The sequence below is a fragment of the Oncorhynchus nerka genome, linkage group LG3, assembly GCF_034236695.1.
Source record: "Oncorhynchus nerka isolate Pitt River linkage group LG3, Oner_Uvic_2.0, whole genome shotgun sequence".
NCBI classification, from domain to species: Eukaryota; Metazoa; Chordata; class Actinopteri; order Salmoniformes; family Salmonidae; genus Oncorhynchus; species Oncorhynchus nerka.
Window position 1 is genome coordinate 81,429,097 of NC_088398.1, and position 133,018 is coordinate 81,562,114.

At 45.5% G+C, this 133,018-nt stretch overlaps 1 protein-coding gene, 1 long non-coding RNA gene and 1 pseudogene across 6 annotated transcripts; 1 reads left to right on the forward strand and 2 right to left on the reverse strand.

Annotated features, from left to right (window-relative positions):
• Positions 1 to 18,390: 18,390 nt before the first annotated feature.
• Positions 18,391 to 41,685, reverse strand: LOC115116775 (hemopexin-like; annotated as a pseudogene).
• Positions 41,686 to 60,916: 19,231 nt separating this feature from the next.
• LOC115113663 (ankyrin repeat domain-containing protein 50-like) lies at positions 60,917 to 94,070 on the forward strand. Of its 4 annotated transcripts, XM_029641584.2 has the most exons (6): positions 60,917 to 61,247; positions 61,334 to 61,420; positions 68,704 to 69,457; positions 86,182 to 86,417; positions 88,830 to 92,370; positions 92,534 to 94,070. In XM_029641584.2, exons 3-5 carry the CDS (start codon positions 69,036 to 69,038, stop codon positions 92,354 to 92,356), a joined length of 4,185 nt encoding a protein of 1,394 aa, XP_029497444.1. In that variant the 5' UTR covers positions 60,917 to 61,247; positions 61,334 to 61,420; positions 68,704 to 69,035; the 3' UTR covers positions 92,357 to 92,370; positions 92,534 to 94,070. The 4 variants fall into 4 exon arrangements, with proteins under 4 accessions (XP_029497444.1, XP_029497460.1, XP_064872172.1 ...); XM_029641600.2 differs by lacking the exon at positions 61,334 to 61,420; XM_065016100.1 differs by lacking the exon at positions 61,334 to 61,420 and having other exon boundaries at positions 68,710 to 69,457.
• A 25,922-nt stretch (positions 94,071 to 119,992) lies between these two features.
• Positions 119,993 to 121,596, reverse strand: LOC135563574 (uncharacterized). Of its 2 annotated transcripts, XR_010460388.1 has the most exons (6): positions 121,510 to 121,596; positions 121,381 to 121,422; positions 121,145 to 121,312; positions 121,033 to 121,068; positions 120,381 to 120,937; positions 119,993 to 120,099 (listed from the first exon to the last, which is right to left on the reverse strand). It is a non-coding gene; the product is annotated as an uncharacterized LOC135563574 (long non-coding RNA). The 2 variants fall into 2 exon arrangements; XR_010460387.1 differs by having other exon boundaries at positions 121,145 to 121,422.
• Positions 121,597 to 133,018: the final 11,422 nt, after the last annotated feature.

The window sequence follows — 133,018 nt, forward strand, 5'->3', positions numbered from 1 at the left end:
GGAGCTACAGGATGCAAACTTCTGCCTGAAGAAGCTGGCCTTACCTTTCCTGACTGACTGCATGTATTGGTTCCTGACTTCCCTGAACAGTTGCATATCGCGGGGACTGTTCGATGCTATTGCAGTCCGCCACAGGATGTTTTTGTGCTGTTCGAGGGCAGTCAGGTCTGCAGTGAACCAAGGGCTGTATCTGTTCTTAGTTCTGCATTTTTTGAACGGAGCATGCTTATCTAATATGGTGAGGAAGTTACTCTTAAAGAATGACCAGGCATCCTCAACTGACGGGATGAGGTCAATGTCCTTCCAGGATACCCGGGCCAGGTCGATTAGAAAGGCCTGCTCACAGAAGTGTTTTAGGGAGCGCTTGACAGTGATGAGGGGTGGTCGTTTGACTGCGGCACCGTAGCGGATACAGGCAATGAGGCAGTGGTCGCTGAGATCCTGGTTGAAGACAGCGGAGGTGTATTTGGAGGGCCAGTTGGTCAGGATGACGTCTATGAGGGTGCCCTTGCTTACAGAGTTAGGGTTGTACCTGGTGGGTTCCTTGATGATTTGTGTGAGATTGAGGGCATCTAGCTTAGATTGTAGGACAGCCGGGGTGTTAAGCATATCCCAGTTTAGGTCACCTAACAGAACAAACTCAGAAGCTAGATGGGGGGCAATCAATTCACAAATGGTGTCCAGGGCACAGCTGGGAGCTGAGGGGGGTCGGTAGCAGGCGGCAACAGTGAGAGACTTATTTCTGGTTGAGAGTAATTTTCAGAATTAGTAGCCCTTACTGTTTGGGTATGGACCTGGAAAGTATGACATTACTTTGCAGGCTATCTCTGCAGTAGACTGCGACTCCTCCCCCTTTGGCAGTTCTATCTTGACGGAAGATGTTATAGTTGGGTATGGAAATCTCTGAATTTTTGGTGGCCTTCCTGAGCCAGGATTCAGACACGGCAAGGACATCAGGGTTAGCAGAGTGTGCTAAAGCAGTGAGTAAAACAAACTTAGGGAGGAGGCTTCTAATGTTGACATGCATGAAACCAAGGCTTTTTCGATCACAGAAGTCAACAAATGAGGGTGCCTGGGGACATGCAGGGCCCGGGTTTACCTCCACATCACCCGCGGAACAGAGAAGGAGTAGTATGAGGGTGTGACTAAGGGCTATCAAAACTGGTCGCCTAGAGCGTTGGGGACAGAGAATAAGAGGAGCAGGTTTCTGGGCATGGTAGAATATATTCAGGGCATAATGCACAGACAGGGGTATGGTGGGGTGCGGGTACGGCGGAGGTAAGCCCAGGCACTGGGTGATGATGAGAGAGGTTTTATCTCTGGACATGCTGGTTGTAATGGGTGAGGTCACCGCATATGTGGGAGGTGGGACAAAGGAGGTATCAGGGGTGTGAGGAATAGGACTAGAGGCTCCATTGTGAACTAAAACAATGATAACTAACCTGAGCAATAGTATACAAGGCATATTGACATTTGAGAGAGACATACAGCGATGCATACAGTGAACACAGGTGTTGAATTGGGAAAGCTAGCTAAAACAGTGGGTGAGACAACAGCTAATCAGCTAGCATAACAACAGCAGGTGAGATGGCATTGACTAGGCAACTCAGCCGACAGATAAAACAAACAAGCAGAATGGAGTAACGTGATTAATGGACAGTCCAGCGTGCATCAGCTATGTAGCCAAGTGATCAGAGTCCAGGGGGTAGCGGTGGATAGGGCAGGGGGGCTGGGCTGGCGAGTGTTATCCAGGTTAAGAAAACTAACAATGACTAAATAGCTTGTAGCTAGCTAGCTGGTTAGCTTCTGGAGGTTCTTGAGTGTGTTCTAAAAATAAAGATAATAGCGATTCCGTATCACATTGGGTGAGGCAAGTTTCCGGAAGGTATAAACAAATTTTAAAAATAATCGGGAAGAGATACATATAGAGTACATATGGGCCACTGCGTTTTTGGGACGCGGCGGGACGGTTAGCAGGCCTGTGCTAACAAGCTAACAGATTAGCAGGCCGGGGTAAACAAGGTAGTAGTTAGCGGACCTGGGCTAAGCAAGCTAGCAGTTAGCGTGCCGAACTAGCAAGCAAGGAGATAGCGAGGGCTAGAGAGTTAGCCTTTGGAGGACGTCGCGATGGGGTGAGTCTGGTTATTCCTCTTCATGCGGTGATATCGATAGACCGGTCGTAGTCAAGGTATTGTAGCCCAGGAGTATGCTAGGAGCTCTGGCCGGGCTAGCTTCAAGCTACGTGGGTGGAAACGCTAGCCAGGAGTAATCAACCAGGGTTGCTGTTTAGCTCGATAGCTAGTTGCGAGGATCCAGCTGAAGAATGTTCCGTTTGTGGTGGGAATCCGGGGGTAAAAAAAATTAATTAGGTCCGTTATGCTCTGGTTAGCGTCGCGTTGTTCGAACTGGCGAGAGCTTTCCGAGCTAAAGGTTAGTTGATGACCGCTAGCATAGCTGGTAGTTAGCTGGCTAGCTTCAGTTGAGAGGGTCCGGTTCCGAAGTAAATATAACTACTTTAGGAAAGTAGCTACATTGGCGGGTTGCAGAAGAGTATTTGGAAGCTTAGGTTTAGCAAAATGTTTTTAAGGATATGCGAAGAAAAAAAAAAATCTAAAAAATATCTAAAACGAAAAAGAGACGATATTTACAGAGAGACGATACGACAGGACAACTACTGCTACGCCATCTTGGAACAATGTTTACCATTGTTACAGTGTAAATATGTATATATTTACCATTACTACAGTGTTAATATGTATATATTTACCAACACTACAGTGTTAATATGTATATATTTACCAACACTACAGTGTTAATATGTATATATTTACCAACACTACAGTGTTAATATGTATATATTTACCAACACTACAGTGTTAATATGTATATATTTACCATTGTTACAGTGTTAATATGTATATATTTACCAACACTACAGTGTTAATATGTATATATTTACCAACACTACAGTGTTAATATGTATATATTTACCATTGTTACAGTGTTAATATGTATATATTTACCAACACTACAGTGTTAATATGTATATATTTACCAACACTACAGTGTTAATATGTATATATTTACCAACACTACAGTGTTAATATGTATATATTTACCATTGTTACAGTGTTAATATGTATATATTTACCATTGTTACAGTGTAAATATGTATATATTTACCAACACTACAGTGTTAATATGTATATATTTACCATTGTTACAGTGTTAATATGTATATATTTACCATTGTTACAGTGTTAATATGTATATATTTACCAACACTACAGTGTTAATATGTATATATTTACCAACACTACAGTGTTAATATGTATATATTTACCAACACTACAGTGTTAATATGTATATATTTACCAACACTACAGTGTTAATATGTATATATTTACCAACACTACAGTGTTAATATGTATATATTTACCAACACTACAGTGTTAATATGTATATATTTACCAACACTACAGTGTTAATATGTATATATTTACCATTGTTACAGTGTTAATATGTATATATTTACCAACACTACAGTGTTAATATGTATATATTTACCAACACTACAGTGTTAATATGTATATATTTACCATTGTTACAGTGTTAATATGTATATATTTACCAACACTACAGTGTTAATATGTATATATTTACCAACACTACAGTGTTAATATGTATATATTTACCAACACTACAGTGTTAATATGTATATATTTACCATTACTACAGTGTTAATATGTATATATTTACCATTGTTACAGTGTTTATATGTATATATTTACCATTGTTGCAGTGTAAATATGTATATATTTACCATTGTTACAGTGTTAATATGTATATATTTACCATTGTTGCAGTGTAAATATGTATATATTTACCATTGTTACAGTGTTAATATGTATATATTTACCATTACTACAGTGTTAATATGTATATATTTACCATTACTACTGTGTTAATATGTATATATTTACCATTACTACAGTGTTAATATGTATATATTTACCATTGTTACAGTGTTTATATGTATATATATTTACCATTGTTACAGTGTTAATATGTATATATTTACCATTACTACAGTATTAATATGTATATATTTACCATTACTACAGTGTTAATATGTATATATTTACCAACACTACAGTGTTAATATGTATATATTTACCATTGTTACAGTGTTTATATGTATATATATTTACCATTTTACCATTGTATATAGTTACAGTGTTAGTGTTTATATGTATATATATTTACCATTGTTACAGTGTACCCCTTGGTCTTAGTATTTTGTGTTTTCTTTATTTATTTGGTCAGGCCAGGGTGTGACATGGGTTATTTTGTGGTGTGGTTTTGTATTGGGGTTTTAGTAGGTATTGGGATGGTGGTTGAGTAGGGTTGTCTAGCATAGTCTATGGCTGCCTGAGGCGGTTCTCAATCAGAGTCAGGTGATTATCGTTGTCTCTGATTGGGAACCATATTTAGGTAGCCTGTGTTTCACTGTGTGTTTGTGGGTGATTGTTCCTGTCTCTGTGTTTGTTGTCACAAGATAGGCTGTATAGGTTTTCGCGTTACGTTTGTGGTTTTGTATTTTGTTCGTTTTGTTCTTCTTTATTAAAGAACATGAGTAACCACCACGCTGCATTTTGGTCCGCTCCTCTTTCAACAGACGAACGCCGTTACAGAATCACCCACCACACCAGGACCAAGCAGCGTGGTGACAGGCAGCGACAGCAGAAGCAACAAAGAGAGGAATGGATATGGGAGGATGAATTGTTCGTAGAAGGACCCTGGGATCAGCCTATATATATATATTAAGACTGTAACAATATGTATATATTTACCATTACTACTGTGTTACTATGTATATATTTACCATTGTTACTGTGTTAATATGTATATATTTACCATTGTTACTGTGTTAATATGTATATATTTACCATTGTTACAGTGTTAATATGTATATATTTACCATTGTTACAGTGTAAATATGTATATATTTACCATTACTACAGTGTTAATATGTATATATTTACCATTGTTACAGTGTTAATATGTATATATTTACCATTGTTACAGTGTTAATATGTATATATTTACCATTACTACAGTGTTAATATGTATATATTTACCATTGTTACAGTGTTAATATATTGTAAATATATATATATATTAAGACTGTAACAATATGTATATATTTACCATTGTTACAGTGTTTATATGTATATATTTACCATTACTACAGTGTTAATATGTATATATTTACCATTGTTACAGTGTTAATATGTATATATTTACCATTGTTACAGTGTTAATATGTATATATTTACCATTACTACAGTGTTAATATGTATATATTTACCATTGTTACAGTGTTAATATGTATATATTTACCATTGTTACAGTGTAAATATGTATATATTTACCATTGTTACAGTGTTAATATGTATATATTTACCATTGTTACAGTGTTAATATGTATATATTTACCATTACTACAGTGTTAATATGTATATATTTACCATTACTACAGTGTTAATATGTATATATTTACCATTGTTACAGTGTTAATATGTATATATTTACCAACACTACAGTGTTAATATGTATATATTTACCATTGTTACAGTGTTACTATGTATATATTTACCATTACTACAGTGTTAATATGTATATATTTACCATTGTTACAGTGTTAATATATTGTAAATATATATATATATTAAGACTGTAACAATATGTATATATTTACCATTGTTACAGTGTTAATATGTATATATTTACCAACACTACAGTGTTAATATGTATATATTTACCATTGTTACAGTGTTAATATGTATATATTTACCATTACTACAGTGTTAATATGTATATATTTACCATTGTTACAGTGTTACTATGTATATATTTACCATTGTTACAGTGTTAATATGTATATATTTACCATTGTTACAGTGTTAATATGTATATATTTACCATTACTACAGTGTTTATATGTATATATTTACCATTGTTACAGTGTTTATATGTATATATTTTATTTCTTTTTAATTCTGTTATTTTTAATTACTTGTATTGTTTTTATTTCTCTCTGCATTTGTTGGAATTTGGACTTTCAGATTTTTACTGTACCCTGTTATTACATCACCAACTCTGTACATGTGACTGTTAAACTTGTAATCTAATCTAGACACAACAGGTGGATTCAGGACCATGGTCAGCGCATCGGCCGGATACCAGCTCGGCACTGGACTGGAATATGCGCAAACAAGTATTCAGGCTTACCTTTCTTGTGTGTTTCACGTTTTACAGTACAAGGCGTAGACACCTAGGCTCGGTGTTGAAGAACGAGACTGTTTCTTCATAGTCCAAAGAGTCACTGAGGTTCCTTTTAAAGGACAACAGGGTGAAATTGTTGAGACGGTGTAGTCAACATGCAACACCTGATGGATGTTTTCGATACGGCCTGCAGTGGAGAAGAGTCTATCAACACAACGTGAAGACATAGGAAGGGTGATGATGGACGTTAGCAGTCTGTTGATGTTAGGAACAGTGTCAGGGCTACAGATGTCCCAAAACTTCCATAAGGGACGGGAATTCCTGATTGGTGCTTCCAATCTTTACCTCCCTCTGTATCAAATTAGCCTTCCATAGTGGCATCTGGGAAATGTGTTTTCTTTGTTTGTTGAGAAAACACAAACAGCAAATGATTCTTATCCAGAGAAACTTAAGGTTAAGTGCCTTGCTCAAGGGCACATCGGCAGATTTTCTCCCTAGTCAACTGGGGGATTCAAACCTGCAACCTTTTGATTAGGTGGGCCAGTGTTCAATCTGGCAGGGCCTCTGCCCAGTTTGGCCCTGCCATAGCTTCCGCTTTGCCAACACCTCATTACACACAATCTACACTCAATCTCTCTCTGGTGTGAAAATGTATTGGTCGTGAGTTACGGGTTTTATGGGCTACTTCTAAAGTGCATCGTGTCCTTCATGGTGTTTTAAAAAAATTAAAAAACGTATTCATTATTTCACTGTGACCTGCTGCTGCTGACTATCAGGCGGTGAGGCCAGCGATAGGCTGTTGCTGTGTGACTGAGTGAGTGAGTAGGGAGCAGGAGGGCTGGAGGGGTATGTGTGTATTGAGAGAGAGCTGCAGGAGGGCCGGAGGGGTATGTGTGTGTTGAGAGAGAGCTGCAGGAGGGCCAGAGTGGTGTGTGTGTGTTGAGAGAGAGCTGCAGGAGGGCTGGAGGGGTATGTGTGTATTGAGAGAGAGCTGCTGGAGGGGTATGTGTGTGTTGAGAGAGAGCTGCAGGAGGGCCGGAGGGGTATGTGTGTGTTGAGAGAGAGCTGCAGGAGGGCTGGAGGGGTATGTGTGTATTGAGAGAGAGCTGCAGGAGGGCCAGAGTGGTGTGTGTGTGTTGAGAGAGAGCTGCAGGAGGGCAGGAGGGGTATGTGTGTATTGAGAGAGAGCTGCAGGAGGGCTGGAGGGGTGTGTGTGTGTTGAGAGAGAGCTGCAGGAGGGCTGGAGGGGTATGTGTGTATTGAGAGAGAGCTGCAGGAGGGCTGGAGGGGTATGTGTGTGTTGAGAGAGAGCTGCAGGAGGGCCGGAGGGGTATGTGTGTGTTGAGAGAGAGCTGCAGGAGGGCTGGAGGGGTATGTGTGTGTTGAGAGAGAGCCGCAGGAGGGCCGGAGGGGTATGTGTGTGTTGAGAGAGAGCCGCAGGAGGGCCGGAGAGGTATGTGTGTGTTGAGAGAGAGCTGCAGGAGGGCCGGAGGGGTATGTGTGTGTTGAGAGAGAGCCGCAGGAGGGCCGGAGGGGTATGTGTGTGTTGAGAGAGAGCTGCAGGAGGGCCGGAGGGGTATGTGTGTATTGAGAGAGAGCTGCAGGAGGGCCGGAGCAGTATGTGTGTGTTGAGAGAGAGCTGCAGGAGGGCCGGAGGGGTATGTGTGTGTTGAGAGAGAGCTGCAGGAGGGCCGGAGGGGTATGTGTGTGTTGAGAGAGAGCTGCAGGAGGGCCGGAGGGGTATGTGTGTGTTGAGAGAGAGCTGCAGAATGCAGCTAGCGGCTGAGTTTATTACAGCCAACACAGGAAGGGAGAGAAACTCATTCAACAGTTTCAGAGAGAGAGATAGAGGATCCAACAATATGCTTTCTTTCTGGGTGTACTATACAGCCAGGGCGTCCTGTAGTCCCAGTGATATGTCTGGGACCGTTGAAACAGACTCTGGGACAGTTCTGGGATGACATAAAACTCTGGGACATTTCTGGGATGACATATCAGACTCTGGGACAGTTCTGGGATGACATATCTGACTCTGGGACAGTTCTGGGATGACATATCAGACTCTGGGACAGTTATGGGATGACATAACAGACTCTGGGACAGTTCTGGGATGACATATCTGACTCTGGGACAGTACTGGGATGACATATCTGACTCTGGGACAGTTCTGGGATGACATATCTGACTCTGGGACAGTTATGGGATGACATAACAGATTCTGGGACAGTTCTGGGATGACATATCAGACTCTGGGACAGTTATGGGATGACATATCACTCTAAGGCAGTTCTGGGATGACATATCACTCTGGGACAGTTCTGGGATGACATATCAGACTGGGACAGTTCTGGGATGACATATCAGACTCTGGGACAGTTCTGGGATGACATATCAGACTCTGGGACAGTTCTGGGATGACATATCACTCTGGCACAGTTCTGGGATGACATATCAGACTCTGGGACAGTTCTGGGATGACATATCACTCTAAGGCAGTTCTGGGATGACATATCACTCTGGGACAGTTCTGGGATGACATATCAGACTGGGACAGTTCTGGGATGACACAACACTCTGGGACAGTTCTGGGATGACATATCAGACTCTGGGACAGTTCTGGGATGACATATCAGACTCTGGGACAGTTCTGGGATTACATATCTGACTCTGGGACAGTTATGGGATGACATAACAGACTCTGGGACAGTTCTGGGATGACATATCAGACTCTGGGACAGTTCTGGGATGACATATCACTCTGGGACAGTTCTGGGATGACATATCAGACTCTGGGACAGTTCTGGGATGACATATCACTCTAAGGCAGTTCTGGGATGACATATCACTCTGGGACAGTTCTGGGATGACATATCAGACTGGGACAGTTCTGGGATGACATATCAGACTCTGGGACAGTTCTAGGATGACGTATAACACTCTGGGACAGTTCTGGGATGACCGATCAAACTCTGGGACAGTTCTGGGACGACATATCAGAACCTGGGACAGTTCTGGGATGACATAACAGTCTGGGACAGTTCTGGGATGACCGATCAGACTCTGGGACAGTTCTGGGATGACATAACAGTCTAGGACAGTTCTGGGATGACATATCAGACTCTGGGACAGTTCTGGGACAACATAACAGTCTGGGACAGTTCTGGGATGACCGATCAGACTCTGGGACAGTTCTGGGATGACATATCAGACTCTGGGACAGTTCTGGGATGACATAACACTCTGGGACAGTTCTGGGATATCATATCAGACTCTGGGACAGTTATGGGATGACATATCAGACTCTGGGACAGTTCTGACATGACATAACACTCTGGGACAGTTCTGGGATGACATAACACTCTGGGACAGTTCTAGGATGACATAACACTCAGGGACAGTTCTGGGATGACATATAACACTCTGGGACAGTTCTGGGATGACATATCAGAATCTGGGACACTTCTGGCATGACATAACAGACTCTGGGACAGTTCTGGGATGACATATCAGACTCTGGGACAGTTCTGGGATAACATTTCACTCTGGGACAGTTCTGGGATGACATATCAGACTCTGGGACAGTTATTGGATGACATATCACTCTAGGACAGTTGTTGGATGACATATCAGTCTGGGACAGTTATGGGATGACATATCAGACTCTGGGACAGTTCTGGGATGACATATCAGACTGGGACAGTTCTGGGATGACATATCAGAATCTGGGACAGTTCTGGGATGACATAACAGTCTGGGACAGTTCTGGGATGACCGATCAGACTCTGGGACAGTTCTGGGATGACATAACAGTCTGGGACAGTTCTGGGATGACCGATCAGACTCTAGGACAGTTCTGGGATGACATAACAGTCTGGGACAGTTCTGGGATGACATATCAGACTCTGGGACAGTTCTGGGATGACATAACAGTCTGGGACAGTTCTGGGATGACAGATCAGACTCTGGGACAGTTCTGGGATGACATATCAGACTCTGGGACAGTTCTGGGATGACATAACACTCTGGGACAGTTCTGGGATGTCGTATCAGACTCTGGGACAGTTCTGGGATGACATATCAGACTCTGGGACAGTTCTGGGATGACATATCAGACTCTGGGACAGTTCTAGGATGACATAACACTCAGGGACAGTTCTGGGATGATATAACACTCTGTGACAGTTCTGGGATGACATATCAGAATCGGGGACAGTTCTGGGATGACATAACAGACTCTGGGACAGTTATGGAATGACATATCAGACTCTGGGACAGTTCTAGGATGACATAACACTCAGGGACAGTTCTGGGATGACATAACACTCTGGGACAGTTCTGGGATGACATATCACTCTGGGACAGTTCTGGGATGACATATCAGAATCTGGGACAGTTCTGGCATGACATAACAGACTCTGGGACAGTTATGGGATGACATAACAGTCTGGGACAGTTCTGGGATGACGTAACACTCTGGGACAGTTCTGGGATGACATATCACTCTGGGACAGTTCTGGGATGACATAACAGTCTGGGACAGTTCTGGGATGACATATAACACTCTGGGACAGATCTGGGATGAACGATCAGACTCTGGGACAGTTCTGGGATGATATATCACTCTGGGACAGTTATGGGATGACATATCAGACTCTGGGACAGTTCTGGGATGACATATTCAAAATGAATACAACTAGCCCTACTGCAACAGATCATAACTTTTAGCTTAAATTGTTAACAAACTATTATTTCCTCACATTTTAAACTCAGCAATGTGCACATGGTAGGAAAGTCAATGTGCAAATGTTCTCAAATTAAATTAGCTGGAAAACACTTTTAAAAAGCGCAAGTCACATGAAAGAGGTTTCATGTGATGAAACAGAGGAGGATGTAGAGATGCAATCAGCAACCCTTCTGGGTGGCAGGGTAGCCTAGTGGTTAGAGTGTAGAGGCGGCAGGGTAGCCTAGTGGTTTGAGTGTAGAGGCGGCAGGGTAGCCTAGTGGTTAGAGTGTAGAGGCGGCAGGGTAGCCTAGTGGTTAGAGTGTAGAGGCGGCAGGGTAGCCTAGTGGTTAGAGTGTTGGACTAGTAACCAGAAGGTTGCAAATTCAAACCCCCGAGCTGACAAGGTACAAATCTGTCGTTCTGCCCCTGAACAGGCAGTTAACCCACTGTTCCTTGTCATTGAAAATAAGAATTTGTTCTTAACTGACTTGCCTGGTTAAATAAAGGTAAATTAAAAATCACGGGTTATTGTGACGGTGGGTAACAGGACCTTGATCTGAAACAACTGTGAATATCTACAGAATCAAGACTTTAGACCTTAATGTGAATTATCTTACATTATAACTGTCAGACATGACGGCCGTTTAGCTTACAAAAAAAAAAAAAGGGCTTTAAAGTTTTGGCTACATTTTCTGGTGCGTCCTTCATGTCAGCATCGGTGTGGACATGAGAGGCTGTAGCCAATAAGCATTTCACTTAGGCTACACTTTTAGACTTAGGCTAATTATGTATGTATATTTATGCAAAATATATTTAAATATTATTCCAATGTTGACCTTTTTATTTGAATGTCTGACAGCCTCATTTATCTATTTCAGGATACTCTGATTAGCCTTTTAAATCACTGTGAAAGACCTAGAATCCTAGAGTAGACACATGTTGGCAAGTATTTTAATTTCGGACAATTTATCTTCAGTTTGGGAGGATTTAAATTGCACTTCGGGATGATTCATGTACTTCGGGGTGATTCAGGTACTTCGGGGTGATTCAGGTACTTCGGGATGATTCAGGTACTTCGGAGTGATTCAGGTACTTCGGGGTGATTCAGGTACTTCGGAGTGATTCAGGTACTTCGGGGTGATTCAGGTACTTCAGGGTGATTCAGGTACTTCAGGGTAATTCAGATACTTCAGGGTGATTCAGGTACTTCAGGGTAATTCAGGTACAGGTGATGATTTTGTTTTGGTCTGGAGCCTTATATGTAGCAAGCTAGCATTGGCCAGAAAGTTTTAAGTCAGATCAAATCAAATCAAATTGTATCTGTCACATGCTCTGGAATGCTTAATGATAAATACTTAACCTGCATCATGTCAAGAGAGAGAGAGAGAGAGAGACCGGCACAGAGGTGAGGAACTGATTAACTCCATTACTGACTATTAAAACTCTCTTGATGTACTGGACTCATGGAGGAGGATTCATGATGGAGGGATGGATGACTCAGGCATCTGGCTGTCTGCACATACTAACCTCTCACACATCTGGCTGTCTGCACATACTAACCTCTCACACATCTGGCTGTCTGCACATACTAACCTCTCACACATCTGGCTGTCTGCACATACTAACCTCTCACACATGAATTTACATTTTTTTATGAAATAAAAGAAGCATAAAAGAAAATTTTTTTATTTATATACTCCAGTTGAAAATATGATTATTTGTAAAGCAATATGACTTACATTAACACCCTGTCTGAAAAACCATACCTTTTAACCATTCACTATCAATCACTTATATAAAACTCAGCAAAAAAAGAAACGTCCTCTCACTGTCACCTGCGTTCATTTTCAGCAAACTTAACATATTTGTAAGAACATAACAAGATTCAACAACTGAGACATAAACTGAACAAGTTCCACAGACATGCTGACTAACAGAAATGGAATAATGTGTCCCTGAACAAAGGAGGAGGGGGGGGGGTCAAAATCAAAAGTAACAGTCAGTATCTGGTGTGGCCACCAGCTGCATTAACTACTGCAGTGCATCTCCTCCTCGTGGACTGCACCAGATTTAACCAGTTCTAAACTGTTTTTCTGATCAATTTGATGTTATTTCAATGGACAACATTTTTTTGCTTTTCTTTCAAAAACAAAAACATTTCTAAGTGACCAAAAACGTTTTAACTGTAGTGTGTATACATATACAAAAGTATGTGGACACCCCTTCAAATTGGTAGATTTGTCTACTTCAGCCACACCCGTTGCTGGCAGATATATACATTTGAGCACACAGCCATGCAATCTCCATAGACAAACAATGGCAGTAGAATGGCCTTACTGAAGAGTTCAGTGACTTTCAACCTTTCCAACAAGTCAGTTTGTCAAATTTCTGTTAGAGCTGACCCGATCAAATGTAAGTGCTGTTATTGTGAAGTGGATACTTCTCGGAGCAACAACGGCTCAGCTGCTAAGTCATCTGTCATCAGTTGCAACACTCACTACTGAGTTCCAAACTGCCTCTGGAATCAACATCAGCACAATAACTGTTTGTCAGGAGCTTCATGAAATGGGTTTCCATGACCGTAGCAGCCGCACACAAGCCTGAGATCACCATGCGCAGGCCTCCCGAGTGGTGCAGCAGTCTAAGACACTGGTTGTCCAGCGTTGTCCGAGTTAGAGGAGGGTTTGGCCGACCGGGATGTCCTTGGTCTGTAGAGCATAAGTCACTCCTTGTTGCGGGCCGGGCACATGCACGATGACTTCGTTTGCTAGTTGAACGGTGTTTCCTCAAACACATTTGTGCTGCTAGCTTCTGGGTTATGCAAGCATTGTGTCAAGAAGCAGTGAGGCTTGGCAGGGTCGTGTTTTCAGAGGACGCAAGGCTCTCGAACTTTGTCTCTCCTGAGTCTGTACGAGAGTTGTTTGTCTTCCAAATGGACGATGACCCCAAGCATACTTCCAAAGTTCTGGCAAAATGCCTTGAAAACAAGGTCAAAGTATTGGAGTGGCCATCACAAAGCCCTGACCTCAATCCTATAGAAAACTTGTGGGAAGAACTGAAAAAGCGTGTGTGAGCAAGGAGGCCTACAAACCTGACTCAGTTACACCAGCTCTGTCAGGAGGAATGGGCCAAAATTCACCCAACTTATTGTGGGACGCTTGTGGAAGGCTACCTGAAATTTTTGACCCAAGTTAAACAATTTAAAGGCAATAGGCCAAATACTAATTGAGTGCATGTAAACTTCTGACCCACTGGGAATGTGATGAAAGAAATAAAAGCTGAAATAAATAATTCTCTCTACTATTATTCTGACATTTCACATTCTTAAAATAAAGTGGTGATCCTAACTGACCTAAAACAGGGATTTTTTTTACTTGGATGAAATGTCAGGATTTGTGAAAAACTGAGTTTAAATATATTTGGCTAAGGTGTATGTAAACTTCCGACTTCAACTGTACATACAGGGGGTACCGGTACCGAGTCAGTGTGCGAGGGTGCAGGTTAGAGGTAATTTGTATATGTAGGTAGGGGTGAAGTGACTGTGCACAGATAATACACAGCGAGTAGCAGCAGCGTACAAAACAAATGGGGAGGAGGTGGTTACTGTAACAGCCATTTGATTGGTCATTTGATTAATCTCTTGTCTATTTTTAGGTATTTTCATAAAACTGCAATGTTTGGTTTTAAGGGCTTGTATGTTAGCATTTCACTGTAAGGTCTACTACACCTGTTGTATTCAGCATTTCACTGTAAGGTCTACTACACCTGTTGTATACAGCATTTCACTGTAAGGTCTAGGTACACCTGTTGTATTCTGCATATCACTGTGAGATCTACCTACACCTGTTGTATTCAGCATTTCACTGTGAGGTCTACTACACCTGTTGTATTCAGCATTTCACTGTAAGGTCTACTACACCTGTTGTATTCAGCATTTCACTGTGAGGTCTACTACACCTGTTGTATTCAGCATTTCACTGTAAGGTCTACTACACCTGTTGTATTCAGCATTTCACTGTAAGGTCTACTATACCTGTTGTATTCAGCATTTCACTGTAAGGTCTACTTACACCTGTTGTATTCAGCATTTCACTGTAAGGTCTACTTACACCTGTTGTATTCAGCATTTCACTGTAAGGTCTACTTACACCTGTTGTATTCAGCATTTCTCTGTAAGGTCTACTACACCTGTTGTATTCAGCATTTCACTGTAAGGTCTACTACACCTGTTGTATTCAGCATTTCACTGTAAGGTCTACTACACCTGTTGTATTCAGCATTTCACTGTAAGGTCTACTACACCTGTTGTATTCAGCATTTCACTGTAAGGTCTACCTACACCTGTTGTATTCAGCATTTCACTGTAAGGTCTACTACACCTGTTGTATTCAGCATTTCACCGTAAGGTCTACTACACCTGTTGTATTCAGCATTTCACTGTAAGGTCTACTACACCTGTTGTATTCAGCATTTCACCGTAAGGTCTACTACACCTGTTGTATTCAGCATTTCACTGTAAGGTCTACTACACCTGTTGTATTCAGCATTTCACTGTAAGGTCTACCTACACCTGTTGTATTCAGCATTTCACTGTAAGGTCTACTACACCTGTTGTATTCAGCATTTCACTGTAAGGTCTACCTACACCTGTTGTATTCAGCATTTCACTGTAAGGTCTACTACACCTGTTGTATTCAGCATTTCACTGTAAGGTCTACCTACACCTGTTGTATTCGGCATTTCACTGTAAGGTCTACTACACCTGTTGTATTCAGCATTTCACTGTAAGGTCTACCTACACCTGTTGTATTCAGCATTTCACTGTAAGGTCTACTACACCTGTTGTATTCAGCATTTCACTGTGAGGTCTACTACACCTGTTGTATTCGGAGCATGTGACAATTTGTGTTTTTGTTTTATATAGTTCTTATCCCAGAGCCATATAAGTCTTTGGGGTTCTCTTTCTAGTATAGTGAGAGGGGACACAGATATGTATAGTATGAAACACTAAAGGTTATTGGAACTGTATAATAGTGTAAGTTTATTGGGAGAGTGACTGTAATATTCATTGGGAAGACATGGACACAATAAAAGCAGAAGTATTATCTGTGAAATACTATTGGTTCATGTCAGACAGACAACAGCTGGACTTAACATTAGAAGAAGAAGGGATATGAGGTAGGATCATTCTTCCTGGTTGCAAATATGAATACTGACATTACATTCTCAATGAAAACGCTGAACACACTTTGGGACATTTGATCAGAAACGGTCTCGTCAGTCCTGACTTAACCCAATCGATGCCTCATTAAATCATCAGGATAAATCCTAACTTGAGATACACATGAATGACTCGAGTTTAAATACCAAACTCTCAGTGACCTTAAACTGTTACTGCAGTGGGTTAAATAAGGGGTCACACAGATTCTGGGTAGTCTTAAACAAATCTACTTTGAAACAAAAGTATCCACCTCACACACATGGTGATGGGCTTAAATACATTAAAGAAGACACATGTACCATGTCAGATAAAGAGCTGAAATGTATTCAACCTTGAGTTTGCATCCCAATATTACACTTTATATACACCACAGAAGACTGAATCACGTTATATACACCACAGAAGACTGAATCACTTTATATACACCACTATACACCACAGAAGACTGAATCACTTTATATACACCACAGAAGACTGAATCACGTTATATACACCACAGAAGACTGAATCACTTCATATACACCACAGAAGACTGAATCCCTTTATATACACCACAGAAGACTGAATCACGTTATATACACCACAGAAGACTGAATCAGAGCAAAATCGTTTGACTGTTAATTAAGTGTTCTGTTCTCTGGTTGGCTGTTCTCTTTATATACACCACAGAACACTGAATCACTTTATATACACCACAGAACACTGAATCACTTTATATACACCACAGAAGACTGAATCTCTTCATATACACCACAGAAGACTGAATCACTTCATATACACCACAGAAGACTGAATCCCTTTATATACACCACAGAACACTGAATCACTTTATATACACCACAGAACACTGAATCACTTTATATACACCACAGAACACTGAATCACTTTATATACACCACAGAACACTGAATCACTTTATATACACCACAGAACACTGAATCACTTTATATACACCACAGAAGACTGAATCACTTTATATACACCACAGAACACTGAATCAGAGCTAAATCGTTTGACATAGAAACACCAGATTTTCCAAATATTTTTTAAATTATTTTAATTATTTATATAATTATGGAGAAAAAAAAGAATAACATTCCACCCATGAGGCCACTAGGTAATTTGACTGCTGGAAAGGGCTACTGAATGAATAACATTCCACCCATGAGGCCACTAGGTAATTTGACTGCTGGAAAGGGCTACTGAAGGAATAACATTCCACCCGTGAGGCCACTAGGTCATTTGACTGCTGGAAAGGGCTACTGAATGAATAACGTTCCACCCATGAGGCCACTAGGTAATTTGCCTGCTGGAAAGGGCTACTGAAGGAATAACATTCCACCCGTGAGGCCACTAGGTAATTTGACTGCTGGAAAGGGCTACTGAATGAATAACGTTCCACCCATGAGGCCACTAGGTAATTTGACTGCTGGAAAGGGCTACTGAAGGAATAACATTCCACCCGTGAGGCCACTAGGTAACAGCATGGATCTGAAGTTAGAGGATTTGGGGCGTGCGTAGTCAGTAATGGGAATTGATGGGAAATGATGTAAAATATATCACTAGCCACTTTAAACAATGCTACCTAATATAATGTTTACATACGCTACATTATTCATCTCATATGTATACGTATATACTGTACTCTATATCATCTACTGTATCTTGCCTATGCTGCTCTGTACCATCACTCATTCATATATATTTCTGTACATATTCTTTATCCCCTTACACTGTGTATAAGACAGTAGTTTTGGAATTGTTAGTTAGATTACTTGTTGGTTATTACTGCATTGTCGGAACTAGAAGCACAAGCATTTCGCTACACTCGCATTAACATCTGCTAACCATGTGTATGTGACAAATACAATTTGATTTGATTTGATTTGACTAGCGTTCGCCCCATGGTGTCCACAGCCAAACATCTCCAGCGATATCTTGTGTGACTGACTAATGTTCACCCCACGGTGTCCACAGCCAAACATCTCCAGCGATATCTTGTGTGACTAACTTAACGTTCCTTAGTTTAGATTCGTGCTTCAACGATCTTAGTTGTTGAAGAGATCTACTGCTATTTATTTTCTTGCTGAGTCTTTAATAACAACCGTACAAAATGTCTGGTCAACTTTAAGATGTCAGCTGTGTTTAAAATCTCTGTTCAGCTGCCCCCCCTGGACTCACTGAAGTTGGGGCACTTCATGAAGAAGTCTTTTGGGGTACTTCCCCGTCACACTTCCGGACCAAGGGTGGAACTTGGTGAACTGGTGTCCATGGAAACAGTAGTAGTGATCCGACCAGCGAAGGGCCGAGGTGAAGTTGGGGAGGTGGGTCCACTGGCTAGCCTTTACCTTCTTAGTGTAGGTGTCAAAGTGGAGCACGTCATGCCCTGGGGAGGAAGCAGGGTTGGAGTCAATTCAGGTATCAATAATATATAATAGCATTATATATATACACGGTTTTATCCAAAGTCGTTTACAGTCATGTGTGCATAAATGTTTTACTTATGAGTGGTCCCAGAAATCAAAATTCCCTATGCTGACATTACAAGTGCCTTACCTACTGAGCTACAGAGGACAGGTATTTAAAAGTTTTTAATTGAAAATGCTACATTTGCGCATTGTTGATTTATAAGAGATTGATTACTGATTTGATAGAGATATGGGACATTTATTAGCTTACCCTTGAAGAATATGACAGAGTCTCAGCGACAATCTCCCTTGGGACACACCACAGCAGCATCCAGGTGGTCAGGGAAACCAGGGAACACCTCAGAGATGTCCTTGGGGAAGCCCTCCACCAGGACATGGCTAAGCTGGTGGTAGCTGAACACCTTGTTGTCCTAGAGTGGAGAGAGGAGAGGAATCTTTATGACCTATCAGAGGGCAAGGTTGCGCTACTACCATATTGTTTAGTACCTTGTTGTCTTAGAGTGGAGAGAGGAGGAGATGCAGGAGAGGAGGGTGGAGCTACTACCATATTGTTTAGTACCTTGTTGTCCTAGAGTGGAGAGAGGAGGAGATGCAGGAGAGGAGGGTGGAGCTACTACCATATTGTTTAGTACCTTGTTGTCCTAGAGTGGAGAGAGGAGGAGATGCAGGAGAGGAGGGTGGAGCTACTACCATATTGTTTAGTACCTTGTTGTCCTAGAGTCCTAGAGTGGAGAGAGGAGGAGATGCAGGAGAGGAGGGTGGAGCTACTACCATATTGTTTAGTACCTTGTTGTCCTAGAGTGGAGAGAGGAGGAGATGCAGGAGAGGAGGGTGGAGCTACTACCATATTGTTTAGTACCTTGTTGTCCTAGAGTGGAGAGAGGAGGAGATGCAGGAGAGGAGGGTGGAGCTACTACCATATTGTTTAGTACCTTGTTGTCCTAGAGTGGAGAGAGGAGGAGATGCAGGAGAGGAGGGTGGAGCTACTACCATATTGTTTAGTACCTTGTTGTCCTAGAGTGGAGAGAGGAGGAGATGCAGGAGAGGAGGGTGGAGCTACTACCATATTGTTTAGTACCTTGTTGTCCTAGAGTGGAGAGAGGAGGAGATGCAGGAGAGGAGGGTGGAGCTACTACCATATTGTTTAGTACCTTGTTGTCTTAGAGTGGAGAGAGGAGGAGATGCAGGAGAGGAGGGTGGAGCTACTACCATATTGTTTAGTACCTTGTTGTCCTAGAGTGGAGAGAGGAGGAGATGCAGGAGAGGAGGGTGGAGCTACTACCATATTGTTTAGTACCTTGTTGTCCTAGAGTGGAGAGAGGAGGAGATGCAGGAGAGGAGGGTGGAGCTACTACAATTTTGTTTAGACCAATCCAGTCTTTTTAATATCTGGGTATAGAGGGTGTTTCTGGACAGGACCAATGTCCAGGTTTGGGGAGGAACTGGATGTAATCCTTGTTACATGTCAAATCAAATCAAATTGTATTTGTCCATAGACGTGTTCAGAGAAGTTATAGCGGATGTAGCAAAATGTTTGTGAATGTATTTTAGGTTGGTTGAACAAAAGGACTTGAATTCCTGTTTGTTATCACAATCACACCATGAGTCGTTAATTATGACACATACACCCCATGTCACGGTCGTGTGTAGAGACGGACCAAGGCGCAGCATGATTGGAGTTCTTTATTTTAGAAAAACCAACGACCGTGCAGTACTGAGGTGCAGGTGAGAGGCTACATGCACTCACTCAAAACAGTATCCCACAAAGCAGGTGAGAACAGGGAACCCTTAAGTGGGAACAGGGAAGATAAGTGGGAACAGGGAACCCTTAAGTATTGATCAACTCAATCCCAAAACATAGAAACAAAATGACTAGAACACCCCCTATTGTTTCACGCTCTGCCCTAAACATCATGGAGAACCAAAGGCTCTCCATGGTCAGGAGGGTGACAACCCCACCCTTCTTCTTCTTTCCGGAGAGATGTTATCTGATTACAAACAAAAAATAAACTGTAAATGTAATCGGTTACGTTGCCAGCAAATATTACACAGATACTTTTGAAAAAACTAGATGATTACTTCTTGGATTACTTTTAAATTCAGAAAGGATGTTTGACAAAACAAATTACATTATTACATCTTTCTGTTTTTAATTCAGGTGCAAAAGGTGCGATCTGACCACCAATCAGAGACCACTACGATGACACACCAAACGATGTCCACCAATCAGAGACCACTACGATGACACACCAATCAGAGACCACTACGATGACACACCAAATGATGACCACCAATCAGAGACCACTACGATGACACACCAATCACAGACCACTACGATGACACACCAAACGATGACCACCAATCAGAGGCCACTACGATGACACACCAAATGATGACCACCAATCAGTGGAGACCACTACGATGACACAGGAAATGATGAACACCAATTGAGACCACTAGATGACACACCAATCACAGACCAGGATGACACACCAAATGATGACCACCAATCAGAGACCACTGCAGGACGACGACACACCAATTGATGACCTTGTTGTCCAATCAGAGAGGAGATGCAGGAGAGGATGACACACCAATTGAGACCACTACGATGACACATCAAACGATGACCACCAATCAGGAGGCCAGGGTGGATGACACACCAAATGATGACCACCTTGTTGTCCAATCAGAGACCACTACGATGACACACCAAATGATGAACACCAGTCAGAGACCACTACGATGACACACCAATCACAGACCACTACGACGACACACCAAATGAGACACACCAATCAGAGACCAGGGTGGAGCACACCAAATGTTTAGTACCACCAATCAGAGACCAGGACGATGACACACCAAATGATGACCACCAATCAGAGATCACTACCACGACACACCAAATGTTTAGACACACCAATCTTCCTAGAGTGGAGAGAGGAGAGATGCATATTGTTTATACCGAGAGGAAACTATGCAGTTTTTGTTTTACCTTGTTGTCTTACATTAGTACCCCAGGTCATCTTAGTTTTCATTACATAGAGTGGAGAAGAACTACTGAATATAAGATCAGCGTCAACTCACCATCAGTACGACCAAGAATATGTTTTCAGGAGGCGACTCGGATCCTGTGTTCTGCCTTACAAACAGGACAACGGAATGGATCGATGCAGCGACCCAAGAAATGACTCCGAAAAAGAGGGAAACGAGGTCTTCTGGTCAGACTCCGGACAAGGGCACATCGCGCACCACTCCCCAGCATTCTTCTTGCCAATATCCAGTCTCTTGACAACAAGGTTGATGAAATCCGAGCAAGGGTAGCATTCCAGAGGGACATCAGAGACTGCAACGTTCTCTGCTTCACGGAAACATGGCTTACTGGGAAGACGCTATCCGATGCGGTGCAGCCAACGGGTTTCTCCACGCATCGCGCCGATTGAAACGAACATCTTTCTGGTAAGAAGAGTGGAGAGAGGCGAATGCCTCATTACAGGGACATGGTGTGATGAAGGAAACATACAGGAACTCAAATCCTTCTGTTCACCTGATTTAGAATTCCTCACAATCAAATGTGGACCGCATTATCTTCCAAGAGAATTCTCTTCGATTATAATCACAGCCGTATATATCCCCCAAGCAGACACATCGATGGCTCTGAACAAACTTTATTTAACTCTTTGCAAACTGGAAACCATTTATCCGGAGGCTGCATTCATTGTAGCTGGGGATTTTAACAAAGCTAATCTGAAAACAAGACTCCCTAAATTTTATCAGCATATCGATTACGCAACCAGGGGTGGTAAAACCTTGGATCATTGTTACTCTAACTTCGTTTGTACGCATATAAGGCCCTGCCTCGCCCCCTTTCGGAAAAGCTGACAAACGACTCCATTTTGTTGATCCCTGCCTACAGGCAGAAACTTAAACAAGAGGCTCCCACGCTGAGGTCTGTACAACGCTGGTCAGACCAAGCTGACTCCACACTCCAAGACTGCTTCCATCACGTGGACTGGGACATGTTTAGTATTGTCAGATAAAAATATTGAGGAATACGCTGATTCGGTGTGGAGTTCATTAGAACGTGCGTTGAAGATGTGTTCCTAGACGATAAAAACATTCCCTAACCAGAAACCGTGGATTGATGGCAGCATCAGAGACCACGTGAAACTGAGACGCAACCACTGTTTTTAATCAGGGCAAGGTGTCTGGCAACATGACCGAATACAAACAGTGCAGCTATTCCCTCCACAAGGCTATTAAACAAGCAAAGCGTCAGTACAGAGACAAAGTAGAATCTCAATTCAACGGCTCAGACACAAAGGCATGTGGCAGGGTCTACAGTCAATCACGGACTACAAGAAGAAACCCAGCCCAGTCACGGACCAGGATGTCTTGCTCCCAGGCAGACTAAATAACTTTTTGCCCGCTTTGAGGACAATACAGTGCCACTGACACGGCCTGCAACGAAAACATCGGTCTCTCCTTCACTGCAGCCGAGGTGAGTAAGACATTTAAACGTGTTAACCCAATGCAAGGCTGCAGGCCCAGACGGCATCCCAAGGCGTCCTCAGAGCATGCATTGACCAGCTTCGGTGTGTTTACGGACATATTCAATCAATCCCTATACCAGTCTGCTGTTCCCACATGCTTCAAGAGGGCCACCATTGTTCCTGTTCCCAAGAAAGCTAAGGTAACTGAGCTAAACGACTACCGCCCCGTAGCACTCACTTCCGTCATCATGAAGTGCTTTGAGAGACTAGTCAAGGACCATATCACCTCCACCCTACCTGACACCCTAGACCCAACCAATTTGCTTACCGCCCAAATAGGTCCACAGACGATGCAATCTCAACCACACTGCACCCCTAACCCACCTGGACAAGAGGAATACCTATGTGAGAATGCTGTTCATCGACAACAGCTCGGCATTCAACACCATAGTACCCTCCAATGGGAACGTCATCAAGCTCGAGACCCTGGGTCCCGACCCCGCCCTGTGCAATTGGGTACTGGACTTCCTGACGGGCCGCCCCAGGTGGTGAGGGTAGGCAACAACATCTCCTCCCCGATTTGATCCTCAACACGGGGCCCCCATGGGTGCGTTCTGAGCCCTCTCCTGTACTCCCTGTTCACCCACGACTGTGTAATGAAAGTTTGTGAGGGATCCGTGACAATAGTAGCAATAATACTGATCAATAATAATATTGATCAATAATAATACTGATCAATAATAATATTGATCAATAATAATCATACTGATCAATAATAATCATACTGATCAATAATAATAATACTGATCAATAATAATACTGATCAATAATAATACTGATCAATAATAATACTGATCAATAATAATAATACTGATCAATAATAATACTGATCAATAATAATACTGATCAATAATAATAATACTGATCAATAATAATAATAATCGACAATAATACTGATCAATAATAATAATACTGATCAATAATAATACTGATCAATAATAATACTGATCAATAATAATAATACTGATCAATAATAATAATTCAACAATAATACTGATCAATAATAATAATACTGATCAATAATAATAATACTGATCAATAATAATACTGATCAATAATAATAATAATCGACAATAATACTGATCAATAATAATAATACTGATCAATAATAATACTGATCAATAATAATACTGATCAATAATAATAATACTGATCAATAATAATAATAATCGACAATAATACTGATCAATAATAATAATACTGATCAATAATAATAATACTGATCAATAATAATACTGATCAATAATAATAATAATCGACAATAATACTGATCAATAATAATCATACTGATCAATAATAATACTGATCAATAATAATACTGATCAATAATAGACAATAGTCGAATTATGACGCATCCATACTGTGGCTGATGATTGTCTGATTTTTATTGGGAAGCTTGTAAAAATTCAGTACATAGACACACAATACATACATGTTAGGGATATTACAATAAAGTCACCAACCTCGTTTCCATCCACAGTTTTTATGCAAGTAAAGGCATAACGTATATAAAAATAAAGTAAAGTTGAAATAAAGTTTCAGATCGTTTGTTCATTTGACACGGTGGGATCTTTTAAAATTAATTATGCGAGAAATGGTGGCGGAAACACCTTTATGCACAAATATTGATACAACTACATGGCAATAATGTTTTGTACTGCTACCATGTTGTTGTCATGTTGTGCTGCTACCATGTTGTTCTGTTGCCATGTTGTTGTCATGTTGTGCTGCTACCATGTTGTTCTGTTGCCATGTTGTGCTGCTACCATGTTGTTCTGTTGTCATGTTGTACTGCTACCATGTTGTTCTGTTGCCATTTTGTTCTGCTACCATGTTGTTGTCATGTTGTGCTGCTACCATGTTGTGGTCATGTTGTGCTGCTACCATGTTGTTGTCATGTTGTGCTGCTACCATGTTGTTGTCATGTTGTGCTGCTACCATGTTGTGGTCATGTTGTACTGCTACCATGTTGTGGTCATGTTGTGCTGCTACCATGTTGTTCTGTTGCCATTTTGTTCTGCTACCATGTTGTTGTCATGTTGTGCTGCTACCATGTTGTGGTCATGTTGTGCTGCTACCATGTTGTTGTCATGTTGTGCTGCTACCATGTTGTGGTCATGTTGTGCTGCTACCATGTTGTTGTCATGTTGTGCTGCTACCATGTTGTGGTCATGTTGTGCTGCTACCATGTTGTTCTGTTGCCATTTTGTTCTGCTACCATGTTGTTGTCATGTTGTGCTGCTACCATGTTGTGGTCATGTTGTGCTGCTACCATGTTGTTGTCATGTTGTGCTGCTACCATGTTGTTGTCATGTTGTGCTGCTACCATGTTGTTCTGTTGTCATGTTGTACTGCTACCATGTTGTTGTCATGTTGTGCTGCTACCATGTTGTGGTCATGTTGTGCTGCTACCATGTTGTTGTCATGTTGTACTGCTACCATGTTGTTGTCATGTTGTGTTGCTACCATGTTGTTGTCATGTTGTGTTGCTACCATGTTGTTGTCATGTTGTGTTGCTACCATGTTGTTGTCATGTTGTACTGCTACCATGTTGTTGTCATGTTGTGCTGCTACCATGTTGTTGTCATGTTGTGTTACCATGTTGTTGCCATGCTGTGCTGCTACCATACCATGTTGTTGTCATGTTGTGCTGCTACCATGTTGTTGTCATGTTGTGTTGCTACCATGTTGTTGTCATGTTGTGTTTCTACCATGTTGTTCTGTTGTCATGTTGTGCTGCTACCATGTTGTTGTTATGTTGTACTGCTACCATGTTGTTGTCATGTTGTGTTGCTACCATGTTGTTGTCATGTTGTGTTGCTACCATGTTGTTGTCATGTTGTACTGCTACCATGTTGTTGTCACCCCCCCGTTATTTGCCTCTGCTGTGTGGAGGTGGAAGGTGCAATATGGCCGTAGTGGCGCCTTTTATGTTTTAACTAACATACATATATACATACAGTGGGGAGAACAAGTATTTGAAACACTGCCGATTTTGCAGGTTTTCCTACTTACAAAGCATGTAGAGGTCTGTAATTTTTATCATAGGTACACTTCAACTGTGAGAGACAGAATCTAAAACAAAAATCCAGAAAATCACATTGTATGATTTTTAAGTAATTCATTAGCATTTTATTCCATGACATAAGTATTTGATACATCAGAAAAGCAGAACTTAATATTTGGTACAGAAACCTTTGTTTGCAATTACAGATATCCGTTTCCTGTAGTTCTTGACCAGGTTTGCACACACTGCAGCAGGGTTTTGGCCCACTCCTCCATGCAGACCTTCTCCAGATCCTTCAGGTTTGGGCTCGACGTGAGTAAGACATAGGCCGACACAGGCCGACACAGGCGGATTGAGACGCATCCAATCCCCAAAAACAGATATCTCTAGCTTAAACTGACAGGTTTTTAAATGGTGATTTTTGTATCATGCTAATTAGATTTCCGTGGGCGTGGGGACGTCAACCTTAGGGGTTAAGATAGAGATATCAATCCATCAAATCCGCCAATGTCGGCCTTCTGCGTCTGCTGTGGAAGGTGGCCTGAGCTACAGCAATGTTTGTCAGACCATGAGACATCCTAAAAAGAAAAAAAATTGTTCTTCTCACAAAAGCGTCCGGAAGTGTTTGGCCTAGAAGTGATTCTCACCACTCTATGGAAAGGAGAGTCTCATGAACAAGACTCTCTACAAAACTCTCTATAAGACTCTCTACAAGACTCTCTACTAGACTCTCTACAAGACTCTCTACAAGACTCTCTACTAGACTCTCTACAAGACTCTCTACTAGACTCTCTACAAGACTCTCTACAAGACTCTCTACTAGACTCTCTACAAGACTCTCTACAAGACTCTACTAGACTCTCTACAAGACTCTCTACAAGACTCTCTACAACCCCCACAAGTGTGACGGGTCTGGAAGTATGGAGGTCGTTTTGTGCCAACAAAAATAAGGGGTTAAATATGTGTCAAAAAAAACTACAATATAAGGACAGACACTTCAAAACCTTATTACTTCTGATTTATTTTTTGACTGTCTTTTTCTTTTGCCATTTATGAATGTGTTAATCAATGCGTTTCTATGGGCTATAGTAGTAAAGACCAAATTCAATGTTTTATCCAATAATAGTTAATTTAAATGTTTCTGTAATTCACCTCTGTCCCTAAGCAGTTTGAAAATCTATTTTTATTTATTTTTTATTTATTTCACCTTTATTTAACCAGGTAAGCTAGTTGAGAACAAGTTCTCATTTACAACTGCGACCTGGCCAAGATAAAGCAAAGCAGTGTGAACAGACAATAACACAGAGTTACACATGGAGTAAACAATTAACAAGTCAATAACACAGTAGAAAAAAAAAATAGGAAAAAAAGAGTCTATATACATTGTGTGCAAAAGGCATGAGGAGGTAGGCGAATAATTACAATTTAGCAGATTAACACTGGAGTGATAAATGATCAGATGGTCATGTACAGGTAGAGATACTGGTGTGCAAAAGAGCAGAAAAGTAAATAAATAAAAACAGTATGGGGATGAGGTAGGTAGATTGGGTGGGCTATTTACAGATGGACTATGTACAGCTGCAGCGATCAGTTAGCTGCTCAGGTAGCAGATGTTTGAAGTTGGTGAGGGAGATAAAAGTCTCCAACTTCAACGATTTTTGCAATTCGTTCCAGTCACAGGCAGCAGAGAACTGGAAGGAAAGGCGGCCAAATTAGGTGTTGGCTTTAGGGATGATCAGTGAGAACACATTTACATTTACATTTAAGTCATTTAGCAGACGCTCTTATCCAGAGCGACTTACAAATTTGTGCATTCACCTTATGACCTCCAGTGGAACAGTAGTGCATCTAAATCTTTTCAGGGGAGGGGGTGAGAGGGATTACTTTATCCTATCCTAGGTATTCCTTAAAGAGGTGGGGTTTCAGGTGTCTCCGGAAGGTGGTGATTGACTCCGCTGTCCTGGCGTCGTGAGGAGTTTGTTCCACCATTGGGGGCCAGAGCAGCGAACAGTTTTGACTGGGCTTGCGGGAACTGTACTTCCTCAGTGGTAGGGAGGCGATGCAGGCCAGAGGTGGATACCAGTGCCCTTGTTTGGGTGTAGGGCCTGATCAGAGCCTGGAGGTACTGAGGTGCCGTTCCCCTCACAGCTCCGTAGGCAAGCACCATGGTCTTGTAGCATTTTGATGCGAGCTTCAACTGGAAGCCAGTGGAGGGAGCGGAGGAGCGGGGTGTTCGTGAGAGAACTTGGGAAGGTTGAACACCAGACGGGCTGCGGCGTTCTGGATGAGTTGTAGGGGTTTAATGGCACAGGCAGGGAGCCCAGCCAACATGTTGCAGTAATCAGACGGGAGATGACAAGTGCCTGGATTAGGACCTGCGCCATGCTTCCTGTGTGAGGCAGGGTTGTACTCTGCGGATGTTGTAGAGCATGAACCTACAGGAACGGGCCACGCATTGATGTTCTGTTGAGAACGACAGGGTGTTGTCCAGGATCACGCCAAGGTTCTTAGCGCTCTGGGAGGAGGACACAATGGAGTTGTCAACCGTGATGGCGAGATCATGGAACGGGCAGTCCTTCCCGGGAGGAAGAGCAGTTCCGTCTTGCCGAGGTTCAGCTTGAGGTGGTGATCCGTCATCCACACGGATATGTCTGCCAGACATGCAGAGATTTGTGATTGCCACCTGGTCATCAGAAGGGGAAAGGAGAAGATTAATTGTGTGTGTCTGCATAGCAATGATAGGAGAGACCATGTGAGGTTATGACAGAGCCAAGTGACTTGGTGTATGCGAGAATAGGAGAGGGCCTAGAACAGAGCCCTGGGGACACCAGTGGTGAGCACGTGGTGTGACGGATTCTCGCCACGCCACCTGGTAGGAGCGACCTGTCAGGTAGGACGCAACCAAGCGTGGGCCGCGTTGAGATGCCCAACTCGGAGAGGGTGGAGAGGAGGATCTGATGGTTCACAGTACGAAGGCAGTCGATAGGTCTAGAAGGATGAGAGCAGAGGAGAGAGAGTTAGCTTTAGCAGTGCTGCGCCTCCATGATACAGAGAAGAGCAGTCTCAGTTGAATGACTAGTCTTGAAACCTGACTGATTTGGATCAAGAAGGTCATTCTGGGAGAGATAGCGGGAGAGCTGGCCAAGGACGGCACGTTCAAGAGTTTTGGAGAGAAAAGAAAGAAGGGATACTGGTCTGTAGTTGTTGACATCGGAGGGATCGAGTGTAGGTTTTTTCAGAAGGGTGCAACTCTCGCTCTCTTGAAGACGGAAGGGACGTAGCCAGCGGTCAGGGATGAGTTGATGAGCGAGGTGAGGTAAGGGAGGAGGTCTGAAATGGTCTGGAGAAGAGAGGAGGGGATAGGGTCAAGCGGGCAGGTTGTAGGGCGGCCGGCCGTCACAAGACGCGAGATTTCATCTGGAGAGAGGGGAGAAAGAGGTCAGAGCACAGGGTAGGGCAGTGTGAGCAGAACCAGCGGTGTCGTTTGACTTAGCAAACGAGGATCGGATGTCGTCGACCTTCTTTTCAAAATGGTTGACGAAGTCATCTGCAGAGAGGGGAGGAGGGGGAGGGGGAGGAGGATTCAGGAGGGAGGAGAAGGTTGCAAGAGCTTCCTAGGGTTAGAGGCAGATGCTTGGAATTTAGAGTGGTAGAAAGTGGCTTTAGCAGCAGAGAGAAGAGGAAAATGTAGAGAGGAGGGAGTGAAAGGATGTCAGGTCCGCAGGGAGGCGAGTTTTCCTCCATTCTCGGCTGCCCGGAGCCCTGTTCTGTGAGCTCGCAATGAGTCGTCGAGCCACGGAGCGGGAGGGAGGAAGCCGGCCTGGAGGATAGGGGACATAGAGAGTCAAAGGATGCAGAAAGGGAGGAGAGGAGGGTTGAGGAGGCAGAATCAGGAGATAGGTTGGAGAAGGTTTGAGCAGAGGGAAGAGATGATAGGATGGAAGAGGAGAGAGTAGCGGGGGAGAGAGAGCGAAGGTTGGGACAGGCGCGATACCATCCAGTAGGGGCAGTGTGGGAAGTGTTGGATGAGAGCGAGAGGGAAAAGGATACAAGGTAGTGGTCGGAGACTTGGAGGGGAGTTGCAACGAGGTTAGTGGAAGAACAGCATCTAGTAAAGATGAGGTCGAGCGTATTTCCTGCCTTGTGAGTAGGGGGGAAGGTGAGAGGGTGAGGTCAAAAGAGGAGAGGAGTGGAAAGAAGGAGGCAGAGAGGAATGAGTCAAAGGTAGGCGTGGGGAGGTTAAAGTCGCCCAGAACTGTGAGAGGTGAGCCGTCCTCAGGAAAGGAGCTTATCAAGGCATCAAGCTCATTGATGAACTCTCCGAGGGAACCTGGAGGGCGATAAATGATAAGGATGTTAAGCTTGAAAGGGCTGGTAACTGTGACAGCATGGAATTCAAAGGAGGCGATAGACAGATGGGTAAGGGGAGAAAGAGAGAATGACCACTTGGGAGAGATGAGGATCCCGGTGCCACCACCCCGCTGACCAGAAGCTCTCGGGGTGTGCGAGAACACGTGGGCAGACGAAGAGAGAGCAGTAGGAGTAGCAGTGTTGTCTGTGGTGATCCATGTTTCCGTCAGTGCCAAGAAGTCGAGGGACTGGAGGGAGACATAGGCGGAGATGAACTCTGCCTTGTTGGCCGCAGATCGGCAGTTCCAGAGGCTACGGAGACCTGGAACTCCACGTGGGTCGTGCGCGCTGGGACCACCAGATTAGGGTGGGCGGCCAAGTGTGGAGCGTTTGTATGGTCTGTGCAGAGAGGAGAGAACAGGGATAGACAGACACATAGTTGACAGGCTACACAAGAGGCTACGCTAATGCAAAGGAGATTGGAATGACAAGTGGACTACACGTCACGAGTGTTCAGAGAGTTAAGCTTACGTAGCAAGAATCTTATTGACTAAAATGATTAAAATGATACAGTACTGCTGAAGTAGGCTAGCTGGCAGAGGCTGCGTTGTTGACTAAGTAGGCTAGTTGGCATTGGCTGCGTTGTTGACACTACACTAATCAAGTCGTTCCGTTGAGTGTAATAGTTTCTACTGTGCTGCTATTCGGGGCTAGCTGGCTAGCTAGCAGTGTTGATTACGTTACGTTGCGTTAAAGAACGACAATAGCTGGCTAACTAACCTAGGAAGTCGCTCTAGACTACACAATTATCTTTGATACAAAAGACGGCTGTGTAGCTAGCTATGTAGCTAGCTACGATCAAACAAATCAAGCCGTTGTACTGTAATGAAATGAAATGAAAAATGTGATACTACCTGTGGAGCAAAGCGAAATGCGACCGGATTGTTGAGTGCAGAAGTTCTGTTCGGTAGACGTTGGCTAGCTGTTGGCTAGCTAGCAGAGTCTCCTATGTTAAGGACGACATAAAACTACACACTCTAAACTACACAATTATCTTGGGTACGAAGACAGCAAAGACAACTATGTAGCTAGCTAACACTACACTAATCAAGTCGTTCAGTTGAGTGTAATAGTTGTGCTGCTAATCGGTAGACGGTGGACTAGCTAACGGTGGACGTTAGCTAGCTGGCTAGCTGCAGGGCAGTGTAGACTGCGTTAGGACGACGAAATACGATAATTACGCAATTATCTATGAAACAAAGACGGCTGTGTAGCTAGCTAAGAAGAAATTGATAAGATTAGACAAATCAAACCGTTGTACTATAATGAAATGTAATGAAATGTAATACTACCTGCGGACCGAGTGCAGATGCGACCGCTCGCTCCAACCCGGAAGTGCAACCGGGTTGCAATACACCTGCTGGAGCGCGTGCTACGGGTGGGTGTTGAACTGAGATAAGGCGGAGCTTTACCTAGCATGGAATTGTAGATAACCTGGAGCCAGTTTGAAAATCTATGTTGGCTTTGGTATTAATTAATTAATTCATATCCAGCTAACGTCAGTGGGAATTTAAATCGCCCTGCTCACTCGGCTTTCCCCCATGTTCTCCTGACAAACTGTTTGACTTGTTATCTAAGAATGATAACTTTGAACTATTAACAAAAGGACTATCTTAGTCTGAATTGTATTGAAAGATATTTTGTGCTGAGCTAAATTTCACCCAGCTGATAACCAAGCCTACACGGCCAAATCCACAAGACCCAGTGAAATCTATCCCGATTGATCTTACTCTGACTAAATACAACCAGTGAAATATGCTGTCAGTGGTGTTTTCTCTCTGGATATTAGTGACCATTGCTCAGTAGTCTGTGTTTGATTGTTCTTTCACTGCATTGTTCTTACATTGCACTTGCATAGCCTTTAAACCATGTCATAACATAGATAGAAACGCATTGAAAATGACAGGTAGTTAATGGCAGGGTTGCCTTCGAAATCAAATCAATCTGCTATTCAGCACATGAGCAAGGCGGTTAAACCCCCCCCCCCCCAACAACAACTGCTCCCTGGCACCGAAGACGTGGATGTCGATTAAGAGAGAGAGAGAGAGCTAGATAGAGAGAGAGGGAGCTAGAGAGAGAGAGAGAGTGTGTGTGAGAGAGAGAGAGAGAGAGAGAGAGAGAGAGAGAGAGAGAGAGAGAGAGAGAGAGAGAGAGAGAGTGTGAAAGAGAGAGAGAGTGTGAAAGAGAGAAAGAGAGCAGTCGTCTGGGTCCAGGAGAAGGTTCTGGAGAGAGCACAGTGTACAGTTGCCTGGGCTGCAGCTGGACCGGAGATGCTAAAATCTTGCATAATTTTGTCAGAAGTTCAATATTTACGAAGTCTGTCCTCGAGACATTGTTAAAGGGCTAACCCTAACCCTTTTTATGTTGACGTGCTTGATCGTTCCTGATACCAAACTCAAAGTCCTCCTGACTTCAGAGTCTGGAAAGGCTGTTTTGATGTTGTCGGCACGATGCGTTGATGATGAACTCGTCAACAGCAAAACAGTTCCTCCGCCGAGAAGAAGAGAGAATTATCAATCGTCAAATTTCAAATTCATAAGAGTCTGGACACACTGATTACCTGAACGGTATTATATACAATACCTGTCAAATGTTTTACAACACCTACTCATTCAATGGTTTTTCTTTATTTTTACAATTTTCTACATTTGTAGAATAATAGTGAAGACATCAAAAATGACAAAGTAACACATGTAGTAACCAAAAAAAAACAAATGAAAATATATTTTAGATTTGAGATTCTTCAAATAGCAAACAGTTACCCTTTTCCACCTCTAAGTTCATGCCTTCAACTCTGCTCTTGCATGGGCCCAACTGTACAGTGTGGCGATGACCATTCGAAACTTTAATAATTAATGACATGCAGTACATGGTCCTTATCTCCTTCATATTTACATGACCTGGAGCTTAGGTTCAAAGCAGAGCAACTTTCTTTCATAAGGTCAGTCGTGGTCTTTTCAGAACCTCTGTTACACTCGCATTCTCAATCCCCAGAATTATTTTATTTCACAAAATCTTTTCACGTGTTCGTTTTTTCAAAAGGGAAAAAAAAAGCGAACAAAATCAACAACTTCATAGTTTAGAACAAAAAATGGAAGAAAAATGAAATGTTTTCTACAATAACCAATATCACTCCCTAAAAACACAACCCTATCTAACTATCCTTGGATGGCCTTTCTAGAATTAGAATTAGGCCTACATGGAAAACTTAAAGCAAGACAAACCGTTAATGACGTTGTAATAGGAAATACTATTATTTCCATGACAGAATTTTTCAAATCTTTTTTATTTTAGACTGAAGAATGTAGATGTTTTCAAACACAGTGCCTTCAGAAGGTATTCACACCCCTTTGACCTTTTCCTCAGTGGGTTGTTGTTACAGCCAGAATTTAAAATGGGTGACATTGAGATTATGTGTCATTGGCCTATACACTATATCACATAATGTCAAAGTGGAATTATGTTTTTCAAATTTTTCAAATTGGTAAAAAAAAATATATGAAAAGATGAAATACATTTACATTTAAGTCATTTAGCAGACGCTCTTATCCAGAGCGACTTACAAATTGGTGCATTCACCTTATGACATTGTCTCTAAGTATTCAACCCATTTGTTATGACAAGCCTAAATATGTTCAGGAGTCAAATGTGCTTAACATGTCCCATAATAACTTGCATGGACTCACTCTGTGTGCAATAATAGTGTTGAACATACAATTATCTGTAAAGTCCCTCAGTGTATTTATAAACACAGAGTCAACCAATCAGGGAGGTTTTCCAATGCCTTGCAACCAAGGGCACCTATTGGTAGATGGGTAAAACATAAATAAAGCTGACACAGAATATCCCTTTAAGCATGGTGAAGTTATTAATTACACCTTGGAGGTTGTATCAATACACCCAGTCACTACAAAGATACAGACATCCTTCCTAACTCAGTTTCCGGAGAGAAAGGAAACCGCTCAGGGATTTTCACCGTGAGGCCAATGGTGACTTTAAAACAGTTACAGATGGCTGTGATAGGAGAACACTGAGGATGAATCAACAACGTTGTAGTTACTCCACAATACTAACCTAATTGACAGAGTGAAAAGAAGTTAAAATATTCCAAAACATGCATCCTGTTGGCAACAATACACTAAAACAATTGAAAAGAAATTAACCTTGTCCTGAATACAAAGCCTTATGTTTGGGGCAAATCCAACACATCACTGAGTACCGCTCTTCATGTTTTCAAGCATGGTCGTTGCTGCATCATGTTATGGGTATGCTTGTCATCGGCAAGGACGTTTGTTTGGGGATAAAATGAAATGGAATAGAGCTAAGCACAGACATAATCCTAGGGGAAAACCTGGTTCAGTCTGCTTTCCCACAGACACTGGGAGACAAATTCACCTTTCAGCAGGACAATGACCTAAAACACAAGGCCAAATATACACTGGAGTTGCTTTCCAAGACAACATAGAATTTTCCTGAGTGACCTAGTTACAGTTTCGACTTCAATCTGCTTGAGCATCTATGGAAAGACTTGAAAAAGGCTGTCTAGCAATGATGAACAATCAACGTGACAGAGCCTGAAACATCTTTGAAAAGATTAATGTGCAAATATTGTACAATCCAGGTGTGAAAAGCTCTTAAGAGACTTACCCAGAAAACCCCACAGCTGTCAGAGCTGCTTCTACAAATTTATGTAAATTAGATAATTCTGTATTTCATTTTCAAAAACATTTGCAAACATTTCTAAAATCATGTTTACACTTTGTCACAATGGGTTATTATGTGTAGATGGGTGAGAAAACATATAATCCATTTTGAAATTTAGGCAACAACAAAATGTGCAATAAATCAAGGGGTATGAAAACTTCCTGCAACCTAAAAGTTGTATATCACGAAAATCCAACCTGAAAGCTTTTGGACAGCAGAGAAATATTGAGGGAATCCTATCTGGGTCAGAAAAATACACTCATATGACAGGTAAGATATAGAAAACCTTTCAGAGATCCAACTGACAACCTCTAAGAAAAATATATCAACTATTGGAACCAAGATTTTAAAAATAACTGATATCAGCACAAGATGGAGGGAATGTTGGAACATAACCAACTAAATTACAGTTAACAAAAAACGTACACTTTTATCCAAGTATAAACTCACCGTCAACCTAGATGTATTAAACAAGACACAACATTCACAAATTCTACAGCACAACGGCAGAGTCATGTTGACAATGAGTTAATGATCCATGCCTTCTGAAAGTGCTATAAAGTTGGTTGTCAGAAGTTTTACAATGTAGGTTTACTTGTAATCCGTCGATCTGCATATTTCAAGGCATATGGGGGTGAAAGGCACTGGAGCGACGAACCGTCCTTCCTGTCTCTGCCTGGCCGGTTCTCCTCTTTCTCCACTGGGATTCTCTGCCTCTGACCCTGTTACGGGGGGGCTGAGTCACTGGCTTGCTGGTGCTCTTCCATGCCGTCCCTAGGAGGGGTGCACTTGAGTGGGTTGAGTCACTGACGTGATCTTCCTGTCCGGGTTCGTGCCGTGGGGGAGATCTTCGTGGGCTATACTCGGCCTTGTCTCAGGGTAATAGGTTGGTGGTTGAAGATATCCCTCTAGTGGTGGGGGGGGGGGCAGAAGAGGACTGGCCACCCCTCAGAGCCTTCCTAGGTTCTGGCCTTTCCAGGGAGTTTTTCCTAGCCACTGTGCTTCTACATCTGCATTGCTTGCTGTTTGGGGTTTTAGGATGGGTTTCTGTACAGCACTTTGTGACATCGGCTGATGTAAGAAGGGCTTTATAAATACATTTACATTTACATTTACATTTAAGTCATTTAGCAGACGCTCTTATCCAGAGCGACTTACAAATTGGTGCTTTCACCTTATGACATCCAGTGGAACAGCCACTTTACAATAGTGCATCTAGGTCTTTTAAGGGGGGAGAAGGATTACTTTATCCTATCCTAGGTATTCCTTAAAGAGGTGGGGTTTCAGGTGTCTCCGGAAGGTGGTGATTGACTCCGCTGTCCTGGCGTCGTGAGGGAGTTTGTTCCACCATTGGGGGCCAGAGCAGCGAACAGTTTTGACTGGGCTGAGCGGGAACTGTACTTCCTCAGTGGTAGGGAGGCGAGCAGGCCAGAGGTGGATGAACGCAGTGCCCTTGTTTGGGTGTAGGGCCTGATCAGAGCCTGGAGGTACTGAGGTGCCGTTCCCCTCACAGCTCCGTAGGCAAGCACCATGGTCTTGTAGCGGATGCGAGCTTCAACTGGAAGCCAGTGGAGAGAGCGGAGGAGCGGGGTGACGTGAGAGAACTTGGGAAGGTTGAACACCAGACGGGCTGCGGCGTTCTGGATGAGTTGTAGGGGTTTAATGGCACAGGCACAGGCAGATTGATAATGAGATACCGAATGGGTTTGACAATATTATTTGTCACTTAAATTGAAGAAGCTAAATAGTTAAATACTGGAAATGTTAAAAGAAATGGAGAAATCAAATGCTTGAATTTAATATTGAAAAAGAGACAGAAACAACATGACACAATCTGAAGTCATATGGGGCAGAGTCTTACAAGCATTAGAAACAACACTGGGTGTGGATACAGTGTAACGTATTCCATTTAAGAATGATGGAGGCCACTGTGTTCTTGGAGACCTTCAATGCTACAGAAATGTTTTTTTTGGTAAGGTTCCCCAGATCTGTGCCTCGACACAATCCTGTCTCGGAGCTCTAAGGACACTTCCTTGGACCTCATGGCTTGGTTTTTGCTCTGACTTGCACTGTCAACTGTGGGACATTATATAGACAGGCGTGTACCTTTCCAAATCATGTCCAATCAAGTGAATTTACCACAGGTGTACTCCAATCAATTTGTTGAAACATCTCATGGATGATCCATGGAAACAGGATTCACCTGAGCTCAATTTCGAGTTTCATAGCAAAGCGTCTGTTAACTTATGTAAATAACAAATTTCTGTTTGTTTTTAAATAAATTTGCTAACATTTCTAAAAATCTGTTTTCACTTCATCATTATGGGGGAGGGGGGGTGTAAATTGCTGAGGATAATGTTTTTCTTGTCCATTTCAGAATAATGTTGTAACGTAACAAAATGTGAAAAGAGTAAAGGGGCCTGAATACTTTCCGAATGCACTGTAAATATGAAACTGACATTTACTGTAAATATGAAACTGAAATGCACTGTAAATATAGAAACTGAAATGCACTGTAAATATGAAACTGAAATGTACTGTAAATATGAAACTGAAATGCACTGTAAATATAGAAACTGAAATGCACTGTAAATTAGAAACTGAAATGCCCTGTAAATATGAAACTGAAATGCATTGTAAATATGAAACTGAAATGTACTGTAAATATGAAACTGAAATGCACTGTAAATATAGAAACTGAAATGCACTGTAAATTAGAAACTGAAATGCACTGTAAATATAGAAACTGAAATGCCCTGTAAATATGAAACTGAAATGCACTGTAAATATGAAACTGAAATGCACTGTAAATATGAAACTGAAATGTACTGTAAATATGAAACTGAAATGCACTGTAAATATGAAACAGAAATGCACTGTAAATATGAAACTGAAATGTACTGTAAATATGAAACTGAAATGCACTGTAAATATAGAAACTGAAATGCACTGTAAATTAGAAACTGAAATGCCCTGTAAATATGAAACTGAAATGCATTGTAAATATGAAACTGAAATGTACTGTAAATATGAAACTGAAATGCACTGTAAATATAGAAACTGAAATGCACTGTAAATTAGAAACTGAAATGCACTGTAAATATAGAAACTGAAATGCCCTGTAAATATGAAACTGAAATGCACTGTAAATATGAAACTGAAATGCACTGTAAATATGAAACTGAAATGTACTGTAAATATGAAACTGAAATGCACTGTAAATATGAAACAGAAATGCACTGTAAATATGAAACTGAAATGCGTCACAATGTAACCTTTATTTAACTACGGAAAGTAGTTAACGATGGCCCACCCCGGGGCCAAACCCGGACGACGTTGGGCCAACTGTGCACCTCCCTATGGGATGCAACTCGATCAAACATTTCCTCAACATATAATTAGCCTCGTGTACAGTAAATACTTGTGATACTGGCAAAAGTGGAAAAGAACAGTATATGCATGTAGGATAAATGAATTACTAGATATATGGGGAAATATGAACGTGATAAAAAATATACAAGGGGAATTAAATAATGCACGTTCTTGCTGAAAGCTACCAAGTCAGCTTCTTCAGACTGATTGAGTGTGTGGACAGGTGTCTTTTATACAGGTAACGAGTTCAAACGGGTGCAGTTAATACAGGTAATGAGTGGAGAACAGGAGGGCTTCTTAAAGAAAAACTAACAGGTCTGTCAGAGCCGGAATTCTTACTGGTTGGTAGGTGATCAAATACTTATGTCATGCAATAAAATGCTAATTAATTACTTAAAAATCAATCAATGTGATTTTCTGGATTTTTGTTTTAGATTCCGTCTCTCACAGTTGAAGTGTACCTATGATAAAAATTACAGACCTCTACATGCTTTGTAAGTAGGAAAACCTGCAAAATCGGCAGTGTATCAAATACTTGTTCTCCCCACTGTACATACATACATATAATGGCATTTGGTCATATGATAATGGCATTTGGTCGAGAGAGAGAGAGAGAGAGAGAGAGAGAGAGAGAGAGAGAGAGAGAGAGAGAGAGAGAGAGAGAGACACAGAATGAACCCATGTTGAGGTAGGGAGAGGACGAACGTCATCAAGTGAGAAATTGAGTTAAAAAGCACTATCGGTTCAACTCTTCATCTCTGCTGACTGTAGCCCAAGTGCTATACCGAAACAGATACAAGCTATGGACGTTAGCACCAGCACAAAGCCAAATCAATCACTTCCCAAGTTTATTGTTATCCAGACACGAGCTGACTTTGTAATTTCAAGAGATGTGGTTTCAAGATTTCCCCTGGCTGCATTACAGCGGATCTTTTTATAGGGAGTTTTATGCACCAATTTGTTTCTGAAGATTTCACCCTTTGGCACAATATCAGACCCTGTATTTGTCAACACAGGCTTTAATAGTTGGAATAAGACTATTGAGAAGTTCTCAGCTCATGCGAAAAGTCACTCCCACTGCAACTCAGTTACAGTGGGCGCACTAAAATCAACCCATGTGGACTCACAGTTATCGACTGGATGCTACAAAAAGGGACTAAGACTATGGTGGAGTGGAGCCAGAGCCGCCACCGTGGACAGACGCCCACGCAGACCCTCCCCTATGGGTTTAGGTGTGCGGTCGGGAGTCTGCACCTTTGGGGGGGGGTACTGTCACACCCTGGCCTTAGTTACCTTTGTTTTCTTTATTATTTTGGTTAGGGCAGGGTGTGACATGGGTGATTTATGTGTTTTGTCATGTCTAGGGTTTTTTGTAGTTTTATGGGGTTGCGTTCTTTTAGGTGTCTAGGTAAGTCTATGGTTGCCTGGATTGGTTCTCAATCAGAGGCAGGTGTTTATCGTTGTCTCTGATTGGGAGCCATATTTAGGCAGCCATATTCTTTGGGTATTTTGTGGGTGATTGTTTCCTGTCTTTGTGTTTTCTGCACCAGTTCGGACTGTTTTGTTTTTTCATGTTTATTGTTTTGTAGTGTTAAGTGTCTCTTATTATAGAACCATGAACTATAACCACGCTGCGTTTTGCCTCTCATTCCCAGGAAGAAAGCCGTGACAACCACTCAGGAAGGAGAAGCGTTCTGTCTCCTGGAGATGAACGTCATTTGGTGCGAAAAGTGCAAATCAATCCCAGAAAAACAGCAAACCTTCACAAACCTTGTGAAGATGCTGGAGGAAACATTTACAAAAGTATCTATATCCACAGTAAAACAAGTCCTATATCGACACAACATAAACGGCCGCTCAGCAAAGGAAGAAGCCACTACTCCAAAACTGCCATATAAAATCCAGACTACGGTTTGCAACTGCATATGGGGCCAAAGATCATACTTTTTGGAGAAATGTCCTCTGGTCTGATGAAATTAAAATTGAACTGTTTGGCCATAATGAGACCATCGTTATGTTTGGAGGAAAAAGGGGGAGGCTTGCAAGGCGAAGAACATCCCAACCGTGAAGCACGGGGGTGGCAGCATCATGTTGTGGGGGTGCTTTGCTGCAGGTGGGACTGGTGCACTTCACAAAATAGATGGCATCATGAAGGAGGAAAATTATGTGGATATATTGAAACAACATCTCAAGACATCAGTCAGGAAGTTTAAGCTTGGTCGCAAATAGGTCTTCCAAATAGACAATGATCCCAAGCATACTTCCAAAGTTGTGGCAAAATGGCTTTAAGGACAACAAAGTCAAGGTATTGGAGTGGCCATCACAAAGCTCTGACCTCAATTCTATAGAAAATTTGTGGGCAGAACTGAAAAAGCGTGTGCGAGCAAGGAGGCCTACATCCTGACAAAGTTACACCAGCTCTGTCAGGGGGAATAGGCCAAAATTCACCCAACTTATTGTGGGAAGCTTGTGGAAGGCTACCCGAAACATTTGACCCAAGTTAAACAATTTAAAGGCAATGCTAAATACCAATTGAGTGTATGTAAACTTCTGACCCCCTGGGAATGTGATGAAAGAAATTAAATCTAAAATAAATAATTCTTTCTACTATTATTCTGACATTTCACATCCTTAAAATAAAGTGGTGATCCTAACAGGGCATTTTTACTGGGATTAAGGTTCAGGAATTGTGAAAAACTGAGTTTAAACGTATTTGGCTAAGCTGTATGTAAACTTCCGACTTCAACTGTAGCTGTGCAGCAATGCTCCTCATCCAACCTGACAGAGCTTGAGAGGAATGGAAGACTCCCCAATACAGGTGTGTCAAGCGTAACGTAGCGTAGCGTCATACCCACGTAGCGTAGCGTCATACCCACGTAGCGTAGCGTCATACCCACGATGCGTAACGTCATACCCACGTAGCGTAGCGTCATACCCACGAATGGTAGCGTCATACCCACGAAGCGTAACGTCATACCCACGTAGCGTCATACCCACGTAGCGTAGCGTCATACCCACGAAGCGTAGCGTCATACCCACGAAGCGTAACGTCATACCCACGTAGCGTAGCGTCATACCCACGTAGTGTCATACCCACGTAGCATAGCGTCATACCCACGTAGCGTAGTGTCATACCCACGTAGTGTCATACCCACGTAGCGTAGCTTCATACCCACGTAGCGTCATAACCACGTAGCGTAGCGTCATACCCACGAAGCGTAGCGTCATACCCACGTAGCGTAGCGTCATACCCACGTAGCGTAGTGTCATACCCACGTAGCGTAGCGTCATACCCACGAAGCGTAGCGTCATACCCACGTAGCGTAGCGTCATACCCACGTAGCGTAGCGTCATACCCACGAAGCGTAGCGTCATACCCACGTAGCATAGCGTCATACCCACGTAGCGTAGCGTCATACCCGTGGCGTAGCGTAGCGTGGCGTGGCGTCCACGTAGCGTAGCGTCATACCCACGTAGCGTAGCGTCATACCCACGTAGCGTAGCGTGGCGTCATACCCACGTAGCGTAGCGTCGAAGCGTAGCGTCATACCCACGTAGCGTAGCGTCATACCCACGTAGCGTAGCGTCATACCCACGAAGCGTAGCGTCATACCCACGTAGCGTCATACCCACGTAGCGTAGCGTCATACCCACGTAGCGTCATACCCACGTAGCGTAGCGTCATACCCACGTAGCGTCATACCCACGTAGCGTAGCGTCATACCCACGTAGCGTAGCGTCATACCCACGTAGCGTAGCGTCATACCCACGTAGCGTCATACCCACGAAGCGTAGCGTCATACCCACGTAGCGTAGCGTCATACCCACGTAGCGTAGCGTCATACCCACGAAGACTCAAGGCTGTAATCAGTCCCAAATGTGCATCAACAAAGTACTGAGTAAAAGGTCTGAATGCTTACTGTACGTAAATATGATATTTCATATTTTATAAATGTGAAAAATTGTAATAAAACCTGTTTTTGCTTTGTCATTATGGGGTATTGTGTGTAGATTGGTGAATTTTTTATTTATGTTTTAAATCAATTTTAGACTAAGGCTTTAGTGACAGTGACTAAGTTCATGGCAGGATACTGGGTGGAGGCCAGCTAGTGATGGCTATTTAACAGTCTGATGGCCTTAAGATAGAAAGTCTCTCGGTCCCAGCTTTGATGCACCTGTACTGACCTCGCCTTCTATATGATAGCGGGTTGAACAGACAATGGCTCGGGTGGTTTTTGTCCTTGATGATCTTTTTGGCCTTCCTGTGACATCGGGTGCTGTAGGTGTCCTGGAGGGCAGGCAGTGTGCCCCTGGTGATGCGTTGTGCAGACCGCACCACCCTCTGGAAAGCCTTGCAGTTGCGGGCAGTGCAGTTGCCGTGCCAGGCGATGATACAGCCCGACAGGATGCTCTCAATGGTGCATCTGTAAAAGTTAGTGAAGATTTTAGGTGACAAGCCAAATTTCTTCAGCCTCCTGGAGGTTGAAAAGGCGTTGTAACACCTTCTTCACCACAATCTCTGTGTGAGTTTCAGATTGTCAGTTGACGCCAAGGAAGTTGAAGCTTTTCGTCCTGATGCCTTTCTGATGTATCGTTAGTTACATATCTTGAAAACTTGATTGCTGACAAGCAAAACATTATGGGACTATATCAACGATGGACTAATGAAACAAATACCAAAATATATTTTGTTTTGGGGTGGACTTTTCATTTAAGGTGATGACACTTTGTCCTTTTATTTAACACATCTAAGTGTTTGACATGGTGGAGGAGACCAGTAACTTTATGATCAAATTTCATCAATGTAGAAGCGACAGTCTATTTTTTCCAAACTTTGATCATCCTACATTGATCTGGTTTCCTTCAAATATCATCAAATTTCATGAAAAACAGGATTATGACTTTTAATACCCACTGTCTTGCCGTGCAACATCTTTTTAATTAAACTAGTCATGTTGTTCTAATGCAGAGGCTACACACATTCTAACAGGACTTCCTGTAGAGGACTGTGTTTTTATTTCCCCATGACGAAGCTCTGGTCAGGTTGCTCCTTGTCATACCCATCTCCTCCTGTGAACCAGAAAGGAGCTTTAGTCCCCTCATGGAGGTTGAAGACAAGGCTGCGCTCAGCAAAGACACAAAGTAGATTGAACCACGTTGCTGTCGGTCACATCCACCAGGAGAATCTGGATACCATAGATAGGAAAACAATATGCCAGAATTGCATTTCTGGCAGTGACAGGCGTAAAACAGGTATTTGGTGCATTTAAGTGAATTGAGATTGAAGAGCTGACCCCACTCTGTACCAGTATATGCCCACCTTTGTGTAACATTGCAGCCGGTTATTGAATGTGTATGTTCTTTACTTGATGGTGAATGACAATGAGCTGTTGCTCGAGCATGACGCCATTCTGATTGGTTTAATTTAAAGTCTATTGTTGAGCATGACGCCATTCTGATTGGTTTAATTTAAAGTCTATTGTTGAGCATGACGCCATTCTGATTGGTTTAATTTAAAGTCTATTGTTGAGCATGACGCCATTCTGATTGGTTTAATTTAAAGTCTATTGTTGAGCATGACGCCATTCTGATTGGTTTAATTTAAAGTCTATTGTTGAGCATGACGCCATTCTGATTGGTTTAATTTAAAGTCTATTGTTGAGCATGACGCCATTCTGATTGGTTTAATTTAAAGTCTATTGTTGAGCATGACACCCTTCTGATTGGTTTATTTTATAGTCTATTGTTATGCATGACGCCATTCTGATTGGTTTATTTTATAGTCTATTGTTATGCATGACGCCATTCTGATTGGTTTATTTTATAGTCTATTGTTGTGCATGACGCCATTCTGATTGGTTTATTTTATAGTCTATTGTTGAGCATGACGCCATTCTGAAGAGTTATTTTCGACTATCACTGTATTGTTTTATGAATTAATACTGTAATTAAATTGCGTGACCGAGTAAGAAGTTTCTGGACTTGCAAAATTAGTTATGACATTTGAATGTAGTTAAAGAAGGGGTGTGGCATTAAGAACACAGTTTAAATGAATATAGAAACGTTTTGGCATTTCAGGAGTGATTGGGGAATATTGGTGGGTATATTGAGGGGTACATTGGGGGGTACATTGGGGGTATATTGGGGGGTATATTGGGAGGGTATATTGAGGGTATATTGACCAAATTATCATGTCTGGATGTATCCAGGCTGCATCACATCCAGCCGTAATTGGAAGTCCTATCGGGCGGAGCACAATTGGCCCAGCGTTGTCCAGGTTTGGCCGGAGTAGGCCGTCATTGTAAATAAGAATTTGTTCTTAAAACTGACTTGTCTAGTTAAATAAAGGTTAAATGTAAAATATAAAAATAAAATAAAAATAAATGTATTTCCCCCTCAAAAAGCCACCAGAAACAACCAATCCGGACCCCGAAGAGGGGTGTTGACACCAGAACCTATTTACCCTATTAATTTTGGAAAACTGAAAGCGTGAACCACTGCATTTAACCAGGGCAAGGTGACCGGAAACATGACCAAATACAAACAGTGTAGCTATTCCCTCCGGAAGGCAATCAAACAAGCTAAGCGTCAGTAAAGAGACAAAATAGAGTCGCAATTCAACGGCTCAGACACGAGAGATATGTGGCAGGGTCTACAGTCAATCAAGGACTATAAAAGGAAAACCAGCCCCGTCGCGGACCAGGATGTCTTGCTCCCAGACAGACTAAACAACTTCTTTGCTCACTTTGAGGACAATACAGTGCCATTGACACGGCCCGCTACCAAAACCTGCGGGCTCTCTTTCACTGCAGCCGACGTGAGTAAAACATTCAAACGTGTTAACCCTCGCAAGGCTGCAGGCCCAGAAGGCATCCCCAGGAGCGTCCTCAGAGCATGCGCAGACCAGCTGGCCGGTGTGTTTACGGACATATTCAATCAATCCCTATACCAGTCTGCTGTTACCACATGTTTCAAGAGGGCCACCATTGTTCCTGTTCCCAAGAAAGCTAAGGTAACTGAGCTAAATGACTACCGCCCCGTAGCACTCACTTCCGTCATCATGAAGTGCTTTGAGAGACTAGTCAATGACCATATCACCTCCACCCTACCTGAAACCCTAGACCCACTCCAATTTGCTTACCGCCCCAATAGGTCCACAGACAACGCAATCGCAATCACACTGCACACTGCCCTAACCCATCTGGACAAGAGTAATACCTATGTGAGAATGCTGTTCATTGACTACAGCTCAGCATTCAACACCATAGTACCCTCTAAACTCGTCATCAAGCTCGAGACCCTGGGTCTCGACCCCGCCCTGTGCAACTTGGTCCTGGACTACCTGACGGACCGCCCTCAGGTGGTGAGGGTAGGTAACAACATCTCCACCCCGCTGATCCTCAACACTGGGACCCCACAAGGGTGAGTTCTCAGCCCTCTCCTGTACTCCCTGTTCACCCACGACTGCGTGGCAATGCACACCTACAACTCAATCATCAAGTTTGCAGACAACACTACAGTGGTAGGCTTGATTACCAACAACAACGAGACGGCCTACAGGGAGGAGGTGAGGGCCCTCGGAGTGTGGTGTCAGGAAAATAACCTCACACTCAACGTCAACAAAACAAAGGAGATGATCGTGGAAATCAGGAAACAGCAGAGGGAGTAGCCCCCTATCTACCTTGATGGGACAGTAGTGGAGAGGGTAGAAAGGTTTAAGTTCCTCGGCGTACACATCACAGACAAACTGAAATGGTTCACCCACACAGACAGCGTGGTGAAAAAGACGCAACAGCATCTCTTCAACCTCAGGAGGCTGAAGAAATTTGGCTTGTCACCAAAAACACTCACAAACTTCTACAGATGCACAATCGAGAGCATCCTGGCGGGCTGTATCACCGCCTGGTACGGCAACTGCTCCACCCTCAACCGTAAGGCTCTCCAAAGTGTAGTGAGGTCTGCACAACGCATCACCGGGGGCAAACTACCTGCCCTCCAGGACACCTACACCATCCGATGTCACAGGAAGGCCAAAAAGATCATCAAGGACAACAACCACCCGAGCCACTGCCTGTTCACCCCGCTATCATCCAGAAGGTGAGGTCAGTACAGGAGCATCAAAGCAGGGACCGAGAGACTGAAAAACAGCTTCTATCTCAAGGCCATCAGATTGTTAAACAGCCATCACTAACATTGAGTGGCTGCTGCCAACACACTAACTCAACTCTAGCCACTTTAATAATGGAAAAATGTATGTAATAAATGTTTCACTAGCCACTTTAAACAATGCCACTTTAATTATGTTTACATACCCTACATTACTCATCTCATATGTATATACTGTACTCTATACCAGCCACTGCATCTTGCCTATGCCACTATACCATCAGTCATTCATATATATATTTTTATGTACATATTCTTATTCATTCCTTTACACTTGTGTGTATAAGGTAGTTGTTGTGAAATTGTTAGGTTAGATTACTCGTTGGATATTACTGCATTGTCGGAACTAGAAGCACAAGCATTTCCCTACACTCGCATTAACATCTGCTAACCATGTGACCATTAACATCTGCTAACCATGTGACCATTAACATCTGCTAACCATGTGACCATTAACATCTGATAACCATGTGACCATTAACATCTGCTAACCATGTGACCATTAACATCTGCTAACCATGTGACCATTAACATCTGCTAACCATGTTTGATGTGACAAATAACATTAGATTTGACCCCCTCAAATATGCAACACAAAGTTACAGCCTTGTAGAGGAGAATCCATGTGCCATTTCATGAGGATACCCGGACCACCTATTGAGGTGTACCTTTTGTTAAGTAAATCCAGGTTAAAACAAGGTGAATAGGAGACTGGAGTAGGACTACTGAGATAGAATATACACAGTAGCCTCAGCCTGAGTCACTGCAGAGAAATGACGATGGATTCAGCACAGCACAACAACGTGTCTTCCAACAGGGGGCAGACGGAAACCAAGCCTTGAGGCAGAGAGAGAGAGAGACAGAGAGAGAGACAGAGAGAGAGAGACAGAGAGAGAGACAGAGAGAGAGAGAGAGAGAGGGAGAGAGAGGGAGAGAGAGACAGAGAGAGAGAGAGAGAGAGAGAGAGAGAGAGAGACAGAGAGAGAGAGAGAGAGAGAGAGAGAGAGAGAGAAGAGAGAGAGAGAGAGAGAGAAGGAGAGAGAGAGAGAGAGAGAGAGAGAGAGAGAGAGAGAGAGAGGGAGAGAGGGAGAGAGAGAGAGGGAGAGAGAGAGACAGAGAGAGAGACAGAGAGGGAGAGAGGGAGAGAGAGAGAGATAGAGAGGGAGAGAGAGAGACAGAGAGAGAGACAGAGAGAGAGACAGAGAGAGAGAGAGGGAGAGAGAGAGAGGGAGAGAGGGAGAGAGATAAGACATCAAACCTTTGAGGTGTAGATACAGTAAACACAACTATGCAAATGAGACGAAATGTGGTGTGACCTGCTCCCACTTCCCCGGATCACAATTCTGCTGTTTTTTGAGGCCTTGACTCATTCTTGAAACCTCACACATCTACAGTAGCTTAGTTTCTGATATGATTCAGCCTCAGCAAAGCCTAGTGGAAAGAGATAAACGGCAGGGAGAGGTGGTGGTGACTGTTGCAATGATCACTTACCTGGATTCTTGATTATAACACGGATATGTGGTCTGCAAATACTGTAACAGACTTGAGGCAACTTATGACCAAATACGATCAAATTACGTATGGCAATATTGACATCCTGAGTGAGCATGAGCAGCACTGGCTATAGGCTGTTTTCTAGACTAAACTTCCAAAGAAGTACTGTAAATGATTGAATAAATGCCTGTGCTGGAAGCCAGAGTCTCTTCCCTCCATTCTTGGCTGAGTTACTTCCTGTCCCAGTCAGACAGTAACACACACGGCTGTAACACATTCCAGCTTTTCCTGCTATGACACATTCCATCTATTTATACATCCTTTTGGCACAGGGAGTCAGGAAACGAGATGTGTCCCTTTAAAGCAACCAGTACCCCCCCTCCCTCCCCTTCCCCCTCCCCACAATATATATTTCCCATATAAAGCCTGTATTAAAGTATTCGGCACTTGAATATTCAAATGAGCTACCAACTCCACGTGGGACAGGGCGACACATACTGGCTAATAGGCTTGGTTTTGTTTTACACCTGCGACAGTTTAACCAAAGAGTGGATGGATTCAGGAAGTGGAACAAGCATTATGGAACTACCTGGGTGCTTTACTATAAGAGCGAACGTGAATTGTTCCCGTCCATTGCTTTGTCACCAATTTCCCAATATTGTTTTGTTGTTAGCTATCAGCTAACTAGCTAGGTACACTGTATAGGAGTTACCGTGAATTTGACAGAAGCTTAGAGGCAGATCGGTGACAAGTAAAATTCTGTATCCCATATTACAGTACACCAACTGTAATATAAATACGGTATCAACTTTGTAATACAGTAAATACAGTTTAAAAACGTACTGTATTATACTGTAAAATATATTTTTTAAATACGGTAAATGCTACTGTAATCAGAATGAATGAATGGTTGAATGAAATTCATTGGGGGGGGGGGGGGGGGGGGGGGGTTGTATTTCACAGTATGTTGTACTGTAATTACAAGGGATTGGTTGTAGCAGGTTGGCCCTCAAGGTAAAGTGTTTACACATTACAGCATATTAATGAATATTTGGTGTCACTTCTCGAGGGCTTAACAAAGGCCTTCAAACTTGCAGTGACTACAGGGCAAAACAGACCAAATTTTTTTTCACCCATTTAAGGTTTAAGACTTGCTGCCACTCCAAACACTCCCCTATACATGTTTAAATGACGGTGCACAGTAACCACATAGGAGTTAAATTGGTGCAGCATTCTCACACACACGGGTGCAATAAATATAGCCTCTTACAAGACACACCTCAAAATATGTTAATGAGCCAGAAATAACTAGCGGCACCCACTAGTTGTCAAATGTTTTTTTTTTGTGCTCCAACGATACAGTACAGGTACTGTAATCTGTAGGGTTCAATTACAGAACCACTCAAAATACAGCAATTTCCCCGCCCATAACATTTACCCACAATGCACCATAATTTACAGTATGCTGCAGTAAAACAGTTTCAGAGTATTTTACTGTTAATAATACCCTCAAATTACTGTAGAAATTACAGTTCTGTTACAATGTAGCTATAGTTGTGATTGCTTGTAGCTAAGCTAACTTGACTGTTAATAATACCCTCAAATTACTGTAGAAATTACAGTTCTGTTACAATGTAGCTATAGTTGTGATTGCTTGTAGCTAAGCTAACTTGCGCTGCTACCCATATCAGCCAACTAGGTTTCCTCTTGACATCCAACTTTTAGCTACATAACCACAGGATGGAACATCAGCTGTGGATTGCTTGGCTTGCTAGCTAGCTTGTGTGGGCTGTGAGACCCGGGTCTCCCCTGTCTCCTGCTCGCTACCAGATCATTTGGAGAAAAGTGTAATGCAACATTTATAGGGTTCGAAGGTCAACTAAAGGAACGTTAAGACTAGACAGGTGTAACAGATGTCCATTTGAGACCAGACTGGACCCGGCAACAGTGTAACAGATGTCCATTTGAGACCAGACTGGTCTCTGCACCAGTGTAACAGATGTCCATTTGAGACCAGAAGACTGGACTCGACACCAGTGTAACAGATGTCCATTGAAGACCAGAAGACTGGACTCGACACCAGTGTAACAGATGTCCATTGAAGACCAGACTGGACTCGACACCAGTGTAACAGATGTCCATTGAAGACCAGACTGGACTCGACACCAGTGTAACAGATGTCCATTGAAGACCAGAAGACTGGACTTGACACCAGTGTAACAGATGTCCATTGAAGACCAGAAGACTGGACTCGACACCAGTGTAACAGATGTCCATTGAAGACCAGACTGGACTCGACACCAGTGTAACAGATGTCCATTGAAGACCAGAAGACTGGACTCGACACCAGTGTAACAGATGTCCATTGAAGACCAGACTGGACTCGACACCAGTGTAACAGATGTCCATTGAAGACCAGAAGACTGGACTCGACACCAGTGTAACAGATGTCCATTGAAGACCAGAAGACTGGACTCGACACCAGTGTAACAGATGTCCATTGAAGACCAGAAGACTGGACTCGACACCAGTGTAACAGATGTCCTTTGAAGACCAGACTGGACTTGACACCAGTGTAACAGATGTCCATTGAAGACCAGAAGACTGGACTCGACACCAGTGTAACAGATGTCCATTTGAGACCAGACTGGACTCGACACCAGTGTAACAGATGTCCATTGAAGACCAGACTGGACTCGACACCAGTGTAACAGATGTCCATTGAAGACCAGACTGGACTCGACACCAGTGTAACAGATGTCCATTGAAGACCAGAAGACTGGACTCGACACCAGTGTAACAGATGTCCATTGAAGACCAGACTGGACTCGACACCAGTGTAACAGATGTCCATTGAAGACCAGACTGGACTCGACACCAGTGTAACAGATGTCCATTGAAGACCAAAAGACTGGACTCGACACCAGTGTAACAGATGTCCATTGAAGACCAGACTGGACTCGACACCAGTGTAACAGATGTCCATTGAAGACCAGAAGACTGGACTCGGCACCAGTGTAACAGATGTCCATTGAAGACCAGACTGGACTCGACACCAGTGTAACAGATGTCCATTGAAGACCAGAAGACTGGACTCGACACCAGTGTAACAGATGTCCATTGAAGACCAGAAGACTGGACTCGACACCAGTGTAACAGATGTCCATTGAAGACCAGAAGACTGGACTCGACACCAGTGTAACAGATGTCCATTGAAGACCAGAAGACTGGACTCGACACCAGTGTAACAGATGTCCATTGAAGACCAGAAGACTGGACTCGGCACCAGTGTAACAGATGTCCATTGAAGACCAGAAGACTGGACTCGACACCATTGTAACAGATGTCCATTGAAGACCAGACTGGACTCGACACCAGTGTAACAGATGTCCATTGAAGACCAGACTGGACTCGACACCAGTGTAACAGATGTCCATTGAAGACCAGAAGACTGGACTCGACACCAGTGTAACAGATGTCCATTGAAGACCAGAAGACTGGACTCGACACCAGTATAACAGATGTCCATTGAAGACCAGACTGGACTCGACACCAGTGTAACAGATGTCCATTTGAGACCAGAAGACTGGACTCGACACCAGTGTAACAGATGTCCATTTGAGACCAGAAGACTGGACTCGACACCAGTGTAACAGATGTGATGGTACTTCATAACTGTCGTGCGTTGTTGTTTTTAAAGAAAGGACTGTCCAGCCAGCGGCCCCAGTTGACTGGTGTGTATTCTGACGATAGACAGAAGCTAGCACAGCTAAAATGTTGATTCGTGATTCGTCTGTTTAGCACGGAAATAACTGCGAATTAGCAGAGGGAGCTAATACGACCATTACAAATAGAGCCTGCTAGCTAACATCACTCTTACAGCGATAACATACAAAAGCACATCCCAGGATGCACCACAATATCTACCAGGTACCGTACCATTATATATATACACATCAGGACATGCAAATAGTGAGCTGGTTAATCTGTTAAATGTGGTGAACTGATCAAATGTGAAAGTAGAATAGAGTTTTTCAGAACATGACCTACCTACCGTTTGTATGTCAACATCAGACTGGGTAGAATCTCCCCCTATCTGCAAGTAACCAATGTGGCATAACACCTTATTTGATATGTAAATTCAACCAACCAATAGAAAATACATATTTCTGCAGCGTCAAGTGGAAACATAACCAAGCCTGTTACAGAGAGGGCACACGGGAGCTATGCAAAAACATGTCTTTATTCTCTAGACATAGAGGCAACAACCCCATCTCAATCAGTTCACTTGACAGACGGGAATTTATAGACACAGGTCAGGCATTACCAATCAATTATGAACATCCAATTCTCATCCTTACATATGTCCCCCTCTCCTCGTTTCAATTTGTAAGTCGCTCTGGATAAGAGCGTCTGCTAAATGACTTAAATGTAAATGTAAATGTAAATGTTTCTCTAACATAAAATCCACTATGTCTAAGCCTATTTCTTTTAGAAGCAAAAAATATGTTGAATATTATATGCATATTGCTGAGATACATTTTATAAAAATGATATTCCTGAGTGTTGACATGGCTAACTGAGACTGTCATAAAATGCGCACGTTTTTTGTCTTCCTACTTAACATAACATGTCATTGACAGAACATTTGAATTGAACAAAATTATAAAAGCCACATTCAGATGTTAAAAGTATTTATTTTAAAAGTTAGTTTTTTTGTTAACCACCAAAGTACACGAGGACATGTTCAGTCAACGTGCACACAGCAGTCCCACTATCCCCAACACCTCCTTTCCCTTCAACTTTCATGCAGTCAATGCCACTCACACCGACAGTAGCTGGGCATGTTCTCCCACTCAGAGTAGGCAGCTCCATCCCCATCCCGACCTGGTAAACCAAGGAGAGCGCAGTCCTTCTTTGTAAAAGAAAAGCACCTAGCCATTTTGAATCATCCTCAGTTATGTCCAACATGTTGAAACAGGTTCCCATCAAAGAGAATGGCGGGAGATGCACAATTCCCAGATGTGGATTCCCAGATTCTACTGTCTAAGACTCTTAGAAACCATCTAATAATAAAAAGTCCGCTCACTGTTAGTTAAAAAATAAAAACGATTTTATTTAAGCAGACTAACAACTCTACACTACCAGGGGTCGGCCAGTGGGGAGAACCCTGGAGGAGGCAGTTAAATCAGGCAGGTTACCTGGCCTGTCTAACGCCTCCTGCGGCCTTCTCTCCTGCGATGTCGGGACACCCTGTCCGCCTCCTGCGGCGGACAGTAGGCAGATGCTCTGCGTCTTCTGGGCAAAATGATTGATATGAATGACTTTTAGACGGGCCAGGGGGTTATGATTGATAAATCAGACTATGAATGACTTTTAGACAGTCTGGAGGGGGGTTGGATTGACGTCATGATAGTATAAATTATGATGCAATAATTAGAATTTAGAAAATTCCTTTCTTCGGTGAAGTCATAATAGCCTAGCAGCCACGTAAGTGAGTCGCTAGCTAGCTAGGGACCAGGACATTGAGCTAGCCAAGACCAACAACACAAACAAACAGACTATACAGCTACAAGTAGTGAGTGGAGTTACAAACAGGACATACTAAACCAGCTAAATGTCTTACCTGTGATGACATTTTTCCACATACATAGAGTTCTAGCTACATGTAGCTTACTTGGACTAAGGCCCGACACAATTTCCCACGTCGAATAGCATGAAGCTAAAGGGCTCTTCTCACAGGCTCTATTTCCCAAACGTAAAATCTGGATTTTTGGCCTGGTTACATGTACATTGAACAACACAGCAGCTTTTTGGTATTTTTTGGTATTTGTTAATATATTTTTTTTAAATCAGCAACCTATTTGGCTTTTTTGCACTAGGGGTCAATGGGAACGAATGTTTTGTTTTCCCCAATTTGTGGGCGTGGTCAAGGGGAATTCCTTATTGTTATGCGAATATACTCTGGAGGATGCGGTAAAGAGATCGATGGAACTCGACATAAACAATGGAAATACCATTGAAACACGTGGGGGGAAAGATCCCAAATCTCCTCACTGCCGCCCCCAGCAAAATCAGCCTGAATTTAGGCTGTCATTTACTGTGCCTTGAGAAAGTATTCACACCCTTGACTTTTTCCACATTTTGTTGTGTTACAGACAGAATTTACAATGGATTACATTTAAGATTTGTTGGTACCTGGCCTACACACAATACGTCAAAGTGGAATGGTGTTTTTCAACATTTTTAGAATGTTTTTTTAAATGAAAAGCTAAAATCTCTTGAGTGAAGAAATATTCAACCCCTTGGTCATGACAATCCTTAAATACGTCCAGGAGTTAAAATGAGCCCAACAAGTCACATAATAAACTGCATGGACTCGTTCTGTGTGTTTAACATGATTTTTTTAACGACTATCTAATCTCTGTATCACACACACATACAGTTACAGTGCATTCGGAAAGTATTCAGACCCCTTCACTTCTTCCACATTGTGTTACGTTACAGCCTTATTCTAAAATGGATGAACTAACAACTTTACCTCTGTTAATCTACACACACACACAACCATTAATGACAAAGCAAAAACAGTAAAAAAAAAATAGATATATTTTAGCAAATTGATAAAAAATTGAGCTCAGGTGCATCCTGTTTCCATTGATTATTCTTGGATTGGAGTCCACCTGTGGTAAATTCAACTGATTGAACATGATTTGGAAAGGTACACACCTGTCTATATACAGTGGCTTGCCAAAGTATTCACCCCCCTTGGCATTTTTCTGATTTTGGTGCCTTGCAACCTGGAATTAAAATGTATTTTTTTGGGGGGGGGGTTGTATCATTTGATTTACACAACATGGCTACCACTTTGAAGATGCAAATTATTTTTTGTGAAACAATAAATAAGACAAAACAATATAAAACTTGAACGTGCATAACTATTCACCCCCCAAAACTCAATACTTTGTTAGAGCCACCTTTTACAGCAATTACAGCTGCAAGTATCTTGCCGATTCTTCAAGGCAAAACTGCTCCAGCTCCTTCAAGTTGGATGGGTTCCTGCTGGTGTACAGCAATCTTTAAGTCATACCACAGATTTTCAATTGGATTGAGGTCTAGGCTTTAACTTGGCCATTTCAAGACATTTAAATGTTTCCCCCTGAAGCCACTCAAGTGTTGCTTTAGCAGTGTGATTAGGATCATTGTCCTGCTGGAAAGTGAAATCTCAAAGCTCAAATCTGAGCCTGAAACCCTCAAGGACTTCCTGTATTTAGCGACATCCATCAATTCTGACCAGTTTCCCTGCCGATGAAAAACATCCCCACAGCATGATGATGCCACCACCATGCTTCAATGTGGGGATGGTATTCTCGGGGTGATGAGAGGTGTTGGCTTTGCACCAGACATAGCATTTTCCTTGATGGCCAAAAAGCTCAATTTTGGTCTCATCTAAGTACCTTCTTCCATATGTTTGGGGAGTCTCCCACATGCCTTTTGGCGAACACAAAACGTGTTTGCTTATTTATTTTTTTAAAGACTTTTTCTGTCCACTCTTCCATAAATCCCAGCTTTGTGGAGTGTACAGCTTAAAATGGTCCTACGGACAGATGCTCCAAACTCCGCTGTGGAGCTTTGCAGCTCCTTTAGGGTTATCTTTGGTCTCTTTGTTGCCTCTGATTAATGCGCTCCTTGTCTGATCTGTGTTGGTGTGTGGCCCTCTCTTGGCAGGTTTGTTGTGGTGCCATATTCTTTCCATTTTTTAATAATGGATGTAATGGTGCTCCGTGGGATGTTCAAAGTTTCTGATATTTTTTTATAACCCAACCCTGATCTGTACTTCTCCACAACTTTGTCCCTGACCTGTTTGGAGAGCTCCTTGGTCTTCATGGTGCCGCTTGCTTAATGGTGTTGCAGACTCTGGAGCCTTTCAGAACAGGTGTATATATACTGAGATCATGTGACAGATCACGTGACACTTACATTGCACACAGGTGGACTTTATTTAACTAATTATGTGACTTCTGGTGGTAATTAGTTGCACCAGATCTTATTTAGGGGCTTCATAGCAAAGGGGGTGAGTACATATGCACGCACCACTTTTTTTTTATTCTTTAGAATTGTCTTTTTTTTTCATTTCACTTCACAAATGTGGACTATTTTGAGTATGTCCATCACATGTCCATCACATGAAATTAAAAAATATATATCTATTTAAATTACAGGTTTTAATGCAACAAAATAGGAAAAACACCAAGGGTAATGAATACTTTTGCAAGGCACTGTAAAATGCACAACATTACCAAAAGTATGTGGACACCGGCTCAGCACTTACAGTTGACCGGGGGACAGCTCTAGCAGGGCAGACATTTGACAAACTGACTTGAAAGTCACTGAGCTCTTCAGTAAGGCCCTTCTACTGCCAATGTTTGTCTATGGAAGGGGGTGTCCACATACTTTTGTATTTATAGTGCATATTAGCATATAGTGACTGACTCAGAGATGGCCGCCTCGCTTCGCGTTCCTAGGAAACTATGCAGTTTTTTGTTTTTTTACGTGTTATTTCTTACATTAGTACCCCAGGTCATCTTAGGTTTCATTACATACAGTCGAGAAGAACTACTGAATATAAGATCAGCGTCAACTCACCATCAGTACGACCAAGAATATGTTTTTCGCGACGCGGATCCTGTGTTCTGCCTTTCAAACAGGACAGCGGAATGGATCCCATGCAGCGACCCAAAAAAACGACTCAGAAAAAGAGGGAAACGAGGCGGTCTTCTGGTCAGACTCCGGAGATGGGCACACCGTGCACCACTCCCTAGCATTCTTCTTGCCAATGTCCAGTCTCTTGACAACAAGGTTGATGGAATCCGAGCAAAGGTAGCATTCCAGAGGGACATCAGAGACTGTAACGTTCTTTGCTTCACAGAAACATGGCTCACTGGAGAGACGCTATCCGAGGCGGTGCAGCCAACGGGTTTCTCCACGCATCGCGCCGACAGAAACAGACATCTTTCTGGTAAGAAGAGGGGCGGGGGCGTATGCGTTATGGCTAACGAGACATGGTGTGATGAAAGAAACATACAGGAACTCAAATCCTTCTGTTCACCTGATTTAGAATTCCTCACAATCAAATGTAGACCGCATTATCTACCAAGAGAATTCTCTTCGATTATAATCACAGCCGTATATATCCCCCCCCAAGCAGACACATCGATGGCTCTGAACGAACTTTATTTAACTCTTTGCAAACTGGAAACCATTTATCCGGAGGCTGCATTCATTGTAGCTGGGGATTTTAACAAGGCTAATCTGAAAACAAGACTCCCTAAATTTTATCAGCATATCGATTGCGCAACCAGGGGTGGAAAAACCTTGGATCATTGTTACTCTAACTTCCGCGACGCATATAAGGCCCTGCCCCGCCCCCCTTTCGGAAAAGCTGACCACGACTCCATTTTGTTGATCCCTGCCCTACAGACAGAAACTAAAACAAGAGGCTCCCACGCTGAGGTCTGTCCAACGCTGGTCCGACCAAGCTGACTCCACACTCCAAGACTGCTTCCATCACATGGACTGGGATATGTTTCGTATTGCGTCAGATAACAATATTGACGAATACGCTGATTCGGTGTGCGAGTTAATTAGAACGTGCGTTGAAGATGTCGTTCCCATAGCAACGATTAAAACATTCCCTAACCAGAAACCGTGGATTGATGGCAGCATTCGCGTGAAACTGAAAATGCGAACCACTGCTTTTAATCAGGGCAAGGTGTCTGGTAACATGACCGAATACAAACAGTGCAGCTATTCCCTCCGCAAGGCTATCAAACAAGCTAAGCGTCAGTACAGAGACAAAGTAGAATCTCAATTCAATGGCTCAGACACAAGAGGCATGTGGCAGGGTCTACAGTCAATCACGGACTACAAGAAGAAATCCAGCCCAGTCATGGACCAGGATGTCTTTCTCCCAGGCAGACTAAATAACTTTTTTGCCCGCTTTGAGGACAATACAGTGCCACTGACACGGCCTGCAACGAAAACATGCGGTCTCTCCTTCACTGCAGCCGAGGTGAGTAAGACATTTAAACGTGTTAACCCTCGCAAGGCTGCAGGCCCAGACGTCATCCCCAGACGCGCCCTCAGAGCATGCGCAGACCAGCTGGCCGGTGTGTTTACGGACATATTCAATCAATCCCTATACCAGTCTGCTGTTCCCACATGCTTCAAGAGGGCCACCATTGTTCCTGTTCCCAAGAAAGCTAAGGTAACTGAGCTAAACGACTACCGCCCCGTAGCACTCACTTCCGTCATCATGAAGTGCTTTGAGAGACTAGTCAAGGACCATATCACCTCCACCCTACCTGACACCCTAGACCCACTCCAATTTGCTTACCGCCCAAATAGGTCCACAGACGATGCAATCTCAACCACACTGCACACTGCCCTAACACATCTGGACAAGAGGAATACCTATGTGAGAATGCTGTTCATCGACTACAGCTCGGCATTCAACACCATAGTACCCTCCAAGCTCGTCATCAAGCTCGAGACCCTGGGTCTCGACCCCGCCCTGTGCAACTGGGTACTGGACTTCCTGACGGGCCGCCCCCAGGTGGTGAGGGTAGGCAACAACATCTCCTCCCCGCTGATCCTCAACACTGGGGCCCCACAAGGGTGCGTTCTGAGCCCTCTCCTGTACTCCCTGTTCACCCACGACTGCGTGGCCACGCACGCCTCCAACTCAATCATCAAGTTTGCGGACGACACAACAGTGGTAGGCTTGATTACCAAGAACGACGAGACGGCCTACAGGGAGGAGGTGAGGGTCCTCGGAGTGTGGTGTCAGGAAAATAACCTCACACTCAACGTCAACAAAACTAAGGAGATGATTGTGGACTTCAGGAAACAGCAGAGGGAACACCCCCCCATCCACATCGATGGAACAGTAGTGGAGAGGGTAGCAAGTTTTAAGTTCCTCGGCATACACATCACAGACAAACTGAATTGGTCCACTCACACAGACAGCATCGTGAAGCATTCTTCAGGAGGCTGAAGAAATTCGGCTTGTCACCAAAAGCACTCACAAACTTCTACAGATGCACAATCGAGAGCATCCTGGCGGGCTGTATCACCGCCTGGTACGGCAACTGCTCCGCCCTCAACCGTAAGGCTCTCCAGAGGGTAGTGAGGTCTGCACAACGCATCACCGGGGGCAAACTACCTGCCCTCCAGGACACCTACACCACCCGATGTTACAGGAAGGCCATAAAGATCATCAAGGACATCAACCACCCGAGCCACTGCCTGTTCACCCCGCTATCATCCAGAAGGCGAGGTCAGTACAGGTGCATCAAAGCTGGGACCGAGAGACTGAAAAACAGCTTCTATCTCAAGGCCATCAGACTGTTAAACAGCCACCACTAACATTGAGTGGCTGCTGCCAACACACTGACACTGACACTGACTCAACTCCAGCCACTTTAATAATGGGAATTGATGGGAAATTATGTAAATATATCACTAGCCACTTTAAACAATGCTACCTTATATAATGTTACTTACCCTACATTATTCATCTCATATGCATACGTATATACTGTACTCTATATCATCGACTGCATCCTTATGTAATACATGTATCACTAGCCACTTTAACTATGCCACTTTGTTTACATACTCATCTCATATGTATATACTGTACTCGATACCATCTACTGTATCTTGCCTATGCTGCTCTGTACCATCACTCATTCATATATCCTTATGTACATATTCTTTATCCCCTTACACTGTGTATAAGACAGTAGTTTTGGAATTGTTAGTTAGATTACTTGTTGGTTATTACTGCATTGTCGGAACTAGAAGCACAAGCATTTCGCTACACTCGCATTAACATCTGCTAACCATGTGTATGTGACAAATAAAATTTGATTTGATTTGATTTGATGAAGATGAAGATGATGCTTAGGCTACTTACTGGTGATGGTTGATGCGCTTGTTCCAATGTTGAGCATTTTTGAGGGTCTATTGATCCTCTATGGAGTAGTATTAACATAGCACCCCATATTATCGGCTTTTTCAACAGCGTCTAATAAGAAATATATTACCTTCAACAGTGTTACCTTGGGATCAAGACATCAATGTTTTGTGATTATTGGTGTCGTACAAATGTTAGCTAGCGGGGTTAGCAATTAGCATGTTTGACATTTCAGAGGAAATACTACTACTCTGACCGATAGAGAGTGTCCGATGTTGGGCTAAAATTAGCTAGAAAGATAGTTCATAATTTTGCCAAAAATATATTTTTAATAATTTTGGTAAAATTATTCCAAAACATGTCCTGGATTTTTTAAATATATATGTATTGTCATGAAACAGCAGGGAGCAGGTCTCGAACCCTCGACCTTCTAGTCCGAGATCCGGTGCGCTATCAACTGTGCGCTATCAACAAGGGTCGTTACACTACTCCTTCATTTCAAAGAGCGCGTCCTCGCGCTAGCTTGCGACTCTACGTTTTACAGTATATATAGTCTGACAATCTGTAGCAGCAACACACGTTTCTATTTGGGGGGCGGCACTGTGTGAGGTGTGCGGACTGACGACACGTGAATGGAAATATCGACAGAATATAGTATAATTAAAAACAAAAGTGCAGATGTAAATCAACTATGCACGGGGAACTAATTATGATGATCAAATCTTGTCAGGATTAAATGATTGTACATGTGGTGTAACATTAGAATAAAACTCCACTGACGGAATGCCTCGGAATCATTGAATTGCAATCAACGACGGAGCAGCACGGACTATCGATAGGCTTATGTACTGCCTGTAGCCTGTTCGACTCCTCTCGTACGACAGCCTACTGAGATCGGTCTGTGAAAGTGTTTCGTTGTCTTTGTCATTTCATGAGGTTAGGTTTACCAGAATAATGATTGAATTATGTGTGTGAGTTGACAGGTGTCTAGAGAATCGGTATGGTAGTTTAAGAACAGCGATGTCGGCCTGGCAGTTGATGCGGCACGCACCTGTAGCCTGCTGCCAAAGGTATTTTACAACTAACAGTCCGTCTGTGCTGCCGCCTTGCACGACCGGTGAGAGCAGTCAAATTAGGTGATTGATTACCTTTGAGTGTCGGGAACGTGGCCAAGGTCGTCACTAGTTCCCACAGACACAAAGTTATAAAACCCCGCTCAATTGTACAATTTAAACCTAACCATAACCACACTGCTAACCTTATGCCTAACCTTAAATTAAGACAAAAAAAAACACATTTGTATTTTATTTTTTACCCCAGAAATGTTTATGATACAGCCAATTCAGACTTTGTGGCTGTAGTAACTAGTGAAAACCCGTGCCCTGGGCGCAACGGTACGGATGGTTCCATTTGATACTGCCAGAAGACTAGTCCATTGTTGGAAAGCGGCATTAACAAAATCATACATGGTAGTAACATATTTACAAGCCAAACAAATTGACATATGCAGCCTAACGGTCATAAAAGAAAGGTATTTTAACATTTAAATTATTTCTTAATTTCCTAGCATTTTGTTAAGTGTAACACACAGGAGTTTGGTGGCACCTTTGGTCTCGTGGTAATGGCTGGAGCAGGAATTCGTATAATGGTATCAAATACACGGTGGCCGTGTGTTTGATTCCATTTACTCCGTTCAAGCCGTTATGAGCCGTCCTCCCCTCAGCAGCCTCCACTGGTGTATCAAAAAAAAAAGTTGATTTCAGAAAGGTCATGCACAAGGGCACGTGTCCCCTCAGATTTCTCCTGTTTTATTCTTTTATGGAAGAAAAAAAAGTTCTGTAATAGCGCACTAGCCATTTAAGAACTGTATGAAGTTGGCTTTAGCTAGCCCAGATAGTTTCACAATTTGCCAACCTCATAACTAGCTACCAAGAAGCCATTTCAGGCTAACAAACAAGTTAGAATAGCTAGCTTGTTTAACTATCTTAGCTGGCATGCCTACTGTCTGACCCTGCTGGTCATCTATGAACATTTGAACATCTTGTCCATGTTCTGTTATAATTTCCACCCGACACAGCCAGAGGAGGACTGGCCACCCCTCATAGCCTGGTTCCTCTCTAGGTTTCTTCCTAGGTTTTGGCCTTTCTAGGGAGTTTTTCATAGCCACCGTGCTTCTACACCTGCATTGCTTGCTGTTTGGGGTTTTAGGCTGGGTTTCTATACAGCACTTTGAGATACCAGCTGATGTACAAAGGGCTTTATAAATACATTTGATACTGGCAAGGTTGGTAGACTTTAGAAAAGAAAGCGATAACTAAATATACTAAGACTGACATTCCTTTCAATCTTTTATCCAGACTTTAGCAGAGATTCAGAGAAGCATATTTTGTTTCTTAAAAAAAGAACCACCCAGCTTGAGGTATGCTGAGGTATGCAGAATAAAAAGTGCATACAATTTAAGCATATTGATTATGGCTCTAGATTGGAGGAAAAAGCTGCTTCAGGTGTTTGAAAAATGCAACATTCTTCCAAATTTAAGGATCGGGGGAGCCCTCTGGAAAACCCCCCTCAGATTTTTTGGGGGGTTCATAACGCATCTGGATCTAAGGGTTTATCATTCATAGGCCAAGCCAGTAAATACTCAAAGCAGAAACCGAGTGCTCCCTTTTTCCCCATGATTTTCCCATATAGTCACCCGTTGAAGTGTCCTGGGGTAAGGAATGTGTTTTTTTTTGGGGGGGGGGGGGGGGTTGCTTACAGTATCCATCAGTTACCTCAGTTGAACAGGGGAGGGTGTGTCGTTGACAAGCAGGAGAGAAACGGGCACTAGGAATAGCAGGGCCAAGCGAAACGACAGGAATGTCTCCATGGCAGTGGAATGGTAGGCAGTTGGCTCTTTAGACCAACATGACCATATCAGATACCCAACGGTTCCTTCCACCACGGGACCACATTTCACTTTAAACAGATCCTACAAGACTACAAAGTACTGACTCGATGCATTGTTTTTGAATGTTATGAATAATTACTAATAGATTTAACATAGGGTAGAATTCTGTTAGTTATATAGTTCTGTCTCTGTATAGAGATGAAGAATGTTTGTCTGTAAGAGAAGAGAAGAAGAGAAGAGGAACAGTGGCAGACAACTTGTGACCTCTGTGAAGCTGATACCAGGGAAGGAAGTCTCCCCCCACACAAACTGTTGGGCCACATGTTGTAGGATGTGATAAGCAATGTATGCGTAGGAGAAAATGACAATATAGTCGACAAGTTGTCTGAGAAGAGGGACATTTATGACGAAATGGGAGATAAATAAACCAATGTACATCATATGATTGGGGAGAGCTCTCGTAAAGACGGGCCTCTTGTCTGTTTCATTTCAACAAGAATCTGACAAATTCTTGGTAACAGAACGAGTAGTTTAATTGAAGTTCAGTTTACGAACATTGAGAACATAATTCTCGCCGCATGCATGCGTGGATTGATTAACCTGAAGTGATACATGGACTCGTGGATATTCTGCCATAGACAGGACAAGTTACTTTCTAAATGTAATCTGTTAGTTACTAGTTACCTGTCCAAATTGTGATCAGTAACATCACTTTTTTGAATTAGCCAAACTCAGTAAAGTAATCTGATTACTTTCCCCTTAAGAGGCATTAGAAGACAAACATGTAAACTCGGCAACAAAAAATAGAAACGTCTGTGTTTATTTTCAGCAAACTTAACGTGTAAATATTTGTATGAACATAACAAGATTCAACAACTGAGATGTAAACTGAACAAGTTCCACAGACGTGTGACGAACAGAAATTGAATAATGTGTCCCTGAACAAAGGGGGGGGGGGTCAATATCAAAAGTAAGTCAGTATCTGGTGTGGCCACCAGCTGCATTAAGTTCTGCAGTGCATCTCCTCCTTATGGACTGCACCAGATTTGCCTGTTCTTGCTGTGAGATGTTACCCCACTCTTCCACCAAGGCACCTGCAAGTTCCCAGACATTTCTGGGAGGAATGGCCCTAGCCCTCACCCTGCAATACAACAGGTCCCAGACGTGATCAATGTGATAGAGATCCGGGCTCTTTGCTGGCCATGGCAGAACACTGACATTCCTGTCTTGCAGGAAATCACACACAGAACGAGCAGTATGGCTGGTGGCATTGTCATGCTGGAGGGTCATGTCAGGATGAGCCTGCAGGAAGGGTACCACATGAGGGAGGAGGATGTCTTCCCTGTAACGCACAACGTTGAGATTGCCTGCAATGACAACAAGCTCAGTCCGATGATGCTGTGACACACCGCCCCAGACCATGATGGACCCTCCACCTCCAAATCGATCCCGCTCCAGAGTACAGGCCTCGGTATAACGCTCATTCCTTCGATGATAAACGCGAATTCGACCCTGGTGAGACAAAACCGTGACTCGTCAGTGAAGAGCACTTTTTGCCAGTCCTGTCTGTTCCATTGACGGTGGGTTTGTGCCCATAGGTAACATTGTTGCCAGTGATGTGTTTTGAGGACCTGCCTTTACAACAGGCCTACAAGCCCTCAGTCCAGCCTCTCTCAGCCTATTGTTGAGTCTGAGCACTGATGGAGGGATTGTGCATTCCTGCTGTAACTCAGGCAGTTGTTGTTGCCATCCTGTACCTGTCCTGCAGGTGTGATGTTCGGATGTACCGATCCTGTGCAGGTGTTACACGTGGTCTGCCACTGAGAGAACGATCAGCTATCTGTCTGTCCTGTCTCCCTGTAGCGCTGTCTTAGGCATCTCACAGTATGGATATTGCAACAGCTGCAGTCCTCAAGCCTCCTCGCAGCATGCCAAAGGCACGTTCACACAGATGAGCAGGGACCCTGGGCATCTTTCTTTTGGTGTTTTTCAGAGTCAGTAGAAAGGCCTTTTTAGTGTTCTAAGTTTTCATAACTGTGACCTTAATTGCCTACCGTCTGTAAGCTGTTAGTGTCTTAACGACCGTTCCACAGGTGCATGTTCATTAACTGTTTATAGTTCATTGAACAAGGATGGGAAACAGTGTTTAAACCCTTTACAATGAAGATCTGTGAAGTGAATTTGTAAAAATATAAATATCTTTGAAAGACAGGATCCTGAAAAAGGGACTTTTTTTTTTTTGTTGCTGAGTTTATATTACCAATGGAACGACCATCTATTGCAGGATTAATCCATGTTAGTGTTTACATAGCTGGCCATAAATGGATGTTTGTATTTTACTTAATGACTTTGTTATGTAGGCTTCTTCTAACCCATTGCTTTCTACTACAGCTAATAATACAATTAGATCTTAAATTAAAAGCCAAAGTCTTGTCAGATTTGCGGTCATTCCAATTAATTGAATACCCCTTGAGCTTCCATTTATAGCATTTGTAAATATATATTAGCCAAGTTGTTTTACTTAAAAAACGAAGCACTTATTATCCTACTCTGATTATGATTTTGTTGTCATGGAGAACTGATTGGGCTCATTGCTTCGAGTTGAAAAATAAATGCTTTGAACATCTGTTACTCCCCAGCCCTGGTCATAGACTAGTTAGTTCTTCACAGAGGGCTTTGAATACCCTATATTCCCTGATGTCACAGAGAAACACCAAATCTATGTATTTTATTAACATTACCTCAGTTCATATAGTGATACAATAATACGTGTGTAGCCTATCTGAAACACCCTCTGAGCTTTGCACGCTTTCTCAATTTATTTTAAGCATCAGTCAGCATCAGTGCCCCCATTTTTTTTTCTCTTTTTTTTTTTGTTGCTATAAAGTCAACAAAGTGGCTTTGTCAGCAACTGAAGAAGGTTGTAATTTACTCTCCAGTTGCGTTACATCCTGGTTCCTGCAGTAAACGGATTCTGTTTTAATCACATCTGTTTAATAATAGCCACGTGAGGAGTATTTAGACTCGTCCCTCCCTCCTTAGCTCTCAGAGCCAGACCCAGAGGAAGTATTTAGACTCGTCCCTCCCTCCTTAGCTCTCAGAGCCAGACCCAGAGGAAGGAGAGTCCCTCCCTCCTTAGCTCTCAGAGCCAGACCCAGAGGAAGTATTTAGACTCGTCCCTCCCTCCTTAGCTCTCAGAGCCAGACCCAGAGGAAATTTAGTCGTCCCTCCCTCCTTAGCTCAGAGCCAGACCCAGAGGAAGTCCCTCCTCCCTCCTTAGCTCTCAGAGCCAGACCCAGAGGAAGTATTTAGACTCGCCCCTCCCTCCTCCTTAGCTCTCAGAGCCAGACCCCTTAGAGTCCCTCCCTCCTTCTGTTTTAACCTGAGCCAGACCCAGAGGAAGTATTTAGACTCGTCCCTCCTTAGCTCTCAGAGCCAGACCCAGAGGAAGTATTTAGAGTCCCTCCCTCCTTAGCTCTCAGAGCCAGACCCAGAGGAAGTATTTACTCGTCCCTCCCTCCTTTCTCAGAGCCAGACCCAGAGGAAGTATTTCGTCCCTCCCTCCTTAGCTCTCAGAGCCAGACCCAGAGGAAGTATTTAGACTCGTCCCTCCCTCCTTAGCTCTCAGAGCCAGACCCCCGTCCCTCCCTCCTTAGCTCTCAGAGCCAGACCCAGAGGAAGTATTTAGACTCGTCCCTCCCTCCTTAGCTCTTAGCGTCCCTCAGCTCTCAGAGCCAGACCCAGAGGAAGTATTTAGACTCGTCCCTCCCTCCTTAGCTCTCAGAGCCAGACCCAGAGGAAGTATTTAGTCGTCCCTCCCTCCTTAGCTCTCAGAGCCAGACCCAGAGGAAGTATTTAGACCTCCCCTCCTTAGCTCTCAGAGCCAGACCCAGAGAAGTATTTAGACTCGTCCCTCCCTCCTTAGCTCTCAGAGCCAGACCCAGAGGAAGTATTTAGACTCGTCCCTCCCTCCTTAGCTCTCAGAGCCAGACCCAGAGGAAGTAAGTCCCTTTCCTTAGCCTCAGAGCCAGACCAGAGAGGAAGTATTTAGACTCGTCCCTCCCTCCTTAGCTCTCAGAGCCAGACCCAGAGGAAGTATTTAGACTCGTCCCTCCCTCCTTAGCTCTCAGAGCCAGACCCAGAGGAAGTATTTAGACTCGTCCCTCCCTCCTTAGCTCTCAGAGCCAGACCCAGAGGAAGTATTTAGACTCGTCCCTCCCTCCTTAGCTCTCAGAGCCAGACCCAGAGGAAGTATTTAGACTCGTCCCTCCCTCCTTAGCTCTCAGAGCCAGACCCAGTCCCTCCCTCCTTAGCCAGAGCCAGACCCAGAGGAAGTATTTAGACTCGTCCCTCCCTCCTTAGCTCTCAGAGCCAGACCCAGAGGAAGTATTTAGACTCGTCCCTCCTCCTTAGCTCTCAGAGCCAGACCCAGAGGAAGTATTTAGACCTCCCTCCCTCCTTAGCTCTCAGAGCCAGACCCAGAGGAAGTATTTAGACTCGTCCCTCCCTCCTTAGCTCTCAGAGCCAGACCCAGAGGAAGTATTTAGACTCGTCCCTCCCTCCTTAGCTCTCAGAGCCAGACCCAGAGGAAGTATTTAGACTCGTCCCTCCCTCCTTAGCTCTCAGAGCCAGACCCAGAGGAAGTATTTAGACTCGTCCCTCCCTCCTTAGCTCTCAGAGCCAGACCCAGAGGAAGTATTTAGACTCGTCCCTCCCTCCTTAGCTCTCAGAGCCAGACCCAGAGGAAGTATTTAGACTCGTCCCTCCCTCCTTAGCTCTCAGAGCCAGACCCAGAGGAAGTATTTAGACTCGTCCCTCCCTCCTTAGCTCTCAGAGCCAGACCCAGAGGAAGGGGTGTGAGCCTCAGTTAAAGCATGCTGCTGTGGATGAACTTTGACCCCCCAAAAAAAACAAGCCGTCCAACTCCTCCTATCTTGGATCATGTTCCTTATTCTCTCTTCTCTTCTTTCCTAACTCACTAACTCTCAGTTTAAATGCCTCTGCTTCAATACATGCCCTGACATGCTGAGAAACGGGAGGGGAGGAGTGGGAAAAAAAGAGGACAAGAAAAACCGGAGAGCAGCTGAGAGGGTGGAGAGAGAGAGAGAGAGAGAGAGAGAGAGAGAAGGGGCGTGTGAAAGAGGAGGGAAATCCATATGAGCCAACTGTACGGAGAGACTCCAGAATAGAAAATCGAGGAAGCAGGACTGTCAGCAGCAGATACAGAGATTTAGGGAGCATGTTAATGTTAGGAGGGTTTTGAGGAGATAACCACAGAAAAAAATCTCCTTGTTTTAAGTGAGCCCTTGTGGTAATCTCTCACTCTGTGTCTCTCTTATTTTTTCTCTCTCTCTCTCTCTCTCTCTGACGGAGGACAGGTGTGGTGTGTGTGAGAGAGCGTGTCGGTACTGGATACATTCTATTCATGGTCCATTTCCTTGTTTGTTTTTTTTCTAACCTGAGGACCAGGTTGAGACGGCAGAGAGACACACTGATTGGCTGGAGGAAGCTGTGGAGAGATGACGCACCAGAGTGTCCAGAGGACTGATCCAAGATGACTACAGACAACTGAGGAGGATTAAGAGACTCTGAGATGGTATCTGGAGGAGTCCCCAGATCATAACGTCTGACGTTAGAACCTTCCGGACAGTACTCTGTCACCTTGTCACTGCCAGAGCTACCAAAGGTGTTGTGTAGTCCGTTCAAATCGAAAGAGAAACTGTAAGAGGCGCCGGGGATTATGGGACGTTGGACCCGCGGTGGAGTGACTCCTGGTTAGTTCCCAGGGGGGCCCAATGAGTGGTAGCAGCCATAACACCAGCCTGCTACGGGGCCGCCGCTTCTACTGTCGGGAATGGGCCCTGGAAAAGCTCCAGCGCTGTCTGGAAGCCAAGCCCGCTCCTGGCCGGCCACCGGGGATCCTGGTAACTGGGGGTCCCGGGGCAGGAAAGACAGCTCTATGCACGGAGGCAATATGGCCCAACTCGGACGCAGGGATGCGGGTCGGACTGGCGCCCCATTGCCTTGCATTTCACTTCTGCCAGCGGGAGGACGGGGGGAGCGTGGCGGTGTGGAGGTTTGTCCTGGGACTGGTGGATCAGCTGAGGGTCAGCCCCCTCCTCCCCCTGGGGTACAGGGACACACTGGACAGCCCGTTGGTGGCTCCCACCCTGGAGCCCCTACACTGCCAGAGGGACCCGGATGACACTTTCAAAAGGTCTGCACTCTATATTACTCCCTAGCGTTATATGCCCTGTCTATTACTCTGTAGCGTTGCTAACCAACTGATCTAGACAGCTTTGTGAATTGCTCTGTTTTGATGTGAACTCAGCACATTCTGTCCGCAAAAAAAAAAAAATGAATGTGAAATTTCTATAGAGAGATTTGAGGTTTGTCAAAAGTCAAACATTGAGTCAGTCAGATTGATACTATATGTCTGTACAAATAAACCTCATTGTTTTATTTGATATTATAGTCACATGTTCACAGTAGCATGTGAATAGTCATAGTAGCAATAATGCATTGGGAAGGGAAGTGACATCATCACCAAGCAGACCAGTTATCCAAGATGACTGTCCTTGACTACTTCTTACAGGTAACAGTGAGTTTCCATGAACATTCAGATTCCGTACTAAAAGCCTGTCACTGCTCGGGTTGTTCAGTCAAACAAAGAAGACCAAAAGAGCCATAGTGAAAAGCGAGCGATTGTCCTCCCTCCTTGGTTTGTATAAGAATGTATTTCCCCCCCTCATAATACAAGTCATTCAAGTGCTCTCACAATCGACCTCCCAGTCTGAATGAACGCCACAATGCTATTTATGACACGTCCTTTTAGAAACCAGGACAAAGACGTGAAAAATGCGTTCCCTCGAGGTCGCAAGAGACCCGAGTCGTTGGTGCCGCTTGGCGAGGTCGTCGTTCTCACGAGGACCCTCTCTGTCTGTCTGATGTTGACGTTGGTTGTGGAAGGAACGCTCTCCCTCCTTGTTTGCTGTGTTTCTGGTGTGAACTATCAGGGCTACATTCCACATTTGCCCTCAGACTGACCCATAGCCCGGAGAGATCTTTGTGTGTTTGGCGCCCGAGTGAGAGAGAGAAAAAGGGCGGTTGTGGTTGAGCCACTGTCCTCTGAACACTAAACAGTGGTCGACAAAACAGGGGAAACATGAGCTTGAAGTGGCAGCGGACGTATGCACAGAGAATCCTTAGATTTGAACAGATGCTAGCTGGAACCATTAGAGTCCTATATAACCGCTTAGCTTACACTGTCAACATCAACAGTGGCTAGTCGACCCAACTACCAACCACCTTTTCCTTTGTTACAGCTATATTCCCTCGTAAAGTTAGTCCTTAACCGTCCGTTAAACTATGCCATTCTCTCTTATCTAATCTTATTTTATGTTATGTCTTATCTAATCTTATTTTATATTATGTCTTATCTAATCTTATTTTATATTATGTCTTATCTAATCTTATTTTATATTATGTCTTATCTAGTCTTATTTTATATTATGTCTTATCTAATCTTATTTTATATTATGTCTTATCTAGTCTTATTTTATATTATGTCTTATCTAATCTTATTTTATATTATGTCTTATCTAATCTTATTTTATATTATGTCTTATCTAATCTTATTTTATATTATGTCTTATCTAGGCTTATTTTATATTGTCTTATCTAATCTTATTTTATATTATGTCTTATCTAGTCTTATTTTATATTGTCTTATCTAGTCTTATTTTATATTATGTCTTATCTAATCTTATTTTATATTATGTCTTATCTAATTGCTGTTCCACAAGGCCCGCTGATAAACGGCTCGTCTGTTTTAAACCAGTTTTACGAACTTTGGGAACGTTAGGGCTCACAGGGCCTGTTGTCAGCCTCTTCTCCGCACCGTGTCCAATTACGGCAGGGCTGAGAGGGTCAAAGGTTAGCCTGTGGCCAGGACCACGAGGACAGGATGGAGCAGGAAGCCCTCAGTCAGTTAAAGGGCCATTAACATGGTTCTGGGCTCAAGACACACACGCACGCACACGCACGCACGCACACACACACACACACACACACGCACGCACACGCACACACACACACACACACACACCTTCCCTGTTGTCATATTAGTAAGACACAAACTTGTGACCAAGACGTTTTGGAACGGAGCATTCACTTTTAAATTCCTTCTCTTAAAAGGCACTAAGTGCTTTTACATAAACTGAGTCTATTGTTCAGTAATGGGGGAAAAAAGGACTGCAACTTTTAATATTGTGTTCACAAGGCTGTATTGTATCAGTACAGGTGTGGGCCCGAGAGACTGAAAAACAGCTTCTATCTCAAGGACATCAGACGGCGAAACAGCTATTTATTTTACAAGGCAAGTCAGTTAAGAACAAATTCTTATTTACAATGAGGGCCTAGGAACAGTGGGTTAACTGCGTTGTTCAGAGGCAGAACGACAGATTTTTACCTTATCAGCTCAGGGATTCGATCTAGCAGCCTTTCGGTTACTGGCCCAACGCTCTAACCACTAGGCTAACCTGCCACCCATCATGAACTCAGAGGCTGCTGCCTACATTGACTCACTAGTCACTTTAAACAATTCCACTTTAATAATGTCTTACGTTACTCATCTCATATGTATAGACTGCATCTTATACCATCTATTGCATCTTTCCACTCGGTCATCGCTCATCCATGCTATGACACTCGGTCATCGCTCATCCATACTATGACACTCGGTCATCGCTCATCCATACTATGACACTCGGTCATCGACACTATGTCGGTCATCGCTCATCCATACTATGACACTCGGTCATCGCTCATCCATACTATGACACTCGGTCATCGCTCATCCATACTATGACACTCGGTCATCGCTCATCCATACTATGACACTCGGTCATCGCTCATCCATACTATGACACTCGGTCATCGCTCATCCATACTATGACACTCGGTCATCGCTCATCCATGCTATGACACTCGGTCATCGCTCATCCATGCTATGACACTCGGTCATCGCTCATCCATACTATGACACTCGGTCATCGCTCATCCATACTATGACACTCGGTCATCGGCTCATCCATACTATGACACTCGGTCATCGCTCATCCATACTATGACACTCGGTCATCGCTCATCCATGCTATGACACTGACGGTCATCGCTCATCCATACTATGACACGGTCGGCTCATCATCGCTCGGTCATCGCTCATCCATGCTATGACACTCGGTCATCGCTCATCCATGCTATGACACTCGGTCATCGCTCATCCATACTATGACACTCGGTCATCGCTCATCCATACTATGACACTCGGTCATCGCTCATCCATACTATGACACTCGGTCATCGCTCATCCATGCTATGACACTCGGTCATCGCTCATCCATACTATGACACTCGGTCATCGCTCATCCATACTATGACACTCGGTCATCGCTCATCCACTATGACACTCGGTCATCGCTCATCCATGCTATGACACTCGGTCATCGCTCATCCATGCTATGACACCGGTCATCGCTCATCCATACTATGACACTCGGTCATCGCTCATCCATACTATGACACTCGGTCATCGCTCATCCATACTATGACACTCGGTCATCGCTCATCCATGCTATGACACTCGGTCATCGCTCATCCATACTATGACACTCGGTCATCGCTCATCCATGCTATGACACTCGGTCATCGCTCATCCATACTATGACACGGTCGGTCATCGCTCATCCATACTATGACACTCGGTCATCGCTCATCCATACTATGACACGGTCATCGGCTCATCCATCTATGATCGCTCATCCATACTATGACACTCGGTCATCGCTCATCCATACTATGACACTCGGTCATCGCTCATCCATACTCGGTGACATCCATACTATGGTCATCGCTCATCCATACTATGACACTCGGTCATCGCCATCCATACTATGACACTCGGTCATCGCTCATCCATGCTATGACACTCGGTCATCGCTCATCCATACTATGACACTCGGTCATCGCTCATCCATACTATGACACTCGGTCATCGCCATCCATACTATGACACTCGGTCATCGCCATCCATGCTATGACACTCGGTCATCGCTCATCCATGCTATGACACTCGGTCATCGCTCATCCATGCTATGACACTCGGTCATCGCTCATCCATACTATGACACTCGGTCATCGCTCATCCATACTATGACACTCGGTCATCGCTCATCCCTATACTCGGTCATCGCTCATCCATGCTATGACACTCGGTCATCGCTCATCCATGCTATGACACTCGGTCATCGCCATCCATACTATGACACTCGGTCATCGCTCATCCATGCTATGACACTCGGTCATCGCTCATCCATACTATGACACTCGGTCATCGCTCATCCATACTATGACACTCGGTCATCGCTCATCCATACTATGACACTCGGTCATCGCTCATCCATCGGTCATCGCTCATCCATGCTGACACTCGGTCATCGCTCATCCATACTATGATCCACTATGACACTCGGTCATCGCCATCCATACTATGACACTCGGTCATCGCCATCCATACTATGACACTCGGTCATCGCTCATCCATGCTATGACTATGACACTCGGTCATCGCTCATCCATGCTATGACACTCGGTCATCGCTCATCCATACTATGACACTCGGTCATCGCTCATCCATACTATGACACTCGGTCATCGCTCATCCATGCTATGACACTCGGTCATCGCTCATCCATACTATGACACTCGGTCATCGCTCATCCATGCTATGACACTCGGTCATCGCTCATCCATGCTATGACACTCGGTCATCGCTCATCCATACTATGACACTCGGTCATCGCTCATCCATGCTATGACACTCGGTCATCGCTCATCCATACTATGACACTCGGTCATCGCTCATCCATATCTTTATATACAGTTGAAGTTTACATACACCTTAGCCAAATACATTTAAACTCAGTTTTTCACAATTTCTGACATTTAATCCCAGTAAAAATTCCCTGTTTTAAGTCAGTTAGGATCACCACTTTATTTTAAGAATGTTAAATGTCAGAATAATAGTAGAGAGAATGATTTAATTCAGCTTTTATTTCTTTCATCACATTCCCAGTGGGTCAGAAGTTTACATACACTCAATTAGTATTTGGTAGCGTTGCCTTTATATTGTTTAACTAGGGTCAAATGTTTTGGGTAGCCTTTCACAAGTTTCTGAGTCAGGTCAAACTGAGTCAGGTTTGTAGGCCTCTTTGCTTACACAAGCTTTTTCAGTTCTGCCCACACATTTTCTATGGGATTGAGGTCAGGGCTTTGTGATGGTCACTCCAATACCTTGACTTTGTTGTCCTAAAGTCATTTTGCCACAACTTTGGAAGTATGCTTGGGGTCATTGTCCATTTGGAAGACCCATTTGCGACCAAGCTTTAACTTCCTGACTGATGTCTTGATGTTGCTTCAATATATCCACATAATTTCCCTTCCTCGTGATGCCATCTATTTTGTGAAGTGCACCAGTCCCTCCTGCCGCAAAACACCCCCACAACATGATGCTGCCAACCCCGTGCTTCACGGTTGGGATGGTGTTCTTCAGCTTGCAAGCCTCCCCCTTTTTCCTCCAAACATAATGATGGTCATTATGGCCAAACAGTTACATTTTTTGTTTCATCAGACCAGAGGACATTTCTCCAAAAAGTATGATCTTTGTCCCCATGTGCAGTTGCAAACCGTAGTCTGGCTTTTTTATGCCGGTTTTGGAGCAGTGGCTTCTTCCTTGCTGAGCAGCCTTTCAGGTTATGTCGTTATAGGACTCATTTTACTGTGGATACTTTTGTACCTGTTTCTTCCAGCATCTTCACAAGGTCCTTGTTCTGGGATTGATTTGCACTTTTCTCACCAAAGTACGTTAATCTCTAGGAGACAGAACGCGTCTCCTTCCTGATTGGTATGACGGCTGCGTGGTCCCTTGGTGTTTATACTTATGTACTATTGTTTGTACAGATGAACGTGGTACCTTCAGGCATTTGGAAATTGCTCCCAATGATAAACCAGACTTGTGGAGGTCTACCATTTTTTTTCTGAGGTTTTGGCTGATTTCTTCTGATTTCCCCATGATGTCAAGCAAAGAGGCACTGAGTTTGAAGGTAGGCCTTGAAATACATCTGCAGGTTCACCTCCAATTGACTCAAATGATGTCAATTAGCCTATCTTAGAAGCATCTAAAGCCATGACATCATTTTTTTGAATTTTCCAAGTTGTTTACAGGCACAGTCAACTTAGTGTATGAAACATTTCTGACCCACTGGAATTATAAGTGAAATAATCTGTAAACTCTTTTTCAGAAGAATTACATTTCACGCACAAAACTATAGTTTGTTGACAAGACATTTTTGGAGTGGTTGAAAAACAAGTTTTAATGACTCCAAATGTATGTAAACTTCTGACTTCACCTATTTACAGTTTTCTTATTCCATCCCTTTTAGATTTGTTTGTATAATTTTTTATTTTACCTTTATTTTACTAGGCAAGTCAGGTAAGAACAAATTCATATTTTCAATGACAGCCTAGGAACAGTGGGTTAACTGCCTGTTCAGGGGCAGAACGACAGATTTGTACTTTGTCAGCTCGGGGGTTTGAACTTGCTACCTTCCGGTTACTAGTCCAACACTCTAACCACTAGGCTACCCTGCAGCCTCTACACTCTAACCACTAGGCTACCTGCCTCCTCTACACTCTAACCACTAGGCTACCTGCCTCCTCTACACTCTAACCACTAGGCTACCCTGCCTCCTCTACACTCTAACCACTAGGCTACCTGCCTCCTCTACACTCTAACCACTAGGCTACCTGCCTCCTCTACACTCTAACCACTAGGCTACCCTGCCTCCTCTACACTCTAACCACTAGGCTACCCTGCCTCCTCTACACTCTAACCACTAGGCTACCCTGCAGCCTCTACACTCTAACCACTAGGCTACGCTGCCACCTCTACACTCTAACCACTAGGCTACCTGCCTCCTCTACACTCTAACCACTAGGCTACCTGCCTCCTCTACACTCTAACCACTAGGCTACCTGCCTCCTCTACACTCTAACCACTAGGCTACCCTGCCTCCTCTACACTCTAACCACTAGGCTACCCTGCCGCCTCTACACTCTAACCACTAGGCTACCTGCCTCCTGTACACTCTAACCACTAGGCTACCTGCCTCCTCTACACTCAAACCACTAGGCTACCTGCCTCCCTACACTCTAACCACTAGGCTACCCTGCCGCCCTTTAATTGTGAGGTTAGTTACAGTATGACTGTACAGAGTGAATGTGCCTTTCGTTTCTGATTAACCACTTACATTAAAGTGAGTTTTTGTTGGGGAATTGTTAGATTACTTTTTTGCTACACTCGTATTAACATCTGCTAACCGTGTGTATGTGACCAATAAAATTAGATTCAAACGGCTGTATTGTATGTTTACGTTAGCTGACACCTTCCGCTTGGATCCTTCTAGAAGTGTAGGAGTGTGGAATCCATTGTTGAATGACCAAGGCTGTTCAACATAGACTTCATAGTGTTACATAACCTTTTACAAGTGTCATATTTAATACTTCATTCCGTTTATATCCCTGCTGAAGCAGACACTAGCAGGGAGACAGACACTAGCAGGGTGACAGACACTAGCAGGGTGACAGACACTAGCAGGGTGACAGACACTAGCAGGGTGACAGCAGGGTGACAGACACTAGCAGGGTGACAGACACTAGCAGGGTGACAGACACTGGCAGGGAGACAGACACTAGCAGGGTGACAGACACTAGCAGGGAGACAGACACTAGCAGGGTGACAGACACTAGCAGGGTGACAGACACTAGCAGGGTGACAGACACTAGCAGGGAGACAGACACTAGCAGGGTGCCAGACACTAGCAGGGTGACAGCAGGGTGACAGACACTAGCAGGGTGACAGACACTAGCTGGGTGACAGACACTAGCTGGGTGACAGACACTAGCAGGGAGACAGACACTAGCAGGGTGACAGACACATGGGTAGCAGGGTGACAGACACTAGCAGGGTGACAGACACACTAGCAGGGTGACAGACACTAGCAGGGTGACAGACACTAGCAGGGTGACAGACACAGCAGGGTGACAGACACTAGCAGGGGGTGACAGACACTGACAGCAGGGAGACAGACACTAGCAGGGTGACAGACACTAGCAGGGTGACAGACACTAGCAGGGTGACAGACACTAGCAGGGTGACAGACACTAGCAGGGTGACAGACACTGGCAGGGTGACAGACACTAGCAGGGTGACAGACACTAGCAGGGTGACAGACACTAGCAGGGGACAGTGACAGACACTAGCAGGGTGACAGACACCAGCAGGGTGACAGACACTAGCAGGGTGACAGACACTAGCAGGGTGACAGACACTAGCAGGGAGACAGAGCAGGGAGACAGACACTAGCAGGGAGACAGACACTAGCAGGGTGACAGACACTAGCAGGGTGACAGACACTCAGCAGGAGACAGACACTAGCAGGGTGACAGACACTAGCAGGGTGACAGACACTAGCAGGGTGACAGCAGGGTGACAGACACTAGCAGGGTGACAGACACTAGCAGGGTGACAGACACTAGCAGGGTGACAGACACTAGCAGGGTGACAGACACTAGCAGGGTGACAGACACTAGCAGGGTGACAGACACTAGCAGGGTGACAGACACTAGCAGGGTGACAGACACTAGCAGGGTGACAGACACTAGCAGGGAGACAGACACTAGCAGGGAGACAGACACTAGCAGGGTGACAGACACTAGCAGGGAGACAGACACTAGCAGGGTGACAGCAGGGTGACAGACACTAGCAGGGTGACAGACACTAGCAGGGTGACAGACACTAGCAGGGTGACAGACACCAGCAGGGTGACAGCAGTTGGGTGACAGGTGACAGACACTAGCAGGGACAGACACTAACACAGACACTAGCAGGGTGACAGACACTAGCAGGGTGACAGACACTAGCAGGGTGACAGAGCAGGGTGACAGACACTAGCAGGGTGACAGACACTAGCAGGGTGACAGACACTAGCAGGGTGACAGACACTAGCAGGGTGACAGACACTAGCAGGGTGCAGCAGGGTGACAGACACTAGCAGGGTGACAGACACTAGCAGCAGGGAGACAGACACTGACAGCAGGGTGACAGCAGGGTGACAGACACTAGCAGGGTGACAGACACTAGCAGGGAGACAGACACTAGCAGGGTGACAGACACTAGCAGGGTGACAGACACTAGCAGGGTGACAGACACTAGCAGGGTGACAGACACTAGCAGGGTGACAGACACTAGCAGGGTGACAGACACTAGCAGGGTGACAGACACTAGCAGGGTGACAGACACAGGGTGACAGCAGGGTGACAGACACTAGCAGGTGACAGACACTAGCAGGGTGACAGACACTAGCAGGGTGACAGACACTAGCAGGGTGACAGACACTAGCAGGGAGACAGACACTAGCAGGGAGACAGACACTAGCAGGGTGACAGACACAAGCAGGGTGACAGACACTAGCAGCAGGGGACAGACACTCAGTTGGGAGACAGACACTAGCAGGGTGACAGACACTAGCAGGGTGACAGACACTAGCAGACACTAGCAGGGAGACAGACACTAGACAGGAGGGTGACAGACACTAGCAGGGTGACAGACACTAGCAGGGTGACAGCAGGGTGACAGACACTAGCAGGGTGACAGACACTAGCAGGGTGACAGACACTAGCAGGGTGACAGACACTAGCAGGGTGACAGACACTAGCAGGGTGACAGACACTAGCAGGGTGACAGACACTAGCAGGGTGACAGACACTAGCAGGGTGACAGACACTAGCAGGGTGACAGAGCAGGGTGACAGACACTAGCAGGGTGACAGACACTAGCAGGGTGACAGACACTAGCAGGGGACAGAGACAGACACTAGCAGGGAGACAGACAGGGTGACAGACACTAGCAGGGTGACAGACACTAGCAGGGTGACAGACACTAGCAGGGTGGACAGACAGCAGGGTGACAGACACTAGCAGGGTGACAGACACTAGCAGGGTGACAGACACTAGCAGGGTGACAGACACTAGCAGGAGACAGACACTAGCAGGGTGACAGACACTAGCAGGGAGACAGACACAGGGTGACAGACACTAGCAGGGTGACAGACACTAGCAGGGTGACAGACACTAGCAGGGTGACAGACACTAGCAGGGCAGACAGACACTAGCAGGGTGACAGACACTAGCAGGGAGACAGACACTAGGGTGACAGACACTAGCAGGGGACAGACACAGCAGGGTGACAGACACTAGCAGGGACAGGAGGGTGACAGACACTAGCAGGGTGACAGACACTAGCAGGGTGACAGACACTAGCAGGGTGACAGACACTAGCAGGGTGACAGACACTAGCAGGGAGACAGCAGGGTGACAGACACCAGCAGGGTGACAGACACTAGCAGGGTGACAGACACTAGCAGGGTGACAGACACAGGGTGACAGCAGGGTGACAGACACTAGCAGGGTGACAGACACTAGCAGGGTGACAGACACTAGCAGGGTGACAGACACAGCAGGAGACAGACACTAGCAGGGTGACAGACACAGGGTGACAGACACTAGCAGGGAGACAGACACTAGCAGGGTGACAGACACTAGCAGGGAGACAGACACAGCAGGGTGACAGACACAGGGAGACAGCAGGGTGACAGACACTAGCAGGGTGACAGACACTAGCAGGGTGACAGACACTGACAACAGGGTGACAGACACTAGCAGGGTGACAGACACTAGCAGGGTGACAGACACTAGCAGGGTGACAGACACAGGGTGACAGACACTAGCAGGGTGACAGACACTAGCAGGGAGACAGACACTAGCAGGGTGACAGACACTAGGGTGACAGACACTAGCAGGGTGACAGACACTAGCAGGGTGACAGACACTAGCAGGGAGACAGACACTGGCAGGGTGACAGACACAGCAGGGTGACAGACACTAGCAGGGAGACAGACACTAGCAGGGTGACAGACACAGACACAGGGTGACAGACAGCAGGGTGACAGACACTAGCAGGGTGACAGACACTAGCAGGGTGACAGACACTAGCAGGGACAGACACTAGCAGGAGACAGACACTAGCAGGGTGACAGACACTAGCAGGAGACAGACACTAGCAGGGTGACAGACACTAGCAGGGTGACAGACACTAGCAGGGTGACAGACACTAGCAGGGTGACAGACACTAGCAGGGTGACAGACACTAGCAGGGTGACAGACACTAGCAGGGTGACAGACACTAGCAGGAGACAGACACTGACAGCAGGGTGACAGACACTAGCAGGGTGACAGACACTAGCAGGGTGACAGACACTAGCAGGGTGACAGACACTAGCAGGGTGACAGACACTAGCAGGGTGACAGACACCAGCAGGGTGACAGACACTAGCAGGGTGACAGACATCAGCAGGGAGACAGACACTAGCAGGGTGACAGACACTAGCAGGGTGACAGACACTAGCAGGGTGACAGACACTAGCAGGTGACAGACAGACAGACACTAGCAGGGTGACAGACACTAGCAGGGTGACAGACACTAGCAGGGTGACAGACACTAGCAGGGTGACAGACACTAGCAGGGTGACAGACACTAGCAGGGTGACAGACACTAGCAGGGTGACAGACACTAGCAGGGTGACAGACACTGACAGACACTAGCAGGGTGACAGACACTAGCAGGGTGACAGCAGGGTGACAGACACAGCAGGGTGACTAGCAGGGTGACAGACACTAGCAGGGTGACAGACAGGGTGACAGACACTAGCAGGGTGACAGACAGGGTGACACTAGCAGGGTGACAGACACTAGCAGGGTGACAGACACTAGCAGGGTGACAGACACTAGCAGGGTGACAGACACTAGCAGGGTGACAGACACTAGCAGGGTGACAGACACTAGCAGGGTGACAGACACTAGCAGGGTGACAGACACTAGCAGGGAGACAGCAGGGTGACAGACACTAGCAGGGTGACAGACACTAACAGGGTGACAGACACTAGCAGGGTGACAGACACTAGCAGGGAGACAGCAGTGTGACAGACACTAGCAGGGAGACAGACACTAGCAGGGTGACAGACACTAGCAGGGTGACAGACACTAGCAGGGTGACAGACACTGACAGCAGGGTGACAGAGCAGGGTGACAGACACTAGCAGCAGGGTGACAGACACTAGCAGGGTGACAGACACTAGCAGGGAGACAGACACTAGCAGGTGACAGACACTAGCAGGGTGACAGACACTAGCAGGGTGACAGACACTAGCAGGGAGACAGCAGGGTGACAGACACTAGCAGGGTGACAGACACTAGCAGGGTGACAGACACTAGCAGGGTGACAGACACTAGCAGGGTGACAGACAGGGAGACACAGGGTGACAGACACTAGCAGGGTGACAGACACTAGCAGGGAGACAGACACTAGCAGGGTGACAGACACAGCAGGGTGACAGACACTAGCAGGGGAGAGGGAGACAGACACTAGCAGGGTGACAGACACTAGCAGGGTGACAGCAGGGAGACAGACACTAGCAGGGTGACAGACACTAGCAGGGAGACAGACACTAGCAGGGTGACAGCAGGGTGACAGACACTAGCAGGGTGACAGACACTAGCAGGGTGACAGACACTAGCAGGGAGACAGACACTAGCAGGGTGACAGACACTAGCAGGGTGACAGACACTAGCAGGGTGACAGACACTAGCAGGGTGACAGACACTAGCAGGGAGACAGACACTAGCAGGGAGACAGACACTAGCAGGGAGACAGACACTAGCAGGGTGACAGACACTAGCAGGGTGACAGACACTAGCAGGGTGACAGCAGGGTGACAGACACTAGCAGGGTGACAGACACTAGCAGGGTGACAGACACTGGCAGGGTGACAGACACTAGCAGGGTGACAGACACTAGCAGGGTGACAGACACTGGCAGGGTGACAGACACTAGCAGGGTGACAGACACTAGCAGGGTGACAGACACTAACAGGGTGACAGACACTAGCAGGGTGACAGACACTAGCAGGGTGACAGACACTAGCAGGGAGACAGACACTAGCAGTGTGACAGACACTAGCAGGGTGACAGACACTAGCAGGGTGACAGACACTAGCAGGGAGACAGCAGTGTGACAGACACTAGCAGGGAGACAGACACTAGCAGGGTGACAGACACTAGCAGGGTGACAGACACTAGCAGGGTGACAGACACTAGCAGGGAGACAGACACTAGCAGGGTGACAGACACTAGCAGGGTGACAGACACTAGCAGGGTGACAGACACTAGCAGGGAGACAGACACTAGCAGGGTGACAGACACTAGCAGGGTGACAGCAGGGTGACAGACACTAGCAGGGTGACAGACACTGACAGCAGGGTGACAGACACTAGCAGGGTGACAGACACTGGCAGGGTGACAGACACTAGCAGGGTGACAGACACTAGCAGGGAGACAGACACTAGCAGGGTGACAGACACTAGCAGGGTGACAGACACTAGCAGGGAGACAGACACTAGCAGGGTGACAGACACTAGCAGGGTGACAGACACTAGCAGGGTGACAGACACTAGCAGGGTGACAGACACTAGCAGGGAGACAGCAGGGTGACAGACACTAGCAGGGTGACAGACACTAGCAGGGTGACAAACACTAACAGGGTGACAGACACTAGCAGGGTGACAGACACTAGCAGGGAGACAGCAGGGTGACAGACACTAGCAGGGTGACAGACACTAGCAGGGTGACAGACACTAGTTGGGTGACAGACACTAGCAGGGTGACAGACACTAGCAGGGTGACAGACACTAGCAGGGAGACAGACACTAGCAGGGTGACAGACACTAGCAGGGTGACAGACACTAGCAGGGTGACAGACACTAGCAGGGTGACAGACACTAGCAGGGAGACAGCAGGGTGACAGACACTAGCAGGGTGACAGACACTAGCAGGGTGACAGACACTAGTTGGGTGACAGACACTAGCAGGGTGACAGACACTAGCAGGGTGACAGACACTAGCAGGGAGACAGACACTAGCAGGGTGACAGACACTAGCAGGGTGACAGACACTAGCAGGGTGACAGACACTAGCAGGGTGACAGACACTGTAAAAACAACTGCAACGCCATAATGTCTTCACCCACATTAAATTACTCACACACACTAAACTCCCACTCTTCCTGGATTACACACACACACACACACACACTAAACTCCCACTCTTCCTGGATTACACACACACACACACACACTAAACTCCCACTCTTCCTGGATTACACACACACACACACACTAAACTCCCACTCTTCCTGGATTACACACACACACACACTAAACTCCCACTCTTCCTGGATTACACACACACACACACACACACTAAACTCCCACTCTTCCTGGATTACACACACACACTAAACTCCCACTCTTCCTGGATTACACACACACACACTAAACTCCCACTCTTCCTGGATTACACACACACACACTAAACTCCCACTCTTCCTGGATTACATACACACACACACTAAACTCCCACTCTTCCTGGATTACATACACACACACACTAAACTCCCACTCTTCCTGGATTACACACACACACACACTAAACTCCCACTCTTCCTGGATTACACACACACACACTAAACTCCCATTCTTCCTGGATTACACACATACACACACACTAAACTCCCACTCTTCCTGGATTACACACACACACACACACACACACACACACACACACACACACTAAACTCCCACTCTTCCTGGATTACACACCCACACACACACACACACTAAACTCCCACTCTTCCTGGATTACACACACACACACTAAACTCCCACTCTTCCTGGATTACACACACACACACACTAAACTCCCACTCTTCCTGGATTACACACACACACTAAACTCCCACTCTTCCTGGATTACACACACACACTAAACTTCTTCCTGGATTACAAACACACCTAAACTCCCACACACTAAACCCACTCTTCCTGGATTACATACACACACACACTAAACTCCCACTCTTCCTGGATTACATACACACACACACTAAACTCCCACTCTTCCTGGATGGGACACAGGGACACTAAACTCCACTCTTCCTGGATTACACACACACACTAAACTCCCACTCTTCCTGGATTACATACACACACACACTAAACTCCCACTCTTCCTGGATTACACACACACACTAAACTCCCACTCTTCCTGGATTACACACACACACACACTAAACTCCCACTCTTCCTGGATTACAAACACACACACACTAAACTCCCACTCTTCCTGGATTACAAACACACACACACTAAACTCCCACTCTTCCTGGATTACTCAATGATTTTTACAAGGCCTAAGTGTGGTGAAGCCACCCTCCCAGGTGGGACCCAGGGGACTCTATAGAACACCATATAAGAGTCCTGTCTCAGGGGACTCTATAGAACACCATATAGAAGAGTCCTGTCCCAGGGGACTCTATAGAACACCATATAGAAGAGTCCTGACCCAGGGGACTCTATAGAACACTGTATAGAAGTGTCCTGTCCCAGGGGACTCTATAGAACACCATATAGAAGAGTCCTGTCCCAGGGGACTCTATAGAACACCATATAGAAGAGTCCTGTCCCAGGGGACTCTATAGAACACCATATGGGAGAGTCCTGTCCCAGGGGACTCTATAGAACACCATATAGAAGAGTCCTGTCCCAGGGGACTCTATAGAACACTGTATAGAAGTGTCCTGTCCCAGGGGACTCTATAGAACACCATATAGAAGAGTCCTGTCCCAGGGGACTCTATAGAACACCATATGGAAGAGTCCTGTCCCAGGGGACTCTATAGAAAACTGTATAGAAGTGTCCTGTCCCAGGGGACTCTATAGAACACCATATACAAGTGTCCTGTCCCAGGGGACTCTATAGAACACCGTATAGAAGAGTCCTGTCCAGGTGTCTTTTACTATATACTGTAGTAATACATCTACTGGTCTTGGTGAGGGGGGGAGCAAATCTATAGTAGGTTTCTCACTTCCTCGATAGCAGCATCCTTTAATGATGTCCAAATACTAAGTGATGTAATGATGATTTCCATATATTGAATGATGTAATGATGATGTAATGATGATGTCCATATACTGAATGATGTAATGATGATGTAATGATGATGTCCATATACTGAATGATGTAATGATGATGTAATGATGATGTCCATATACTGAATGATGTAATGATGATGTAATGATGATGCCCATATACTGAATGATGTAATGATGATGTCCATATACTGAATGATGTAATGATGATGTAATGATGATGTCCATATACTGAATGATGTAATGATGATGTCCATATACTGCTGCAGCTGTTGGGTTTGTTTATGTTCCATGTGTGATGAAATACCAGCTACATTCCATTTCGATAAATGACTACTCCTCTCTCTCTCTCTCTCTCTCTCTCTCTCTCTCTCTCTCTCTCTCTCTCTCTCTCTCTCTCTCTGTCTCTCTCTCTGTCTCTCTCTCTCTCTCTCTCTCTCTCTCTCTCTCTGTCTCTGTCTCTCTCTCTCTCTCTCTCTCTCTCTCTCTCTCTCTCTCTCTCTGTCTCTCTCTCTCTCTCTCTCTCTCTCTCTCTCTCTGTCTCTCTCTCTCTGTCTCCTGTCTCTCTCTCTCTCTCTCTCTCTCTTTCTCTGTCTGTCTGTCTCTCTCTCTCTCTCTTTCTCTGTCTGTCTGTCTCTCTCTCTCTGTCTCTCTTTCTCTGTCTCTTTCTCTGTCTGTCTGTCTCTCTGTCTTCTCTCTCTCTCTCTCTCTCTCTCTCTCTCCAGGGCGGTGTTGTTTCCCTTGCTGGACCTCCCTCCCCCAGAGAAGTCCCTATTCCTGGTGGTAGACTCACTGGAATCGGGGTATGGGGCCGGTGAGGTGTCCAGCTGTGCTGGGGCTCCAGGGAGGAGCAGCTCTATCTCAGAGCTCCTGTCCAGTCACCAGCACCTCCTGCCCAACTGGCTGCTCCTGGTCTGCTCTGTGCGCAGACAGAACAAGGCTGTGTGTAAGATGTTCTCAGGTATGTTTGGGAGATGTCTGTAGACACGGGCAGGAGTTGCGGGACGCTTTTAAAATGGTGTTTTATCATGTGGAATGCCGATGACCAGGAAATGGCTCTCTGCCAGTAAGCTGACTCATTCAGCTCTTATTCAGTCCCACCACACAGTAGAATCCTCATTCAAGTTTCTAACGACGGTTGACATCTAGTGGAAGACCTAGGAAGTGCAACGTCATTCATATCCCAATGTGAATTCAATAGGGCCTGGTTTGAAAATCCACCAAACTCACATTTCACACTTCCTGTTTGGATTTTTTCTCAGGTTTTTGCCTGCCGTATGAGTTCTGTTATACTCACAGACATCATTCAAACAGTTTTAGAAACTCCAGAGTGTTTTCTATCCAATACTAATATGCATATATTAGCAACTGAGACTGAGGAGCAGGCTGTTTATTCTGGGCACCTCTGGGCACCTTTTCATCCAAGCTACTCAATAGTGCCCCTGCAGCCACGGCTGGTTGCAACTGAGCCTGGGCTCAAACCCAGAGTCTCTGGTGGCACAGCTAGCATTGTGATGCAGCGCCTTAGACCACTGAGTCTCTGGTGGCACAGCTAGCACTGTGATGCAGCGCCTTAGACCACTGAGTCTCTGGTGGCACAGCTAGCACTGTGATGCAGCGCTAGAGTGAGTGCTAGTGTGAGTGCTAGAGTGAGTGCTAGAGTGAGTGCTAGAGTGAGTTTTAGAGTGAGTTTTAGAGTGAGTGCTAGAGTGAGTGCTAGAGTGAGTGCTAGAGTGAGTTTTAGAGTGAGTTTTAGAGTGAGTGCTAGTGTGAGTGCTAGAGTGAGTGCTAGTGTGAGTGCTAGAGTGAGTGCTAGAGTGAGTGCTAGAGTGAGTGCTAGTGTGAGTGCTAGAGTGAGTGCGAGAGTGAGTGCGAGAGTGAGCGAGAGTGAGTGCCAGTGTGAGTGCCAGAGTGAGTGCCAGAGTGAGTGCCAGAGTGAGTGCCAGAGTGAGTGCGAGAGTGAGTGCCAGAGTGAGTGCCAGAGTGAGTGCCAGAGTGAGTGCGAGAGTGAGTGCCAGAGTTAGTGCTAGTGTTAGTGCTAGAGTGAGTGCTAGAGTGAGTGCTAGAGTGAGTGCCAGAGTGAGTGCCAGAGTGAGTGCCAGAGTGAGTGCCAGAGTGAGTGCTAGAGTGAGTGCCAGAGTGAGTGCCAGAGTGAGTTTTAGAGTGAGTTTTAGCGTGAGTGCTAGTGTGAGTGCTAGTGTGAGTGCTAGAGTGAGTGCTAGAGTGAGTGCTAGAGTGAGTTTTAGAGTGAGTGCTAGTGTGAGTGCTAGAGTGAGTGCTAGAGTGAGTGCTAGTGTGAGTGCTAGAGTGAGTGCTAGAGTGAGTGCTAGAGTGAGTGCTAGAGTGAGTGCTAGAGTGAGTGCTAGTGTGAGTGCTAGAGTGAGTGCTAGAGTGAGTGCTAGAGTGAGTGCCAGAGTGAGTGCCAGAGTGAGTGCCGGAACAGAAAGGGTGTTAATAGTTCATCAACAAAGCGACCGAGTGACAAAACGGTTGTGTTTCTGTCCGTTTTTTCCAGGCTGAATGCTTGATGTCGTGTTCGGTAACCACACAGGACAAAAATGTAGTTGTTTTTTAGAACGCAGAAGAACACCATGCTCTCATTACTATAGGGTGGGTGACATCTGAACACGTCTGTGCTGGAGAGGAGGAGAGATTTCCACCACACACTGCTTAACACCAGTAAATATCTCTCTGACACCAACAGTGAAAAATGGAAGTGTGAATCCAATGCCAGTATATGGTAGTGTAGATATCCCTCTGGCTGACTGAAGCTGACTTCTGCTACAACACCAACTATATCTATATCTTCTACAGTCCAATACCTCTTCCTGAAGTAGCTAATGTTTGATCGGAAGTTACATTAAGTGACAGTCTCTCTCTCTCTCTCTCTCTCTCTCTCTCTCTCTCTCTCTCTCTCTCTCTCTCTCTGTCTCTCTCTCTCTCTCTCTCTCTCTCCCTCTCTCTCTTCCTCTCTCTCTCCTTCTCTCTCTCTCTCTCTCTCTCTCCCTCTCTCCCACCCTCTCTCCCACCCTCTCTCTCTCTCACCCTCTCTCTCTCTCTCTCTCTCTCTCTCTCTCTCTCTCTCTCTCTTACTCTCTCTCTCTCTCTCTCTTACTCTCTCTCTCTCTCTCTTACTCTCTCTCTCTCTCTCTTACTCTCTCTCTCTCTCTCTCTTACTCTCTCTCTCTCTCACCTCTCTCTCTCTCTCTCTCTCTCTCTCTCTCTCTCTCTCCCCTCTCTCTTACTCTCTCTCTCTCTCCCAACCTCTCTCTTACTCTCTCTCTCTCTCTCTCTCCCACCCACCCTTTCTCTCTCTCTCTCTCTCTCTCTCTCTCTCTCTCTCTGTCTCTGTCTCTCTCTCTCCTCTCGGTAGGTTTCCGTAAACTGTGTCTGGACGATCTGCGTAAACCTGCGCCGGTACGTGACGTGCAGCACTATATCCTGCGGAGGCTGGACCAGGAGGGTGCGCTCCGTCGACAGCTGACCCCCGAGACGGCCGACATGCTCAACTTGCTGCACATCAAGAGTGGCGGCTGCTTCCTGTTTCTGGAACGCGTTCTAGACGGCGTGGCGGGAGCCTTGGTGGGGCTCCGGGAGATCCGGGACATCCCCGGGACCCTCAACGGCCTCTACTTGTGGCTCTGTCAGAGACTCTTCCCCAGAGGCCTGTTCCTCCAAGTCAGGCCCCTCTTCAACGCCCTACTGGCCTCCCCCAGGCCCCTCACCACCCAGGTGCTCTACACCGCCACCTGGACCCAGGACATGTCCCTCAGCCTTCTGGACTTCCAGAGCAGGCTGAAGGCTCTGTCTACGCTGCTTATCGACGGGCCGGGAGGCAGAAAGCTCCTGTTCCACACTAGTTTTGCAGAGTGGCTGACGGACGTGAAGTACTGCACCCAGAAGTATCTGTGTAGCGTGTCTGAGGGACACACCATGCTGGCCATGGCTCTCACCCTGCGCGCCCCACACCTTAACACAGAGGACACCTGTCAGATGGGCTCGCACCTGATCAGCTCAGGCATGCACAAGGACAACCCTGCCCTCCTGGCCCTGTGGCTGTTGTGGGCTGATGTGCCCCCTCTGGCTAGCCCCTTTTCCCCCTCTTCCCCTGCCTCTCAGCCGCCTGTCCTGGTCAGGCAGGAGGTCCTCCAGCTGCTGATGAAGAGTGGGGTGTTCCCTCCCTCCTGCGCCCCAGATGGAGGCCCCAGCGTGGGGGTACATTGTGCAGGAGGTGGGGGAGGCATCATCGGGCAGGCACTGGAGAAGCAGGACACAGTGAGGGTGCTACTGGACAGCGGGGTCAGCGTGAACCGGGCCGACCCCACAGACGGACGCACCCTCCTGGCCAGCGCGGCCCATGCAGGCTCAGCCGAAGTGTCCGACCTACTCCTGACCCGAGGGGCTGACCCTCTGATCAGTGACCACCAGGGCCAGACCCCCTTAACGCTGTCTGCCAGGCAGGGCCATGTCAGGGTGCTGGGGATGCTGCTGGACTGGGCCAGGGGGCTGGATCTGGAGGCCGGCGTGGGGATGGTGGAGCATGCAGACAGCGAGGGCTGGACGGCCTTACGGTCAGCGGCCTGGGGGGGTCACACCGAGGCCGTGCACCTCCTCCTGGATGCAGAGGCGGACGTGGACGGGTGTGATGCTGAGGGCCGATCGGCACTGAGGGCGGCGGCCTGGGGGGGTCACGAGGAGATCCTCCTCACTCTGCTGGACCACGGGGCGCAGGTGGACAAGGTCGACCGGGAGGGCCGCACTCCACTGATTGCCGCCTCCTACATGGGCCATCGGGAGGCGGTAGAGATCCTGCTGGACCACGGGGCAGAGGTCGACCTGGCCGACGGAGACGGCCGTACTGCCCTGTCAGTGGCTTCTCTCTGTGTGCCCACAGCGGCTGGAGTCAAAGGTTACGGCGAAGTGGCCAGCCTGCTGTTGGAGCGAGGGGCGGACCCGGGGCACAAGGACCAGGATGGGATGACCCCGCTGCTGCTGGCTGCGTATGAAGGTCACGAGGAGGTGGTAGAACTGTTGTTAGAGGCTGGGGCAGACGTAGACGAGAGCGCCGGGCCACACGCCGCTGCCGCTTCTGCAGCCGTCACCCCGCTGTTGGCGGCTGCCGCCATGGGCCATTCCGCGACAGTGGGCAGGGTGTTGTTCTGGGGCGCTACAGTGGATGGCATCGACGGGGAGGGTCGTACAGCTCTGAGCCTGGCAGCAGCACGGGGCAGCGTGGAGGTGGTCAGAGCACTTCTGGACCGAGGGCTGGATGAGAACCATAAAGACGATCTGGGCTGGACCCCTTTGCACGCCGCCGCCTGCGAGGGCCACCGGGGGGTCTGTGCCGTCCTAACGGAGCGTGGGAGCATGGCGCGTGTCGGAGAAATGGACATCGAGGGACGGACTCCCCTCATCCTGGCAGCGCAGGAGGGCCACTGTGGCACGGTGAGGCTTCTGCTGGACCGCCGCTCGCCCATCGACCACCGGGCGTACGACGGCCACTCTGCGCTGAGCGCCGCCGCCCTGGAGGGCCACGCTGAGGTGGTGGAGCTACTGATGAGGCGGGGCACGGACACGGACGTACGGGACGCAGAGGGCCGTCCGCTGCTCTACCTCCTGGTCCTGGAGGGACATCTGGACATGGCTGCCCTCATTATGGAGAAAGGGGGCGTGCCCCTGGAGTCCCGGGACGGGGAGGGGCGCACGGCGCTGCATGTGGCCTCCTGGCAGGGCAACCTGGATGCAGTGGGGCTGCTGTTGAGCCATGGGGCGGACCCTAACACCCAGGACGGGGAGGGACGACCCCCCTTGCACTCCGTAGCCTGGCGGGGTCATGTTGAGCCTGGTCGTCTGCTCCTGGAGGTCAGGGGGGTCAACGTGGATCTGGCCTGCAGACAGCAGGGGGCCACGGCACTGAGCATCGCGGCTCAGGAGGGCCACGCCAATATCGTTGCCATGCTACTGGAGGGAGGGGCCAACCCAGACCATGTAGACAAGTACGGCCGCAGCCCCGTCAAGGTGGCCGGGAAGAGGGGCCACTTCACCATCGTCAGGCTGCTGGAGAGCTACGGAGCCAAACCGTACTCAGTCCGTCTGCCGCCGTCCAACACCCGGTCGCCCAAGTCATCCACTGTGAAGAGCCCGTCCTCCGTCGGCTCAGGGAGTAACGTGGCCCAGGCAGGGCGTCATCATGGTGCTAGCACCTCCACCTCCTCAGCCTCCTGCTCCCCAGGCTCCACAGCCGAGCACTTCCACTCCATCCATAGCTCCCAGACATCCTCCTCCACAGCCCACTCCCAGGCCACGGTGCAGACTGTCCCTGCTGACAGCTTGTCCTTCACCCAGCAGATCCAGCAGCACTCCCTTCCACGCTGTCGCTCCCGTCACTCCACCCTGCCTCCACCTGGCTCCGCCCGTGGCAGCCTGCACGGAACCAACCACAGGGCCCAGTGCCCTAAGGCCAGCCCTCCTCCACCTACCCTCTGCACAGTCACGGCCATGGTGCATGACTCTGAACAGACTTACAAAGGCTACCCAGCAGGGTTCGACTATCCCAGTAAACACGACCCCCCCAGCCTGATCCAGGAGGAGAGGTCTCAGTACGGAGGGGGTAGGTGGAACTCTGTCATGGCTTCTCTAGGGGTGACGCCTGGACAAGATGGCCCCAAAAACAGGGACAGTCTCCCTATGGGCTACCCCTACCAGGTCCAGAGCCCGGCTCAGAGAGAGACATGGGAGGAGAACCGGAAGATGTCTATAACCGCCGGTAGTGCCTTATCTCCTCCCTGCATGGTGGTCATGACGACCACGGACCCCCAGCTCAACCTGAAACAGGCCATCAAGCTGCAGTTTGAAGGGCCCACCAGCGCTGCCTTATACAAGAGGGAGACGCCCCTGTGAACTCTGACCTAACGGTGAGTACTGTCTGTTGGTCACCAAAGAGAGTAGACTAACTGTAAAAAAAAAAAAAAATCTGTGACACTTATAAAGTGTTATATTATTCTATTATAATAATATTATATTATTAGTATATTCCAAACTAAAGGGTCTCTGGTGTTTTCCTTCATTGTCTTTCAGATGCTGAGTATAGTGACCTGTTATGACCAGAAATCAATTTTCACGAACTTCCCACTCAAAAGAAACTGTTATTTGGACACCAGTTTCTGTTACTTAGTGTCCATTTTTCTATTTCATCACATTAACATTTAACATTTAAGTCATTTAGCACATTGATCTTCCCCAGAGTTAAAGTCAAGTCTACAGTGGTATTATATTATATAAACCACCTTTTAAAACCAGAGCTTCATTACACCGTGACCTCTCATAGAGGGCACGTCGCAAAACTACGTCCTGTCCTATTTAGAGGAATGCCTGGCGTTTTAATGACAGCATTCTCTGTTGTGGGTTCTAGGTGGACGTGGGAGTTCAAGGGTCCGTTTTCAGAACGGATAATGGTTCTTACGGGGCAGAGGAGAGCAGAAGGGGCATCTCTCTCACCCCCCCCCACAGACTTCAAAGCCGTTTACATTCCAGACTTTTTCCGTCGCCTGTTCTGAGCAGCTAAATAGTGGACACACACACACACACACATTCCTCAGACACAAAGCCTTGTGCCATGGACAAGTCGGATGGAGAGGGGCTATCGGTCCACCCTCCTGCTGATCTACCACACAGAGACAGGCCAGAGTGTGTGTGACAGTTCTCTGACCAGAGAGAGAGAGAGAGAGAGAGAGAGAGAGAGAGAGAGAGAGAGAGAGAGAGAGAGAGAGAGAGAGAGAGAGAGAGAGAGAGAGAGAGAGAGAGAGAGAGAGAGAGAGAGAGAGAGAGAGAGAGAGAGTGTGTGTGACAATTTTGTGACACACAGACCCAACACAGGGCTGTGGTCTCACCAGGGTTTGACGCTTAACCAATCATCAATGGACTTCTTCAGAAATCAAACGTTTCTACTCTACGGGGGATGAAAAACATTCATTTGAAGCCACCACAGAACAGCCAATATACGTGTGAAAGAGTTCTCACTAAGATGAGACGAGATGGGCAAGGAGACCCACGACAACACACTCACACAGGACTTAAGATCGTTTTTTTTAATATATAGGAGCTCTTTTTCACACCGTAGCTGTTTTGAAAGCCATGATTCTACTGCCTGTGTGAGGGCACTATTGATGCCTTGATCTTCCTCCACAGTTTTGCTCTCTCTACTTTTCCCCCGAGACATGGCAGGTATTACCAGCTTGGCGTCTGTCGACGTGCATCTATGGGCGGCCACGAGCCATACAAATCCAGCAGAAAAGACCGCAGTCCCACCAAATCTTGACCTTGGCCTACGATGCTGTTGAAATGACCGCTATGTTTATGACATTATTAACCAACCAGCAGGCGGAATGTTCCAGCACACTCTGAGTAATGCCGTTGGAAAGGAACTGCTACTGGTGACATAAATCTAACGATAGATTAGAAAAGAGAGACAGAAAGTGGGACTTTAGCTATTCATTTTAAATCATTGATCTGGCCTAAGTGTTGTCCATTTGTCCTTGTTGCCATTTTATTCACATTTGAAACCATAATGCCGTTCTTTAATTAAAATTGCAGACGTGCTGTAACTAATGTCCAACGCTGTTTGAGGTGTGTGTGTGTGTGTGTGTGTGTGTGTGTGTGTGTGTGTGTGTGTGTGTGTGTGTGTTGGCGTGAGCCCGTACTCTTTAGTGTACAGCGTGCATCTGAGGAACGAGACGAAGGTGTTATAGATAGCATGTCACAAGTCACAAAGACCGAGATGAAAGACACATGGTTTCCTCACAGACCAGCTGCTCATCAGAGATGCTCATCAGAGATGCTCATCAGAGATGCTCATCAGAGATGCTCATCAGAGATGCAGCACGTAGCAGGTCAGGAAGGTTTGCTGCCCTGAAAACAGGCTTCTCTTCAGCTACAGAGAGTGAACCCACTGGTAGAACCAATGTTGTTGTTTCAATGTAAAGTGTCAACGTATTGTGACGTGGAATCAACGTGGAACATACCTTTGGATTTGAAAGAAGTAATCAACCAGTTCTGTTTTCATCTCATTTCAACCAGCGTTGTGAACGATGAAATGAGGGTAAAACTAACAGGTTATTATAATAAATCTAATTTTAACATCATTTGCAAGAACCATGTATACAATTCCACATAGAAATATAAAACATATTTTGTATCCTATATTCAATATATACTGAGTGGACAAAACATTAGGAACACCTGCTCTTTCCTTGACATAGACTGACCAGGTGAATCCAGGTGAAAGCTATGATCCCTTATTAATGTCCCTAGTTAAATCCACTTCAATCAGTGTAGATGAAGGTTAGGAGACGGGTTAAAGTTAGATATTTAAGCCCTGAGACAATTGAGACATGGATTGTGTGTGTGTGGCATTCAGAGGGTGAACGGGCAAGACAAAAGATTTAAGTGTCTTTGAACGAGGTATCACGATAGGTGCCAGGCGCTGAGTTTTTCCTGCTCAACAGTTTCCTGTGTGTATCAAGCATGGTCCACCACCCAAAGGACATCCCAAAGGACATCCACATGGGCTCAAGTTCAAACCCCTGAGCTCCCTGTGGAACAGGCAGTTAACTCCACTGCAGAAAATAAGGTTCTTAACTGAGCTGTGAAATAAAATAGGCTGTTCTGGGGGCAGGTTGGTAGATTTAGTGATTGAAATGATGAAACATTTTATATTGTTTCAATGTGGGGCGGTCAACCTAAGTAAAGAGGGGTAACAGAAAGGCCTTACTGAGGAGCTCAGTGATGTTCAACGTGGCACCGTCAGAGGATACCACCTTTCCAACAAGTCAGTTCATCAAATTTCTTCCCAGCAAGAGCTGCCCCTGTCAACTGTAAGTGCTGTTATTGTGAAGTGGAAACGTCTCGGAGCAACAACGGCTCAGTCTCAAAGTGGTAGGCCACACTAGCTAGAAGAAAAAGAAATGCACACCTATGGTTTATTGGATCTTTGGAAGTTTAGGTGCTATATATGGCTAGTGTTTGTGTGGACACCCTTCAAATTAGTGGAGTGGAAAACTTGAAAATTAAAGAGAGGTAATTACGTTGGTAATTACATTTTTGCATCTGAGCTCCTACAGTGTGCGGCTCTCTTTTATTTTCAGGCCACACTAGCTCACAGTACGGCACCGCAGAGTGCTGAAGTTTGTAAAAATGATCTGTTCTCTGTTGGAACACTCACTTCCGAGTTCCAAACTGCCTCTGGAAGCAACGTCAACACAAGAACTGTTTGTCACGAACTTCATGAAATGGGTTTCCATGGCCGAGTAGCCGCACACAAGTCTGAGATCACCATACACAATGCCAAGCGTCGGTTGGAGTGGTGTAAAGCTCGCTGCCATTGGACTCTGGAGCAGTGGAAACGCGTTCACTGGAGTACTGAATCACACTTCACCATCTGGCAGTCCGACAAATTAATCTGGGTTTAGCGGATGCCAGGAGAACGCTACCTGCCCCAATGCATAGTGGCAACTGTAAAGTTTGGTGGAGGAGGAATAATGGTCTGTGCTTCCAACTTTGTGGCAACAGTTTGGGGAAAGCCTTTTCCTGTTTCAGCATGACAATGCCCCCGTGCAAAAAGCGAGGTTCATACAAAAATGGTTTGTCCTCGTCAGAGCGCTAAGAATCGGTGTGGAAGAGGTTCACTTACAACACTGACCTGCACAGAGTCCTAATCCAGGCCTGACCTTTAACCGCTGTTGGCTGGGCTCCCTGCCTGTGCCATTAAAACACCTTTTGGAATGAATCACCCCGCTCCTCCGCTCTCTCCACTGGCTTCCGTCGATCCGCTACAAGACCACGGTGCTTGCCAGGCTGTGAGGGGAACGCACCCAAACATCAGGCTCTGATCACCTCACCAAACAAATGCATCTCTGGTGGCAGAATGGAAGCAAGTGGAACAAACCCTGCAGACAGTGGAGTCGTTCCGGAGACACCAACATCTCAGGAGGAAAGCCTTCCTTAAAAGAAGAGCACTATTGGTGGCTGTTTATAGTAGCAATGTTCCAACATCTAGTGGAAAGCCTTCTCAGAAGAGTGGAGGCTGTTATTACAGCAATGTTCCAACATCTAGTGGAAAGCCTTCCCAGAAGAGTGGAGGCTGTTATAGCAGCAATGTTCCAACATCTAGTGGAAAGCCTTCCCAGAAGAGTGGAGGCTGTTATAGCAGCAATGTTCCAACATCTAGTGGAAAGCATTCCCAGAAGAGTGGAGGCTGTTATAGCAGCAATGTTCCAACATCTAGTGGAAAGCCTTCCCAGAAGAGTGGAGGCTGTTATAGCAGCAATGTTCCATCATCTAGTGGAAAGCCTTCCCAGAAGAGTGGAGGCTGTTATAGCAGCAATGTTCCATCATCTAGTGGAAAGCCTTCCCAGAAGAGTGGAGGCTGTTATAGCAGCAATGTTCCAACATCTAGAGGAAAGCCTTCCCAGACGAGTGGAGTCTGTTATAGCAGCAATGTTCCAACATCTAGAGGAAAGCCTTCTCAGACGAGTGGAGGCTGTTATAACAGCAATGTTCCAACATCTAGAGGAAAGCCTTCCCAGAAGAGTGGAGGCTGTTATAGCAGCAATGTTCCAACATCTAGTGGAAAGCCTTCCCAGAAGAGTAGAGGCTGTTATAGCAGTAATGTTCCAACATCTAGTGGAAAGCCTTCCCAGAAGAGTAGAGGCTGTTATAGCAGCAATGTTCCAACATCTAGTGGAAAGCCTTCCCAGAAGAGTAGAGGCTGTTATAGCAGTAATGTTCCAACATCTAGTGGAAAGCCTTCCCAGAAGAGTGGAGGCTGTTATAGCAGTAATGTTCCAACATCTAGTGGAAAGCCGTCCCAGAAGAGTAGAGGCTGTTATAGCCAAAGGGGGGGGGGACCAACTCCATATTAATGCCCATGATTTAGGAATGAGATGTTTCTACATATACATGTATATAGATTGGATGATTATGTTGACATTTGATTGATGTACTAACCTGTTAGTCATGTTAAGTCATGGTATTTGAGTGTTTAGCTGGTTGAAATGAGATGATAAATAGTACTGGTTGATAACTTTTTTCAAATCCAAAGCCTTTTACACATAATACGTTAACAAATTACATTGAAACAACATTAATTCAACCAGTGGGGAGCCTCAGATATATATATATTGGTAATATAATAGATATATATATATATATATGTAACTATATATATATATATATATTATATTACCAATCAAAAGTTTGGACACACCTACTCATTCAAGAATCTAAAATATATTTAGATTTGTTTAACCATTTTTTTGGTTACTACATGATTCCATATGTGTTATTTCATAGTTTGATATCTTCACTATTATTCTACAATGTAGAACATAGTAAAAAATAAAGCTTTTAAATGAGTAGGTGTGTCCCAAACTTTTGACTGGTACAGTATATAATCTGGGGAGATTCTCAAATGGGCAAAAGTCTGTTCTCCTCTCTTCCTTGACCCGGAATCTGATAAGTGGACTAGGTTCACCTCCTCGATTACCTACTTCTGCAGAGGATGCACCTACGCCAGAGTATACTGCCCGCTAGCGTGGAGGTGTTTAAAAACCTGCCATACCCCCTTTCAATAAACTGTTATTTTCCCCAAGGAGAAAAGCACACGCAGAAAAGCATGTCCTTCTATCTATAACATGTCTTGCACAACTAGCTGCATCAGGTTGTATCACTTTATAAATGTATTTTGTGATTCCACTATGGAAACATTTGTATGTGGAGAAGGATTTTCAAAGTGAAAACACCTCCGAAGAGAAGTTTTCAAGTGTCTCCTCACTTAATCCTCTTCTTGGTGCCAGTCTCAGTAACTGGTTTCACTGCCAGCCTGATTAACTGGCTTCACTACCAGTCTCAGTAACTGGCTTCACTACTTCACTACCAGCCTCAGTAACTGGCTTCACTACCAGTCTCAGTAACTGGCTTCACTGCCAGTCTCAGTAACTGGCTTCACTACTTCACTACCAGCCTCAGTAACTGGCTTCACTACCAGTCTCAGTAAGTGGCTTCACTACCAGTCTCAGTAACTGGCTTCACTACCAGTCTCAGTAACTGGCTTCACTACCAGTCTCAGTAACTGGCTTCACTGCCAGTCTCAGTAACTGGCTTCACTACTTCACTACCAGCCTCAGTAACTGGCTTCACTACCAGTCTCAGTAACTGGTTTCACTGCCAGCCTCAGTAACTAGCTTCACTACCAGTCTCAGTAACTGGCTTCACTACTTCACTGCCAGTCTCAGTAACTGGCTTCACTGCCAGTCTCAGTAACTGGCTTCACTGCCAGTCTCAGTAACTGGTTTCACTGCCAGTCTCAGTAACTGGCTTCACTACTTCACTGCCAGTCTCAGTAACTGGCTTCACTATCAGTCTCAGTAAGTGGCTTCACTACCAGTCTCAGTAACTGGCTTCACTACCAGTCTCAGTAACTGGCTTCACTGCCAGTCTCAGTAACTGGCTTCACTACTTCACTGCCAGTCTCAGTAACTAGCTTCACTACCAGTCTCAGTAACTGGTTTCACTGCCAGCCTCAGTAACTAGCTTCACTACCAGTCTCAGTAACTGGCTTCACTACCAGTCTCAGTAACTGGCTTCACTACTTCACTACCAGTCTGATTAACTGGCTTCACAACCAGCCTCAGTAACTAGCTTCACTACCAGCCTGATTAACTGGCTTCACTACCAGTCTCAGTAACTGGCTTCACTGCCAGTCTCAGTAACTGGTTTCACTACCAGTCTCAGTAACTGGCTTCACTACTTCACTACCAGTCTCAGTAACTGGCTTCACTGCCAGTCTCAGTAACTAGCTTCACTGCCAGCCTCAGTAACTGGCTTCACTGCCAGTCTCAGTAACTAGCTTCACTACCAGCCTGATTAACTGGCTTCACTGCCAGCCTCAGTAACTGGCTTCACTGCCAGCCTCAGTAACTAGCTTCACTACTTCACTGCCAGCCTGATTAACTGGCTTCACTGCCAGCCTCAGTAACTGGTTTCACTACCAGCCTCAGTAACTAGCTTCACTACCAGCCTTAGTAACTGGCTTCACTGCCAGCCTCAGTAACTAGCTTCACTACCAGTCTCAGTAACTGGCTTCCCTACCAGTCTCAGTAACTAGCTTCACTACCAGTCTCAGTAGCTAGCTTCACTACCAGTCTCAGTAACTAGCTTCACTACCAGTCTCAGTAACTGGCTTCACTGCCAGTCTCAGTAACTGGCTTCACTACCAGTATCAGTAACTGGCTTCACTACCAGTCTCAGTAACTGGCTTCACTAGCAGTCTCAGTAACTGGCTTCACTACCAGTCTCAGTAACTGGCTTCACTACTTCACTACCAGTCTCAGTAACTGGCTTCACTACCAGCCCCAGTAACTGGCTTCACTACTTCACTACCAGTCTCAGTAACTAACTTCACTGCCAGCCTCAGTAACTGGCTTCACTACCAGCCTCAGTAACTGGCTTCACTACCAGTCTCAGTAACTGGCTTCACTACTTCACTACCAGCCTCAGTAACTGGCTTCACTACCAGTCTCAGTAACTGGTTTCACTGCCAGCCTCAGTAACTAGCTTCACTACCAGTCTCAGTAACTGGCTTCACTACTTCACTGCCAGTCTCAGTAACTGGCTTCACTGCCAGTCTCAGTAACTGGCTTCACTACTTCACTGCCCGTCTCAGTAACTAGCTTCACTACCAGTCTCAGTAACTGGTTTCACTGCCAGCCTCAGTAACTAGCTTCACTACCAGTCTCAGTAACTGGCTTCACTACTTCACTACCAGTCTGATTAACTGGCTTCACAACCAGCCTCAGTAACTAGCTTCACTACCAGCCTGATTAACTGGCTTCACTACCAGTCTCAGTAACTGGTTTCACTACCAGTCTCAGTAACTAGCTTCACTACCAGTCTCAGTAACTAGCTTCACCACCAGTCTCAGTAACTAGCTTCACTACCAGTCTCAGTAACTGGCTTCACTGCCAGTCTCAGTAACTGGCTTCACTACCAGTATCAGTAACTGGCTTCACCACCAGTCTCAGTAACTGGCTTCACTACTTCACTACCAGTCTCAGTAACTGGCTTCACTATCAGTCTCAGTAACTGGCTTCACTACCAGTCTCAGTAACTGGCTTCACTACCAGTCTCAGTAACTGGCTTCACTACTTCACTACCAGTCTCAGTAACTGGCTTCACTACCAGCCCCAGTAACTGGCTTCACTACTTCACTACCAGTCTCAGTAACTAGCTTCACTGCCAGCCTCAGTAACTAGCTTCACTGCCAGCCTCAGTAACTGGCTTCACTACCAGCCTCAGTAACTGGCTTGACTGCCAGCCTCAGTAACTGACTTCACTACCAGCCTCAGTAACTGGCTTCACTGCCAGCCCCAGTAACTGGCTTCACTACTTCACTACCAGCCTCAGTAACTAGCTTCACTACCAGTCTCAGTAACTGCCTCAGTAACTAGCTTCACTACCAGTTTCAGTAACTGGCTTCACTACCAGTCTCAGTAACTGGCTTCACTACCAGTCTCAGTAACTGGCTTCACTACCAGCCTGATTAACTGGCTTCACTACCAGCCTGATTAACTAGCTTCACTACCAGTCTCAGTAACTGGCTTCACTACCAGCCTGATTAACTGGCTTCACTACCAGCCTGATTAACTAGCTTCACTACCAGTCTCAGTAACTAGCTTCACTACCAGTCTCAGTAACAACTTCACTGCCAGCCTCAGTAACTGGTTTCACAGCCTCCTCTTCAAGGTGAAATAAAAACAGACCCCAGGCCTGCCAGTCACATTAACTAGCTTCACTACCAGTCTCAGTAACTAGCTTCACTACCAGTCTCAGTAACAACTTCACTGCCAGCCTCAGTAACTGGTTTCACAGCCTCCTCTTCAAGGTGAAATAAAAACAGACCCCAGGCCTGCCAGTCACATTAACTGAATACAGAATAATATACAGTAACTGACACATAGTGAGTAGTGTGCCTCCTAATGCCTTAATAGCTGAGACCTCTATCTACGCAACAGGACAGTATTTTCCAGTAGGAATATGACTGGCCCCAATCTCCTTCCCCTCGCTCCAACAGAAGGGTTGAGTGACGGTTCCAGACACCACTGAAGCCCAGCTCAGCTCTGAGCCTCTGCTTGTATTCCTGTCCATGCAGTGGAGGTTTCTGTGCTCTTAACCCTGGACTGGGAAGAGCTCCCTGGGAAGTAGCTTCAGTTTTATTGTTTTAATATTTTTACAGTACACAGGCTAGCTCCCCACTCCCACTTAGCAGGAAAACTACTGCAATCAAGGCACTTTACATTCAGCCAGGCGATAAAGTGCGAATCGAGTTGAGTGCAGTGCTGAGGTGTTTACTGCATAGAGGCCAGGCTGGCAACGAGGAAGCAGAGTGTTTGATCTCTGTCTGTCTGTCTGTCTGTCTGCCTGCCTGCCTGCCTGCCTGCCTGCCTGCCTGCCTGCCTGTCTGTCTGTCTGTCTGTCTGCCTGTCTGTCTGCCTGCCTGTCTGTCTGTCTGTCTGTCGAGGGGAGTGATACTTCTGAATTATTCATATTTTAGACTTGGCGTTGACTCATCTAATGCATACTGATGTCCTACTTGTCATGTATGTGTGAAGCACTAACATGTGAAAACAAGAACTTTTACATCAGTCCTCCAGAGACAGAGATCGTCGTCTGTCTACTGTTTATGCCTGTAGCAAGGAGTTAGCGGTACCACCATGATTGTTTGACAAAGACATTAACAACTATGCCACATCTCCACCTTTTTGTTGTATTCACCCCCCCACCACTCATAGACTATCGACTTGTAGAATTCAATGAGAACATAATCCTAATGGAGACTTGATACAGGTGTGAGAGTGCAGATGGCACCTTTATTGATTTCAGCAGTTGGGACATGACACAGGAAGCTGTTAGTATCACAAAGGCCAGCGTGTGTCAAAGAGGAGAGGCGGTGAGTGTTATGGGAAGATGATATTTATATCAGAAAACGACACGCGGTCTTGCAACAACACCTCCCTGCTTTCTTACCGTAATGTAGTGGTTCTCAAGGTCTCCGGTTTGGAACTGGGTGGAAACGGTCTCCGGGTTTGGAACTGGGTGGAAACGGTCTCCGGTTTGGAACTGAGTGGAAACGGTCTCCGGGTTTGGAACTGGAACTGGGTGGAAACGGTCTCTGGGTTTGGAACTGGGTGGAAACGGTCTCCGGTTTGGAACTGGGTGGAAACGGTCTCCGGTTTGGAACTGGGTGGAAACGGTCTCCGGGTTTGGAACTGGGTAGAAACGGTCTCCGGTTTGGAACTGGGTGGAAACGTTCTCCGGTTTGGAACTGGGTGGAAACGGTCTCCGGTTTGGAACTGGGTGGAAACGGTCTCTGGGTTTGGAACTGGGTGGAAACGGTCTCCAGGTTTGGAACTGGAACTGGGTGGAAACGGTCTCCGGGTTTGGAACTGGAACTGGGTGGAAACGGTCTCCGGGTTTGGAACTGGGTGGAAACGGTCTCCGGGTTTGGAACTGGAACTGGGTGGAAACGGTCTCTGGGTTTGGAACTGGGTGGAAAAGGTCTCCGGTTTGGAACTGGGTGGAAACGGTCTCCGGGTTTGGAACTGGAACTGGGTGGAAACGGTCTCCGGGTTTGGAACTGGGTGGAAACGGTCTCCGGGTTTGGAACTGGAACTGGGTGGAAACGGTCTCCGGGTTTGAAACTGGGTGGAAAAGGTCTCCGGTTTGGAACAGGGTGGAAACGAACTCCGGTTTGGAAATGGGTGGAAACGGTCTCCGGTTTGGAACTGGGTGGAAACGGTCTCCGGTTTGGAACTGGGTGGAAACGGTCTCCGGGTTTGGAACTGGGTGGAAACGGTCTCCGGGTTTGGAACTGGGTGGAAACGGGTTTGGAACTGGGTGGAAACGGGTTTGGAACTGGGTGGAAACGGTCTCCGGTTTGGAACTGGGTGGAAACGGTCTCCGGTTTGGAACTGGGTGGAAACGGTCTCCGGGTTTGGAACTGGGTAGAAACGGTCTCCGGTTTGGAACTGGGTGGAAACGTTCTCCGGTTTGGAACTGGGTGGAAACGGTTATTTCCTGTTTGGAACTGGGTGGAAACGGTTATTTCCTGTTTGGAACTGGGTGGAAACGGTTATTTCCTGTTTGGAACTGGGTGGAAACGGTTATTTCCTGTTTAGGGTGGCAGGTAGCATTTAGAGCGTTGGGCGAGTAACCGAAAGGTTTGTTGGTTCAAATCCTCGGAACCAACGAGATGTAAAAATCTGTCAATGTGCCCTTGAGCAAGGGCTTTTACTCCTAATTGCTCCTGGGTTGCTGTTGATAATTATAAACCCTTGTTTTGACTCCACTTTTCGTGGGTGTCTCAGGGAGAGTTTGGAATATGCAAAAAGCACATTTCTAATTCATGCGTGGGGAAAAAAAAGGATAAATATAAAGCACCAACCAAGTTATTTATTTATTTTATTATTACTGTACACATGCAGAAGCAGTTAATGTGGAGGACAGGTGGAACCGGTTTGTGTCTCATTACCCTGGCTGCCTCGGGTGTTTGGCGTATTACCCCACGCTCTCTCACCTTGCTCTTCACGTTCATAATTACAAGCTTCACCAGCTCGGGAAAGGTGTCTTGTGACGCTTGAAGGCTGGAATTGGGTCATATCTGTAGGACCAGATGGAGTCTGAAGGGATCGGGATTTATTTAAGCCTACACAGTACAGAAATGATTTAGGGTGGAGGTGCTGAGTTGAAGTGAGTGCAAAGCAAGCCAAATGCAGCTATAAAAATAAAATAAAACATTAAAAGCTAAAGTTGTATTGATTAAATATGCAGATGATGTGCTGGAGAAAATGTGTTGTCATGGGAGAGATATGAGAGAAAGCCAGAGAGGAAAACAAGTCCTTCACTGCACTGAGACGAACTAGGGAAAAAAATACAAGTATAAATAACATACACTTCTTGATGTGTAATGATGCCTCTGCTATGTTTATTCTTGGATGAATACATTTACATTTAATCCTTAGCATCACGAAACACAGCAGCTTCCTCCGTGACACATCCTTCATTCATTTAACAGACCTTCAGATACACACTAGTCGGGAGAGGAGCTGGACAGCTTTCTCGTCTGTGTTGAAAGTACCAGGGTGTTTTTTCTCCCCGTGTATCTGTTCTAGAGTGGAGAATATGTCTGTGTTGAAAGTACCAGGGTGTTTTTTCTCCCCGTGTATCTGTTCTAGAGTGGAGAATATGTCTGTGTTGAAAGTACCAGGGTGTTTTTTCTCCCCGTGTATCTGTTCTAGAGTGGAGAATATGTCTGTGACACAGCTAGATGAAGTTGTGATTGTGCCAGAGTGGGAAGGGGAGGGTGAAGCCTCGAGCCTGAGCCAACTGGTTTATCACACTGTCAATAAAGAAGAACACATGACAATGGGGAAAATTCTAAAAGTGTCGGCAAGATTCCGGAAATACTGGAGGACAAGATTCCAGATAAGTTTTTATTTATGTATTTGTATTTTTACAACACAGAAAATATCACATTGAACGGGGAAATAGTATTAGAGTCTTCTAAACTTTAAAACATAAACCCTAATGAATGGTAAGCATTTATGAGTAATCACATGACAACGAGGCTGGTGCTGTCAGTTTCCTGTGTGTGTGTGTGTACTCTGATTACAGTCCCCTATGAACAACATCCAAACGGCTTGATTCCAGGAAATACTTTATCATTTAAGATTTTGTTTTGTCTCAATGCTGACATCTACAGGTCATGATTTAACAGTACAGAAAGAAGATAGGAGCTCTGTTCCTAGTGGTATAAGGCGTCGCGCAACGCTCCCAAAAAACGTACTCCCTGCCAAACACTTCCCAACTTAGTGAAAAGGTCTGGTAACGCACCGTGAAAACAGACTGTGTCACAATGCACCGCGTCCTCGGTCTAATCCGCCCTACTCTGTCCAGAGGCAACGCTAATGACTAGTGGGCAGATAAAACAAAAATATGAGCCATACTAGTCTGTACAAGCAGATAGATGAACTCAAAACTCTGTCGGTATTTAAAGATTGGTCATATATTGTACTGTAACACCAGTTACAGAAACTATATCCCTAATCCTTCCGCCCAAACACAGTCATAGACTTGTGGGCAGGATATAACACGACTCTACTGTGCCAACCCCATTCAAGAGTCATGTAGTCATTCTAATAGGAGGAAGCGGATCTGATGGAAACACTGTCCATTGAACCTGTGTTTCCCCACCTCTAGCCTTCCCATCAGTACAAACTGAATCGACATAGAAGAACCTACTCACTGACCCGCCACATAGGCAAAGCCAATGATTCCTGGGCAGATAGTAGAATATGGGGCCTCAGCAGATAGATGATACTCCCCATAGTGGGAACCCTGCACAATTAGTCCTGCATCTTTTCTTATCTCAGAACGAGCTAGAGACTTAGACAACAAGTAAGAATCGGAAATAAAAGGAGACGGTGAGACGACCAAGACGCCGCTGCACAATACTTATTTTCCACCATAATTTGCAAATAAATTCATTTAAAATCCTACAATGTGATTTTCTGGGTTTTCTTTTCTCATTTTGTCTGTCATAGTTGAAGTGAACCTATGATGAAAATTACAGGCCTCTCTCATCTTTTTAAGTGGGAGAACTTGAACAATTGGTGGCTGACTAAATACTTCACACCCTCCACTCCAATTTAAAACTCCAAACCTACAACCTGATTTTGGACAAAATTACCTGGAAAGATTTCTACTACCAAACATTCTTATTTCCAAGGACTATATAGCGCTGGAAAACCAACGACCGGCAAGAGATGCACAACAGAAACCTGAAAACACAACCTGGAGTAATGTTTAGTCTGAAGCTAGTTTTAAAGCCAAGAAGATAAAATATGTATTTCAATTACATATTTTACTTTATAAGGAATGAATGCTAAATTAAGGCTACCAAGCTTGCTAGGACAGAACCGATCCGGCTGCAACTTCAAATAGCACTGATGTGTGAGGTGTGAAGTGAGAGGTGTCAAAGCTCTTGAGGGACAGATTCATCTCTATTTTGAACTGATCTGCAGCCAGGACACTTCAGTTGTAAATTACCTCAATAAGAAGCAATATTGTTGCTTTGATCACATCAGCAGATATCCTCCTCACAAATCTCCAAAATACAATAGACACAGGATAACTTTGTTTGGACGTCGTAAAGGACCATTTGCCAAAACTGAAGAGATATAGCCTTTTGCACGTGGAAAAAAAACAGTGGACAGAGACCTGCTAGCTATGTTAATTAACTAGCTGGAATTTAGCTACGTTAGCTAACTAGCTGGAATTTAGCTATGTTAGCTAGCTAGCTGGAATTTAGCTACGTTAGCTAACTAGCTGGAATTTAGCTATGTTAGCTAGCTAGCTGGAATTTAGCTACGTTAGCTAACTAGCTGGAATTTAGCTACGTTAGCTAACTAGCTGGAATTTAGCTACGTTAGCTAGCTAGCTGGAATTTAGCTACGTTAGCTAACTAGCTGGGATTTAGCTACATCAGGAAAAAAAATACTCCCAAGTGGGTACTGCCATTGCCTGCGGCACTGCTGCTTGGATTCCACCTGGTGATCTGTTCACACTCTGCCCTGGCCGGTCTCCCCCTGTCCTCGTACAGGTACCCCCGCTCTCCCGGGTTTTCGCTCACCTCCAGCACATATGCACTTAAACACACACCACAGTCTTAAACACACACCACAGTCTTAAACACACACCACAGACTTAAACACACACCACAGTCTTAAACACACACCACAGTCTTAAACACACACCATTGGACTTTAGACTGATTGGAATTTTTGTGAAGCTTATTATGTGAGTTTACTCAAACACTTTAATTAGCTAGTATAGGTCTACTATTTATTTCTTTTAGCTCTGAACTCATAAGACTGAACTCATAGAGAGCTAGTCTCTCAAGTTATTTTGTTGGGGAGGGGGATGACACTTTGAACCAACAATGGCTAGCCCCAAGTCGATATATTTTTTATTGTGCTTTATGCTATTTGCCTCATGGCTCCTGCATGTTTTGTTGACTATGAACTGGCTTGTTTACCCAACCGTGGGACAGACTATGTTTGTTCCCACACTCGGGACTCGGACTCTCTATTGGCTACAGACTCTTGGCCTCCCATCCTATTCTAACCACCTCTCGCCAGCTTTGTATTCATGTGACCTGATGGAATTGCTGTACAATATGAGCTTGTTGCAATCTGATGAATTTTCAAATGTCATAAAAATACTGCAGGGCTCTCCCTGTCCTCTGCCGTGCCCTGATTGTATTATTGCTGATGATATTGGGAAAATGTGCTTGTACACCCTGGCCCACCTACTGTTGCTAGCCTCAATTCTGACTTGTGAGCTGATATCGGCTTCACTAATTTCCGCTCTAGTAAAAGCCTGGGTTTTCTGCATTAGAAGCTTATTACCTAAAATGTATCAATTGAAAGTGTGGGTTCACAGCTCCAATCCAGATGTGTTGATCATTACTGAGATGTGGTTAAGAAAGAGTGTTTTGAACACTGATGTTAACCTTTATGGTTATAACCTTTTTCGGTAAGACAGATCTTCCAAAGGTGGGGGAGTGACAATCTTTACCAAGGAACACTTTCAGTGCTCTGTTGTCTCCACCAAGTCTGTCCCCAGACAATTTGATTTGCTGGTTTTAAGCATTGAACTTTCAAATAGCTCTTTGTTGACTGTTGCTGGGTGTTATCGTCCACCATCAGCACCGGCCTGTACACTACCTGCCCTAAGCTCTCTCCCGGCCCCTTACACTAAGTCTGAATTCGTCCTGCAATGGGACTCCCTAAATCTTTCTCAGATTTTTACAGATCCCAAAAGGTATGACTCCAAACACCCAGAAAAAGCTACTCTACTCAATGTTAACATTACAAATAATCCTGAAAGGTATCAGTCTGGTGTTTTCTGTAATGACCTTAGTGATCACTGTTTTACAGCCTGTGTTTGTAATGGCTGCTCAGTGAAACGACCTGTCCTGATTTGTCATAGACGGTTGCTAAAAAACTTTAATGAGCAAGCCTTCCTTCAAGAACTGGGCTCTGTAAAGTCGTATAGAATCAGCTTGATCCCCTCTGTTGAAGACACTCTGACCTTTAAAAAAAATATTTTTAGTGTTATTGTTAACAAACACGCCCCCAAAAATACAATTTAAATTAAAACAGGTTCAGCCCCTGGTTCGACTGTGATCTGGCAGAGTTACTCCACCTCAAGAATTCCATTTGGCGAAAGACTCAGCACACACATACTCAGGCTGACTGGCTCTCGTTCAGGCAAAATAGAAATAAGTGCGCTTAGGCTATCGGGAAGGCCAAAGATTTTTACTTGAAGAAGCAGTTCTCTCTCTGTGGGTCTAACCCCAAGAAGTTCTGGAAAACAGTTAAAGACCTGTAGAATAAGCCCTCCTCCTCACAGCTGCCCATGTCCCTTAATGTTGATGATGTGGTTGTAACTGACAAGAAACACATGGCTGAGCTCTTTATTCACCACTTCATTCGTTGCTCCATGTGGGAGTTGCTCCATGTGGGAGTTGCTCCATGTTTGCTCCATGTGGGTGTTGCTCCATGTGGGCGTTCTTCCATGAGCTTAAGGTAGTCACCTCATACAAGTACTTGGGAGTATGGCTAGATTGTACACGGTCCTTCTCTCAGCACATATCAACGCTGCAGGCTAAAGTTAAATCTAGACTTGGTTTCCTCTATTGTAATCGCTCCTCTTTCACCCCAGCTGCCAAACTAAGCCTGCTTCAGAAGACCATCCTACCCATGCTAGATTACAGAGATGTTATTTATAGATCGGCAGGTAAGGGTGCTCTCGAGCAGGTAGATGTTCTTTACCATTCGGCCATCAGATTGTCCACCAATGCTCCTTATAGGACACATCACTGCACTCTATACTCCTCTGTAAACTGGTCATCTCTATATACCTGTCTCAAGAACCACTGGTTGATGCTTATTTATAAAAACCTCTTAGGCCTCACTCCCCCCTATCTGAGATATCTACTGCAGCCCTCATCCTCCACATACAACACCCGTTCTGCCAGTCACATTCTGTTAAAGGTCCCCAAAGCACACACATCCCTGGGTCGCTCCTCTTTTCAGTTCGCTGCAGCTAGCGACTGGAACGAGCTGCAACAAACACTCAAACTGGACAGTTTTATCTCCATCTCTTCATTCAAAGACTCAATCATGGACACTTACTGACAGTTGTGGCTGCTTCACGTGATGTATTTTTGTCTCTACCTTCTTGCCTTTGTGTTGTTGTCTGTGCCCAATAATGTTTTTCCATGTTTTGTGCTGCTACCATGTTGTGTTGCTACCATGTTGTTGTCATGTTGTGTTTCTACCATGCTGTGTTGTCATGTTGTGTTTCTACCATGCTATGTTGTTGTCTTAGGTGTCTCTCTTGTCGTGATGTGTGATTTGTCCTTTATTTTTTGTCCTAATAAATTTACAATTTACAAATCAAATGTACACCGATTTTGGTTGGTGTTTTTATATTCTTATGATTGGGACCTACTGGCTAATTATGTCTGAGTGAATGGACAGCTTATCCTTTAACATCATGCTGTGTGTGACTGCTGTCTTTTCATTGGCTATATACAGTGGTGTGGTGGTACCAGGAGAAGTGGGCCCTATGTAGTGGTGTGGTGTGGTGGTGTGGTGGTACCAGGAGAAGTGGCCCTAAGTAGTGGTACCAGGAGAAGTGGCCCTATGTAGTGGTGTGGTGTGGTGGTGTGGTGGTACCAGGAGAAGTGGCCCTAAGTAGTGGTGTGGTGGTGTAGTGGTACCAGGAGAAGTGGGCCCGATGTAGTGGTGTGGTGTGGTGGTACCAGGAGAAGTGGCCCTATGTAGTGGTGTGGTGGTGTGGTGGTACCAGGATAAGTGGACCTATGTAGTGGTGTGGTGGTACCAGGAGAAGTGGTACCAGGACAAGTGGTACCAGGACAAGTGGCCCTATGTAGTGGTACCAGGAGAAGTGGTACCAGGACAAGTGGCCCTATGTAGTGGTGCCAGAAGTAGTGGTACCAGGATAAGTGGCCCTATGTAGTGGTGTGGTGGTGTAGTGGTACCAGGAGAAGTGGCCCTAAGTAGTGGTGTGGTGGTGTAGTGGTACCAGGAGAAGTGGGCCCTATGTAGTGGTGTGGTGTGGTGGTGTAGTGGTACCAGGAGAAGTGGCCCTATGTAGTGGTGTGGTGGTGTAGTGGTACCAGGAGAAGTGGGCCCTATGTAGTGGTGTGGTGTGGTGGTGTAGTGGTACCAGGAGAAGTGGCCCTATGTAGTGGTACCAGGAGAAGTGGCCCTATGTAGTGGTGTGGTGGTGTAGTGGTACCAGGAGAAGTGGTCCTATGTAGTGGTACCAGGAGAAGTAGTCCTATGTGTGTTGTAGTGGTACCAGGAGAAGTGGGCCCTATGTAGTGGTGTGGTGGTGGTGGTACCAGGAGAAGTGGTATGTGCTGGTACCAGGAGAAGTGGCCCTATGTAGTGGTACCAGGAGAAGTAGTGTAGTGGTGTAGTGGTACCAGGAGAAGTGGTCCTGTGTAGTGTAGATGTACCAGGAGAAGTGGTCCTGTGTAGTGGTACCAGGAGAAGTGGTCCTATGTAGTGGTACCAGGAGAAGTGGCCCTATGTAGCTGTGTAGTGGTACCAGGAGAAGTGGCCCTATGTAGTGGTGTAGTGGTACCAGGAGAAGTGGCCCTATGTAGTGGTGTAGAGGTACCAGGAGAAATGGTCCCTATGTAGCTGTGTAGAGGTAGCAGGAGAAATGGTCCCTATGTAGCTGTGTAGAGGTACCAGGAGAAGTGGCCCTATGTAGTGGTACCAGGAGAAGTGGTCCTGTGTAGTGGTGTAGAGGTACCAGGAGAAGTGGCCCTATGTAGTGGTGTAGTGGTACCAGGAGAAGTTGCCCTATGTAGTGGTGTAGTGGTACCAGGAGAAGTGGGTCCTGTGTAGTGGTGTAGTGGTACCAGGAGAAGTGGCCCTATGTAGTGGTACCAGGAGAAGTGGCCCTGTGTAGTGGTGTAGTGGTACCAGGAGAAGTGGGTCCTGTGTAGTGGTACCAGGAGAAGTGGTCCTGTGTAGTAGTGTAGTGGTACCAGAAGAAGTGGTCCTGTGTAGTAGTGTAGTGGTACCAGGAGAAGTGGGTCCTGTGTAGTAGTGTAGTGGTACCAGGACAAGTGGCCCTATGTAGTGGTGTAGAGGTACCAGGAGAAGTGGCCCTATGTAGTGGTGTAGAGGTACCAGGAGAAATGGTCCTGTGTAGTAGTGTAGAGGTACCAGGAGAAATGGTCCCTATGTAGTGGTGTAGAGGTACCAGGAGAAGTGGCCCTATGTAGTGGTACCAGGAGAAGTGGTCCGATGTAGTCTGGTGTAGAGGTACCAGGAGAAGTGGTCCTATGTAGTGGTGTAGTGGTACCAGGAGAAGTGGTCCTATGTAGTGGTGTAGTGGTACCAGGAGAAGTGGCCCTATGTAGTGGTACCAGGAGAAGTGGCCCTATGTAGTGGTAGTGGTGTAGTGGTACCAGGAGAAGTGGTCCTATGTAGTGGTACCAGGAGAGTAGTCCTATGTAGTGTTGTAGTGGTACCAGGAGAAGTGGGCCCTATGTCGTGGTGTGGTGGTGTAGTGGTACCAGGAGAAGTGGCCCTATGTAGTGGTGTGGTGTGGTGATGTAGTGGTACCAGGAGAAGTGGCCCTATGTAGTGGTACCAGGAGAAGTGGCCCTATGTAGTGGTACCAGGAGAAGTGGTCCTATGTAGTGGTACCAGGAGAAGTGGTCCTATGTAGTGGTACCAGGAGAAGTAGTCCTATGTAGTGTTGTAGTGGTACCAGGAGAAGTGGGCCCTATGTTGTGGTGTGGTGGTGTAGTGGTACCAGGAGAAGTGGCCCTATGTGCTGGTACCAGGAGAAGTGGCCCTATGTAGTGGTACCAGGAGAAGTAGTCCTATGTAGTGGTGTAGAGGTACCAGGAGAAGTGGTCCTGTGTAGTGGTGTAGATGTACCAGGAGAAGTGGTCCTGTGTAGTGGTACCAGGAAAGTGGCCCTATGTAGTGGTACCAGGAGAAGTGGCCCTATGTAGCTGTGTAGAGGTACCAGGAGAAGTGGCCCTATGTAGTGGTGTAGTGGTACCAGGAGAAGTGGCCCTATGTAGTGGTGTAGAGGTACCAGGAGAAATGGTCCCTATGTAGCTGTGTAGAGGTAGCAGGAGAAATGGTCCCTATGTAGCTGTGTAGAGGTACCAGGAGAAGTGGCCCTATGTAGTGGTACCAGGAGAAGTGGTCCTGTGTAGTGGTGTAGAGGTACCAGGAGAAGTGGCCCTATGTAGTGGTGTAGTGGTACCAGGAGAAGTTGCCCTATGTAGTGGTGTAGTGGTACCAGGAGAAGTGGGTCCTGTGTAGTGGTGTAGTGGTACCAGGAGAAGTGGTCCTATGTAGTGGTGTAGTGGTACCAGGAGAAGTGGGTCCTGTGTAGTGGTGTAGTGGTACCAGGAGAAGTGGCCCTATGTAGTGGTACCAGGAGAAGTGGAAGTGGGTGGTGTAGTGGTACCAGGAGAAGTGGGTCCTGTGTAGTGGTACCAGGAGAAGTGGTCCTGTGTAGTAGTGTAGTGGTACCAGAAGAAGTGGTCCTGTGTAGTAGTGTAGTGGTACCAGGAGAAGTGGGTCCTGTGTAGTAGTGTAGTGGTACCAGGACAAGTGGCCCTATGTAGTGGTGTAGAGGTACCAGGAGAAGTGGCCCTATGTAGTGGTGTAGTGGTACCAGGAGAAGTGGCCCTGTGTAGTGGTGTAGAGGTACCAGGAGAAGTGGCCCTATGTAGTGGTGTAGTGGTACCAGGAGAAGTGGTCCCTATGTAGTGGTACCAGGAGAAGTGGCCCGATGTAGTGGTACCAGGAGAAGTGGCCCTATGTATGTAGTGGTACCAGGAGAAGTGGCCCTATGTAGTGGTGTAGTGGTACCAGGAGAAGTGGCCCTGTGTAGTGGTACCAGGAGAAGTGGTCCTATGTAGTGGTGTAGTGGTACCAGGAGAAGTGGCCCTATGTAGTGGTGTAGTGGTACCAGGAGGTGTAGTGGTAGAGGTACCAGGAGAAGTGGCCCTATGTAGTGGTGTAGTGGTACCAGGAGAAGTGGCCCTATGTAGTGGTGTAGTGGTACCAGGAGAAGTGGTCCTATGTAGTGGTACCAGGAGAAGTGGTCCTGTGTAGTGGTGTAGAGGTACCAGGAGAAGTGGCCCTATGTAGTGGTGTGTAGTGGTACCAGGAGAAGTGGTCCTGTGTAGTGGTGTAGTGGTACCAGGAGAAGTGGCCCTATGTAGTGGTACCAGGAGAAGTGGTTCTATGTAGTGGTACCAGGAGAAGTGGCCCTATGTAGTGGTGTAGTGGTACCAGGAGAAGTGGCCCTATGTAGTGGTACCAGGAGAAGTGGTCCTATGTAGTGGTACCAGGAGAAGTGGCCCTAGTGGTGTAGTGGTACCAGGAGAAGTGGTCCTATGTAGTAGTGTAGTGGTACCAGGAGAAGTGGTCCTGTGTAGTGGTGTAGTGGTACCAGGAGAAGTGGCCCTATGTAGTGGTACCAGGAAAAGTGGCCCGATGTAGTGGTGTAGTGGTACCAGGAGAAGTGGCCCTTTGTAGTGGTACCAGGAGAAGTGGCCCGATGTAGTGGTGTAGAGGTACCAGGAGAAGTGGTCCCTGTAGTGGTGTAGTGGTACCAGGAGAAGTGGCCCTATGTAGTGGTAGTGGTACCAGGAGAAGTGGCCCTATGTAGTGGTACCAGGAGAAGTGGCCCTATGTAGTGGTACTAGGAGAAGTGGTCCTGTGTAGTGGTACCAGGAGAAGTGGTCCTGTGTAGTGGTGTAGAGGTACCAGGAGAAGTGGCCCTATGTAGTGGTGTGGTACCAGGAGAAGTGGCCCGATGTAGTGGTACCAGGAGAAGTGGCCCTATGTAGTGGTACCAGGAGAAGTGGTCCTGTGTAGTGGTGTAGAGGTACCAGGAGAAGTGGTCCTGTTTAGTGGTACCAGGAGAAGTGGTCCTGTGTAGCTGTGTAGAGGTACCAGGAGAAGTGGCCCTATGTAGTGGTGTAGTGGTACCAGGAGAAGTGGCCCTAAGTAGTGGTGTAGTGGTACCATGAGAAGGGGCCCTGTGTAGTGGTACCAGGAGAAGTGTGTCCTATGTAGTGGTGTAGTGGTACCAGGAGAAGTGGCCCTATGTAGCAGTGTAGTGGTACCAGGAGAAGTGGCCCTATGTAGTGGTGTAGTGGTACCAGGAGAAGTGGTCCTATATAGTGGTACCAGGAGAAGTGGCCCTATGTAGTGGTGTAGTGGTACCAGGAGAAGTGGCCCTGTGTAGTGGTGTAGTGGTACCAGGAGAAGTGGCCCTATGTAGTGGTGTAGTGGTACCAGGAGAAGTGGCCCTGTGTAGTGGTGTAGAGGTACCAGGAGAAGTGGCCCTATGTAGTGGTGTAGTGGTACCAGGAGAAGTGGCCCTATGTAGTGGTACCAGGAAAAGTGGCCCGATGTAGTGGTGTAGAGGTACCAGGAGAAGTGGCCCTATGTAGTGGTGTAGTGGTACCAGGAGAAGTGGCCCTATGTAGTGGTGTAGTGGTACCAGGAGAAGTGGCCCTGTGTAGTGGTACCAGGAGAAGTGTGTCCTATGTAGTGGTGTAGTGGTACCAGGAGAAGTGGCCCTATGTAGTAGTGTAGTGGTACCAGGAGAAGTGGCCCTATGTAGTGGTGTAGTGGTACCAGGAGAAGTGGTCCTATATAGTGGTACCAGGAGAAGTGGCCCTATGTAGTGGTGTAGTGGTACCAGGAGAAGTGGCCCTGTGTAGTGGTGTAGTGGTACCAGGATAAGTGGCCCTATGTAGTGGTGTAGTGGTACCAGGAGAAGTGGCCCTATGTAGTGGTGTAGTGGTACCAGGAGAAGTGGTCCTATATAGTGGTACCAGGAGAAGTGGTCCTGTGTAGTGGTGTAGAGGTACCAGGAGAAGTGGCCCTATGTAGTAGTGTAGTGGTACCAGGAGAAGTGGGTCCTGTGTAGTGGTGTAGTGGTACCAGGAGAAGTGGGTCCTGTGTAGTCGTGTAGTGGTACCAGGAGAAGTGGTCCTATGTAGTGGTGTAGAGGTACCAGGAGAAGTGGCCCTATGTAGTGGTGTAGTGGTACCAGGAGAAGTGGGTCCTATGTAGTGGTACCAGGAGAAGTGGCCCTATGTAGTGGTACCAGGAGAAGTGGTCCTATGTAGTAGTGTAGAGGTACCAGGAGAAGTGGTCCTGTGTAGTCGTGTAGTGGTACCAGGAGAAGTGGCCCTATGTAGTGGTACCAGGAGAAGTGGCCCGATGTAGTGGTGTAGAGGTACCAGGAGAAGTGGCCCTATGTAGTGGTACCAGGAGAAGTGGCCCGATGTAGTGGTGTAGAGGTACCAGGAGAAGTGGTCCTGTGTAGTGGTGTAGTGGTACCAGGAGAAGTGGCCCTATGTAGTGGTACCAGGAGAAGTGGCCCTGTGTAGTGGTACCAGGAGAAGTACCAGGAGAAGTGGTACCAGGAGAAGTGTCCTGTGTAGTGGTACCAGGAGAAGTGTGTCCTGTGTAGTGGTGTAGAGGTACCAGGAGAAGTGGTCCTATGTAGTGGTGTAGTGGTACCAGGAGAAGTGGTCCCGATGTAGTGGTACCAGGAGAAGTGGCCCTATGTAGTGGTACCAGGAGAAGTGGTCCTGTGTAGTGGTGTAGAGGTACCAGGAGAAGTGGTCCTGTGTAGTGGTACCAGGAGAAGTGGTCCTGTGTAGCTGTGTAGAGGTACCAGGATAAGTGGCCCTATGTAGTGGTGTAGTGGTACCAGGAGAAGTGGCCCTAAGTAGTGGTGTAGTGGTACCATGAGAAGTGGCCCTGTGTAGTGGTACCAGGAGAAGTGTGTCCTATGTAGTGGTGTAGTGGTACCAGGAGAAGTGGCCCTATGTAGTAGTGTAGTGGTACCAGGAGAAGTGGTCCTATGTAGTGGTGTAGTGGTACCAGGAGAAGTGGGTCCTATGTAGTAGTAGAGGTACCAGGAGAAGTGGTCCTATGTAGTCTTGTAGTGGTACCAGGAGAAGTGGTCCTATATAGTGGTACCAGGAGAAGTGGTCCTGTGTAGTGGTGTAGTGGTACCAGGAGAAGTGGCCCTATGTAGTAGTGTAGTGGTACCAGGAGAAGTGGGTCCTGTGTAGTGGTGTAGTGGTACCAGGAGAAGTGGGTCCTGTGTAGTCGTGTAGTGGTACCAGGAGAAGTGGGCCCTATGTAGTGGTGTAGTGGTACCAGGAGAAGTGGGTCCTGTGTGAAAAGTTCTATGTTTTCCTAGACATTTACTGTCAAAATCCCACTGTTTAAACAACAACAATGTGATGTTCTAGACTTATGTTATGTTCCACAACAATCATTAAACCACGAGATGAATTTCAAGGTCTGGGGGAAAAAACAAAACAAATATATATATAGATATTTTTTTGAGGTTGTAATTGCCCTTTAATTCAATTGAGCAAAACAGATACGCCCCCCATTGATACAAATCAGAATTATACCATTCTGTCAGGTAGGCCTTCATTGATACAAATCAGAATTATACCATTCTGTCAGGTAGGCCTTCATTGATACAAATCAGAATTATACCATTCTGTCAGGTAGGCCTTCGTTGATACAAATCAGAATTATACCATTCTGTCAGGTAGGCCTTCATTGATACAAATCAGAATTATATCATTCTGTCAGGTAGGCCTTCATTGATACAAATCAGAATTATACCATTCTGTCAGGTAGGCCTTCATTGATACAAATCAGAATTATACCATTCTGTCAGGTAGGCCTTCATTGATACAAATCAGAATTATATCATTCTGTCAGGTAGGCCTTCATTGATACAAATCAGAATTATACCATTCTGTCAGGTAGGCCTTCATTGATACAAATCAGAATTATATCATTCTGTCAGGTAGGCCTTCATTGATACAAATCAGAATTATATCATTCTGTCAGGTAGGCCTTCATTGATACAAATCAGAATTATACCATTCTGTCAGGTAGGCCTTCGTTGCAGTCAACATGTAATTAGGAAGGTTATTTGTGAAAGCCATGAGAAATACTCATATAAACATTACATGATGATTGATTTGTACATTGCAAATAGCTTACTAAACCTAGGCTACATACAAAAATGTTTTCAATACCTGGTGTGCATACCCATTGTTGTCTTATCCTACCTCATTTGCACATGCGGTTTTTAGACTTTTTCTAATGTATTATTGACTGTATGTTTGTTTGTTTACTCCATGTGTAACTCTGTGTTGTTGTTTGTATGTTTGTTTACTCCATGTGTAACTCTGTGTTGTTGTTTATTCCATGTGTAACTCTGTGTTGTTGTTTGTTTGTTTACTCCATGTGTAACTCTGTGTTGTTGTTTGTATGTTTGTTTACTCCATGTGTAACTCTGTGTTGTTGTTTGTATGTTTGTTTATGCCATGTGTAACTCTGTGTTGTTGTTGTTGTTTGTTTGTTTACTCCATGTGTAACTCTGTTGTTTGTATGTTTGTTTACTCCATGTGTAACTCTGTGTTGTTGTTTGTATGTTTGTTTACTCCATGTGTAACTCTGTTTGTATGTTTGTTTACTCCATGTGTAACTCTGTGTTGTTTGTATGTTTGTTTACTCCATGTGTAACTCTGTGTTGTTGTTTGTATGTTTGTTTACTCCATGTGTAACTCTGTGTTGTTGTTTATTCCATGTGTAACTCTGTGTTGTTGTTTGTATGTTTGTTTACTCCATGTGTAACTCTGTGTTGTTGTTTGTGTCAAACTGTTTTTGCTTCATCTTGGCCAGGGGCCTGTTGCACAAAACTAGGATAAGGGATTAAGCCAGGATATCTTGGTGATCCTGGCTCAATTGATCCGTAATCCGGTTGCACTAAAGATGGATAGGGGGCAGGAGGATATGTTATGGTATAAATTACCATGGAGATTTATTCTGTGGAGCTAGCCTGCTCCAGACCAGGCTAAATTCCAGGATCTATTTAATCTCATCCCTAATGTCAGTCAGCAGTCACCACAAATGGAAACCAATAGTTATTTCACTGCTCACTATACATTGTTATCACATATAACTAGACCCACTGTTATTATTTAAACGTTTGTGATCATTAATTTCAATGATTTTGGATAAAAATGATTTTTAGATGATGTTGCTATCATTAGATAATTTACAGTTTCCCATAGACTATAAGGCTATATATAAAATGATAGAATATTAGGGCCACAGAGGAAAAAAAAAAACACAAGTCATAATATTGTAACCAGTTGTTTTAAAGGAGGACAGTTGTTAAAATGACAGATGTGGGGCATTTCGTGAAATTGTACTTCAGTATGGTTTCATAAACAAAGACATGCTGATGTGCCAGAATATTAAGTATCACATTGTCATAAGTATCAAAACTGTAAAAACAATATGTAGCTTTTCTGCAGAAAGAACCAGCCTCATAAATTTATGACTTTATCCTTTTTCTTCAGTGTGGCCCTAGTACTCTGTCATATAAACAAAAACACATTCCATATGAATATAAAAACACAATGTGTAACATTATGTTCCTTTATTGAATAAGGACAAAACAAAGCAGGTAAACCATCAGCTCCTTTCGAAACTGAAGTCACAGTGACTCTACAAGATGGAAAGCACAGAATCCAAGCATATTATACAAAATGATACATACACATTCAAAGGTCTGTATATAACACACCCTGCATGTCTGCACACTAAAATAAATGCAGGACAAATCCATACACATCAACTGAACAGACAAATGAATGGATGCAGTAGCCTCCCTGCAGCCTTGTATTACACACAGTATACCGCACAAACATCATAAGAGGCCAAATTAGGGTCAAAAACGAACCCAAAAAACCCAAATTCCTCTGCCACCGCAGGACATATTTAACCAAAATTGAAAGCACACATACTAACTAAAATAATTCAACACATATTGGTCCCTCAGCAGCCGACCACTGTCGTCATCAGGAAGATTGCCGGATTGTCCCAGTCCATGGCTGGTGGCACTCTGGGGGGCCCTCTCCTTCCTCAGGCAGGCCACATTGTGGAGGACAGCACAAGCCACAGTAATATCACATGCCCTAACAGGGCTGACCCTTAATTTGTGAAGGCAGTGAAAGCGTGCCTTCAGGAGGCCAAAGGTCATTTCAACTCTGGCCCTGGTCCTGGCATTGGCATGGTTGTAGGCCTGCTGTGCTTCCTGGGGTCTGTGAAAGGTGTCAGGAGAAAAGGCTGGCAGCCATACCCCCTGTCTCCCAGCAACACACCAGAGAATTCACCCCTGTCAACACAAAATCTCATCATTACTACCTCATAAACAGTGATATTCTTGACACAGCCATGATGGTTATAAATAGGGGTTGTGTGGCTTACCTTGTGATAGGCACTGATAGATTTCAGAGGCCCGAAAGATTCTGAGTCATGGACTGAGCCAGGCCATTTTGCCACAACATTGCTGATCACACAGTCAGCATTGCAGACCATCTGAAATCATAAGATGAGGAATATTACACCAATCAATGCACATCACTGGCAATGCAGAGTGTTCGTCAATGGACAATATCAAAAAGTTATGTTCACCTGAACATTAATGCTGTGAAAGGATTTCCTATTCACAAAATCGGCCTCATGGGCACCTGAGGGGGCTTTTATCCTTATGTGTGTGCAGTCCACTGCACCAATGACATTGGGTAAACCTGTCACACAAAGTAATGAGTCTCCTACTATGTGTTAACAGTTGTCCTGTAATTTGTAGATCCTCTTACCTGCAATCCTATAGAACTCTCTTTGATGTCACAGAGTCTTCTGTGGCCAGGGAAGGAGATGAAGACATCTGCTAATGCTTTGATAGCCAGACACACACTCCTTATTGTGCGGCAAATTGTGGCCTTGTTCAGCTGTTCTGCATCCCCCACTGAGTACAGGAAGGCTCCACTAGCAAAAAAGCGCAAGGCCACACAAACCATTTGCTCCACACTCAGTGCATGGCTCCGTGCAGTGCGGTGCTTAATCCTGGGACCCAGTAGTCTGCATAGATACCTGATGCCATCTGCAGAAAACCTGTATCTTTCATATAGATGGTCATCAGGGAAGGCCAGTGGGTCCAACCGGTCCCTGAAGACCCTTTCTCGCCTGAAGGCTCTCCTCAGCACAAGTGCTTCTTCATCCACCACATCTGTTGCAAACGAATGGGCATGCCATTGTCAGAGCAGAAAGGAACACACAATTTTGGGCCTTCATATAGGCTAGTGGCCACACCTGGTGCTGGGGGGTGGGCAAAAGAGGGCGATGCCTTTTAACGATGACTTGGTTGTACTGATTGCTGGGAAAATTAAAAAAACCTTAGAAAGATGCCACCGTCCTGTGCTCACAATAAGAGCTCATATGTCATGGCTCATTGACTTTACGAGAATATACCTAATTTTTATTTTGAGCTGTGTCATCTTCTTGGAGCTGGGAGGAAAGAAAATAATGATTAATACATTTGTGTTACAGTTAGCATACAGTGTACATTGAAGGCATATCTCACCTCCCTCTCAAGTTTTTTTATTTCAAGTTCCAGTTTCCTAATTGTCCTCTTTTTTATTTCGGACTCCAGTGCAAGATTTTCCATCTTTTTCTTCTTGTACTGAATGTCTGTCAGTTCTATTTGGCGCCGGAGGTGGTTGCCATACAACTTTCTGATAGCTTGTGAGCTCTGTGAACACAATACAATTAGCGCAGCTGGAATTTGGCAGGATGTGGTGTCCTTTTATTAATACGCACTATGTTGCCAGGCTGGTTTTCCCACTGTATAGCATCTGGGTCCTGTAAAAGAAATTAGATTTTTTGATTTTGATGAGGACTCCTCACCATTGTAGAGTAAATAGTACTTTCACAGTCTTAACATGATACCTCATGCCTTCTGGAATCCAGAGAGATGGTCTCCTCCTCATCATCGTCTCCATCATGTGCTGTTGTTGCTGCACTGGGGCCTTCACCCTATCACATTCATATTGAAGCTAGTAGACAAGACATGCCAGGCCTACAGTATGCCTTTGATGGAGTGCTCACTGGATCAGCATAGTCTGGTGCTTGTGCTGGTGGCTCTAACAGGAACACAGTGCTGCCAGGCACTGCAAGGCAATAGGTAAATCAAAGTCAGACAGTCCAAAATGATTCAATATGAATGTGGTTGTATCCCATGTAGAGATGGAAGGACATACCTTGAATGAAGCGGGTGGCATCTTGGGAGGAACCTATGCTCGTCTCTTTCCCCCCAGGGATCCCCTCTAAGACGGGCCTGCCTTTATTTAGCTCCAAGGCCATGTCCTCTGCTGGGGTAAGGTCAGCCTTTGGTGACCCACCACCCGTGCCTTGTCTGTGGGTATTCTTTTTCAATATATTGTGAACTCATATCTGCAGTGCATTTCAATTAAAAATTTAACCGTTTCATAATTACAGTACAACTGCATTTTTGGAGATGTGAATTAAATATTTGAATTGTAATTGTGATGTTTCAGCGGAGCGGTGAGTGTGTAATTGTGCACTACTTACGCATTCAGGCGGTCTGCAATACTTTGCCACGCTTTTTCTCTTTGCTTTATCACTGTGGCGGTGTTGCCTTTCTTCTTAATTATATCTTTTACCTCCTCGTATGCCTCCATGAGGATTTGTGCTTCCGACGGGGAAAAGTACGCGGCTCTAGTTGCCATGGTAAATCAGTTAATCTGTGATCTGTGGCGGGGTCTATTTGAGTGAGCCGTGAGCGCGCACCTATCCAGGATTGGTTTCACCTGGCTTAATGAATCCGTGTCTGCTCATCCTGGCTTGGTCTTTGTGCAACCAATTAAGCCTGGACGCACATGTTTTGGCTTCATTGAGCTCAGCTGAGTCATTTATCCCGGATGTCTTAATTCTACTTTTGTGCAACAGGCCCCAGGTCTCAGTTGTAAATGAGAACTTGTTCTCAACTAGCCTACCTGGTTAAATAAAGGTGAAATAAAATAAATCAATCAAAAAATTTTTAACATTTACTGGTAAATATCATCAGTTGAAACGTCTTTCATTCCCTACCGGCTACCGATGTTGTTCTTCTGTGAGCTGCTCCATGCAACGACCAGTTGAAAGAGGAACGCTTTTGATGCCTGAAGATGATATTCTGCCCTCATGTGAATATACACTGCTCAAAAAAATAAAAGGGAACACTAAAATAACACATCCTAGATCTGAATGAATGAAATATTCTTATTAAATACTTTTTTCTTTACATAGTTGAATGTGCTGACAACAAAATCACAAAATTATCAATGGAAATCAAATTTATCAACCCATGGAGGTCTGGATTTGAGTCACACTTAAAGTGGAAAACACACTACAGGCTGATCCAACTTTGATGTAATGTCCTTAAAACAAGTCAAAATGAGGCTCAGTAGTGTGTGTGGCCTCCACGTGCCTGTATGACCTCCCTACAACGCCTGGGCATGCTCCTGATGAGGTGGCGGAGGTGGTCTCCTGAGGGATCTCCTTCCAGACCTGGACTAAAGCATCCGCCAACTCCTGGACAGTGACGCGGGCGGCCGCAGCGTGCTCTCTGTGCAGCAGGTGGGGGTCATGGTTCAAGGAGCCTCCAGCAGGGCCTGGCTGACGCGGGCGGCCGCAGCGTGCTCTCTGTGCAGCTGCTCCAGACGCTGTTGGTCGCTCCAGCCTCTCTAGCAGACAACGCTCCTCCCACCGCGCCTCCAGGATGGCACGCTCCAGCCTCTCTGCTAACGCCCTCTGTCTTGGCTGCCTGATACTCCCATAGTCGTCGCAGCTCCGTCTCCTCCCCCGGGCCAAGGTGGTCCAACAGGAAGGGGAGAGGGAGCGGGGGCCTGGATGGTCTTCCTCTGGGGCCTCTTTGTTGGACTGGCTCGGGGAACTGGGGCTGTGGGGTAGGATGGGAGAGGTTTGCCTCACGAACATCATGGCAGAGCAAAAGGTGGAGGTTTGGGATGTCTGAGCCCAAGTATGAGCCACTTGCATTCCTCCCACCAGATCTGCTTTGCAGTGAAGAGTCAATCCCTATGCCAAGAGAAGAAAAAGAAGAGGAAAAAGGAATGGGGTTAAAAGAAAAAAACATTGACTGTCTAATGTCCTTTCACGCCAACTAATTACTGTGAAATAATCCGAACGGTAATGACCTTTGACCTGTGATCTGTGTTCTGGGAAATCTGTGTCATTTTTAAGAGGTCTGACTATGGCCATCACACTTAATGTGTGTGTGTGTGTGTGTGTGTGTGTGTGTGTGTGTATGTGTGTGTGTGTGTGTGTGTGTGTGTGTGTGTGTGTGCATGCGTGCGTGCGTGTGCGTGTGTGTGTGTGTGTCTGATGTTAAAGACCTGTGGAATCCTGTTGTTGTGTAACTGACAAACTCGTTGTGACAATATATTGTCCTCCCAGTCACACAGAAAAATAGATATGATCAAATCTGCTCTACTGACTTTTAACATTTACAACATGGCAAAAACACAAAATGACAGTTAAAAAAAAAAGAAGATTATTGTGAACAAATTACTTTAATTAAATCGTCAACAAAACATCCTTAGGCCTTTGTGTAATGATGAGATGAGTGTGAGAAAGAGATGCAGAAGGATGGGAAAGGCACAGATAGAACAATGAGCCAGATGTTCCACCAGATCTATAAATCTGATCTAAATCTGATTCGGTTGGCATTTCCACTCACCACCAAATATGGAAGCACAGTGGCCGGCGGTCGGAGAAGATGGAGCAAGATAGATAGATAGAGAGAGAGAGAGAGAGACAGAGAGAGAGAGAGAGAGAGAGAGAGAGAGAGAGAGAGAGAGAGAGAGAGAGAGAGAGAGAGAGACAGAGAGAGAGAGAGAGAGACAGAGACAGAGACAGAGACAGAGAGAGAGAGAGAGAGAGAGAGACAGAGAGGGGAGAGAGACAGACAGAGACAGAGAGAGAGAGAGAGAGAGAGACAGAGAGACAGAGAGAGAGAGAGAGAGAGAGACAGAGACAGAGAGAGAGAGAGAGAGAGACAGAGAGAGACAGAGACAGAGACAGAGAGAGACAGAGACAGAGACAGAGAGAGAGAGAGACAGAGGGAGAGAGAGACAGAGACAGAGACAGAGAGAGAGAGAGAGAGAGAGAGAGACAGAGAGAGACAGAGAGAGACAGAGACAGAGACAGAGACAGAGAGAGAGAGAGAGAGAGAGAGAGAGAGAGAGAGACAAGGCAAGAAGGGCATTCTATGCCATCAAAAGAAACATAAATTTCAACATACCAATTAGGATTTGGCTAAAAATACTTGAATCAGTCATAGAGCCCATTGCCCTTTATGGTTGTGAGGTCTGGGGTCCGCTCACCAACCAAGACTTCACAAAATGGGACAAACACCAAATTGAGACTCTGCACGCAGAATTCTGCAAAAATATCCTCCGTGTACAACGTAAAACACCAAATAATGCATGCAGAGCAGAATTAGGCCGATACCCACTAATTATCAAAATCCAGAAAAGAGCCGTTAAATTCTACAACCACCTAAAAGGAAGCGATTCACAAACCTTCCATAACAAAGCCATCACCTACAGAGAGATGAACCTGGAGAAGAGTCCCCTAAGCAAGCTGGTCCTGGGGCTCTGTTCACAAACACAAACACACCCTACAGAGCCCCAGGACAACAGCACAATTAGACCCAACCAAATCATGAGAAAACAAAAAGATAATTACTTAACACATTGGAAAGAATTAACAAAAAACAGAGCAAACTAGAATGCTATTTGGCCCTACACAGAGAGTACACAGCGGCAGAATACCTGACCACTGTGACTGACCCAAAATTAAGGAAAGCTTTGACTATGTACAGACTCAGTGAGCATAGCCTTGCTATTGAGAAAGGCCGCCGTAGGCAGACATGGCTCTCAAGAGAAGACAGGCTATGTGCTCACTGCCCACAAAATGAGGTGGAAACTGAGCTGCACTTCCTAACCTCCTGCCCAATGTATGACCATATTAGAGAGACATATTTCCCCAGATTACACAGATCCACAAAGAATTCGAAAACAAATCCAATTTTGAAAAACTCCCATATCTTTTGGGTGAAATTCCACAGTGTGCCATCACAGCAGCAAGATTTGTGACCTGTTGCCACGAGAAAAGGGCAACCAGTGAAGAACAAACACCATTGTAAATACAACCCATATTTATGCTTATTCATTTTATCTTGTGTCCTTTAACTATTTGTACATTGTATATATATATATATATATATAATATGACATTTGTAATGTCTTTACTGTTTTGAAACTTCTGTATGTGTAATGTTTACTGTTAATTTTTGTTGTTTTTCACTTTATATATTCACTTTGTATGTTGTCTACCTCACTTGCTTTGGCAATGTTAACACATGTTTCCCATGCCAATAAAGCCCTTGAATTGAATTGAATTGAATTGAGAGAGAGAGAGAGAGAGAGAGAAAGAGAGTAAGTAAGATAGATTTTTCCCAACATCTTGCACATTTTCTCATCAATGAAACATTTGATCTCAATACAGTTTTTTGTTCCCAAAACTAACATCTGTTACAAACACAGTAGACTAAGTTCTGTAGACTGTACCCCTTGCCAAAGTTTTTTTAAATGGCATTGTTTAGAAGGAGTGCAAGGCAGTGGCGGTCCGTACTATTTAAGAACGATTATTATTTTTCATGAGCATGGCCTTATTTCTATTACAGGATATTGGATGACTGTCATTCATATTCCATTCACCCAGCTCAATGTAACAGTGACAGGTTTAGGTTACTGTCATTCATATTCACCCAGATCAATGTAACAGTGATGGGTTTAGGTTACTGTCATTCATATTCACCCAGTTCAATGTAACAGTGATGGGTTTAGGTTACTGTCATTCATATTCACCCAGTTCAATGTAACAGTGACAGGTTTAGGTTACTGTCATTCATATTCACCCAGTTCAATGTAACAGTGACAGGTTTAGGTTACTGTCATTCATATTCACCCAGTTCAATGTAACAGTGACAGGTTTAGGTTACTGTCATTCATATTCACCCAGTTAAATGTAACAGTGACAGGTTTAGGATACTGTCATTCATATTCACGCAGTTCAATGTAACAGTGATAGGTTTAGGCTACTATATCATACTCAAATGTTCCATATACCGATCATGAATTTGCTACAACCAACAAGAACTAAAGCCTATGAATGAAAATGTACAACGTAGATGCAGTCCAACAAAGAGGCCCCAGTATTCCTTCTCGCATCTACGCGCTCTCCTGCAGTAGAGGCACCTTTTCTCTTTCATCTGTAGACTTCACAACACATCAGCTGTGTGTGTAACGGCAGATCTCCTCTTCGTCTGAAGAGGAGCAAGGATCGGACCAAGATGCGGCGTGGTAAGTGTTCATGACGATTTTAATAAGAAAAGCACTGAACACTATGAAACACAAAAACAATAAACGAATATGTGAAATAACCAAACCGAAACAGTACCGTGTGGCGACAAACACACACACGGAAACAAACACCCACAAACCAACAGTGAAACCCAGGCTACCTCAGTATGATTCTCAATCAGGGACAACCAGGCTACCTCAGTATGATTCTCAATCAGGGACAACGATAAACAGCTGCCTCTGATTGAGAACCATACCAGGCCAAACACAGAAATAGAAAAAACATAGAAACAGAAACATAGACTGCCCACCCCAACTCACGCCCTGACCATACTAAATAAAGACAAAACAAAGGAAATAAAGGTCAGAACGTGACAGCAGGTGACCAGGTGAAAATACCTTTCCAAACCATACCATAACCGCTACACACAGCCAACATCGTTAGCGTCATAGTAACGTCCTTGTCAACATCAGCTAATAGAACTAACTTGTTGTAAACCCGCTACAATCATGCAGTAAAGTTACAGTGTACAGTCAATAAGCACCAGGCCCCGGTGGCAATAAATGAGTGAAACCAAAAGCTTACCTTGACTTGGTAGAGTTCCAGTGTTGTGTTGAATAGTGATAGACAGCTACTCCAGCTAACCCTCTGTTTTGAGCAGGGTGTTTCAGTAGGCTAAACTAGCTAGCTGCATTTGCTAGCTAAGAAAGTGAAACTGAAAAAATATTTTAAAAATCCCTCTCTCTTGCTTCTTCAATTTTGAATAAATTAATTTGTTAAAACCTGTTCAACTATTGTCTGTCTCTCTTTGAGTCAACTACTCACTTATGCTTGTGCTTTCAGTACTAGATTCATTCTCTGATTCTTCGATTTGGTGGACAACATGTCAGTTGATGTTGCAAAAGCTCTGAAAGGTTGGAGGGAGTCCTCTGTAGGTTGTCATAATTACTATGTAAGTCTATGGAAGAGGGTGAGAACCAAGAGTCTCCTAGGTTTTGTATTGAAGTCAATGTATCCAGAGGAGGACGGAAGCTAGCTGTCCTCCGGCTACACCATGGTGCCACCCTACAGAGTGCTGTTGAGGCTACTGTACACCTTCATTGCAAAGCAGTGTGTTTTTAAATCAATTATTTGTTGACGTGTATATATTTAGTATAGTGGTATATAAAATGTATAACTTTTTAAATGTTTAACAATAAAAACTTTTTATTTTTTATTATTCACTGAGGAGGATGGTCCTCCCCTTCCTCCTCTGAGGAGCCTCCACTGGTGCAAGGGGCAAATTGAGTTATTGCACACTCGCACTTCACAGAGGTGGCGCTCCCTAACGGAAAATAAGTAAACACATGCTAGAACGTGCCAACAGGATCTCGCTAGCTCGTGCTTGGATCTGCCCACCTCCTTGCTTGTTCTTCCCACTATGATTTATAGTGGTCTATCTGTAGATCGGACGAGGGGGGAAAACGATTGAATACATTTTAGAATAAGGCTGTAACGGTAACAAAATGTCAAGGTGTCTAAATACTTTCCCATTGCACTGTATATGAGCCAATTAGCATGGTTCCATGGAGGACATCTTAAGATAAACAAAATTCCACCAAAACGATTTAACCCCTTGCATGCAGTTTAAAATTTACATATTTTAAATGTAACCTTCATTTATCTAGGCAAGTCAGTTAAAGAACAAATTCTTATTTACAATGACGGCCTACCGGGGAACAGTGGGTTAACTGCCTTGTTCAGGGGCAGAATAACACATTTTGGCAGTTGCTACACTAACAGTAATGCGTGCCTATGGAAAGCTGATACAGTCAAATCAAATTTATTTATATAGCCCTTCGTACATCAGCTGATATCTCAAAGTGCTGTACAGAAACCCAGCCTAAAACCCCAAACAGCAAGCAATGCAGGTGTAGAAGCACGGTGGCTAGGAAAAACTCCCTAGAAAGGCCAAAACCTAGGAAGAAACCTAGAGAGGAACCAGGCTATAAGGGGTGGCCAGTCCTCTTCTGGCTGTGTCGGGTGGAGATTATAACAGAACATGGCCAAGATGTTCAAATGTTCATAAATGACCAGCATGGTCATGAAGCTAGTCAGACCAGAGAGGGAGGTGAAGCTAGTTAGACCAGAGAGGGAGGTGAAGCTAGTCAGCCCAGAGAGGGAGGTGAAGCTAGTCAGCCCAGAGAGGGAGGTGAAGCTAGTCAGCCCAGAGAGGGAGGTGAAGCTAGTCAGCCCAGAGAGGGAGGTGAAGCTAGTCAGCCCAGAGAGGGAGGTGAAGCTAGTCAGCACAGAGAGGGAGGTGAAGCTAGTTAGACCAGAGAGGGAGGTGAAGCTAGTTAGACCAGAGAGGGAGGTGAAGCTAGTTAGACCAGAGAGGGAGGTGAAGCTAGTCAGCCCAACGAGGGAGGTGAAGCTAGTCAGCCCAGAGAGGGAGGTGAAGCTAGTTAGACCAGAGAGGGAGGTGAAGCTAGTCAGCGCAGAGAGGGAGGTGAAGCTAGTCAGACCAGAGAGGGAGGTGAAGCTAGTTAGACCAGAGAGGGAGGTGAAGCTAGTTAGACCAGAGAGGGAGGTGAAGCTAGTCAGACCAGAGAGGGAGGTGAAGCTAGTCAGCCCAACGAGGGAGGTGAAGCTAGTCAGCCCAGAGAGGGAGGTGAAGCTAGTTAGACCAGAGAGGGAGGTGAAGCTAGTCAGCCCAGAGAGGGAGGTGAAGCTAGTCAGACCAGAGAGGGAGGTGAAGCTAGTTAGATCAGAGAGGGAGGTGAAGCTAGTTAGACCAGAGAGGGAGGTGAAGCTAGTCAGCCCAACGAGGGAGGTGAAGCTAGTCAGCCCAGAGAGGGAGGTGAAGCTAGTCAGCCCAGAGAGGGAGGTGAAGCTAGTTAGACCAGAGAGGGAGGTGAAGCAAGTCAGCCCAACGAGGGAGGTGAAGCTAGTCAGCCCAGAGAGGGAGGTGAAGCTAGTTAGACCAGAGAGGGAGGTGAAGCTAGTTAGATCAGAGAGGGAGGTGAAGCTAGTCAGCCCAGAGAGGGAGGTGAAGCTAGTTAGACCAGAGAGGGAGGTGAAGCTAGTTAGATCAGAGAGGGAGGTGAAGCTAGTCAGCCCAGAGAGGGAGGTGAAGCTAGTTAGATCAGAGAGGGAGGTGAAGCTAGTTAGACCAGAGAGGGAGGTGAAGCTAGTTAGACCAGAGAGGGAGGTGAAGCTAATCAGACCAGAGAGGGAGGTGAAGCTAGTTAGACCAGAGAGGGAGGTGAAGCTAGTCAGCCCAACGAGGGAGGTGAAGCTAATCAGACCAGAGAGGGAGGTGAAGCTAGTTAGACCAGAGGGAGGTGAAGCTAGTCAGCCAAAGAGGGAGGTGAAGCTAGTCAGCCCAGAGAGGGAGGTGAAGCTAGTCAGCCCAGAGAGGGAGGTGAAGCTAGTCAGCCCAGAGAGGGAGGTGAAGCTAGTCAGCCCAGAGAGGGAGGTGAAGCTAGTTAGACCAGAGAGGGAGGTGAAGCTAGTTAGACCAGAGAGGGAGGTGAAGCTAGTTAGATCAGAGAGGGAGGTGAAGCTAGTCAGCCCAGAGAGGGAGGTGAAGCTAGTTAGATCAGAGAGGGAGGTGAAGCTAGTCAGCCCAGAGAGGGAGGTGAAGCTAGTTAGATCAGAGAGGGAGGTGAAGCTAGTCAGCCCAGAGACGGAGGTGAAGCTAGTTAGATCAGAGAGGGAGGTGAAGCTAGTTAGACCAGAGAGGGAGGTGAAGCTAGTTAGACCAGAGAGGGAGGTGAAGCTAGTTAGACCAGAGAGGGAGGTGAAGCTAATCAGACCAGAGAGGGAGGTGAAGCTAGTTAGACCAGAGAGGGAGGTGAAGCTAGTCAGCCCAACGAGGGAGGTGAAGCTAATCAGACCAGAGAGGGAGGTGAAGCTAGTTAGACCAGAGAGGGAGGTGAAGCTAGTCAGCCAAAAGAGGGAGGTGAAGCTAGTCAGCCCAGAGAGGGAGGTGAAGCTAGTCAGCCCAGAGAGGGAGGTGAAGCTAGTCAGCCCAGAGAGGGAGGTGAAGCTAGTCAGCCCAGAGAGGGAGGTGAAGCTAGTTAGACCAGAGAGGGAGGTGAAGCTAGTTAGACCAGAGAGGGAGGTGAAGCTAGTTAGACCAGAGAGGGAGGTGAAGCTAGTTAGATCAGAGAGGGAGGTGAAGCTAGTCAGCCCAGAGAGGGAGGTGAAGCTAGTTAGATCAGAGAGGGAGGTGAAGCTAGTCAGCCCAGAGAGGGAGGTGAAGCTAGTTAGATCAGAGAGGGAGGTGAAGCTAGTCAGCCCAGAGAGGGAGGTGAAGCTAGTTAGATCAGAGAGGGAGGTGAAGCTAGTTAGACCAGAGAGGGAGGTGAAGCTAGTTAGACCAGAGAGGGAGGTGAAGCTAGTTAGACCAGAGAGGGAGGTGAAGCTAATCAGACCAGAGAGGGAGGTGAAGCTAGTTAGACCAGAGAGGGAGGTGAAGCTAGTCAGCCCAACGAGGGAGGTGAAGCTAATCAGACCAGAGAGGGAGGTGAAGCTAGTCAGCCTAAAGAGGGAGGTGAAGCTAGTCAGCCCAGAGAGGGAGGTGAAGCTAGTCAGCCCAGAGAGGGAGGTGAAGCTAGTCAGCCCAGAGAGGGAGGTGAAGCTAGTCAGCCCAGAGAGGGAGGTGAAGCTAGTTAGACCAGAGAGGGAGGTGAAGCTAGTTAGACCAGAGAGGGAGGTGAAGCTAGTTAGACCAGAGAGGGAGGTGAAGCTAGTCAGCCCAACGAGGGAGGTGAAGCTAGTCAGCCCAGAGAGGGAGGTGAAGCTAGTTAGACCAGAGAGGGAGGTGAAGCTAGTCAGCCCAGAGAGGGAGGTGAAGCTAGTCAGGCCAGAGAGGGAGGTGAAGCTAGTCAGCCCAACGAGGGAGGTGAAGCTAGTCAGCCCAGAGAGGGAGGTGAAGCTAGTCAGCCCAGAGAGGGAGGTGAAGCTAGTTAGACCAGAGAGGGAGGTGAAGCTAGTCAGCCCAACGAGGGAGGTGAAGCTAGTCAGCCCAGAGAGGGAGGTGAAGCTAGTTAGACCAGAGAGGGAGGTGAAGCTAGTTAGATCAGAGAGGGAGGTGAAGCTAGTCAGCCCAGAGAGGGAGGTGAAGCTAGTTAGACCAGAGAGGGAGGTGAAGCTAGTTAGATCAGAGAGGGAGGTGAAGCTAGTCAGCCCAGAGAGGGAGGTGAAGCTAGTTAGACCAGAGAGGGAGGTGAAGCTAGTTAGATCAGAGAGGGAGGTGAAGCTAGTCAGCCCAGAGAGGGAGGTGAAGCTAGTTAGATCAGAGAGGGAGGTGAAGCTAGTTAGACCAGAGAGGGAGGTGCAGCTAGTTAGACCAGAGAGGGAGGTGAAGCTAGTTAGACCAGAGAGGGAGGTGAAGCTAATCAAACCAGAGAGGGAGGTGAAGCTAGTTAGACTAGAGAGGGAGGTGAAGCTAGTCAGCCTAAAGAGGGAGGTGAAGCTAGTCAGCCCAGAGAGGGAGGTGAAGCTAGACAGCCCAGAGAGGGAGGTGAAGCTAGGCAGCCCAGAGAGGGAGGTGAAGCTAGTCATACCAGAGAGGGAGGTGAAGCTAGTCAGCCCAGAGAGGGAACAGCCATGTTATGAGGAGGAAATAGCTTTATGATTCCCCTGGGAACAGCCATGTGTTGAGGAGATAGCAGAATGATGCTCCAGGGAACAGTCATGTGAGGAGGAGATAGCAGAATGATGCCCCTGGGAACAGCCATGTGATGAGGAGATACCTTTATGATTCCCCTGGGAACAGCCATGTGAGGAGGAGATACCTTTATGATTCCCCTGGGAACAGCCATGTGTTGAGGAGATAGCAGAATGATTCCCCTGGGAACAGCCATGTGAGGAGGAGATAGCAGAATGATTCCTCTGGGAACAACCATGTGAGGAGGAGATAGCAGAATGATGCCCCTGGGAACAGCCATGTGAGGAGGAGATAGCAGAAGGATGCCCCTGGGAACAGTCATGTGAGGAGGAGATAGCAGAATGATTCCCCTGG

Excerpts from the sequence above, each read along its gene's own strand:
- LOC115113663 (XM_029641584.2), top strand. The coding sequence starts at position 69,036 with ATGAGTGGTAGCAGCCATAACACCAGCCTGCTACGGGGCCGCCGCTTC. Across the intron at positions 69,458-86,181 it reads CCGGATGACACTTTCAAAAG|GGCGGTGTTGTTTCCCTTGC; the intron begins GTCTGCACTCTA and ends CTCTCTCTCCAG. Across the intron at positions 86,418-88,829 it reads TGTGTGTAAGATGTTCTCAG|GTTTCCGTAAACTGTGTCTG; the intron begins GTATGTTTGGGA and ends TCCTCTCGGTAG.